The following is a 144,179-nucleotide window of genomic DNA, read 5'->3' on the forward strand; positions in this document are numbered from 1 at the left end:
TCCGAAAGTTCTACATATTCCCCGATTGTTGGTCTCCTACAGTGAAAACCTTTGATGTGTCTCATTCTGTATCTGTCTTCCTCCGTTCATTACGTACATGGATGGGGGAGGGCAAGTTCAAAAGCAGACAGTCCAACCCCCAGGCTCTGAATGTGATTGAGTTCTCCGTCACCCTGTGAATATGTGCAACAAAAACGGACAAAATGGAGGTGGAGTCCATGGTATTTCAATTCCATCCTTGCTTAGTTGACAGATTTATATTGAAAACTACCATAAATTGAAAAATGTTTTGAAATTCATGACAGAATGCATAAATAATCTTAAAAAGAGCATAACAGACAATGGTGATAAAAAAAAACAGCAACCATGTTTCTGCAGTCTGAAGCATTAGCCAAATATCAGTGTGCATATATGTGGTTATTAAGTGGTTATATTGCATTGAATAACTAATATCCTAACAACAAACTCAAAGTTTTTTTTTGACAACTTCTGCTCTAATGGATTTTTTAAGCAAACAATGTTTTTTGTGTGTGTGTTGTGCTGTTGTTTTGTGTTGTGTTGTTGCTTCGCTTTGTTTTCACTTTGCTTTTTTATTTATTAATTATTATTATTTATTTATTAAAATTTTTTGTGTGTTTTGTTTTGCTTTGCTTTTAGTATGGCTTTTGTTTTTTGTTCTTTTGGCTTTTTACTTCTGGATTTTTTTTTTTTCAAGCAAACAATCATTGTTTTTGCTTTGCTTTTTTATTCTATATTGTTTTGGTTTGATTTGTGTTTTTGCTTGGCTTTTTTATTCTATGTTGTTTTGGTTTGATTTTTTGTGTGTTTTCTTTTGCTCTGCTCTTCTTTTTATGTTCTGTTTTTTGTGTTGTTTTGGGCTTTCGAGGTTGGTTTGGCATTTTAATGTTGCTTATATTTCCTGCTCATGCCTGTTAATGAAAAGAGTACATGCATTTATTGTTGGTATGCAAGCATGCTTGTTCTCAACACATTGCCTTCTATGATGATTGAGGTTGCTGTGACACCTTGGTTGGGGAGCTGAAGCAGTGAACCAGGCAATGAGAAGTCATTTGCTATGAACAAGGCTTATTTCCTGCAGTGACAGGTCCAAACTGTGAGTATGCATTGGTGAATACAGTGTGATTGGCACATAGCAGTGACAGGGTGATGTATCTTTCTTTTACTGGCACATTGAAATGTATAAGGGTGAATAGTAGCAGGGTTAATTGCTCCTTGTTGTGAGGAGCCAATGTGCTGCCTGTCACGCCTATTGCATTAATCCCATAAGAAGCAGCATGTGTCCATCAAATACATGGCAATGGTAGCTGTGGCTCCCATTTGTGAATATAGCCTTGACTAGCCTGCGGTAATAGTTTTAAATTTCATTTTTAGTTGCTGTGTAGACTGGGCTAGGATATTTTCCTTCTTTGTACATGTATATCACTTTGTGAAAGAACAGACATTTTGCCAGCTATACTGAGAGAAATAGGTTACTTTAGGAGCATTTTGCAACAGACAATATTCCCACAGTCAGAAAGGTAGAGAACACACATTTAAATCACAGAAAGCTGTTTATGCCTTTACAGTTTGAAAGATATTTTCTCATCCATGGAGAGGAGACTATATATCATTTTTACTGTTTGTTGTGCGTTGCTAGCTCAGATGAAATGGGGTTTATAGACTCATTTCAGAGCAAATTAGCCTCTGATCTGAAGATAGCCTGGAGCAATCTATTTTGTTTTCCCATCCTTAAACTGCGTATTTGTGCAGATTCCCTCTATCTTAATTAAACTTTGTCATATGATCTCTGCCAAACAGTTTGTGTCAATTAGCTGTCAGCTGCTTTAATGGCACAGTTCATTCAGGTCAAGATCAGCATATTTTTATTGCAAATAGCAACAAGCTTGTGCTGCCTTAATGTGAAAACAAGCAACAGGCAAGTAAGTGGCAAGTGCCAGCAACGTTTTTAAGAAATTTTTCCTATTCTTTTTTTTTTATCTTGCATACTGCTGCAAACATGCCCCTGTGGGGCCCATGCTGGTTTTTTGCAGGCACAGTGGACCAAACCTAAACAGGCCCAGTGTGGGCTTGCCCAGGCGAGGCCCACAGCTTTGAGGTCACCGTGGGCTATCTGTGAGCAGCTAGCCCATATGGGACTGCCCCCATTAATCCAATGATGGCCCAGTGTGGCAGCCCTGTAATGCAACTAGGAGAATACAAACAACATTGACTGGCCATTCTTTAGACACTCAAATGAACTGGAATTTCTCAAACCAAAAGAGACCTTTACAGAACCTGTTGTTTCGTATTGGCCAGGGATCCTAAAATCTGGCTCATGAGCTCCACTTTCCTGCTTTAGTTTAGTTCTAACCTTAATCAAGCACACCTGAGTGTACTAATCAATATCTTCAGGATCGTTAGAAAAAAAACGCTGTTGGGTGTGTTTGATCAAATTATAGCTAAACGCTGCAGGAAAGTGGATCTCACAAGCTATATTTAAGGTGTAACAGACATGTTAATAAGAATTTTGTGGGCAGTTTTCTTCCTTACCACTAGGGGTGCTAGGTTTTTTTTAGGTTTCCTTAAGTAAAGCCATGTGGGTAGAGGGACTGAGCAATAAGGAGCAGCAGTAGCCAGCATGGCTCACGTGCTGAGCACATTGTGCTGTGTCATGGTGGCAAAATGTGTCATTTCAAGCCCAGTCTAAAGTAAGGAGTTGATGTTTTTTGCAGAGATGTTAAATGTATGTATGGCCTATGTTTGGATTGAGTTTAAGACAGTGTATTTGTATGCATTTTAGAAGGACTCTTTATTGGTGAGGTTACCACATCATAGTCCAGTTTAATAGGAATATGTTGAATATATTTAAATCTATGAATAAGGATTTAAAGTTCTTTTTTCAACGTTAGACCATAGTCTAGACTATTTTTGACTTTCTGGTTTGGAAGAGTCTGGTGTTTGAGAGCTGTGGCGTGTTTTCATTACAAGAGGTTGAATTATTCATGTGCTATCAGTCAACTTCAGCTACGGACAGTGTTTGGACATTGATGCACTACAGATAAGACTTTCGCACACATCAACTTTCACATGACGAAATCCTACAATCTTACATTGCCTTGTTTGCTTTCTTTTTTCTTTTTTTATTTGTTATTTTTTGTACTTGAGTATTTACATTTTTGGCTATATGTAGCTGTATTAACCTGAATTGAATGTTTTCTATTTTGTATTTAATAAATTGATTTGAAGTCCCTTTGACTTCTGTACATTTTTGACAATACAGACATTAGTTATGTGGTGACTGCATCCATTTCAGATGTATAATAACTGTTTTTCCCAAAGACTTATAGTAGCTGAAAAGCATTTAAAGTGAAACAGATGTATTGTTGTAGATCAGGGGTGCCCACCCTTGTTCCTGGAGGTCTACCTTCCTGCAGAGTTCAGTTCAAACCCTGATCAAACACAACTAAACCAACTAATTAGGATCTGAAGGAGCACTTTGATACTTACAGACAGGTGTGTTTGATCAGGGTTGGAACTGAACTCTGCAGGAAGGAAGATTAATAGTGTTGTAGATTAATAGTGAGGGTACTGTGTGGGCCTAGTGAGGGTTTCCTGGGGGCTAAGTGAGGGCTGCTCGTCCAGTGTTAAGGGGCCAATGTTTTGCCAATGAACAAATTCTCAGGGGCCCTGTGCTGGCAGCCCGCTGGGGGCCCTTAGGCTAGCCCTTCAGGGCCACCACAGGCTTGTTTGCAGGGACCCTTATATGCCCTTCAGTAGGCCTACTGGCTATCAGCTTTTTGGAGTGATGTTTATTAATGTTGTCAGTCCAATATACTGTATACGTTATCATTTAAACATGTTTTTGAGTCTCACACGCTCACAAAGACAGCATTTCTATGAAAAATACAGTAGAACAGTAATATTGAGAAATATTACTACGATTGTAAATAACTAAAGATGAAATAATAAATAACTGTTTACTGTTTTAATGTTTTAAAAAAGTAATTTATTACTCTGATGACAAGCTATTATTCCCATCTTCAGTGTTACATGATCCTTCAGAAATCATTCTAATATGCTGATTTACTGCTCAATAAACATTTCTTCTTACTGATGTTGAAAACGGTTCCACATACCAGTGGAAACTTTAATACAGTATTCTTTTTTGAATAGAAAGTTGACTGATAAAAACTGACTTATTTTAATCTTTTTTTTTTTTTTTCTCTGTTTAATAGGCTTAAGAAATCAAAATCTTTTTTCTACTCTCTGCTTCAATACCTCTGACGTATGCTTGGTAATAACTGCTTTAAGAATAAATTAACAGAATTTCTTCATTTAGTTTTCGTTTAGTAAATAAATCTAAATTGAACCACTCCTAATATTTCTTTGACTATTATTTGAGTAATTTAATGATATTAAAGTGAATAAGAAGCAGTGTTGGGTGTAATTAGTTACTGTAATTTAATTACTTTTCCCTTGAAAAAGTAAAGTAAGGGATTACTCTTATTTTGTCTGTAATTTAATTACAGTTACTTCGTATGTAATTGAACTTAATACTGTATAGACTGTAAAACATTTATATACAATACAATAGTGGATTTAACATAATTTAAGGTCTAACCTTAAAATGCATGCTTTTATGTACCTTTCTCACTTTAAATACTTTGGTAAGTTAATAAGAATATTGGGAACACTTTAGTGTCGAATTCTCACTTTTAACTAGTTGGTAATTAGCATGAATATTAGTGGGATATTGGCTGTTTATTATTACTTAAAAACAATACATATATTAATGTCTTATTCTGCAAGACCTTTTTCCAAAGCCTTAATCCTGCCCAATTCCTACCCAATACTTAAATTTAACAACTACTTTACTAAGAATTAATAAGCAGTAATTGGAGTGTATTTATGCAAAAGTTATAGTTAGTTAATAGTGAGAACTGTACTCTAATCTAAAGTGTGACCAGAAAAAAAATGTATGTAGTTATTTATTATTATTTCATGTCTATCCTTGTATCATTAACTTGTCGAGGTTGATATAAGACTTAGAAAGTAATTAGCAGTAAGTAATTAAATACTTTCTGGACAGTGTAATTTGTACAGTAATCTAATTACACTGTCAAAGATGTAATTAGTAACTAGTAATTCATTTTTTAGAGTAACTTTCCCAACGCCAAAAACAATAACAAAATATTTACAATCAAGACACAGGAGCTGCTTTTCAGCCTCACTAACATCTGTGTTGTAATCAAGAAACAATGTGAATGCTTTCATTTGCACGTGCACCAGCTTTGATGAGCGTACCTGTGCATAATGAACCACAGCAGACCACCGGCAGACCCAGACTGAGAGCACTTATTCTTATCTCCTGTCAGTTTTGTTAATCTACATCCAGTTCTCTTGCCAGTTGACCTCTGACCTTTGTGTGTACTTTGGGGGTCTGTCTTGTTGTATATTTGTGCCATTTCAGTGGCACATAGTGGAGCTTCTGTTTAATCTCTTCACCCTTTCCCTTCACAATGCTGTATTTCCATTAATATGGATGGTGTTTGAGTCTAGCTCATGTCATTAATGTGTCAGGAGTGTGTGTAAATCACGTAGTTATAAAACACAGTACTTTGATAAGCATTGTACATGGCACCAGTTTGATTAAAAAGCCTGGGTCATTAAAGAGCACATGAACATTTTTATTTTTTTTAACACAATAAGGCACATTGTTGTGGCTGTAAAGCTGTGAGCTATATTCATTGCTGTTTTTGTGTGATTGGTTGGGAATATTGCTTTAATTAAACTTGCCTGTAATTATAATTTGATTTGAGTTTGAATTAACTTGTGTCCAATCAAGTTTTTTACTTACATGGAGGTCCACTGATTGCCTTCATGATTTGGTCTTAATGTGTGGCATTAATTGAATTGTAACTGCATTTGTTGCTTATGCTGTTCAGCATTATCCTTACAGATTGTCCTTTTCTTAATACCAAGGTCTAGTGGTTACAGACTGACACATTTTAGCTCATTACTCATTAGATTTTTATTATTATTGAAAAATAACTGGTCTGTGGGGTTTGTTTTTGTATGAATTTAAAACTGGACCACCAGTAAATATAAAACCACCAGAACTGACATACTGAAATCTCCTCCTTCAGTGAAAGCTAAAAAGTATTAAATAATATATGTGTGCATGCATTGGTTTACTTCATCCTTGCTATAAAATGAGGATAGGCTTTTGAGTTTGTGGTTTTAAATCTGTGGATGATTCCCACATTGGAGCCATTTCATGTTCCAGCCCATTTACCATGATAATGTCTTTCGTATTGGAATGGAAAAGCTGCTCTCACATTAAAGCTCACTGGGGTCCTTGAGAAATAAACATGCTTGGACAGAAACAGAGGAAGAAAATCCCTGAAATGGCTCTCGGGATCCTCAAGGTGGAAAATGTGGCTCCATCTGAAAGAGAACAAGGTCAAATCTGAATGCTAAAATTCCTGCATTTTCTGCCCCAAGTTCATTTTGTTTGCTTTTTATCTTTCCTCTTTTATATTATATCCTCTTTAAATCAATTGTTCTTCCTTCTTTCCTGTCACAGATCTTTTGTTTATGTCTCACTGACTCATATGGACTGATTACTAAGATTTAAGACTTTTTCTGTTTTTATATAGTTAAGTTTGCTTATTTTGTTTAGATGTCATGTTTTTATTTTGTAAAGTATCTTGACCTGCTCTGTGTAGAATATAGATGGATTTTTTAAATGTTTTAATTAGGACACAACCCGAATGCATCTTTAAATAAAGAATTCTAGAAAATAAAACGTAAAAATGCATCAGCAGTAACAGCTTTGTAAAATCAAGGCGCAATTTCTGTGCCTGGGGTCAATTGTGTAGACAGACTTCTGCCTCAGATATCAAACAGAGCCATGGATCTAAGGAGTCTGCAGGGCCTGTCACCATCCAGGGGTCTTGAGTATCACAGCCTCCTAAACCCGGGCATGAGTACAAAAAAGATGGGTTTTACGGTTTTAAGAAGCCGTCCGATGTCTTTTCAATCCCAAAGTTCAAATGTACTTTCTCTGCAGGGGGTCTGTGGAGACGTTCATAAAGTGTTTCTGCTTCCAGAAAGGCGGCTTTGTTTCTGTTCAAAGACCTTGAAAGCATGTTATATTTAAAAGACATGGTGGATTGAAATGAAGGCTAAACTTTGACAGTGAAATGATTGAGGACAATGTGGGAAGTGGCATGTGCCTTTTCCTTCCTAAGTTTTTTTTTTTTTTCTTTCTGTTGCTGGCCTCCTTGGCAATGACATGACCTCTATTACTAATTGGAGTGCATTAATGGACCACTTTTCTTTACTATTCTGTCACCTCAAAGAATTGGCTGCCTATTTTCAAAACCTTTAGGACAGTATATAACAAAGTCTTTTCCCTGCAATTCATGTTGTGTTACTTGCATTCATTCTGACAATTTTCTAGCACACAAAGCTTATCATATATGGAGTCATCTGGTGCTACTCAGTAATTCATTAACAAATTCATAATGTGAAAACAAATGTTACAATATGCAATAACCAACAGGACATTTGTAGGCTGCTTGATTGTTTTTCCAATTACATTTATACAAATACACGAGACTGGAAACAAGCTCAAGCAAAAAAGTTTTGCTTTTGCTGCATTCCAACTCTGACTATGTGCTTTATGTAAATACCTGAGACCAGAAGAAAACTGATAAGTTGCAGCGTGCAGCTGTTTTTTTTTAAGCTCCACATAGTGTGACGTCGTGTTGTCTGCTTATTTTTCCTGTACGGCCATTTGTAAATTTATTGTGTCTGGCTTAAGTCTCATCCACTTCCATCTATTTTTAAAGCTGTACAAAACAGCTTGTTTTGCTGCTTGATATTGCAGACTGGCGTGTCTTAGCATATTATTTTAATGAATTAGGCCTATCTTAATTATGAACAAACTGTTTTATAGTGCAAACAGTTTTACCGTTTACCGCACTTTGTCATTCTTCTAGTTATTTCCTTACATTGGCTAATAAACCGGAAGTCTTGCACATTTACAGAAAACGGCTTACTTTTGCTTTGAGAAATAGGGTGGATAAGAAAAATTTTGCTTTATGGCGGATCGCAGACTTATAAGTTCATTACCGCCACCTATCTCTCAAATGGACCACTGACACTCCTAACTGAGATTGTAGATACAGTGTCAATGGTCCATTTGAGAGATAGGTGGTGGTAATGCACTTATATGTCTGCGATTTCGACATAAAGCAAGAAGAAGAAGATGCCTCAGGCGCCTGCTGCTGTGAATGTGCATTCACAAGATTTCTAACAGTTCGGACATTGTGTGAATCAGAGGGGAAAAAACGATATAAACACTGTTCAGTTTCTTGCACAGACCGATCGTTTTGTGTCTTTACATATCAATGTATTGTCACGAGCCGCAGGGTTTAATTTGGATTTTGTCTGTGCATGTTTTTTTTACTCTCATAGATTTTGTTACCATTGCCATGCATTATACGGCTGACAGACTGCAACGGCTGAAGTTAAAAATCATAATCTGTGTTCTACTGAAGAAACAAAGTCACCTACATCTTGGATGCCTTAGGGGTAAGCAGATAAACATAAAATTTTCATTTTTGGGTGAACTATCCCTTTAATTTCATATGTCTTAATTTGAGGGGTCTCACAGAACAGAAGATTTCTTTATCCATTTTTAATTCACATTCATGAATCAATATTAATTTTAATAATTTTAAGCCTGTATTCGGTATTATTTTAAGTCTGGGTTAATTCTGTAACCCTCTTTAAAGTTTATTGAGACCCCTGGTCAGCATCTACCCCCAGTTAAGAACGTCTGCTTTAAATAATTTCTTGCTATTGCAATAGTTAGTTAAGTTAAAATAAAAGACATTATACAAGTGAATTTCACTTGTCATTAAATTGCAATGTATGTGTGAGTTTATGTTACATCAAGCAGCTTTTAAAAAAACAAAATAACTGTTGAGGGAATTACTAGACTGACAGCAGTCTCGGTACTGCCTTCTGGTACAGCGGGAAAATCGATAAGGTTTTGCTGTTCTGAGTGCTGCTCTGAATTACAAGCTATTTTTGATTAGAACCTGTACACTGTTGCTGACTTTGAAGGAGCAGGGCCCAAAATGGCATGAGGGCGAGTAAATATATGATCAGAAATGACAGTTTTAAGAAGCAGCTGTGACTTCTGATAGGTGTAGTGTCACTCAGTCCCCTTCACGCTCGGGCTGTCTCGACACCGTATTGATTTGAGGACTCCTCTTAAGTCATCATTATCCACGGTAAATGGCTCGGTTGCTGGGTGTATCTTGCAATGAAGCTGTGAGTGATATGACCTTACTTTGCCAAATGGTTTTGTGCTAAGAAACTTTAGTCCAGTTCTATGTTACCAATCTTCTTGACATCCAGCCAGAGAAGCATTTATTCTAATCTTCACATTGTCAGACCTAGCAACTGGACCCTGAACAATGTGGAAATGCTGCTACACCTGCATTGATTCTGTCTTACTAGTCACCTACCCAAACAGCTCCAGTTCAGTTTGTTTTGAGTCTGTATTGCCTCAGAAGACACTCTAACAGGCACAAAGGAGCTGTGACTGAGAAGATAAGGCAACCATTACCCGCAACGTTCCACTGAGCCACAAGGTTTTTGCATTCAGGACACGGCTGGCCATCCATTCAAGCGTCCTTTTCGCCTGATGTTGTGCTGAAATAGATTCCCCTGTCTCCATCCCCCTGCACCTCAATTATCCACTGCGAGGAGGATGGTACCGATGAAAAGAGAGAAGAGAGAAAAGCAGAGAGTTTTCATACACACTGAAAGATTCAGCCCCCGCCTTGAGCTCCGATCAATCCTGGCTGCTCTCCACGTCTCCCAGACAGCGTGTTCTCACACAGGGCAGGCCTGTCAGTTGCCAAGACAGCTTTAGCGAAGCTTGCATGTGCTGCCCAACTGTAGCATGAGCAAACGGCTTGAAGAGCAAATTAGAAATAATTTATGAAACAGTGAAAGTCTCTCAGTATTAAAAGCAATGAGAGCCTGGGCCTTAACTTTATGAAATTAATAAGCTTCTGACATATAGTAGCCCCATAAAGTGCCTACCAAAAGTATTTGGACATTGAAACCAAAATGAAAAATGTAAGTAGTGAATTGCATTACATCTACGTTTCGTTTCCATAATGCTTTGTGCAGATTATGGGAATAATTTCCATTAAACTGTCAACAGTTAGCTATTCCTGCCAATGAAGGTTAAAAGTGTTGATTTATAAATGCAATAATAAGAAAAAAAGCAATTTGCAAAAATAAGTACAATGAAAAAAAGACAAAAGAACAAAGAAAAATTTACTAAGTTTGCAAGGTTTTAAATTAATATGTATTAATATAATAAAAATAATATGTATATATAATAACATAATCTTGAAAATTGACACCATGGAAAATTACACCTTTTTGTTGTCAAATGTTAGTGGAACATGTTCATAGTGAAAGTGATGAACTACTGTGCTTGGAGATGAACTTGAGGGCAACTGACTTCATAAAATTATTTTGGGACCATCTTGTCTAAAAGTAATTGTAGTAGTTTTAGGAAAGACTTCTAAGAAAAGCTATTTTGTTTCTTATGCAATGACATATTTCTGTGTCACTTAAGTGTGCAAATAGCCTACACTTTGAAGCCACTCTATTACATTTGTGGCATATATACTACAGGGCAGCCAGAGTCTGAATAAATTGATTTGCGGTGAAAAAAAAATTGTCTGATTTCATTTAGAAACTTGAGTTATGAGCATGCAAAGAAAATGCTTTGTTTCAAGATGATACATGACCGGTGATATGAAATATACATGCTAGCATAATGTAATAGACTGTATTTTAGCTCCTGGATTGGTGTGAGAGCATTTGCTTTTAGAGTGAGTCATGGCATCACATCAACTGCAGCAGTACTGGACCCCAATACTAGACTCTACAACACAGTGCGCAGTGATACAAGCTCACACAATCTCTGCTGTTTGTCTTCATGCACCGTCAGTTCATATAAAGCAGAGGCATTTTTGATGCACAGTAAGTTTAGGAGTGTGTGAATTATGAATGACATGTATATCTGGCCAAAGAGCTGATTTTTTTTCTTATTTATTTCTAAATATATATTTAAGAAAAGCATACAGTTTGCAGTGAATTTGCAGTTCTGGCCTGAATAGTGTACCATTCGGAATTGGATTGAGAATATACATTCTGGGATTTGAATTGAGGTACTGAACATGATGTACTTTTTTTTTTTTTTTTTTAAGTGTAGCCTAGTAATAGTAATAATGATGATAATAATAATTGAAACATACTAATAGTTGTGCAAAAACCAGACTTGTCATACTTGTTTTTTAATGTAAAAATATGCATTAGTTAATATTAATAACCAAAAGACCTTTATAGAAATGTTAATTTAATATGTATAAATTTCATTTTATTTAAATAACTTTGTTTCTTATTTTATAGATGGACATTTAATTTCTCAGAATGATCTGTTTTACTCCAAAAAGTAAATGGCTGCAAGCTATATATTCTGTGGCACTGTACATAGACACACCCAAAATAGAACCCCAAAAACAGCCTTAAAAAGCATATAATAGTATAGCTCAAGTATAGTCCATAACCCAGTTTAATTTACTGTCGGACAACTGCAAACTATAAACGAAGTCTAGAACACTGTTTGCCTCAATTTACTTGCTCTTCCGTAATTAAATTCTGTATAAAAATGTTATTGGCATATGCGTTTCCATTATATTCAGAGTTAAATGACTTTAATTCTATTAGTCTGTGACTTCACAGATTGATCACATTCAGGTTTCAGGGGGAGGCATGCATGTGTCGTGGTCAATATGACACTGGTCATTGAGCTCAAGAACGTGAGTTAAATAAAGGTGACACACTGACACTTTGTGGATAGGAAGAGGTTAATAGAATGTGATGGCTGGTGTAAGTTACCGCCACTTTCCATTGTCACTCTGGGGCATGTTTCATTATGCTGTTTAATTCCACATGATAAGACACTATTTATGATTACACTGAATATGAATGGTGATTGTGTTTTCACAGAGTTCTATAAAGCTTTTAGTCATTATAACCTTATAATATATATCTAAAACCTCCCATTATGTTCCACTGATCTGGACTAGTCTCATCTATGAAAAAACACAGAAAACTTATTCTTAAACCACTATAAAGTAAAGTTTTCATAGATGGACTCAATCCACTTTAACTAAACCACCATTAACTGAAGATAAGCTTTTTTTGTTCATATAAAACATGAAGGTAAGCTGCTTTATATTGTGCAGTGGACTTGAGTCCAGAGCAGGCTGATGTAATGATAATGACAAGAGGAGTAATTGGATAGCAGAATCTAATCAAGGCCTATTTCATATAAACTATTGCAGCGTGTGTATGTAAAAATCTGACCCCTGGGTTAAACATAAATGCCAATATCTATTCTCATACAAGTCTCTACAAAGCCAGTCATTGGAAATATGATTTACCACTGATTAATTCAGTATAATGGTGTTACGAGATAATCAGCATCTGTCCAGGAACCGGTATGTTTAATTATTTTGTTCACATGGTTTTCTCTTGACATTACACAGGACAGGTAAAATATTTCTCACTTACAGTTGTAGTATAATATGTCCAAAGGATCTCATTCATTTACACTGATATGAAATATTCCTTGTATTTTCATACATAACATGTATGTATACCCAGCAAGGTTAATTTGGTGTAATTAATTCACCTCTCAGTGAAACAGATCATGTAGTCCATAGACAGTAATGAGGTTAGGTTCTGCTGATTGCTGCTGGCTGGAGCTGTATGCTAATTGCATTGCACCATCCGGCTGTGTTTCCTCTGTCTCCGCTGACAGTAAACTGAATACATCACTATGAAGCCTAATAATAATTAGTGTTCATTAAATAAAGTAGGATATTTTCAGATTTTTAGTAGGATAATTTTATATTTTATATATGATAGTTTTTTTTTTTTCATCCAGTAAACATTCATTTAGGCTTTACTTTGTATGGCCTCATGATTTAATAAATCAACAAAGTTTCTAGTCTCTTACAGTTGTTCTCACAGTGTCTTTGTCTTAAAGATGAAGTATATTATTTCTGCACCACTAGTGGCACCAGACAGAATTGCAAAAATACTGACAATTTTATATAACAATAACCTGTGTTACAAACCAAACCAAATTTACACTGCACAAACAAACAGATCGCAATTTAACACTGTGACACACTTCACCTTTAACAGGACGAGCCCCAGTGTTGAATTACAATTGCAATAGTCTCACCTGATGTGAACTGGGTTAACTATTAAGTTGTATTAGTGTAATTCCTAAAAGACCTTATCATTTTCAGTACATTAATGTAAAATGATTATGCAATCAGGCTAAATATATTCTCCCTTGTGACAAACTGTATTGTAGTTTGACTATAATGTTTGACCTCAAAATCTATTTGAATATTTCTTTAAATAAGACTTTAAAGAAGCTTCAGACTTATTTCTCACAAACAACAGGGAGAATTACAAAAAGAAACGGATAAAAATAAAGTACAAACTGAATCCAGCTAATTCTCAAATGTAAAGAAATCAAGGCATTAGCATCAAACACAACTACAAAGCATCTCATATGTATGGATGTCAGAGAGGTCTGCCTCTAGGAACAATAACAAATCCTTTTTAAGAACCTGCATATGGACCAACAGGGGAACTCGGTCATTTATTGTTTTTCTTTTATATTAAAATGCCAGATTATTGTTTTGTCTCTGGTATTCAGCTGGCATTTATTTATGCCTTTGAAGGTCATTTATCTTTTTAGCACACAAAGGCAGTAAACAATCACACTAAAACAGAATAAATTATTAAGGATTTTGTTAGAAAGTCATAGCAAACGTTATTTGAAAAGTAAATGATTGCTGAACAATTATTTGAGAGGGATTATTATGTACATTCTGTTAACAGTCATAAAGTTAACTTTTAGATTTTAAAACCACACACATCTGTTACATAAAATTGAAATGCCATCCTGCTTTATTGCTTGATGTAATACAGTGTAATGCATCACGAAATAGTTTGTCTGCTCAATTTCAGAATCCAATTAACTGTTCTCGTTACAATAATTTATATGTAGAAAACATTACTGGCTTAATTAGTATCTGAAAGCTGTGAGACAGAGGAAAAGACATGATCTTCGTTTGCTAGGAGGCAGTAATTAGCAGTTGTACTCTATGGCCTATGTATGCAATTAGCTTTTGAATATTCATGAATCAGTCTAGGGCAATGACACAAGGACTGTAAACTCACAACTGAGAAATCTTTAAAGTCCTGGAGTAGAGAGCCGAAAGGTCTTTTTTTAACCACTTGCATTAGGCATTACAATCCACAGACTTTGCAATACCAGCAGTCACACTGTTTGATTAACAGCATCAGTAATCTGGATTGATTGTTGTAAACAGCTGGTACAGCACGATAGGGTGCATGTGCATGCTGTAAATTCACTTAAGGCTATACAATGTTGTGTTTAGCTTGTGGCATCAGTAGTTTTATGGCAACACTTCAAATGGCAGGCAATATCACTCTCAGGAGACATATTACATTGTGTTTATGATCGGGGTGTGTTTGGTGAAGTATTTTTAGGGCATATTGACATTCAGTTGCTGTATAAACCTGTCATGTGCAGCTGTGTTTGAGCTGAGGGGAATGCTCGATTTATTTGATAGGACTCCTGGAGTTTTCACAGAATTCATGAAGTGTGTAAAAAAAAAATGCTCTCAGAACACCTTCAGTAAGCACCTGATCCCGAAACAGTGCTAAATTATTTATATTTGTTTAACAGATACTTGTATTCTTAGAAATGAGGAAATGCTATAACATAAGAATGAGCGAATATGCTCTTGTACAGCACAAAAAGCCATGTGAAGTCATTTATGATACTTGGTGCTTTTATGTCTTTTTTTAAGCTTGAAAGAACTCCAGACTCAGTTATTGTAATTGAATGGAAACGAGCAACTAGTACATTCTTAAATGTATTACATTGCAAATTCATTGTCTTCAGGAGTTTCTTTCGAGATGGAAAGGGCTTCATCTATGCAGTTGAAGTTGGGAAGTTGAATATTGTACCTTGATGGTGGAGAGTTCAGGAAAGTGATTTTCTGTCTCTTTGTGTTAGTACTACCATGAGTACTGGTCCTGAGGACAGTTGAGATTGAAAGAAAAGTGAATAGAGAGAAAGTGAAATAGGATAAGGCAAGATATGAACATATAAGCATGTCTAATTAAATCTGAGAAAACTGCATGAGAAGAACGAATGTAAAATTGAAAATTTAGAAAATTCAATTTAGAAACAAGTAAGAAATTGTGAGAATATGAATCATATTCAGCCTCCAAACCAGAGCCCATGGCGGGACCTGCTACAAACGTCCAGAGGTGTTAGTAAGTGTCACGTCCCTGGTCTGAGTGATGTGAGCTGATGTCCCTGTCTTGTAGAAGTACTGCATGAGTAATGGGGTGTGTAGTTTCCCCCTTGCTGCAGTAAAAGGAAATGGCAGGCCAATCCCACTCTAAACACTTTGGTTTAGCTGCCTTCTGCAACTCTGCAATTACATTCATGTGAATTAGATATTAGCAAGGAAATAGACTGAGAAAATACACACATCACACTCGGCTATTTAAAGTCCAATTAGGCTGTTTGCAAGTAAGCTAGTTTAACAATCACCAGTGGCAACAAACACCTACTCTGAGCAGATAGATTAGTGTTTTAATATTGTTAGATGGAGAACAGAAAATAGAATATTGATGCTTACCTTATTTGCATTAGTTACACAAATGAATCAAATGGAATAGAATACAGCTGTAATTTCCTGTGTTAAATTAGTGACTGTTAACTGCAGGGATGAAATATACTTTGGCTTTTGTATATATGGGTTTTAATGATTGAATCCAGGACATTAGCAATAATTCATAATGATAGTAAATTGCAAAGTACTTGAATTAAAAAATGGAATGACATTGTCGCACATGATCTGGGCTTCCACAGTGGTCATTTCAAGGTACATTATAAAAATCTGGCTCTATCTGTGATTAATACGTAGAACTGCAAGACATCTGTTACTGTTTTTCAATGGAAATTTGTTTTGCAATAAAATATGTATATACTATTTTTTACTAGTATATATACTATTTTTATTATATACTAGTTTTTATCGTATATGGTATTGTAACAGTTAAGCTATTGACAGGTTTTTACTGTAGCACTGGTGTATACATAATTATGATGGTATTAATAGTACAGAGCAACTTATTTACAGTATTTATTGGAACTGTAGAGCCAGATCACAGTAATATATAATATAATATAATATAATATAATATAATATAATATAATATAATAATATAATATAATATAATATAATATAATACTGTGTTTTGGCTCCATAATTAAAAAATAAATAAAATAAATAATAATAATAATAATAAATTGCTCTGTACAAATAATACCATCATAATTAAGTAAATACATCAGCAAATAGCAAGATAAAATATGCATCTATTTTTCTTATTGATGTTAGATGAACATTTGTTAAATGACAGTAACAATATGATCAATAATAAATGATCAGAGACATTATGTATCATTTTCCCCCCTTTATTTGTCTCCAGGATTAGGACGTTCCTCTAAATGGCCACAGAAGTGAGTCCACATTAATTTCAGTCTGTCATAACACTCTGGGTTTGTTCAGCTCAACAGTCTCCTGCTGGGACTGCAGATTCCCCGCAGCTGCGGATTTTTGCCACAGAATGACACACTAGCAGACACACTGACAAAGTGAAGACACAGATACATACTCTTGCTTTTGAACGGCTTGCTTCTGAAGATTTTCATTTCAGTCCTGCTCCTCCTCAAGAGTGCTTTACTCCACAAGTTACACTGAGATCTTATTCCTGACTGGTTCTTGGAGAATGAGAGGGAGGAGATGCAGGCATTTCAGTTGCAATTTTCACACCCAATTATGATAATTTGTTGTGCCGGTGTCTCTGTGAGCAGGGCTGATGGAGCTGTGTCCTTGAAGTAGGGTCTGCCGGGACACACAGAGGGCTAGAACAGACGTGACACGTTGTGCATCCTTTACCCAAGGGAGTACAACCTCCGGCTCCAGACAATCTGTAAACATGAGGGTTATTCCATGCACAACCTAGAAGGGAGTCTGCTAAGACCTGGTCAAAAAGCCAAGGATATATGCTCTGAAATCTGCAAATAGTAGTATTTTATATAAGTATATATGAAATTATATTTTATATACGTTTTTTATATATTTAATATTTTATGTATTATTTTGTTTCTGCCATTTTTTTTTTTTGAAAATATACAGTCTGTGACCCAGTGATGTCTTGAGAGAAAGCTCCAATCAGCTTAGCTGCATCCTAATGTTCATAAAATCTGTTCCAACCAATTCAAACCCACACAACCTCTTTACTACATGTCAGAACTAAGGCTCTTGTTTTTCTTCCCACCTAAAAGATCCATTACCATATATACGTGGAGAAATAACTCATTCAGCATGAAAAATCACTGTCCCTCCTCCCTGAAAGGGATTGGCAGTGGCATTTATCATTTGAGCTCAGTGTATTTGTCTTTCAGCGGGCAATTAGAGAAATCTCTCATATAGACATGCAAGAACCACTGAAATGCTTATTACTTATTTTTCATTCTTTAATGGAGCTTCTCCTGAGTGAGATCATCTCCCTTAGTAATAGGTAATTAGAAAAACTGTTTTCACTAATTACCATGGATTATTCTTTTCAGTACCAAACTCACGCAAAGTTAAACTACTTTAGACATCCATTAATATGGCAAAGATATGAGAATATCACAAATATATGGAAAAAGATAATGTCAGCTTGTGACATCATATCTGTGACTGTCATATTTAAAATTCTCACAGTTACCTTTTTCATTTTTATTGTGAGATTTAAACTGACTTTTATACAAATTTGTTCTGTTAACCTCACGTCTTGTAGATTTTTTTATTTTTATTATTACATTGTATTAATCGAATAAATTTTTAGTTGTATTGCTATTATTAGGGTAATCACATTATGCTTTTCACCCCTTAAGTGAGTCCAACATGGATCGCCTCAGTCAAGAAAATCTGGACACATCTCTGATTGCCAGCCAGAAAGAGGCACTGAAATCACTTACTGGCACTGAAACCCAGCTGCTGACAGTTATAGCTAGTAAAATTTGAACAGTAAAAGCTATAACAGCGAGAATAAGCCTGAATTGTGACATATCTGAAAGGCTTTCAACATTTACAGATGCCGCAAAAGCCAAACCATAAATGGCTAAAATGCATCATAAATAATCTGAATGGGGAAAAGCACTGTTGAGAATTTGAAACAGAGGCAATACAAACTTAGACCAGTAATGTGCTACTTGATTCCAATAACATCATTCACGTTTGTTTATATGAGAGAGAAGCAGCTCACATGGAATCTGCACATGCAGTAAAGCCCGTCATTCACAAATTGCTGCGGGGCATATAGTAGATGCATTTTTAACTAGCATGTAGAATAAACAGGCTGGCAGGCTGTGAACAGTGTCTTAGCTCATACATTCACATGACACAAGTGAGTTAGAAATCAGCATGAAATGCCAAACCCAGGAGCTGAAAGGTCAAGGTCAAGGTCATGAGAGGACAACTCAAAACTATTGTACAGTACTATTGAAATACATTTTGCTGATAAGACTTTTTGCTCCATTTCAAACCACAATCAGCCAAAAACTGGATATTTGGATACTGGATAATTAATTATGCATGCTCATTTCCCCTCTTTAATATTTAAATTAATATTAAGTGAGTGTTAGATGACTGCAAAGTTCATTAGCACTTGTAAATATAATCTTAAATGAATATTCCTTAATCATACTGTAATGCATAAATTCACTTGTAGCAATAAAATCGATCGATTTCACTGTTTAGTGTTTTATTGTGCATTTATATAGTGTGGAATTTTACAGTTGCCCATTTATCGGTTATCAGTCATCATAACATGAAAATAATTGACATAAATTTAAATATTGGTACTTCACAATTATCGTCTTTTTCCCTTGGACATTTTTTTGTGATTTACCCAAGTAGGGCATGTCCCTGGATCAACATCGAGCATTTCTCTCAGCTAATCAGCAGGTACATCCAAAGCTGTTCATGTTAGAACATGTCCTGTAATAGTGTAAATCACATAATGCCTGTGGAGACTGTTGCATCCTGTATCCCTCAGCTAATGTTGATGTTCATAGGCCTCAGAATAGTTGCAGTCCTTTTTTAATTAAATTTCCATTTCAATTATTCATAATGAATAAATCAGATTAAATATGCATGGGGTTTTTGGGACTCAACTTTGTGACCTCCTAGAGGATGTGTTGAGCAAGGGCAGAATAGCAGGTAGTTAGGAAAGAGGAGCTACGGCCAAGTCTGCAGCGGAGATCGATGTTCCTGGTGTGGACGGTGCTTAGATCAGCAGGATGGACACCTCCCTGCTGCTCCAACCACTCCAATCATTCTCATTGATCGATGTGCAGGCTTGCTTTGCTTTCTCTCTGAAGATCTTTTTGAAGAGTTTTTGTTCTTTATTTAATGAGATGTATCTCTAAAAGATTTTCACATGCATGCTATGAAATAAATGATGACTTAGTCAATACACATAGAGAAAGACAATGTAACGTTGTTTTTGTTTGTTAAATTTAAGAATGATTGCTTGAGGTCCAGTTCTTCTTAAATCATTTCAAGACTGTAAATAGATGGATAGATGAGCTTTAACTCTAATTTTTCCATCTCTGTAACACTGTGTCAATCCCCATCCCGATTTCATAAAATCTTGTGATACAGTCAGAGATTTATTAATTTTTTTTTTTCAAAACACCCAGTCCATGACATTTTTGAGCAAGGTTGGAAAGCACAGACATATAATATTGATCATTCTTTCATTCAGTGCTTTTGGATAGAGTGTATTCTTTCTCATCACGCTTGGCTGTTGTATTTACGGATTTTATTTCAGCTTGAATCACAATGGCAAATATGCTCCATCTGCTTGTAAGCTTAATGGTTAATAACAACAGTTCAGATGCAACACAGACAGAGTCTTAGATGATAACTAACATTTACATTACCGGCTAAGGCTGAGCAAGATATATACAACTAATGCTTCACAGCTTCAGGTCTGGAACTGGACTTCAGACACCCACATGCATCAACCCAGCATTTTAATACATCCACTCCCAACCCAGCTTGTTTGTATACTGACAGTCCTAGGGGCTGTTAAAGGGCAGACACCTACAGAAAGATGTTGTAGACGTAGGATTCCTTTTTGAGAGCATTTTGCTGATGGGAGACCCTCATGTCATGCTGAGCGAAACAACAGGCCTTTGCTTTCTCTTTTAGGTTCTCATGTTCTTCTAAGAGATGTGGCAATACATGGATGTATTAAAATGCTGGGTATCAAGTTTCTAACTCTAGTATTCATACCTTGCATTTTCAGTACAAAAACATGTTTTTATGGTACTGCAAAGTTTTTTTGTTTTTCTTTTTGTGGCTATACATCAATAGTTTTATATTGTACCACCTTTTTTATCTGACTATGCCATCTGCAGTGCTCATGGCCTTTCAGATGCAATGTTTAGTGCATTCTAAAAGTCTTGAACAGTTATTGTTTTCCTTTTGCTTCAAATCAGAGTTTGTGATCTTGTGAGATCTTGTGAGTGATTTCAGAGCTGCTTGGTTTGATTCATGGCTTTGAATGCTTTAATTCGTTTTTTTTTTTTTAATCCCAGAGCAGAAAATTATATTTCTGTAAAAGTCATCGTTGCAGTCTATTGCATTGCATTAGTAAACAGACTTTAAAATATTTTTACAAAGTGATGCACATATCAAAATTGGAGCACCAACAGTTACTAATATACTTTGAGAATGACTCTATCTGCCAACATTTGAGTCTTGGTTGATTTAATTACTACTGTAGGCAAATGCAACACTTAAAGCATCTGCATTAGAATGCATCTCTATTTTGTGTTAAAGTAAAAGATTAAGTTACATCCTAAAAGATCATTGCAGTCCCTTTTCTTTTTAATTTCTCAAGTATTCATCAAGCAGTCAGATCTTGTGCCATGACTGCACATTCTCTCAGTACGTGAATCATCTGAAGTGCTCCCACACAACGTTTTACTAAAATGATAACCAGTTTGCATTATTCATGTTGCATGCTGTAAGTGCCCACAAATGCAAAGCACCTTACAACTGCAATAAAGTTGATTGGTCCGTTGCCGATGTTAAAACATTACTCACCTGCCTCAGTGGGAACCAGGGGGCCTATTTCCACATGTAACCATAGACATAGGGGAATAGTCCAGCAAAATTACACCATACGGTGTTCACGCTCATGCACAAACACGCATACAAACACATGCACATACTGATTTATATTATTTTTCATTTATTCAGAATCATTAATCCACACCCAAGATGAAGCATTCTGTATAACAATTAAGAATGAAAAGCACAGCATTTTGTTTTATAGAGTAGTTTTGGTTTTCCAGTCTCAGAACACTAAATATTTAATATCTTTTACCAGAACAGGCTTTTCATCCATAACCTTCTTAATATCTGTTTCCAGTGCAGATAATTTCTATCTGACCCTCACAGAAGAGGTTTCTCTTATCATATTCTCACTGAAAATTGCTCAGCACGTATATCTTTACAGGTTATATAAGCAATTTTGAGAGAACAGATATGGAGTTGACTTTTCATAAATCAAGTGCTCCTGGTGCTGTACTGTTAAATATTATTAACATATTTAGTTTATATTTAGTAAGTGAAGTCTATGCCCAGTGTTTAGAATTGTTACATTCATGACCCACCTTAAAATTTCCGTAACCCATTAGTTAAATCAACAGAGTGAGTGACACCCCGATCTACAGCTTATTAAGCAAGCATGTTATGGGAGACCAACTAACATCAATAATAGTAATGCATTAAAATGATGAAAAAGTATCAGCCTAATATTTCTGCTGGGGATCTGTCATTAGGGCAAAAATACATCCATCACAACTGTCCAAGCAGAACACACTCTGCCGCCCACTTGATTGTGTTTTTATCAAGCGCTTGCTAAATCAATATCTATCAGATTACTCTAGGATTATCTGCGGCATCAGCTTCATCATTACATCACATTATGGATGTCTGAACAAGTTGGTAATGGATTCATTTGGCATATGGCATGAATTGTTTTTTTTGCAACAATATAATTCTATACTGTCACTTTTGATCAATTTAAAGCAGCCTTGCTGAATAAAAATATAGATTTTTATTTAAAAAATCTTACTGACCCCTCACTTTTAAAAAGTAGTGAATATATATTATCCATGTGTTTAATTTTAAAAATAGACTATCAATTACAGAAACAAAAATACTGTTGTTTAATACACAGAAAATTGCATGAGCTTAAAAATATGACATTGTATAACAGACAGATTGCATAGAAGCATAAAAATCCAAGTTAAATCAAAACAAAGGATGTAAAACAAACACAGCACCATTGATCTGCACCACTGATAGCACAATGCAGACTTAAATGATCCAAAACAGGAGTCAGCATTGATCTTCAGAGCTTAACGAGTTGAAACATAGCAACTAATTAAAATGCTATCAGTAATACCAGAAGAGATTTAGGCTGTTAATGCAGCAAATATCCATTTCAAGAGTAAATTAGCACTAATGTCATCAACACTTTTTATTTTTTATATTATGTGAGGCCACAACAGATAGTTTCTGGTCAGAATAGCTCTTTTTTTTGTTTTTGGTTGTTTATTGTGTGTGTATGAAAGATACAGTGGTTTATAGAAGACTGAGCTTAGAGGAGATCAGTTAGAGCAAATCCTGTTATGCATGAAAGCAGCAATTGTGACAGAAATAGAGCACTGTGGGTAATAGGCTGAAGCCATGTCAGACACTATTAATACAGCACGACCACTGGTCACCACACAGAGAAAAGTAGAGAGAGAAGGTATCTGATAGACGATGTGCTCATTTGAACCAAGAGTGAAGGAAATGGAGGAGGTGAAACTATGAAGACAGAAAATTGCTGTATTGTACCATGTCTATGCATTCTTGCACCCTGGGTGACCTCATAAATGTATAGCCACCGCCTCGGAAAACCTTTCACACTTTAGCAATGTCATTGAGGACAAGAACACTTTGTGTACCCTTGATTTACATCCTTCTGCAGTTTATACACCAGAGAGTCATTGTGAGAATGTACAATGTACATGGTGTAATGATATGGATGCCTGATGCCCTTCTGGGATGAGACGCACACTAGGATGAGAAGAGCTGTCTCGCTCCTGCATACAATTTAAAACATGAGGGAGGCTTGAAAAGAGAAGCACTACAGGAAGGGGACATACATAGCTTCAGTTATTCAAAGAGGGGAAAAGTGCCAATAAAAGATTATGCACGAAGTCCATGAAAATCTGTGATTTTTATTCATGGAAGACTGTAGTGGAAGCAAACAGGGGCGTTATATTGGTACAGACCGTTTGCTAAGAGCCTCAAACACTAGGCTGGAGTCCCTGGAGTGGCTGTATCGCTTCAAAAGATAATTGAGTCTGGTAGTTTCTCCTTTTTCCCTGATATTTGTGTATGGTCACATTGGGTATTTCCTCAAAGCTGATATGACTGCTAAATTAGGCACTAGAGGTGCACTGTGAGTAAGAAGCATTCTTCATCTCTTCAGTTTTCAATCTCTTTCTGTTAATGATATATGTGTATTTCATGACTATAAGGATGGAGTATTTTGTATCATATCCTTCAAAGCTTCTAAATGCCTGAATATTCAAGTTTCTTTCTTTCTTTCTTTGCTTGGACATTTGTTGTGTACATTTTAATCAACTTCAAAATTTTTAGCGGAAGCTTTAATATAATATACAGGTAAGAATTATTTCACATACTTGTTTTTATTTATTTGGTCGGCTATTTATTATCATAAAATGGTGTACAATAAATATTGATATACTGTAATATTCATATAATATCGGACATGTCAGAGTATTGCAGAGAGCCCTACAGTATATTTCACACTGACTTACACAAATCACTCACATCACTCACTTACACTAATGATAGCCTCTGAAGTCATATAAACATCTATTCTGAGAACATTAATGGAAAATATTTTAAAATCTGCTCAAATTAAAAAAAAAAAAATATATATCAAGAAGAGGCTGTAACCAATAAATTAACCTCTAATAGGTTAAAACAAAGCATAAACATTGAAAGCCTGTGAGGGAGGAAATGTTAGTTCTTCACTCTGTGATTCAAGAGAGATGTTATGTGCTTGTGCCAGGTGCGTTAGAATAAAACGTTATTTCCGGCCTTCCAGAGTTGGCTTTAATCATTTTCAGATTGGGTCCAGGAGATCTAATTCAATTTTGTGTTGCTATGGAACAGGGCCATGTGTATAAGTGTGTGTGAGAGTGAGTGAGTGAGTGAGAGGCTATGAAGAGACAAAGAGGGATTTAATCACACATCATACAAAGCCAGAGAGACAGAACGCAAGGCTGTTTGCCACTATCTCAACAGTTCCTTTGCCAATTACTGCTTCCCCTTTGTTGTGTCCCGCAGCAACCGACGTGTGTCCAAAAATGGGAGATTAATGACAGCCCGTAATTATTTTTATGCAGTTATACCAATCAAGATTTTACAACATGTCTTGAACAAAGTATCATTAGAGTCAAATATAGTAAAACGACATGAAATCTCTGAAAATCTCATTTGAGAGCCAAATATATCAACTATTTTTTGTATTTTCTTAGTGATAAAATTCATTTTTTTTTACATTTTAGTATATGTATTTTTGTATTGGCATTTATTATGTATTGTTATTTTAGTGTAATTGTAATTTAATTGTAATTCACTGCAGTAACTTGTTGTACACTACAGTGTTAACCTGCTTTAAAACGATAATTTTGCTGTTCAATTTGATGACACTAGAAATTACACACTTCCACTTTAACTTTTTTGTAATTGTTAAAAACAATTAAATCTTTTGCTGAGGTGAAAACAGTATTTCTAACTTTTATATTTCACGATTTGGTTTTTCATGATCTAAATATTGTTGAAAGGCACTATTATTTCAATATTATTTATTTACTGTTATAGTTTCTATTAATATTTGGAATTAATTTTTTTTTAGCTTTTATTTAATTTTGCTTTTATTGCTTTTGCCACTTTTTTGTCACTGTTCTTTTTTTTTTGTTTGTTTGTTTTTATTTTAGGTGAAAATAATTGAGAGCAAACAGACTGTGAGCCATTTTTTTGTGTAAAGAACTTAACTTTCCATCTGCCCCTGAAAATCCTTTATAAGCCCCGATTTCTCATCTACTGTATGTGCTATTGGCTTTCTTTTCATGAACACACACTTGCAGGATGTCATAGGACTCGTGCTCTGCATTTCTAGAGCTGATCAATGGGGAACGGTAAACAGAATGTCGGCTCAACATAGTATGAAACACCATATGGTTGATTAATCTCACTAATCGCTTCCCTTCACCCAATCACTGACAAATAGCACCAGCAAATGTGAAGCGACTGGCCTTGGGTGATTTCAGTGAATCATTCGGAGTTATGTGAATAGAAATTAAGCGTTATGGAATTACAGAAACTAGACTTATTATTTGTTGATGTAGTTGTATATAACGCATAATGAATTGTGAACTTCAGTATTATTCTTGCAAAAATCAAACATAATGGATAACTGAATTCACTATTCATCATGTTTAAACAAGCTACAAGGCCTTGACTCCAGTCAACAAAGTTCATTCATTATTATTGTGAGTGTAAGCAGGAATCAAAGCATCTCATGCTTTTGTGAAGAAAGCCAATGCTTATGATCTGAGATTTCATTATAACAGATCTCTCCACAGAAGCCTGCTTTAAAACATTGTAATTGCTTATGGCTTCAGGATATCTAAAAGACCTTTGGCTATGTAGAATTCTTCTTCATTACTGTTCAGGTCACTTATGGGTAATTTTTCCTTTTTTACATTTCTAATTTCGTAAGACCAAAGTACAGCTGCATCAGCATTTAGGACCTCAGTTCAGCGAAATCAGGTCACACATCAATCCACACTATTACTTGAGCTCACTCTGTTAGATTTGAGACAGAGAGACTGAACATTTGCAGGCTGAATGGAGGAAAACACAGTCAGAGTGTGTCCTGAATCACCTTCAGTCTTGGGCTGGGGAATAAATCAAGACATTACAGCAGGTTTATTTATTTATTTTATTTTGTGGTATGTATGTATGTGTGTGGGTGTGTGTGTGTGTGTGTGTGTGTGTGTGTGTGTGTGTGTGTGTGTGTGTGTGTGTGTGTGTGTGTGTGTGTACATCAAAGTGTAAGTATATAATGTGTGTCCTTGCATCATCTTTCTTTTTTTTTTCTTTTTTCTTTTTTTGCTTATTCTATAAAATGATCCATATAAGTTTAGTAAAACTTTGTGGTAGCTTTAGTAAATATTCCTGAGTTATTATTATTATTATTATTATTATTATTATTATTATTATTATTATTATTATTATTATTATCACAATTACAAAAGTATAAATTATTTGTTTATTTTATAAAAGAATACATATAAGCCTACAACTTTTTGGTAATATACTTTAGCTTTAATAATTATACTTTTATTATTATTATTATTATTATTATTAATAATAATAATAACAAAAATAATAATAATAATAATTAGTATAGTAATTAATCATTAATAATAATTTATTATTTATTAATTTGATATATTATTTATATATTTAAAAGCTATTTTTTTATTGCAAAATAAATATGATACCTAACTGGTTCATTTTATTGTAGTATATTATTAATGTAAAAAGCTAAATAAATGGTAATGTATTGTTAAATCTAATAATTCATAATTGACAATTTATCATTCATTTAATAGTTTAATAGTTATTTTATTAAATAATAATTCAAATAATTTATTCATTCTTTTTTATCTGAAAATATTGCAGGTTTAGCATTTGATTAGTTTTTTTTTTTTTTTTTTTATCTTGCCATTTCTTTGTAATGTCTTTACTGTGGAGCTTTTCAGCCTTCATAAAATGAAACAGTTCTGATTCAAATCAAGTTACAGCAACCGTGGATTACAATCAGCCTTCAATTGTGTGACTACAATAGCCTTTCCCTCTCTGACCCGCTCTTCTCTGTACCCGTTAAAAATGAGTCCCAAACAAATATGACAAAGCCACAAAGATGAACCAGGATTGGGGATTGATAAAGTCACATCCCCCTGACGCTCAAAAGAGATACCAGTGATAGCTTTGCACGTTAGTAACATTGTCAGAACAAAGCCTCAGTAAATCTCAATAACCCCATCCCCTCACTAAATATTTCCACTGCTTTTAATTATGCTGTTCACCATTCTCAAACACGTGAATCAATGACAGAGATATTGATCTGTCGGCCTTGCCAGCGTATTGGCCTTTATCCATTGTTGACACTCTCCCAGTCCCAACCATTTGCAATTCTGATTGCCCAGGGGTATAATAACAAATCTTTGGCTTCAGTGCAACTGGGGAACCGGTCCTAGTTCTACCTATTCTACAGTTGTGCATGTATATATGCATGGGCAGCTGTTTATGGGCATCTTGATTGTCAGGATGGTGGTGTGGTCGCTTTAAGGGAATGAATAATGAGATTGGCCTGCAAAATTTTATTTTTTTTTTTTATTTTTTTTTTTTGGCTATACCAGCCTACAAGTAAACACATGATGAAAGCTGACATTGAATTGAATAGAAGGGAATAAGCAGCTCTCTTGGGGCTTCTTAGACTGAGCATGCAGACATTCATGAGCATCAGTGCTGTAAACACTTAAAAATATAATTGTTTTGTCACTGAAATGAGTTAACGTGATTATCTTTGTCAAATAAGAGCCATGTTATGAGAATCCGCTATGGAGAAAAGCTGTTGTTTTGGGCTTGGCCTCTTAAACTCTTTCTAAAGCCCATGTTAGCAAGCAGATGCATCATCATGCTAGTCAGGTAAACACCGCCGCAATCCAAATACCAAACGACAGCATGACATTAATCCCTGCAGCTCTGAGAAGAGAGCAGGAGTGATAAAAAGAGTGTGGGGGAATGCATATGTTTCGTCCTTTACTCTTCAAGGTGTAACGATAATAATAGCCCTATTTTCTCTAATTACCGAGCGCAACCACCCCATGGATAGAATTAAATGGTGATGAAGAAGAAGGTCAGAGAGGCAGAGAGGTTCATTACTTGTGATTGAAGTAAGTGATTTGTTTGTCAATCAGTGTTTCAGTGAAAATCAATCTTCTCTAGTTATAGGTCTTAAAAATTAAACAGTTTATTGCTACCTAGGATTTATCTTACTTGTAATTGGGAAAAAAGAGCAGGCGGTATTCGTTTAATTCATATCTTGAAATTAGGGGTCAACAGATATGTTTTTCTCAGGGCCGATACCAATTATTACAGATCAAGTAGACCGATAACAGATATTTTGAACTGATATACTGTATGTCTGGTGTAAAATTTTTAATTAATTTCAAAATTAAGAATAACAAGGGCTCTGACAAAAACTTTCTTTAAATGTTTTTAAATTAATTTATCAGCAAATCGGTTTTGAAAATAATGACCATATACCTATATACAGTATATGCGTAATATCAGTGCCGATAATTGGCCAGCGGTGTGTTTTGGGAAACGCATCCCAGACTGATAATTGGTCAGCCCCTACTTGAAACATAGAATTGTCCATCATCTTGAAAATTAAAATCCTGCTGGAAAAACTAGACAAAAAAGGTAATTGGTGACTCCTGTGTTTTGGAACAGCATTTGTAGCTGATCTTAAGTGGTCTTTAGATGATCTATGGTCAAGCTGATTATTAGCTGGTAGACCATCTTGGACTAGCAACAAACTAGCTCAGTACTAACTGCTCAGGCTTGTTTTTAGAAGATGGTGACTGGGTGATCAGCCAATGACTAGTTTAGACTGGTATAGGCACATGTTCTAAAAACAGCTTGACCACCTTAAATTGGTATTATTATCAGCTAGTAGTTGTTGTTTTTTTTTCTTGTCTAACATGTTATACCAAATAATAACCAGCTTGGACCAGCTAATAACCAGACCAGCTATTATGATGACCAGCTATCATGTTCTAAAACACAGCTACCAGCTTAAGTTTAAGTCTTCCAGCAGACATTGCAGGTTTTTGGGAGGAGATGCTACCTACTTGCTAATATCCTCATTAAAATTAATCATAGGCTCAGAGGTTCAGTTATTCCCTCAGCTGCCATATACAGGGGGACCGCTCCTCCACCTTACTTTTCATGTCCCGCCTGTATTATAATGACCCATCCCCAAGGGCAGGGCTCATCTCAGTATGGGCTTAAAGCCTGTTGTGTCAGTCAGTTCAGTGTGCTTTTGAGCTCTGACACTGGTAATTGTGCTCATCACATGAGCTCATTAGTCATGACTGGTTTAGGATATTCAGACATGTCAAACGGCTTTTCTAAATCACTGACAGAACACTCACTGAGAGACATTAGCATCATCTGATGGAGAAAATGTGCAGAGTGTGTGAGAGTATGCATGGATGAATAAAAGGTGTATTTAACACAAATTTGATGTCAGTGTATGAACAGGACACACACAGGCCAGGATGCAAACCTCTTACATCTCAAGTCTTCTACACTAAAAAAAAAAAAAAAAAAAAAAACATTAATAAAAATAAAATAAAAAATAAAAAAAGAAGAAGAAATTGTCAAAGTGTCCTGGCTGGGTAAACCCTTCCTAAGTCTACTTTATCTTTAATATATTTTAGTTTTAGGTTGGTAATTATTATTATAATCAATACAAATTAAATATATTTGGTTTATTATTCAGAATATTTTTTATTAATAATTGAAAATAGTATAAAAGAGTATTTTATTGTAAGTTTTGTTATTGGAAATTATTTAGTGTCATTTTAAAATTAACAGTATACATCAGCTGTAATTAAAGTAGCTTAGTCTTAGTTTTATTATTAATAATAATTATTAATACTTTTTTGTTTATTATTTATTTTACTAGGCCTATGTATTTTATCTAAAGTGTAATGCATAACGTAACTATTCCTATACCTTTTAAGTCCCTTAAACATTTAAGCATTTTTTTACTAAAAAATATTTTTTTAGAATTCTATAATGTTTTCATTTCACAATCGCATTGTTTGTATTTATTTATTTATTTATTTAAAAAACAAAACAAACAAGAATGATGTTTTATGAACCAAGTTGTCTGTATCCTAGATGCATGTTTTATTTTATTTTATTAAAAAGCACTCTATGTTTGCCTGTATAGACTCTGTTAGTGGTGGTTCTCAAAAGTTTTTGGTGCCGCCCCCCTTTAAGCATTTTTTTACTAAAAAATAAGGGGCAGCCGTGGCCTAATGGTTAGAGATTTGGACTTGTAACCAGAAGGTCGCAGGTTTGAGTCTCGGTGCTGACAGGAGTTGTATGTAGGTGGTGGGGAGTGAATGAACAGCGCTCTCTTTCACCCTCAATACCCATGGCTGAAGTGCCCTTGAGCAAGGCACTGAACCCAGTTGCTCCCCGGGCGCTGGATATAGCTGCACACTTCTCCGGGTGTGTGTTCACGGGTGTGTTCACTTCTCACTGCTGTGTGTGTGCACTTGGATGGGTTAAATGCAGAGCACCAATTTTGAGTATGGGTTACCATACTTGACAAATGTCATGACTTTCACTTTCACTTAAACCTATAAAAAATTCTGCCCCCACACTTTGAGAACCACTGTGTTAGTCCAAGTGTATTGTGACCAACTTGACTCTAAAGGCCAATAAGCCAAGCGAATGTCTGCACAGCACCACCACAACACAACAACAGTCAGCTCTCATCAAAACACACATGCTTGATGGTTTTTTTTTTCTCACATCTGTCTTTAGATCGACTCCTCTGGATGTCTGCGGTCTATATGCAGCTCTAAATATAGCTGACATAAGTACCTGCAGTTATCAGAGACCACACACACATGGGCATAAAAGTGCCAACCTTGCCTCATTTTTCAATGTTTATCAGCCTTGACAGAGTAACAGAGAGATAGAGGCTTAATAACTTATGTGCTATGCGAGCTGTGTGAAGCTGCTGGAGGCAGTGAGACTTTCACATTCAGGAGAGATTTTCTGCCTGTTAGTCAGACAACAATTAGACGAACACTGCGTTTTTTTTTTTTTTCCAGGCTGAAATGTAAAAAAGGACTAGAATTTGTGTAGTTTGCTTCATTTTCCAGAAAAAGGTTGAGGATTGTAAAATGCCTTGCTGGAACTGTCCATGCACAGAATTTTTTTTCTTACATCCATGTTGTTTTACTTAATCGAAGTGCAGTCCATTATTACATACAGTACAGCTATTGATGTGCACTATGCCATGTCCAACACATGATTTCATAGGAACATTGATTATGTGTCCTTTATGTTGCACATGCTTTGATATACCCAGTGAAATGAGCTGAATCCAAGAAAGATGGAAATAAATGAAAAAGGCAAGCTTTATGAACGTGATATGTCCATTGACCAGTGTGAATGAGCTTTTGAGTAATGACAATTGGATATTTGCTGAAAATACATATTACTGCATGAGTGTGAGGAGATAGATCATTCAAACAACCTGTGTCGACCTGATCATGTCTGGTTTATTCCTTTGTGCCTCGCACTCTGTCTCTCTTGCTATAATTTACAAGCCAATATTTGACAGCCAGTGGGTGTGCAGATGCATCTTCCATTGATTGTTTTGTCAGCGCTCTTTGTGACATGCAAATATTAATAGCTTTGTTATGAATGTACAGTAACCCACATATCGTCAATATCGTCTCACTAATTAAACAAGATGATTTTCGGAGTGTATAAACTTAATCACAGGCAAATGCTAGGGTCAGCATAGGGTTAATGTGGACACGAACCGCGTAACCCATTACAAGCAGCAGCGTCAGATCTCTAATCACTACTGAGTGGTTAAAATGGTTGAAGCAAGCAGTGTGTGTACATTTTATTACATTAAGTTCCCAAATATGTTCAGGAAGTATATGACATGACATTTTTTAGACTCAATCTATTAAAAATGCATACTGAAAATAAGTAAATACAATAAGTTGAATACATCTGTTCTTCTGTGAAATATATTGGAAGTAAGCTCAGGTTCTAAATGCCATGTGGTATACAGTATGTAATTTATAACGTTTATGAATAAGTAATTGTAGGATATTTGTAAACCATTTTCTATGTTAATATTTCAAAATATAATATTTCCCTGCGATGGCCAAACTGAATTTTTAGCAGCCATAACTCCAGTCTTCAGTGTCACATGATCCTTTAGAAGTCATTTGAATATTCTGATTTAGTGCTCAAGAAACATTTCAAAATATCATTATCAATGTTAAAATCAGTTACAGTATTTTTGTGGAAATCATGATATTTCAAAATTCTTTAATCGATATTTATATTTAATTTTTATTAACATTTTAGTTTTTTTTATGTAAAATAGTATCAAAGTCATATCAAATCCTTATGAAATCAGCCTGAAAACAAAGAATACATGAACATGTTTGTAAACTAGATTTTTAAAAAGGTTTTCCTTTTCTCCACCTTATAGACACTCTTATGTCACTAACATATTTTTTTTTTTTTTTTTCCTGTAGCCTAAATAGTTTAGATATAGAAAAAGTTAGTATAGATTAGCAGCATTTTTCTCAGCACTGAAATAATAACCAACATCAGACTCCATCAGACTTCCCAGGAGCTGTGAGAACTGAAAACGGTTATTTTAGTTGTGAACTTAACCTAAAATAACAGCAGAATATCAAGGTCTCGTATAGTCGGAGTATGGCAAGGTATTGATTTTGAAGACAGAGGGGTAAATGAACATGAAACTGTGAAAACCTTTGTGGATGTGTCTACATCATAGTGTGTGTGGCAGGGGCCATTACAGAATCCCAGTAAAATTGTGAGCTGCCTTCTGAGTACTGGCACCTTTAAAAGCAATTTTCTACCAAATAGCTGTAGTTCTCCCGCAAATGGAGGAATTATGGAGATGGTGTGAGAGTATTTCAGTCAATCTTTATCCAAGGGATAAAGTAAGAATGGGGGAGAGATCAAAAAGAGAACAGGGATATCACAAATACACATGAGCAAACAAACACCATTGGGTCTGAAGATGTTAAGATAATATAACAGTGTCTGGGTCAAAATATGTGTCCGCCTCTGCTTTATAACTAGAAGAACCACCTGCATTATTCAGTGGGGTCAAAGCCATAAGAGATAAGGAACTTGAGCTCGATAGAAAGTAGATCAGACCCCATGTGTGATAATAGACTGAGAATATTAAGTGCTCAGCCTCAGATGGCAGGAGTATTGTGTGTTCTTACACTTGACTTCTGTCTGTCTCCATTGGGTACATTCATGAATTCTTCATTAGGTGCAGAAATCTGAGGATCGAGGGTTTTCATAGGCTGCTCTTACCTGCAGTCTCAAGCACTGCTATTTGCTGCAACAGATCAGAACAGTTAATAATTCCCATCAAGGGACCCTTCACAAACAACCACTTTATCTTACTTAGTGAATTCATATAAAAATAATGATCATACCTCTCAGGTTGAAATTAATTAATTTTCCTGTTAAAACAGTTTTATTGTTAATTGTGAACAATGCCATTAAAAACCTGTGTGTGAAAGTCTGAAAATATATCTGAGTTCATTCATTCCTATAAAGAATATTTCAATGATTTAGTTGTAGCCAAAATAGCATTGATTCAAACATTACATGGAGGTTTATTCTGTGATAATTTTGCTGGATGCATTTTTTTTTTTTTTTTATAAAATGAATCCACAAATCTGATGTGAATGTGATCCAGTGAGGAATCAATATCATAATGTGTTTGCTCATTAGACCAGAGAACAAGCCTGGTTCCTCCCAAGATTTCTTTCTCCAGTTCTGTCACCTGATGGAGTTTAGCTTCCTTGCCATTGTTACCATTGGCTTGCTTATTTAGGATCTAAAAGACACTTAATATTCACTAATATTTATTTGACAGCGCTGACACTTACATGCCTACAGACAAGACAGAGCAGGTTATTTTTGCTATGAAACAACATCTCACCTTTAAAATTTTGTCATTTTGTAAGAAATTCAAACAATAAATGCCATTTTGTGGCTCTTTAATGTGTGGTGACAGATCACTGTAGTCGTGCCTCAGATCAAAAAATAAACATGAATGAAAGCTCAACAACTTTACAACCTATAAAACAAAACAAAAATCAAATAAAATCAGCCGTGGAAGGATGTCAATATACACCATTTTTCCAAGTTCATATCCACCGACTTTAATGTACTCTCCTGTCTGGTTTGTTTGTCGAACAAAATAGCAAATTCAGCATTACGATTAGTCAGGCTGCCTGTCAATCAAGTCCCTGCAAAGGGTCAATTGAGCTGATTAATGACACTACTGTGTTCTGTAGAGCTGATTTATAGCTGAATTTTGCAATATCAACATTATTATTGAACTGAATTGAATTAGCTGAATATTGACTATATTATATTATTTACTGTCTTCAGTTGAGCTTCTTAGAGCTGAAATGAACCTGTTTCATAATTGGCGAACCTTCAGTTATTAAACCTCACTGAATCAACACTAAACTGATTTGAGCAGAATATTGACAGCAGAATTTGAATTTGCCTCATTTGAAGAATTTTGCATCATTGATAATGTTTTTTTTTTTTTTTTTCTGATTATTACTGTGAAGCTGCTTTGAAAAACGCTGTAATTTTATACAGTGCTATAGAAATAGGTTACTTAACTTGATATGGACTGACTAACTGTACATTATCCAGCTTATTACACATTTACTTGTCAAATAAATAAATGCATGGACATGAAATGTTGATTTGAGTTAGAATTATTTTATAATTGAATGTGACTATTGTTTTACATCTAGTCGAAGTACAAAACAATCTGTGTAGCAGCAAGATGAACAATGCAAGAATATTACAGTAATATTAATACTGAAGTCGCCTGAGGTCATTTTCACTACAATCAGTAGCACCAAAGTGTATGTAAAGTGAGAGAGCGCTAGTCCGCAGATGAGCGATTGACCAATCAGAATGAAGTTGTCCAGTCATGTAAGACGCTGATAATTACATGCATAACTATGCTTTTTGCAACAGTCAAGATATTAAAATAAAGACTTTTGATCTAGTTTTGAATTATAGATGTTAAGGCGTTGTTGTCTTACTCCGTTATCATGAAGTAATTAATCTCAGTCATGTAAGCACTGTACTAATTAGTGGATTACATGCACTTTAACTCTGCCTAAAGCAAAACTCTTGTTTTATCATATTCACCTGTGGACTTATTATTTTAATAATGAGTATATCTAGTACATAACAGCTAGAAATATGCTTCATTGTGCCTTGTTCACACTTGTTTAATAGGAGCATTCAACAGTTAAAAAGTTGGATACATTTTTCTTTGTGTTGATTGATAAAAATATTGAGGCACAACCAGTGTATTGTCTTTCTGTATGTTCTGTGTCCTCCCTTTCATATAGAGGTTGTGAAGGGCTCCATCACTTGTTCCCCATTCACTGGTGTTTCTTTCCTTTCCTTTAACCTCTTGAGACCTGCCATGCAATATTGACGAAATCCTTTTACCATTTTGCTCCCAAGCTCACCTTCACCAAAATGATATTAACAATTCATATCCAATTAAATGAGAAAAGACTTGCCAGTGCTTCAGGATAGCCTACACTCATGTCACTATCTTTTTGTGCTCATGCTTATGAATAGACTTTATTTTAAATTTTCTCTGTTCCTGAATTTTGCCGTACAAAAGCTCAAAGGGAAAACCATTACTAGGGCAGGGAGCTCACATTGTCACTCTGCATCTCTAGGTTATAGATTAAATCTTTGAACTTAATGCTGCTTCTGTTGCAACTTGACACATTTCAAAGTTATCCAAGAATTCAGAAATACAGAGAGCTGCATGAGATGTTCATTATTTTTAGAGATAACCTTAAAATGAACCTGCTCCCAGAATAGAAACGGAATTGGAATAAGCTAGTGTAGAAAACATTCATTCGCTTTTTGTGTATGGATATATTCATAGAATTTAGGAGACCAAAATTGCTGTATTATTGACTGTTGATTCCTGCATAATGCATTGAGAACTTGGTGGAATTATTATGAGTTACATCCATTTTTAGTCAATCACCTTTGAAATCACTGCAGATGAGGATACCGTGGGGTACAGTAAAGTGCCTGTCCATTAGCAAGGGAATACTTAATAATCACATTGGAAAAGATGTGAAAACTTCATGCATGTGTTAGAAGATTCATCCATTTTAGTAGCTCAGTGTCTGTGGGAGGATATTTGGTTATATTATGTGTAATTTTGTCTTGGTTATGGGCAATAATATCTGTTTAGTAGTGGGGTAACTAAAAAATAGGCATTTCTTTCCCCCTCTGAGATAGATAAAGGTATTGCATCTAGACCTGCTATCATGCTTTTACTGAAATGGAAAGCTTCACTCAGACAGCCATATTATCTGATACAGACACCGCACTTCTAATTCAAGTAAAGGCTAATTTGATAATCTTGTGTATGAAAAAAAAAAACTATTTTTATATGAGCCAGTACCATCAGGTGTTTTGGAGAATAACTAAATGTTAGTCCTCTGAATGTCTTTTAAATAATCTTGAAGATTCACACAAGTATTATTGAAGAAGTTTCAGTCTGTCTATAATATTATCAGATTATGCTGAAAGTATAGTGAAATAGCCTGATAAGTAATGGGATTTTGCTCAGACACTAACACTATAATAGTGAGGGATATTATGTTTAGGTCTCTGTGGAGACTTTACAGTTTATACAAATTCTCTGTGCACAGTACATACATTACTTTATTTAAAGAAAAGCTACACACAGAAATGGCTTTTGTAGAGAACTGCAGTGATAGAAATTAGCATCATCTGGTTCCCTCAACAAAAATCCAATAGGATTTTATCCAGTGGCTTTTGGACTGCTGAAAATAAGCTCTGTGACCAACAAATGTTTATGATTCTTAAATGGTTTCTTGTCATACATTTTGTAACCTAAATACAATTGGTAGAACATTGTCCCTGAAGGTTTGAGGTTTGTTAGTTTGCAAAAGTGTGATTATAAAGACAACGTGGACTAGTAACCACAGTAGACCTCAGGCATTTTAGCAAAACCCATTCAAAAAATCCAATGACCAGACAGGTTAAAATGCTGACTGCTTTCTGGGTTTTTGCCTACAAATATACATCATCTCTGCACCACTCTGTTGGGTACCACATACCATCATTATATAACCCAATTATCATGAAATACACTATATTTTGTAACTACTTCTCTTACGAATCTTACTCTTTTTACCAAATTTGGTTCATATGAATGTCAGACCAAGTATCATAAAAGTTATTGCATGAATTTTTAATTTTTCAGAAACAAGTTACAACAAATATGAGAATTTTGCTTAGAACTGGTGGTCAGGTGGTCTCAAGAGTGCTTTTTGACCAGTTGAAATGCAGCTTGATAGGCATTATTACCACTATGTTCTAAAAATACCTGATAGTTTTGGAAGTTTATCTACTGTCCAAAAGCTTTCCAATAATTTTGTCTGGAGTCATAAGTCTGGTCTGGCTTTACTACAATGAAGGCCATGCATTGCCCTTTTTATTACCGCTTATGGCTACATGAATTCATTATAGCTTATTGGCTCTAAAATTAATATTCTGTGTCTTAATTTGTGAAAATTACAATACATTAATTGGTTTAAATAGTTTATTTGTATTGTCCCATCAGACATTAATTTTGTGTTTATTGTTGTCTCTTCTATTCTACTTCACTTTATTGCCCTCTGGATAGCCCTGACTTATATCTAACTTCCATATCTGATGCTCTTTTGCTTGACTAAACTGAGAAGATGCCTCAGATAGTGAGTGCTGTGTCTCTAACAAAAGAAAAAAAAGAAGAAGAAACTGAGCTGATGGAAATCAGGCCTCATCATATTCATCTCGCTTCACTCACTAAGATCTGAACAGCAAGCTGAATTCTATAAGAATAAACTTTCTTCATTTCTCATATTGTCAATTAATTAATTCTGTGCTAATGGTAAAGGACCACCCCATGACCCTCTTCTCCACTGGGCTTCAAAAGCTCCTCTGTATCAAGGGATTATCAAGTAAAAGATGTCATTAAAGAAGAAAGTAAAGAGCGCATTACCCCTTCCCCCACTAAAAATGATAGAAAAATGGACAGAGAGGTGCATAAGTGTCCTAAATGTATTCAGGGATTTCATCCCACTCCTCACAAGCTGAAGCTCTCATTAAAAACGGCAAGAGGACCTTTAAGGTTTTAAAGTGCAATGGCTTCAAACAGGCTTTGGGCAATTCTTTCAGGCTTTGTCCATCTCCCAGTGCCCACTGAGCCTCTACTTTTTATATTTTTAAAGAAAATGAAAAAATAACAAAGTTTAACTGGTTTAATAGAAGAATTGTGTCTGTATCTAATAAAGGTGATTCTATAATGTGATTCAGTAATGCGTTAACAATTCACAATTCCCTGCTGATTTCTCTCATAGCAGTCACTCTATAAGTGAAATAACATTAAGTATAGCTTTATATGGTCAGATTTTATTTTTGTCTTCATCTTATATTTAGTTTGTAGGTTACTTGACGTACTTTTGTAATGCAATTTAGCATTACTCCTTTTTCTTTTTAAAAGTGTATAAAAAGCTAAAATAGACCAAACATCAGTTTTTGTCAAGTAAGGGATCACGTGCAAAGATTACAAATAAATTGCTAATGAACCAAGGAAATTCTAACCATTCATTTACAGGTTAAACGGGTTTGTAGTTGAAATCTGAAACGCATACAGTATTGTCTGCTAAAATGAACATTCCCATGTTTTGCTGTTCTCAGTGGGTGATTATTCTCACACACAGTGTGAGTCAGGCCTCAAATATTTTTTTCAGCCCATTTACTGTCAGCCAATAGCTTGTTACACTCCAAAGTGTGTAGGCTAAGGTTAAGGCTAAGATTTTCAGTCTTGGGTGCATCTTTGATTATATGGTTTTATAAATTAGTGCAATATTTCAATTTGTACGGTGACATTAATGTCTGTTGATGGAAACCTGTGGTGCTTAACGTTTTCTTTTTTTATGACGCTTGCTGGACGTTGCACAGCACTCTAATGTAATTAACTTTAGCGCCATCTGCTGGACAAGGCAATCTATTTTCAAGGAAAATCACAATTGGAGTTTAATGGCTACCATGAAATCAAAATAGAATAATGCATAGTTTATATAAAGAACTTATCCATGCACATCATTATTTTGTTTTTATTTTTAATCAAAACTTTAACAACTAACTACTCCCCTTTGCAACAACATCTCTTTTTTGAAGATGTTCACCAGCCATATATATAGGCTACTTCACAAAAAAAGGAAGAAAAGACTATCACAGTTTACATTTCATGACGACTTTAATGTTTTTGATTGCTTCTATATGATAACATAGTTGACAAATTCCACTTTTTTTTTCTCCAGAAAAATAATTCTATACAATGAAGTCTCACCTTTACCTTAATGCAGCTAGCGCCAGCATTCGTCTGTTATCAGTTGTGAGAAAAATTATAGCTCACCCAAAAATTTTAATTCTGTCATTAATTACACACCCTCATATCGTTCCAAACCCGTAAAACCTCCATTTATCTTCACGCATGAGTTGTTTACATGCAGAGGTACTCTAGATAATGGCGGAAGGCATGATTTGGAGGAGAAGAATTGTTGAATAAAGTCATTATTATTATTGTTTATTTATTTATTTATTTATTTTGTGCACAAAAAAGTGTTCTGTGACTTTGTAAAATTGTGATTGAACCACTGACACATGGACTGTTTTACCGATGTCCTTACTACCTTTCTGGACCTGGGAACATTTCAGTTGCATTGCTGTCTATGCAGGGTCAGAAAACTCTTGGATTTCATCAAAAATATCATAATTTTTGTTCCGAAGATGAACGAAGGTCTTACGGGTTTTGGAATGACATGAGGGTGAGTAATTAATGACAGAATTTTTATTTTGGGGTGAACTATCCCTTTAAGGATTAATATTACTAAATTCTTTGCATTGTTAATTTTTTTCCTGATCACCCTCTTGCTGTTTATTCAGCAATAATCAGCACTGTTGCTGTACATTACCCCTTTCTTATGCTATTGCAATGACTGTGAACCTTGTTTACTGTGAAAGTTTGATGATTCATGCCATTTCTAGTGTACAATGGGATCAGCAATAAAAGCACAGCATTGATTTTGGCCCATAACAACCCAGTTTGCTCCCAAAACAATTAAAGCAATAGTTCTTCAGTAAAAGAAAATTTACTGAAAGCTTACTCACCCTCGGGTCATCCAAGTAAATGAGTTTCTCAGTTTCTTTCTTCATCGAAACAGATTTGGAGAAATTTAACATCACTTGCTCATTAGTGGATCTTCTGTAGTAAATGGGTGCCGTCAGAATGAGAGTTCAAACAGCTGATAAAAACATCACAGTAATAATTAATCAACATGACAGAAGTTAAGTGAAAATATTCATGTTTTTTTTTTTTTTTTTTAGAAACAAATCCATGGTTAAGACATTAACTTTAAATATTGCTTCTGGCTAAAATACAAGCCCATAATACATAATAACACTTCCTGGTTGGAGAAATGCATTTGTATTTTAGATTAAAGCAATGCTTTGAAGTTAAAAACATCTTAATGTTGGTTTTGTTTCGTACAAGCATTCAGCTTTTCAATTCACAAACTGTTAATTGAAGAACTGGAGTTATGATGTAAATCGTTTTGATGCTTTTATCAACTGTCTGGACTCTCATTCTGATGGCACCCACTCACTATAGAGTATTCATTGGTGAGCAATTGAATGCTAAACTTTCCGATAAAGAAACAAACTCATCTACATTTTGGATGGCCTGGGGCTTGCTATTTTCTGCTATTTTTTTAATTTTTGGGTGAACTATCTCTTTAAGTTTGCTCATAAGCATAAGGCTGACTTAAGTGAATCTGTATTTAGGTTGATCTCAAATGTCATTTTTTTTTTTTCACCCTGTAAATATTCCACACTGTCCCAGTTCAATGACCCATTTAGGGATGTGCCATCCTACCTTTCCATGCGTTTTGACACAAGTGTGTCCAGGCTGCCATCCAGGGAGAAAAAAATCATAGCGATGCCCCTAAATCACCATGTCTCATCTCTTCATTTCCGCCAGTGATCACCACAGCTGATTTATCGCACTATGTCTTGCTTACACTGTTTTATGAGGATTAAGGCTGCTGTGCGACATAAATGGGACAGAGGTGACCAACCGCACTTCAGGAATAAATGTGATTTTCACCTCCCCAGAAACAAGCACAAGGTAAACTTGCTTTCACACCCCTAGGTTCAGAAATTAGAGATCCGAGTCGCGAAGTGCTCTGTCCTTAGTGAATTAAAAAGTAAGAGCAGAGTGCAAATAAAGTGCTCTGTGATTTCCAGTCCATTACTTTAGATGGAGAAAAAAAAGAAAGAAAATGTTGCAGAAGGCCAAAAGAACTCAGATAATTGGACCATCTTTGCATATTGCAGCGAACATGTGCATGTCTGTGTGTCTCCAAGCACTGAAATCACTTTAACTACTGTGTATATGTAATACATGTACCAATCTCTTCAACTTTCCTTCTCTATCTGTGTTTTGGCTAGCTCATGTTTCTCTGGGGAATGCTTCCACCCTGATAAGGACATCATTTTCATACGGACCAATCTGCTCAACAAGCAAACTGCCCACACATACACCCACACAGTTCTTATACTATTAGAATCATGTCATATGCAAGTTTGAGCTTGTCAGCAAAGGTGTGTGTGAGAGGAAACGTTCAGGCTCTAGAGGAAGAGCTGGTGGAGGAGTGTCACAAAACTATGAGAATATCTGTCATCACATGGGTGGAGGATGTCCCTTTGTAAATCAAGATCACACGCCATGCCTTCAGAATGATTTCATATGATTGCATCAGGAATCAATCCTTTCTCAGCTAGCCACGTCATTTTAAACAACTGAAGATGTATAATTATATGTTGAGGAAAAATGCAATTTCAGCTGTTAATTGTAAGCGAAAGGTCAGGTGCAATACCTTTTTTTCTTCTAATTTGTTTTGCTTTTTTTGCCCTGGGAAAATTTATAAAACAAATTTTCTATATGATAAAAAGTGTTAAATAGTATTACATTCTTATTAATTATTTTATAAATAAAAAATAAAAGAATATAAATAATGTTTGTGCATAATAACTTATGAATCATGGGGTTTTTATGAAGAAGTGTTTTATGCTTGCTAAGGCTGCATGTATTTATTTACAAAATACAGTGAACAGTAATGTTGTGAAATAATATATTGCAATTTTAAGTGTTTTCTGTTTTAATGGATTTAAAATTTTAATTTATTCCCATGATGGGAATGAATTCAGCCGTTATTACTCCAGTCTTTAGTTTTACATTATCCTTCAGAAAGCATTCTAATATTCTGATTTGATGCTCAAGAATCATTTCTTTTTATTATCGATTGTTGTTGAAAAAGTTGTGCTGCTGAATATTTTTGTGGAGACTTTATGGGAGCTATATACTGTATGTAACTCGAAGCTGCAAAATTATTTTATTTTGTCCTGCTTTTATGAACTGATAACGTAGCACTGCCAGAGAACTTTTGTGGGTCTTGAGGGATCTGAGTAGCCTGTTCAGCAGGTTTTGAAGACAAATAAGAAGTAGAAAATCAATAAAAACATTTCATTGGGTTCGTAATGATTCTAACTAGTATGCAATGCAAAGGCATTCTGGATTATTCTACATCTCTGGCGATGGATCAACTCTGTATTTGTATTTAACACATGTGTATTGATGATATCTGTCACCAGTTTCCAGCCCTGGTTTGATCATCAGTCCAGGAGTTCCGGGTCAGTGGCGACTCAGTGACTCATGCTGCATGATGTAATGGACCTACTTCTAGCGATGTGTGTAAATGTAAAATCACTCTTCACATATTTGTCCACAGCACCAGGAGGAAGTCAGGCTTATATTATTTAGCTAACAAGATCAGTCAGACCAGAGCAATTATACTCTAATGTCCCTTGAGCAGGAAATAATCCTAATGATTTTAATGCTTATAGGACACTAATGGTGTTCTGGAGAGCCTGGTGGATCTGCATGGTGAATAGCCAGACAGACTGTTCATTTGTGAGGATTCACATGATGAGACATCGGGGATTGGGCTGTGTAGGAGAAAAGCACAGTTGTGGTTTTTTAAAAGATTAACATACAATGATGTGATTTTCTTTCTTTTTTTTTTTTTTTCATTGTTTTTCTATTAAATCTGTTTACTTTAAGTTTACATTCAATTAAATACATTTTATTTAAGAGGAAATGCATGTCAACCTTCTGTTAAGAAATAATAGCGTTTGTATAAAAAAAATAAGCTATATTTTTTAAATGTGTTCTTTACTAGGTTTATATTTGTCATTAAATGATCTGGAGCAGATAACCTGACACTTACATTAATACTTAACACGATATTGCCTCCTAGTGGTCGTAGAAATCTAAGCTTTTAGCTGCTGGGACTGTTAGACATTACATTTGTATTGTTATTACTTGGAAATACTTGCTCCTTGCAGCCGATTTTCAGGGGATTTTTATTTATTTATTTATTTTTATTAAGCACGGTTATGATGTTACAATGTAAAATAACTGTTTTATATTTTAGTATATATTTTTAAAATGTAATTTATCCCTGTGATGGCAAAGATGAATTTTCAGCATCATTACTCCAGTCTTCAGTGTCACATGATTCTTCAGAAATCATTTTAATATGCTGATTTGCTGCTCAAGAAACATTTATTAGTGGTATCATCAGTGATGAATAAAATTGTGAAACTGAAACTTTTTTTTTTTAAGGATTCTCTGATGAATATACAGTTTTAAAAAAAGAGCATTTATTTGATATAGAAATATACTTTCTAAATGTCTTTACTCAATTTATGGCACCCTTGCTGAATAAAATTGTTTGGCTTTTCTATTTATTTGTTTATTTATTTAGAACTGTATAAAAACACAGTAGATACACTTATGTAACATCTGAATGAATGTGTTTTCAAATAGAAAATTATGTAGATAACATAAGTTATCATAACAGATTTATTTTGGTTGGTTTGTTTTATATATTAAGATGAAATCGTTGTTTGTGTTAGAAATTACACCACATCTGAGCATTTGTCATAATTTCTGGGGAAAAGAATGAATAAATAAATAAAAATGTATTTGTTTAGTTTGATGTATTTTTTGTGACGGCATTGTGTAAAAGTGTGACAAAAAGAATCTGCCAAAAATAAAGTGAATAAACGCCCACATATTGAATACAGTATCATTAGATTAAATGAATGAGTATGCTACAGAGTGTACATTTCAAATTTGTTATCCAACAGTTTTTTCCGTAGAGGGCGCCAAAGTAACAACAACAAACCACTTCGTTTGTTTGTTTGTTTTTTTGTTTGTTTGTTTGTTTTTTACAGAAAACTGGTGGAGAAACGTGCCATGATGTTCCTGGAGTTTTATGTTGTCTACATTTTTTCCACTTGGACTGGATATTTCAGATATGTAATAGCATATGCATATGTTTTAATCATTTAGTTTTTCTATGGTTGTGCCAGAAATGCATTTTAAAGAGTGCCAATTAAATCTATAACACTGCAAATGTTTTAAGACATTGCCCCTATATTATTTTCAGCATCGTGGCAGAAATGTTTTAAAACAAATAAATGTTTTTATTTATGCACATGAACAAAAATCTAGTGTTTAGACTTCTTGCACTCGACTCCTCCCAGAGGTTGTTTGATTGACAGCCGTTTTGAAGGCTTTGGGCTGCTTACAGAGGCGTGAGAACGAGGTACTCTGTTTTGGAAATCACATGCTGGAGGAGGAGACAGAGCTCCGAGTCCCAAGACTGTTCCTGTCCCAGCTCAAAGCATCCCTGATTGGCTGCCTGGCTCTTCGCTATGGATCAGCCCACTTCCTCCACAGCCCAGCAGTTGTATTTTAACCTCTTTGGCCCTGTGCATGCTTTTTTCTGCAAACCATGTGATTGTTTGAGCTTGTCTAAGCTTTGCAGCATTGACAGGGCTCCTTTATCAGTTTGCTTGCCCACTCGTGTGGGAATAGTCTGGAATGCCGCAGCTGGATCCAGGGATAACACTCTGGTTTGGGAGCTGCACACTGCACAGTTTCCTGTGACAGCAGAGGAGACGCTTGCAGAAAGCAGAGAGGGAGGAGTGGCTGTGCAGGCTACGTTTTCCCCACAGGGCAGGTCTTGATATGTGTAGAATACCGAAGCAACTCTATTTTCAGGTGCTTTTTTCTCTCTATTATGTTTTCTTACTAACTTTGCCACTGTGTTGTGCTCAGTAGTAGGGGGAGATGTTTCCATTACTGCCTCTTTGCTCCGGCAGGGAGCTTTGAGATACCGGGACAGCTGACGCACCATGGCAACCACTGTATCTGGAAACAAGACCGCACAGTGAGTTCGAGGGCACCTGCAGATCAGGTGGATCGGGTGCCTTTTAAGGCCAAGGACCTCCTTTTTTTGGATACAGAGATGTTACAAATTGTATAAAATTGAGTGTTGCATTTTTATGCTCATTATATATTAATTTCAATTTTGAAATCTAAATATTAAATTACATAATAATTTATTATTAAGTCAATATATACACTACTACCATTGAAAAGTTTTGGGTCAGTAATTTTTTTTTTTAAGAAATAATTTCATTCAGCGAGGATGAGACTTTTACATTATTTTACAAAATTAAATGAAGGTAATAAAAGTTTTTATAGGACAACAAAATGTAAATGTCTAAAAGTATTAAACAAACAATATATAATTTATACACATTTTTTACTTTTTGTACTCTTTTCACACGCATATATCCTGTGTTTTGTTGTAGTTTGGGGACAGAGATGACTCAATCCTCTACATCAGCATGAAGCTCAAGGCAGCAGCTGAGGTTCAGTGAGCTGTTTTAATAAACAGAAATCATGTTTATTGTAAACCTCTTGCTGACACTGTTTTCCTCTCTTGCATAGATTGGGATCAATGCGAACCACATTAGGCTTCCCGAGACAGCCACAGAGGACAAAGTAAGAGAAACATGCCCCAAGCAATAACAACAATGTAATTCGCCTTGTCTTGTTTTACATCCTTTCTCTCTTTATATGTCCATGCGGCATTACTTACAATTCAGTATAATGAAAATTAGAGCCTTTGGACGTCTTTAGTTCATATCAACTTTGAACCATGCAGTTCATTCTGATCTAGTTTTGGTCAGTGTTTGGAAAAAAAATAAATGCATTCTGAGCTATTAAATAAATATGGCAAATAGCAAATGAAACAATTTTGTGACAAAAAGCATTTGATTCTGAAGGCTGATTTTCTTAAGGTCCTGTGAAATATAGTTGCGGTAAATGAGAATCCTGCGGTCCATGGCCTCATCGTACAACTAGCGCTTGACTCTATCAACCCATGCTGTGACCTCAGAGAAAGATGTGGATGGGTAGGTGTTATTTGCTTGAAATGTATGTTTGAGAAGCAAGACGGCGAAAATGGGCCTGATAGTGGATTTATTTAAACTAACTGGAATAGACAGGTAGTGCAGACTTTTTCCTTTACAAGGTCAAGTTGATGCATTTCACACACTTTTTTCCCATTGTTTGATCCATTGGGCCTCTGCTAGGTCTAGTTTCAAGGTGTAATCACTCTACTGTATTTGGCTTCCTTATCTGTTCTTTCCACTAAAAAGTCAGAAGGCCAAAGGCCTTTTTGTTGATGTGTGTGAATATTGGCCTTTTTACTGATTTTAGATGAGTTATCCATGTAAAATTAGTTTTGAGGGGCAACTGAGTCTAAAATCTGCCCAAATAAGCAATTTCCACCTGCAGGCTCTTATTTTAATGACCTGTCTATTCCAGTTAGTTTAAATAAATCCACTATCAGGCCCATTTTCGCCGTCTTGCTTCTCAAACATACATTTCAAGCAAATAACACCTACCCATCCACATCTTTCTCTGAGGTCACAGCATGGGTTGATAGAGTGTATATTTTAATGATGGTGCAAAAAAAATACTCATTCCTGCTCTAGATAAAAGAAAGAAACATGCCTTTTTCAAAAACATTACAGTTGCCATATTAGGTGTTGGAATTATTCTATAAATATGATATAGATCTGATAATATGCCAAAATGTAAAATATTATTTATTGTGTCTTCCTCTCAGGCTGACCAGTATAAATGCAGGGAAGACCTGGGCGACTGTTTCATCCCATGCACTCCTAATGGCTGTATGGAGCTCATCAGTCAGACCGGTGGGTAGAAATCTTGTGAAGCGCTACCCATGATCTCTAGCTCTCATCAGTCAGAATCATACTGTGATTGTCTAGGGGGCCTTCGTACTACAGCACAATGAGTGTGCAGTGTGATTGGATAGGTGTGAAATCTATATATACACACATACACAGACAGAGCGGTGCAGTCTGATGACTGGGTGGTGAAATGAGCCATCACCCTAAGGAAAGAAAAGAAGGATCCAGAACATTCTTTTTTTAGCAGCACATGTAGGTGCGTCAGAAAGGGCACGTCGCAGCTCTGACTTAAAACCCAGCAAGTTTCTTTGCCGTCTACTGCCTACATGGGCAGCATCTCTAATAAGCATAGAAATAAAAAAAAAATATTTGGTACAATACCTCATTTTAATTATAGAGAATGTTTTATTGGTTCTTTGCTTTTTAAGGTTAATTAGCTACTGTTTAAAATTTGGGGTGGTAAAATATTTTAATATTTTTGTAAATCCTTTTATGCTCACTAAGGCTGCATTTATTTGGTCAAAAATGACAGTAAAGCACAGTAATGTTGTGAAATATTATTACAATTTAAATTAACTGCTTTTCATTTAAAAATATATTATAATGTAATTCATTCCTTTGATGGCAAAGAATTTTGTAGCAGTCATTAATGTCACATGATCCTTCAGAAATGATTCTAAATTATATGTTAGTTTGGTGCTCAAGAAACCATTTGTATGATTATTAGTTTTCAAAACAGTTGTACTGCCTAAAAGTCTTGAAACCGTGATACTTTTTTAGGGATTCTTTGATGAAATAGAAAAACTTTGTAACATGATAAACATCTTTACTGTCACTCTTGCTCAATTTAATCCATCCTTGCTAAATAAAAGTATTATTGTCTAAATAAAATAAAATAATAATTAAATTAAAATGAATAAATGCATACATACATTTTGAACAGTAGTGTATAATGTAATGTACAACCAAAATTTCTATCACCAAGCTGACCATCTGGTATTTTATTTTATTTTTGTATGCTGAACATTCTGTCTTCTTCACAAAATATACATGTGATGCTGCTTCAACAATTTAGCTCCAGGCAGCACAATTAAAATCAGACCTTTAGAACCGGCTTTGTGTTGATAGTGCACATTAAAATGCTCACTGGGTTTTGGAACGGAGCAAGTGTGATTCATGTGTGCAGGTGTGAGTGTGATGGGGAAGAATGCTGTCGTGATCGGTCGCAGTAAGATCGTTGGAGCTCCAATGCACAATCTGCTCTTATGGAATCACGCCACAGTGACCACCTGTCACTCAAAGAACCTTGACCTTGCTGAGAATTTTGGTTTCATCTGTTTCTCTCACGCTCTATTTTAAATCCCTTTCCCCAGTTTTGAAGATGAGCATTTCCTCAGCTAGAATTTACAACAAAGAAGAGCTCATGATTCTGTTGATGAATTTGTTGATGTGTTTGCTTTATCGATATTGAGTAGAGACCTTGATCTGACATGCAGTCTGGTTTAACGAATGGAGTAGCTGAATGTTCGAGTAACTCTGAGCATCTTGTTTTCTTTAGGTGGGCAGAGCAGACATCTTGGTTGTGGGTGCTGGCAGAGCGGAGATGGTGAAAGGAGAGTGGGTGAAGGAGGGGGTGGTGGTCATAGACTGTGGTATTAATCATATACCAGGTCTCTCTGCTTGACTCTAACTTGTTTGAAACAGTAGGAATATCAAATAGCTGCTGGTTTTATCTCACATGTTTACCTTTGACTCTCACACAGACACGGGTGGTGGGGGATGTGCACTACCCCTCAGCTGAAGAGCGAGCTGATACATCACCCCTGTGCCTGGTGGGGTCGGACCCATGACGGTAGCCATGCTGATGAAGGTATCATATCAGGGAAAATATCAGGAGCAAATGAATTTGTATGCTTTGTTTGTGCACATAGATCCAATAAGGTAAAACAAGAATGGACAACAATTTTATTGGCAGCAAATCCTACTGACAAATGAATACTTTTGTATAAATAGGGGACAAAATAAAAGACTAAAATCATTTTAAATGCTAATTGATGATTTTAGGCATCACGACATCACAACAGTTCAAAGTTTTAGAGTCGGCACAGTATATTTTGAAAGAAATTAATACTTTTATTAAGTGAGGACACATTAAATTGATCAAAAGTAACATCAAAGACATTTATAATGTAAGAACATATTTCCATTTCAAATAAATGCTGTTCTTTTGAACTTCATGGTTATCACAAAATCATCATGGGAGTAAATTACATTTTAAAATATATTAAAAAAGTAAACAGTTCATTTAATTTGAAATAATATTTCACAGTATCACTGTTTTTACTGAATTTTGGCAGATAAATTAAGCCTTGGTGAGCATAAGAGACTTCTTTCAGACATTAAAAAAACATACTTATAATAATACTGTACAGTATGAAAGGGCCTTTTACAAATACTTATGATTTCTCAACAGTATGTATCTGTGTCATAATTTTACTTTGACCTAGTGCCTTTCTTGAAAATGTAATTAAGGGTAATTTGTTCTTTTTAATGGGTGTCTGTGCTGTTCAGGATCCTGGCTCTCTGTAAAATGAGATCATAGCTATACTGTCACTCAGCAGAAGTGTGGAGGAGATGCAGCAGAGGCTGGCCTACAGTAGTAGCAGTAGTAGCAACAAACAAATCTGGACATCCTGTCATCACAGAGGATTTAGTCAGTATGTGCGTTCACGTGGTTGTTTGTGTCTGTATATGTGTATGATTTAGGGCTGTCAGTCGATTTAAATATTTAATCCCCAAATACCCACAAAAACATTATTTAAACCTATTTTTGTGTTAAATGAGAAACTATTAAGTAGACATTACAAATAGTAGCTTTAGAAAGAAAGGTTTTATTTGATTTAACAGAAAATTTATTACACATAAATGTTTAGGCTACAATGGCCTAACATAGATGAAACATAAAAGAAGATAAGTGTTTTTTTTTTGTTTTTTTTTTTTTTCGTTCATGCAAGTCACTGATAACCAAAACAGCTTTGTTACCATCTTCAAAATACCTTCTTTTATGTTCCTCAAAAGAAAATAAGTCATTCAGGCTTGAGTAAATGACTTTATTTATTTATTTATTTATTTATTTATTTATTTATTAATTTATTTATTTATTTATTTATGAAATAATACAATGATACTTTAAATAAGAAATTAAAACTGCCAGCAGGTGGCGGTAAATGTCTTTATGAGTCATTTATTCATTCATGCAAATCATTCAAACGGCTGATTCATTCAGGAATTTAGTAAATGGCTCACTTTATGATGGGGCTTTCAAATCACGGATACATTCACCGCTGTGTTGCTCAGAGACACACAAAAATTCTGCTGTGGCTTTAATATTTTTGTTGGAAATACTGAGCAAAAACAGACAATATAGTGTTTAAAATATAAAATAATATTAACCTCTTATTTACTGAGCTGTTGTAGGCATGGCCGGACTTACCATTGGGCTTGAGTGGGCTGCAGCCCATGGGCCCCGCCTTGTAGGGGGCCCCGCCTTTGCCCGTTTATGTTTGTTTGATTGGTTCATTATATGCAAGTCAGAATCCAGAAATTATTAGCCGCATTTCCATGATAAATTCTCAAATGTTCACACCTCATTTCTGCACAGAGGATGATTCTATATTACTATAAATGTTCCACTAAATTATGCGATCATCTGATCAGTTTTGAGCACTCTCTCTCTCGTCTTACTGCCAGTACACACGTTTCTGTTTTTATACCATAGCTATGCCTATGATATAGGAATTAGCATATCACACAAGCAAGAGTCTCTCGAATACCTGCACAATCGCAAATGTACAATAAACAACAACTTACAGAGTAACTTTCAGACACAATTCCGTTTTGATCCGTCAGAAAGAAAATAGAATAAACAGCAGAACCGCTGCATCTCAGAACAACAGTGTTTTGTTCCTCAGCGTTACACGGACCAGCAAATGATTCAGTCAGGCTATATGTACAGTCGTTTGCAAAGTTAAACGAATCGGCTTTTTAAACTAATCAGTTGATTCAACTCACTCATTAAGACAGTCACTTGCTGCCACCTACTGGCGGTTTTAGTTTTATATTTAAAAAAGTAGCTTATTTCATTTTTCATTAAAACATTATATGAGAGAGAGAGAGAGAGAGAGAGATAGATATAGATATATATAGGCCTATATGTGTGTGTGTGTGTATATATATATATATATATATATATATATATATATATATATATATATATATATATATATATATATATATATATATATATATATTTAAAACATTTGCTTATAATTCTGTAATGCTGAACATTGTGCATAAATACACTACTGTTCAAAAGTTTCAAAAATTAATTATTTTATTCAGCAAGGACACATTAAATGACCAAAAGTGACAGTAAAGACAGGTTTTAACAGTGCAGTTGAATTTGCAACTTTGATAATAATAATTTAAAGAAAAAAATGTTTCCTGAACAACAAATCAGCATATTAGAAAGTTTTCTGGAGGATCATGTGACACTGAAGACTGGAGTAATGGCTGCTGAAAATTCAGATTTGCCATCACAGGAATATATTGCATTTTAAGATGTATTCAAATAGAAACTGGATTTTAAATGCAATTTTAAATTGTAATAATATTCCACAACATTGCTGGTTTTACTGTGTTTTTGGGCCTTGGTGCACAACCTTGTTGCATTTTGTTGATTTGGAACCGTAGTGTATTATCACATTTATGTTTAGGTTTGTGTAATAGAAACAACAAAAACGAATGCACAAACCATCACAATTCAAACTCTGTCTAATCTACTCTTTCCTGTCTTTGCAGTCACTGAGTCTGGTCACGGGGCGGACATTGGCTTGGAGAAATTTTTCAACATTAAATGTCACTACTCAGACATGCGGCCAGATGTGGTAGTGATGGTGGCCACTGTTCGTTCCCTGAAAATGCATGGTGGTGCATATAGTCACTTGAGCCTATAACACATAGGTTGTGCTTATTAAGCACTCTTGTGCTTGTTCTCACAGAGGCAATATCTCACATTGTCTTTACACTTGTTTTCTTTCTTGTTTATAGGTCCAAGCTGGTTTGCCCCTTCCAAAAGAGTATTCCCAGGAGGTAGTACACTCTTTCAAGTTGTGTAACGATTTTATGTACAATTCTGAATGTTCATATTTGTAAGGGTTACGCCATATTACTGCAAGAAAATTTGAATGACATTTCTGAAAGTGAGTGGATGAGTTTAGTATATTATACATGATATATTTTCTGCAAAGCAGAACCTAAAGCAGCTGGAGAGAGGCTGTTGTCATCTGAAGAGACAGGTGGAAAATGCGCAAGCATTTGGTTTGCCTGTGATCATAGCTGTCAACAAATTCTGGTACAATATCACAGAGCAAACCAAAAGTGCTGTCTGTGTGTATTTTGTCGAACTATTTGTAACTAGTCACACATTATTATCAATATCCATCCATCCATTTTCCATACTGCTTTATCTTCTGCAGGGTCACGTTGGGGATTATTACCAATATGTACTATTTTATGTGTTTTCACTCATATACAGAGCCGGCCAAGCCACTAAGCGACCTTTGCAATTGCAAAGGGCCCCGGGGCCAGCAGAGGGCCCCCTAGAGTCACTGCTAGCTAGTGGGTGAAAAAAATCATACATCAAAAGTAACATAAAATAAATAAATAAAAAGAAATGGGCCTACAGCGCTCTTTATCAGGCATCATGATAAGGACAGTTGTTATTTATTTAGTTCTTTATTATGGCGAGTTCCCCCCGAATCTTGACCCTGACTGACCCCTATGATGTCACTCGTCACCTGGTCAGTGTCTGTCAGTCAGTTACTCCGACGTCGACGATGTCTGACAAGAAACGAAAATATCTTTCTGGCCATGAAAAACGACAAGAGAAGTGGCTAGAAGAAGTGAAGAAGCAAGAAGATAAAGGCATGTAAACCTGTAGGCTTAATTTCCCGATACCTGTATGGAGAATCTGCAGTCTAAAAGTCTTATATTGGGATGCAAACACTTACAGGGGGAGGGTGTTGTGAGGTTTTGCGCTTGTGTTCTCCGACTTCGCGTGCAGCCGTGCACGAGCGCATAACCTCACAACACCCTCCCCTGTCGGTGGTTGGTTGGAACACTATTTGTTTTGGTTTTGTTTTAGATGTTATTGTTAATTTTGTTTATTTGAAAAATTCAAACATTTAAATGTTCTATTTATTATTTATTTTATATAATATTTTATTTAAATGTTATTCTATTTGCTCCATTTCATTTAAATTACATATAGGCTGTTGTTTGTGCCTCTTACACTCTGGTGTCAATTAAAAATGTTTCTTTGATTGTCAGTGAAAATCACTTTATCAGTCTTTTTATTTAGCAAGTTCATCAGTGTGTGTTCATTGCACTTCACTGCCATTCAGCTCAGTGGTGTCATAATTTTCCTGTTAGACATCAAACATGGAACTCAACTCAAGAACTCAAGGTCTTTTATTGTCATTCTGTACATGTTGCCACATAAGAACGAAATACTTACTCAGGACCAGCAGCGTAAAAAAGATAATTAACATACAGCATACATAGAATAATTAAAACATAATTTAATAGACTAAAAAATGTAAAAATAACAGTAGTAGATATAATATGTACAGTATAGTAATAAGGTAGTCATTGCTTTTCTTTAGGCCTTACTTAAAACGGTCAAAGGGGCCTCCAACCAAATTTCGCTTAGGGCCCCCAAAGGTCTAGGGCCGACTCTGCTCATATATCTCTAATTATAATCTAATACTTACATCTTATCCTTTGTATGCTCACAAGCCAAACTGAACCACACACAGTACTCCTACTCTGAGTGAATGTGCGTGAAAATGGGCTTTGATTGTATTTGGCTTAGCTCTGATACTTACGCTGAGCTGGAGCTGGTGTGTGGCCAGGCGAGGCAGGCTGGAGCCTTTGAAGCAGTGCAGTGCACTAACTGGTCTGATGGAGGCGCTGGAGCGCTGGCTCTGACAGAAGCTGTTCAAAGAGTAGCTAAACTACCTGGACAGTTCAGGTTCCTCTAAGTGGCATAGTGGGTAAGATTTGCACTGGCAGCTTAAAAAAAATTAGGTTTAAATCCCACTTTTACAACTGAAACTGATACTAAATATACTGTACTTTGCTTTGTGTAAAAGCATCAGCTGAATAACTAGGTGGTAGAGGAAGTGAAAGGACATTTGTTTGCGGCATCATTAAATTCCTTATGCAAGTATACAGAGTAGCAATTTTACTTTCACTCTGGATTTTTCATTACCAAGTGTCTTTTTGCTCTTCTTTCCCACACATATTCTGAGCTCAATTAACACTTTATATATAGAGTTGTTTCATTATCAGCCAATGACTTCATAATGCATGAAATCTTTTTAATTGACAAGGCCTAAATATAACCAGCATGAAAACTTTTCATAGTGAATTAAGGCTAGGAGGAAGTCTGTATGTATTAAGTACAGAAAGGTTGCAATGGTGGAATGAAGCCAAAATTCATTACTCATACTAATTAATTATTAAACACAGATAAATGGCTATTTTCAGATTCCAGCTGCCAATAAGTTAAGGACTGTGGCACAAAAGATGTATGGTGCAAAATATACCTCTCAGATATTTGTTTACTTATAAAACATACTTTATTAATGAGATGTTTGTCCTCAAATACAGTATATACTTTAACACTAATACTAATACTTTGTTAATTGATGTGGGTTGGACTAATTAATAGAAACAGCAAAAAAAAAAAAAAAAAAAAAAAAAGGAATGAGTTTGGCTGTTTAACATTATATGTATGCCTGTCTGCCTGAAGCAGAGTGTAACATTCTCTCTTATTCCACTTCTTTTTGTTTTTTGTTTTCATCATCTTTGCTTTTCGTCTTTTAAAAGACTTTGGAAATTTGCCGGTTTGCATAGCTAAGACACACCTGTCCTTGAGTAATGACCCCATGTCAAACTTCATGCTGCCCATAGCTGATATCAAGGCCAATGCTGGAGCAGGTTTTCTCTGCTGTCTGACTGAATCGGTGAGCTTTATACTCCATGTCAATAATATAAGAACTAGAAATATTAATACTCACTTCCTAAATTTGAGGTCAGCATGTTTTTTTATTATTATTATAACTATTATTTAACAAGGAATTTGTTAATTAAAGTGAAAAAGTGATGACAAAAGTGAAGACATTCTGTTACAAAAAATCTATTTTAAAAAATGCTGTTCTTTTGAACTTTAAACAGTTCTGAGAAAAAAATTATCCCAGCTTCCACAAAAATATTAAGCTGTGCAACTGTTTAGACACTGATAATAGTAAGAAGAACTGTTTCTTGAGCACCACATCAGCATATTAGAAGGATTGCTAAAGCATCATGTGACACTGAAGACTGGAGTAATAATGCTGAAAATTCAGCTTTACCATCACAGGAATATAATACATTCAAAAATTTTAATATAATAGCAAGTGACTGTTGTTGTCAATCGTTGTTAATGATTACTGGCTGAACACACTAATGGAAGATAAAATGATAAGATTACATAAACACTAAGGTGGTTGACCTCAAGTCAGATGATGTCATTGATTAATTTCTGTCCCCCTCAGTTAGTCACTCATCGGGTGCAGAAAAGAAAGAGAGAATATTTGGTCACACATGTTGTGGATATTTTTATCTAGACACGTTGCTAGGCTGCATGCCTGTGCTGAACATGAGCTGAACAAAATCCACTGGTGGTCCAAGTGACCTTATCCAACATTTTTGTTCATTACAGATTACAAATATAAGTCAATGTATTAAACCGCTCTTCAGGGTAGCAGTCATTTTCATATGCGGTTATAGTTAACTTGGCTCAGCATGATTTTGTTAAGCTCATTGGACTTTTTTTTTTTTTCTGTTCCATCTTAGGGAAAAAAAAACATAATTGGGTGTATTATTAAGACAGCAAAATAACTCCATGATAACACCAGATTTACTAATTTCTCCAAACTCTCCAACAGACAAATACAGAAATGGATGATCCCATGTGGCACTGTTTCCATGGCAACAACCTTTACAGTGACAGCAAGTAGCGCAACGGTGCTAAGATGGGCAAGCTGAAATTGGTTTAATTAATGGCCAATCAAACTTTTAGTAAGTGGAAAGAAACTGTTTTCTTTTTAACATGGCTAAATGATTTCTAAAACCTACAAATACTCTTAAGTCAAATAGAGGCATCAAATTCTAGCTCTGTATGATTAACATGTATAGTATTTTCAAGTTTCTTCATGCAACTGCTGTTTTTTATTTGCTATAAAACAACTAAATATTACTTTTTCAAAGTGTAAATTTGTAAAAGACAAATGATGTTGCTTTTTTGCATTTTAGAAATTCACTCCAGATCTCACAGTTATGATGCTGTGCTTCTTGATCCATATGATATTTTTAGCCATGACTGAGCTTTAGCAACACAGAACCAATTGTCTGTCAGTATTTTTCCTATTATGTTAATGTTTGCCAGTATTATTGAAAGCCACATTTGATTTTATAGATAATGTGTAAATATATGAGATAGCGTAATATATGTTTCCTTTATAAAGGAAAATCTTGCCTTAGCCTTTAATGAAGTTTCCAGTTGCTATAGATACTTAGCTGCCAACCAGATTGTAGACTATAATTAGATAATTGTATATTTGTCCAGCTTGTTAGTCCAGTTTATTTTTAGCCTTTTCTTCAATACATGTTACCCAGCAGCCATTGCTGCTGTCCAGTAGTCAATGATCACTGTCAATGTGTCCCTCACAGTTATCTGATGCTGAGTGACTCGAAAAGCATTCTGTTTCTATGGGGTAAAACCATGTGTTTACCATGCTGTGCTGATATTGAATTTGAGCTAATCAAAAATGAAACCCAACATTTTGGTGTCCTATTTTAACAAAATTTTTGGTTTGTTTTAATTTGGTTTAAAATGTTAATACATAGACATGTTAAACACCGTTGTATCCAGATACTTACAGAAACTCTAATATAAATGGCATTATCATATTTTAGCACATTGTGCTTTGTAAAATGAATGTTGAGTGGGTCTGTCACCATGAAAATAGAGCCGTATTTGCTAAGTGGGAGACGGCGTGTGCATCTGGCCTGTTTGATTCAGGGGTTAGTTCAGGACATTGCTACCAGGTTTATCAGTATGAGGCGGCCTGAGTAAACTCCACCAGACCTAAATACATTTGGTAGCTTTTTTGAGTACTTTGGAAGGTTTTTGGTTTTCTGGTGCAGCTTTCAAGGGCATATTTTCCTCAGACCTCTGGGACCTAACATCACTGAGCATTAGCATTGGTGGCTTTGAGCTTGAAATTACATTTCATGCATGAGATGTCAAGACTTCTGTCATATATATCCTGAGTGAAAGAAGCAGTCCCTCTTCTGAACAAAGTTTAAAACATGCTTGAATGATAAAAAAAGGCTACTGTCCAACTAAAAAGTCCATAAGGAAATGTCTGCTACTGACACTGACATAAATTAGACCCTGGAAAATTAAGATAACAGCTCATATTTGCACATATGTCTTTTGCAAACATCAAGCAAGCCTCCAAATGAGAATTAATTTCTGTGTGCCATCTGCTCATCATGGACATTTCATTTAATGCCAGATTAGATTTTCAGTCGTTATGTATCATAGAATAATATTTACACTCTTAAAAAAAAGAGTGAAAGTTTTAGCAGTGATGCAATAAAAAAAAAAGCATTGGTTCCACAAATAATTTTTCAGTGAACAGTTCTTAAAAGAACATTTTTTTTCTTAGTGTGAAGAAAATTTTAAAGGGATCATATGATGCGAATTCAAGGTATTCTTTATAGAAGTTAAGTCAACCCCCCCCCCCCCCCCCCAAATGGCTCGTTCTAACACGCCCCCACATGTCTACATCATGATGTGGGAAGATTGGCATAACGCCACCCAAATGTTCATGCAAACTTCGCTATTGCCACCGGTACCATGTTGTGGAGATGCTGTTTCGTTGTGAAAGCAAAAAAACAAGCTGATTATCTGAATCAGGTATGTTAACAAAGAGAGACGTGCAAAATATGCACAGGAGCGAGGACCGCTGGTGTAGAGTAGAGCTTGTTGTTTGTCATTTCTCCGATCACAAATGCAGACATGGTTTTGTTTACACGGCGCAATGCAACGCAACGCGTAAAAACACAGTTTAAGTCATTATAACCCGTAATTATGTCCCCAATGGATGCAACAAATGGCTCGTTTGTAATGGGTTTTATTGTTTTTGTCTTGTGACGCTGGTGTTCTGACCAGGACACGCATCACAGTATAGTAAGGGGCATAACATTTCTGTCACACGCTTGAGGTATTGAGCCAATCACAAAGCACTGGATAGCTGGCCAATCAGAGCACACCATGCTTTTCAGACCGATGAGCTTTGTAAAAAACGACGTGTTTCAGAAAGGCGGGGCATAGAGGAGAAACAATAATGTACCAGATGTGGAAAATAATGTGTTTTTTGAACCTTAAACCACATAACACATTTCATTAAACCAAATACACAAAATAATGTTCTTTTTAGCAACATCATATGACCCCTTTAATAATATAATATCTCGGTTTGGGACGGAACGGTTGTCATGTCGGTAATGACCAACAAATTGGGATCACACTTAGAGAGACCAATCCACTATGAGTGTAAACTAAACAATCAAATGCAAATTGGCATGCAGTGATTGCATCCATCTGCAGCTGATCGCAGCGCAAGTATAACTAGGCAGCAGGTGCAATGCATACTCAGGTTTTCACTGTGGAGCCGAGCTGGTGACCCGGCCGCTCAACAGTTGCACAGCAGCTGTGGAGACGAGGCATGACGTCTCTGTTACCTCAGAGATGTGAGCTAGTGAGCTCGCAACCTGAGCAGGCAGGGCACACCCTGCGCCTGATAAGCCAGGGTGATGGCATCCACTATCCAGTGGGCCATCCTCTGCTTAGAGATGGCATTCCCCTTCTGCCGGCCTCCGTAACAGACCAGGAGCTGATCTGAGGTCCTGAAGCTTCTTGTCCGGTCTACGTACCATCTTAAGGCTCAGACAGGACAAGCAAAGCTAGGGCTGGGTCTGCCTCCTCCGGGGGAGTGCTTGCAGGCTCACCACCTGATCCCTGAAGGAAGTAGTGGGAACCTTGGGCACTTAGCTGGGCCGGGGCCTCAGGATTACCTGGGAGTTAGCCGGCCCAAACTGTAAGCATGATTCATCGACAGAAAATGCATGCAGGTCCCTTACCCTCTTGATGGAAACCACTACAAGCAGGAGCAGAGTCTTCATTGATAGAAACTTCAGCTCAACTGACTGCAAAGGCTCAAATGGACCCTGCTGTAGTGCTTTGAGCACTAGAGACTAGAGACGTTATGAACAGAATTGTGATATTTCAAACAAACTGAAATACTTTAGACGCGAAGCGAAGGTGGAGCAAGTCTGTCACAGGCAATTGCGTTTTTCATCAGTTAATTTCTTAAATTTAACTTTGACTATGGTCTGACCCGCCATAGGGTAATGAACAGTGGCGCTAGGGTGGGGCTTTAGCCCCCCCCACCTCCTGTTTTTTGGTTTCACTTTCATTAACATAAAAAAAAAAACGTAAAAAGAAGAAGAGGTGCCTAATATGTGGCCTATAAACAGCTGATATTATGGGGAGGGGTCAAGCAACACTAGCAAGCAACGCGCAAAGTGTGCAAGAGTTATGAAAAAAAGTAAAAAGTTGTGACATTTCCCAAGTATGGTATAACCCATACTCGGAATTGGTGCTCTGCATTGAACCCATCCAAGTGCACACACACACGGCAGTGAATCGTGAACACGCACCTGGAGCAGTGGGCAGCTAGCGCCTGGGGAGCAACTGGGGGTTTAGTGCCTTGCTCAAGGGCACTTCAGCCATGGGTATTGAGGGTGGAATTTACACCCTCCCACCTACAACTCCTGCCAGCACCGAAACTCGAACCTGCGACCTTCGGGTTACAAGTCCAACTCTCTAACCATTAGGCCACAGCTTTCTAATGCTGCATTAATTGAGCATATTCTCTGAGACAACGAGAGCCGAAACTACTTCAACATATGCTGATAACATTATATAATTGTCTTAATTTTTTCCCTTAATATTTCTCTTGTGGTCGATATAGTGAAAAACATGAGAAGAAACGTATTTTGCGTTAAACAGGTTGTTCTTGAAAGTCGGTGCACGATTTTTCATGATGACTGCAGTGTTAATAATTTTAATTATAGGCCTGTAATTCATTGTATAAATTAATAGACCTGTTTAAAAAAAATAATAATAATAAAACCTTTTTAAAAACATTTTAAATGAGGAGTCAGCTAATGGCCTAAACTTTAATTATCCTCACAGTGCGTCATGCAGTGATGCGCTATATGGTAATTATTGCGGGACAATAATTTCATGTAATTTAATAATAAAAGTAACCTAATAATAATAATAATAGGCCTAATAATAAGAAGAATGTAACAGGCCTACAATAATTGGAAATGCTAAATAGTCTCAATAATATTGCCTATTTTTGATGTTTTTGACAATATCGTCGACACATGATACGATGCAACTTAGCACGGGGAGGTTATCGTGGGAGAACTGTTATGCCGTATGCTATGCCACTGTGTGGAAAAAGTTGTATGAATAGTCGGCACTTTATCTATTGTAAAAAAAAAAAATGGTTAGAATTTACACTGTTTTCCTGCCAGTTGGCATTGAGAATGACTGACACTTAATGGTCAGAAGAAAAAAAAATACTAAATAGTGTAAAAAAGAAAAACATAAAAAATAAAGAAAAACAATGAAAAAGGAAAAAAAATCCCTACTTTCTCTCTTTTCTATGTGCGTTCATAAATTGTATTAAATTTGTAAGTGTCATATTTGGCAGTTGGCATTAGAAGTTATATTACTAACACACAGAAAAAGCCTTTTTCGAAGCTGCTGTATATAAAAAACAGAAGGTGGCTGCATGAATGTGCATGCTATTTAGATCCAGCTGAAGCATAGGCATTCTTTACTTTCACTCAATTTCATTAGTTTTTAGCACCCCCTCTGAACTGTTAAGCCCCTCCTTAGCACCCCTAACAAAAAATAAATACATAAATAAATTAATAAAATCATGGAGCTGCCACTATGAAAATACTGTTTGTACAGTATAACAACAATTAGGCCATATGTAATGTCTCCATAAAACATGGAAACCCAACGTGTGTGTGTGTGTGCGTGTGTGTGTCACAATAATCAGTTTTTAAACACATTATAATTGTCCCTCGTTTTGGCATAATTTCCATCAGGACCAACAATCTCATTAGAAAATAAATGAACAAAAATTAGAGTGCTTGGTTACCAAGGAGACAAATTTGCCAGTAATGAGATGAAATGCAGGCATTTAATGTGTGAAGAAAAAACAAGGTAGCTTAATTATCACATAGGCCTAAACTAAATATATTATGCATAATTTCCAGTTAAGTTGTCATATTATCAAATATTCAAAATTATTTGAAAACGATGTACACTAACTATTAATTGAACATTTTTAACGTTGTAAGTAGATATCCTAAATTAAACTAATGGAAGTGTGAAATCCGTTTCATGGGCCAAAAGTACTCATAGTTGCCTTCTTTCTAGTGTGTTTCGACTTTTTTGTATGGATAAAGGTGGTGAAAATGTAACTGTCAGGAAATTGTGTATGGCCAGTGTGTATGGTCGCCATGATGGATATCAATAATATCTTCACATTAGCAGAGCCTCCTCCGTGTTGATTGGATGGGTGATCGGCACGCCCACATAAACCGTCAATCAGCTGGTCGTCATGGAAACAGGCGCGTAAAGTACTGTGAGTCGGCGCAAGTCTCTGAGCGCGGCAGATCTGTGAGGGGATTATAAACGCTCTTGGAATCTCATCGCCCCAGACAACCGTGAAAATAGTTTACGTCTTGCTCTGTGCTTTACAGGTAGGTGTGTTTTAACGTATTATTAATTAGTACATTGTTGTAGGACGTTTTAAATCTAAATTAACCTGCTGTTCTGAGTTATCTTTAATCACTAGATTAAGTCAGGACCGTTTGCATTCGTCTCAAATTTACAGACGTCACAAACAAAATAGGGTTTTCTCGGAATAGCCTTCAAGTTTTGTCATTTAAAGAAAGTGTTGGGAGATAAAGTTAAACTGTTAGCAAAACGCCTATTGAATTCGTTACATAAATGATGTTTTTAAAGAGACTTTTCACTGGTGTCACACCCAGTGGGAATTCATTTCGTTTGTGCTGTAAACATTGCACAGCCAGTGTGTCGTCTCTGAGATAAATATACTCAAAGATAAACATTTCAAATTAATAATCTATCAAAAAGCAAATCACTGAACACAAATCAGGCAATAAGTATATTTCTATCAACAAATGAAATACAGAAAACCTTTAACTTAACCAAGACAATGTTTTGTGTTGGTTTGCAGCATCTCCACATCTTTAAACTGACAGTATGTAAGCAGAGAAAACACCCGCTTGTATAATTGATCCAGTATTGCCAGTGTGGACTGTTATTGACTTTGGTACTGTTTGATTAACCATGTCCACACAAGAGACAGAATTACCCGACAGTCAGGAGAGGGTGGGTTTGAAGAGAAAACTGACGGGTCCACCGAGACTTTTGCTGGGGAAGTCAAAATCAAGGGAGAAACTGGAAGGTAAATCTCTGAGAAGGCAAAGACAAGCTAAAAGTTGTGATAGCACAGCGGAGAATAATGATCAAGAAAAAAATGGAAATGAATCCTTACTTATTACCCACCCCAGCCCAGAAAAACCCTTAGAGGATAAGGAATCCCAGCCAGATGCTCCAGGAGATACCTCAGGAATTCTTGTAACATTGGAGCATAGTGAAAGCAAAGATGAAAATAAAGAAAGTAAAACAAAAATGACCAGAAGCACTTCAAAAACATCCATTAAAAGGACATTCTCCTCACTCCTCAGGTGTGGAAAGAGGGAGGAATCAGAGAAAACAGAAAACAAGATTTTGAATCCTCAAAAAACAAAGAAAAACAGAAACAAAGCTCAGCACAGTACGTTTAACTCCATGGATGAGAATAAACTGAGTGATGTAAACAAGGACGTTCCTAATGGTAAAAGTAAAACTAGGGCTTTCTTTACAGTGTGGCCCCTTTCTAAGAGATCCACTACATCCAATGTCAGTCTAGGAAGTGGCTGTAGAGAGCAAGACAATTGCATGGTTTTTCAGGAGATAATGGCACCAAAAGGTTTGACATTTAAAAAGATCCCCCACATCTTTCCAAGAAAGAAGAAAGCATCTGAAATTGATCAGTTTGAGTATAATGCTCCTAAGGAATCACAAAAAGAAGAAGCTGATCAACTGAATCAATCACCTGAGGCTGCTTTGGACATTTCCTGTAAAGAAAAAGAAGAGAACCAAAAGGAAGAACAAGACATAATAGCGGAAAGCCTTCCAGAGACATTTACATTCAGTGCAGAGGTGAGCATTAACTCACATACTGAGTCTGACCACATAGATGAGAAGATATGTCCTGACAAAGATGTTAATTTAAATAAAGAGGTAAACCAGGTATTAAAAACTAATGGTGTTTTGGATTCTGAGGTTCCTCCATCATGTTGCAGTGAGTTTCCAGGCACATCATCAGGTGGTGATCTGCTAGTCTTAATTGAGAAGCCTATTAAAAATAATGTCAAATGCAAGCCAGTGATTACTATAGAGCAAGCATATTCATCAGAGGAAGAGAACATGAATGAGACACCTCAGTTTGATGGTCTCACAGTGAACGGATCCTGGCAACATTTAAGAATAAACAGCCTAACAATCAACACACTGCATCCTTCTGACCTAAATGTGTCTCCTGAACTGGACCACAGCCATTGTAATGAGACCTTACTGATTCAGACGGCAATTTCAATGGTGCAAGCAGCCATTCATGGCGCTGTGGAGCAACTCACAATCGAGCAGCAGCACAATCAGATAAGTTTGGATCATGCATAACCACACATATCTATATACTTTATTCAGCAAATGGTTTCATATTTCATATGATGGTATAAATAAAACTGTGTGTAACAGATGGAAAAAAGAGAAGAGGAATTGGTGTGTATAAACAAACAATGGTAATGTTTATTATTGATGTCGGATTGTGGAAAAGTTTGTAATTTTATGTCATTTTAATGATGTAAGGTTGTACTTGCATGATTAACTTTTGTCATATATTCATTAATGTTACCTTCTATTGTTCCTGTTTTTTATATGGCAATGTCACTGCAGTCTAGTTTCTATAGCATTGAATATCCCACACATGACTCTGAGAAGGCAACAATTCACATGCTTATGATATGTTGTGTGAAACTGCCTTCCATAAACATTTAAGGCAACGTTTTTAATGAAAATATGTGGTCTGAGAACCCAGGTGTGCATATAGAATGTTTTTTTCAGATTTAAATGAAGCTCTGACTGAAGCATTCAGTGAAATTGTTAGATATTTAGTCACTGTATACTGTACATCTCAAGCTTGGGAGTTATGCTTAAAGATAATGATTACACAGAGTTGGCAGCAGAGATTATGTTTGCTTTTTTGACTACATGCTACTCTCTTGTGGCACTGAAATGTTACTACAAGACGGTCAATTATGGGATAGTTCAGCAAAAATGAAAATTGTCATGATTAACTTGCCTTCATGTTGTTACAAACCTGTATAATTTTCTTTCCTCTGGGAAAAACAAAAGCGAATATACTGAATGATGTTTTATCCACTTTTTGTCCATACAGTGAAAGTCAATGGGGACCAAAACTACACTGTACTCCATTGACTTTCATTGTAAAGACCAAAAAAAAAAAAAAAATTATATGCAGGTTTGGATTGACATGAGGGTGAGTAAATAATAACAGATTTTAATTTGGGGTGAACAATCCCCAGTCAGTGCCAAGGAAACCAATGACAAGTATATAACCAAAGCAGATGCATTATAAAACACAGTTTATTCAATGTGCCATTTATTAAAAAAACAAAAAAAAAAAAAAAAACAACACATTATCACACAATGGCACTGAGTGCTGATGATATATAATGAATTTGAAAGGGACTGTTTAAATGCACTACACAAGTCACACAAATAACACAAATGCAAGTTTTGCTGTTTTAAAATACTCATCACAGTACACCAGCCTCGATTTTGAGTATTCAGTGAATATAACTGCAAAAAGTGGTGCTTTGACAGTTCAAATACAGTACAAAGAAACCATGTCTACCATCAGTGATGTCTTGAAATTGATTAATCATTCTAAATAAAACATTTTGTCATGTCTCAGCTTTTGAAAATGACCTGTCTGCTTTTAAAACATGACTGAATGTGTCATTGCTGTTTTTGTCAAGAAGTGTTTACAGTGGCATTGTCCCATCTTTATAATTATGTCTCTGTTTATGTAATAAGATTGTTAGCAAACTTGGATTATACTCTTGTGTTACATACACAATATAATCGTGAAGGTCTTATAAAATATCAAAAAGCACCAGTTGCACACATTCATTTGATAGAATATTCTGATTGTGTAGATGTCTTGGACAACTTTGCACAAATAGGCACTGTTCACTGTTAACTTGAAAAATGAAAAACAGCTGGATTTGTTTCAACTGGCTGAGCAATAGTTTAAGTGCTTTTCTTTACAGAGATGTTTGGCAAAATGTTCTAAGGCACTGAACCAGTTTCTTATAGGAAATTCGATTTAGGGAAGAAATCATTTAGACTCTAAGCTCAGTCAGTTTCACTCGATAGGCCACAACCCCAAAATAAACAAGAAATAATGTTATTAGCTTAAGCTGGCCTCTATAAAAAAAAAAAAAATTATTATTATTTTTATTTTATTTTTTTGATTGGGGTCAAATGTGTCACTTCATAGTGCTATTTGAGTTTCATGTGCATGTGCTTGTCAATCTAATACTTCCTTTAAATATATAATTGATCCAACAGTGTTCAGTCATCCAAGAGTCAGCAAAATCATTATACAATAACACTACAATCAACACTTAAGTTTTAAACATAATTCTTGTGTTTTAACACTGATAAAGACTTTTGTGATATGACAGAAGGCAGAAAACAAAATCAGTAAAGGAAAAGTATGCGTTTAATAAAAGTTAAGCTCAATCGACAGTATTTGAAGAATAATGTTGATTAACACAAAAGAAATTTGACTAACCCCCTGTTTTCTTAAAAAAGCAAAAATTGAAGTTATGGTAAGGCACACTGGAATTTAAGTGAATGGGGACCAATTTTGGAGGAATTAAAAGCAGAAACATATATTAGTATTAAGTTACAAGCACTTTACGCATGCTCAAGTATACTTTGGCCTTTATGTTGTCATGGAGGTTGTAAAATTGGATAAATCTTTACACAAAAAAGTGAAGAGATTTTTTTTTTTTATTTAACAAACTAAAATAATGTTTGCTTATGTCTTGCTGAAACAGTGAGTATTTAAATTTTCACAGATTGGCCCTATTCTACTGTAAATGCCTCACTGTAACCAAGATTTTTGCTCCTTTAATTTTTAAGAAAATGAGGGACAGGTGGAACTTAATTTTTGTCAATCTTAATTTTTGTCAATCTACCACAAATGCTGTCAACAGAGCTTAACTTGTACTAAATCCAGAATATTCCATTAACAGACATTGTGTGTTCGCATGAATATATGCCATGTTGTTAATATGTCAAACACTACATCATTCCACAGTCACTGCGTCCACGCTCTCCTGAGAGACCTCAGAGTCCAGTGAGTAGCAGGAGCTGCCATTATCCTGAGTGTCTTTGGCTGTCTCCTCTCTGGTGGCTGTGGTAATATCTGGCTGGCCCTCGCAGCCATGGAGCAGCTGCCCGCAGAAGCGGCTGTAGCGATGGTATCGCAGTGGCTTGCCCACATGTGCGAACATGTGCTCCTGCAGCTGGCTCTTCTGTGAGAAGCGAAGGTTGCAGACGGCACAGGCCATCTTTCGTTTTCGTGTGAAGGCTGCCAATGGGCTGCCGCTCCGTCCGGTCCCACCACCTCGCCTGAGTTCCACGCCCAGCTCATCTGCTAGGGCCTGACTCTGCCGTAAGGCCTCTTCCAGACTACCAGAATCTATGCGCTCCTTATGAGGCCGCCTCTCCTCTAGGGACTTGTGCTCCCCAGTTTTGTCCTCTGAAGGGCCTTCCATCAGACCGCTAGGCTCAAGGGCACAGGCTGCATGGGTAAAAAGGTGCTCTTGCAGGCCTTCAGGTGACAGACAGCGTTCACCGCACCGGGGGCATAAAAGCGCTAGAGGGCCATCTTTGAACAGACCCGCCTGACAGGGGCTCACCTGGGCTGGGGAGAGAGAGCAAGGCTCTTTTTCACCTTCCTGTTTTTCTTCCTCCTCTACCCTTTCCTGTTTGATCCGTGCTGAAATGTCAGAGTCGTCCCCCGAGGCCACAGAGGACACGGCGCGGAAGCTTTGAGGCTGCAGCTCAGATGTAATGCCCTCCAGCCCAACAGCAAGAGCTAAACGGCCATGTGTGCGATCGGCCCTAGAGCTGGAGCGGCTGTCCTCAGGGTCCTGTGAACCGCCAGCCTTCAGGCCAGAGTTCTCTTTACTGGCCAACTGTGAAGAGATCTGGATGCCATACAGGTTGGACATACGGATGGGCTCAGAAGATGCATCAGGGCCACCTTCGCCTGTTTTGCGGTAGAGCTGGTATGCGTGGAGGAACTTGATGCCTTCTTGAAGTCTGCCCTGGTCTACGGGTTGTTTGGGACCCATGCCTGTGTACATGATGTGTAACAGGTAGCTGAAGACATCTGGTTGAATATCTGTGGGCTGGATCTTGATGCACTCACTGAAAAAGCAGTAAAGTCATTAAAAATACAACCAGCAATTTATTATTTCTTTTAAAGTATGGTTATTAAGCATTTGGACTATGAATTAATATGCTACAACTTTTAATGTTTATCAATCAAGCTATCTTGGTTTTTTGATTAGCAGAGTAAGCATTATGGGTGACCCGTACACTTCAAGATACATTTCAAAATTGAGTTTTTGCTAACCTGGACTGGTGGATGAAGATCATTTTGAAGTAGTTTGAGAAGGCAGCAAGGACTGCACGGTGAGCCTTGAAGTATACGTTGCCAATGGCAACAGTGCAGTCACACAGAAAGCCAAACTCCCTTTGGACGTTCAGCTGCTGCAGGAGGAACAAACTATGCCCAGACACGTCCATCTCAACCTGTTACACAGAACATACATGCGTGCATAGAAAACAAATGTCAACCAAATAAATTCTTATGCATAATTTGAAAAGCCTACTTTCCTATATGGTACACTGGGATTAATAATACTAGCATTTACCTATATTTTTCAGTTTATTCAGTCAACATTTCTAGCAACAATTTTTTCTATCTACTGTATTATTCAAAAACAAATAAAAAATGCAATTAAAAAAACTTTGATCTATGATGTACTAGATTGATCATTTTTGGCTGCTCAGACATTCTTATTTTTTTCTTGTCCCAAATGTCTCTCAACATGATGGACCAGCAAGTGGCAGAACCAACCAATGAAGTGATTCTCTGAAGAGCCTTAGTTGACTAAGTAACTGGCGACCTCTATCGATCAAAATAGCCACAAAATTCTAACATTTTTTGAGACAAACCAGCTGTTTACATCTGGATAGGATAGCCTTTTTTTCTGTGTCTTTTTTTTTTTTTACAGAGAAACCTACTATGACAATGCTTTGATAAATGACATTCTTACAGTCCTCATAAAAACTAATTACTCAGAAATTCCGTTAGAACTACGTTGTACGTTTTTCTTAATATAGAAATTAAATCTACAACAGAATTTCACATTGTACCATTGTATGTAATTTGACTTTTCTTAATATAAACGGAGAAACAGCAACGGCTGACTTGTATTCAATGTTTACACCGCAACATTTTAAAATATTTGCATGCCGACCTAACCAGACAATACCTGACAGCGATTTCTTAAAATCATTACACAAAAGGACATTTACAAACAGCAATGTTCGTCGCATAAGAAAATTCCACGAATGAATGGAATTTTCAACATAGCGTGTAGGAGCTGTTTAGTTCGTGCTTCTGTTATATACATGTTCTGACTCTCAGCAGATTTTACCGCGACAGAATCATAATTTTCACACGTCTGGTCTACACCGATCAAGTGTTGTCGAAGAAACGGTGTAGCCAACGTTTTCATGCACCTTGGCCAACAAAACATGCATGTACCAAAGCACAGACATAATGCATTCAAACGGTCCCCAAAAATGCGTTCTTACCAACTATAAGAGAGAAACGGATAATAATTTCGTGTTTGTTGCAGCAGGAAATTTCTCTTATGGTCTCGCGGTTCTTCGTAAGCGATTGACGGCTTAGCTTGTTATCCGTCACGTGACCATACTGTACATTAGCTGATCCAGACCTACACTTAGTGTAAACATACAAAGCCAAAGCTTTGCTTGTATTTACATGCTCGTTCGATATGTTTCTGTTCTTTTGTGTCGAATGATGACTTAGGAGCATATATATATATATATATATATATATATATATATATATATATATATATATATATATATATATATATATATATAGACAAAGTATAGCAGTTAGCCTATATCTAGTGAGGACAAGTCCTAAACGATACGTGAATTTTGACAGCTTGTATAGACGAAAGCGTAAAGCCAGTTTTGCATCTTTACATTTTAAACATGTTTGTTAATGGCCTATAAAAGCTAGCCTATGTGATAATGTAATAAAATATTGTATAAAAATACCGATAGGTCAAGCCTATTTCTGACGTTTACATTAGAAATTAAACTTCCCATTCCATAAAAACAAACTTTTTTGCAGAAATTCAGTTCTCTAAAATGCTTGGTGTGATGGTAATGACAGCAATACGTTTAGAGGAAAGCGAGGAAATAATGTAAACACATTTTTTAAAAATCATTTGAAAGTAGTTCTTCTGGAAGAGGTGAGAAATGTAAGCTATATAACACCATTCTATTTCGTTTTCAGCACGAATGTCACCGCGAGGGTTCGTCCTGAAGAGCATATTTTCATACATGGTTTGGTTGCATTTTCACTGTGCTGCGCGTGCTGGGGCGGGCTGGATTTGCGTGAGCGGGGCCGGATCTCAGTGCGGTGATAGAGCTCGCAGAGCGGCTGTGCGGAAGTTCTTTCATCCGCGCTGCACAGAAGGGGCTTCGCCCTCGAGATTAGCTATTCTCGTCCCAAGTTTTCGCTTGGACGAAGGCAAAAGAGGTGGAACTTCTTCGCTCTGTGTTTTAAATTTAATTCTGTCGTTCGCTACAAGTTAGCGCCCATTACCGTCGGTGAGTATTTTCAGTGTGTTTTGCGTGTAAACACGAGCTGCAGTAATGTGAAGCTCATAGCGTATGTGCGGGAAGCTGCGCGGGGGTGGCACTGCATGCTTGCGTGAGAGAGCTCCCTACGACAATGGTCAGATATATTTGGTTATGCCGTCTCTTAAGTAACAGAGCCTTTAAAAACTTTATGTTGTCACAAAGAATAGTTATATGGCCAGATCTGTAGCGTGTTGTCAAAGTAGTTTGATTTTACTTTTAAGTGCGAAATGATTGACAGCCACAACGCCCGCATGATTCTGTCTCCAAAATAGGCCAATGAGAACGCGGGGGCGGGATGTAAACCTCTCTGTTTGGCTTGTGATGGAACTGAACGACGGAAACAAGTGCTATTTAAACCAGTTCTTACTAAGCTTATTAAGCATATGAACACAATTTTTCTCTTCTGCTGTCATTTGCTTTTTATGATTTTATTCTGAATAGTAAAACCGTATTCTACAAGTTTGCAAAGAATCTGAAGATTCCACTAGACTCCATTAATTATTATAGCCTGATCAATTGAATTTATTGACTAAGTTTGTCCTTATAAGGAACTTTACCTGGTGGGTTGCTCAGATGTTTATAGATCTGTGCAACATACATAATGTTTTATTTATTTTAATATTATTACATTTCTGAAACGAAGCAATAAGATATAATCACACCTAAAATATTTAAACCTCTCATTTTTTTATTATCTTCCCCTTTATATTTTAGTTGTTTCATATTGGCAGATACCTATTACTTGGTCTTTAGTGTGATCAAGGTAAGTGTCCAGTACAGACTAGGGATGTGAGTTTGGCTATTTTATTAAGATTTTTCTTATATACTCTTGAATTTTTTAAAAAGAAATGTACTTTATTCAGCAAGGATGCGAATTTGATCAAAAGTAACATTATGTAACATAATGTAAAAAATTATAATGTTACAATAGAGTTCAAATAAATTATTTTCTTTTAACTTTCTATTCATCAAAGTGCCATGGCTTCCACAAAAATTATTAAGCAGCACAACTGTATTCATCATGAATAATAATAAGAAACGTTTCTTGAACACCAAATCAGCACTGAAAACTGGAATAATTTAGCTTTGCCATCACAGGAATAACTTATTATTAATTAATATATTAAAATAGAAAACAGTTATTTTAAATTGCAATAATATTTCACAATACTACATTATTATTTTTTTTTTTATTGAGCTTTAATTAAATAAATGCAGCTATGGTGCGCATAAGAGACTTCTTTCAAAATTGTAAAAAGTTTAGTGGCCCCAAATTTTTGACCAGCAGTCTTATTTCATTTAGATATATTTACTTGAATTAGCCTGCCGTAGTTCTTAGAAAGTTGCTATGATAAACCCTCTCATAGAAGTGGGAAAAAAATCCCCTTTTTAAGCTCCAGCTATAAGCGTTCACACATCTTTGGCTGTTTTTGAATGTCCTGTCATTAGTGTTATGTTTTTAAGGCAGCATGTCAAGATAAAAATAGTCCAACTTTTAAAAGTGTATCTTGAGATCTGTGCACTCACGTTTGCATTCCACAGTTAGATCAACTCTTTATTTCGTAAATCAATACATGAGTCATGATATTATCATGATAGGGCGCCTGTGAGAAGGAAAAAGATTCCTTAAATCTGGGTCATGCTGATGTATCTTGTTTCTTTATGATTCTTCACAGGGTAATGGCAAGGCCAAGCCACAGTGAGCATGTCCTGCAGCAGCTCAACAACCAAAGGGAGTGGGGCTTCCTCTGTGACTGCTGCATTGCCATAGGGGACATTTATTTCAGGGCCCATAAGGCCGTGTTGGCGGCCTGCAGCTCTTACTTCAGAATGATGTTTATCCGGGATCAGCAGGGATCCGCACGGTTTGATCTCAGCAACATGCAGATCAGCGCCGAGTGCTTTGATCTCATTCTGCAGCTCATGTACCTTGGCCGAATTGTTGTAGATCACTATGAATTTGAAGAGCTGAAATCATCTATGGCCTACCTACAAATGTACTACATCCCTGACTCACTGGAGGACCTCCGAGACATCCGAACATCCAATCTGACACCCTCGTCCTCTGCATCGTCCTCTTCATCATCCAGCTCCTCGTCCTCATCCAGCGTGGTGGGAAGCAAGATGATGTTCGGCGTTCGAATGTTTGAGCAGCAGCGACCAAGCCCTTCTGAGAATGAATGCGCACCAAAAGCCTTAACCACAACTGCTCGTCAGACCATTAACATCTCAACTGTCAGGCCTGCTGAAGATGTGGTCATACCACACCCTCCGCCACACTCAGAGGCCGTTGTAGACCAGCCATGTGACTTGAGGAAGAGAACTTTAGGCCGAAGCTCTGGCATGAAAGAACGTCCTCGATTTGGCCGTACATACACTTGCGACGATTGCGGTTTTGTGTTCAGCTGTGAAAAGCTGCTTATCGAACACATCCTCACATGCACCAATCGCAAAGCTTTCCAGACTCCCAAAGTCAGCAAGGAGGTTTACGGCGATGCCGGAAAAGCTGAGAGTTTGACCTCAGAGGGTACAGATGAGCCCAGAACGGTTTGTAAGGGTGAAGAGGACTGGCCTGACCACAAGCCGGACACAGAGACCGTGATCAGGTCCGTCGCCACTGGCATGGACGGCGAAGCTGCCTTCTCCAGGAATATTACCATTAAAGTGGAGCGAGATGATGATTCAGAGACCGATTTGGAAACTATAAAAGTCGTAAAGGTAGGGAACCATAATGTAGGGAGCTGCAAAGTTCGTACTAGAGTGTACAAAGACAATCTTGCAGACCAAATGAAGTTTGACAGTGAGGAAGAGGCTGGAGTATCAGCCATGGATGCTTTGGAGGGCCAAAGCACAGGGTTAGACACGGATCCAAAGGTTCACCGGATCAAAGAGGAAAAGCAAGATGGCGCGTGCATTCCATGTGAGTTGTGCGGAGCCCTGTTGACGGAGGAGGATCAGTCCGCTCATTACATCTCCAGCCACATGGGACATATCTGCGCCTGTGGAAGGTGCGGCCAAGTGCTCATTAAAGGCAGGCAGCTGCAGGAGCATGCCGAGCGTTGTGGTGAACCCCAAGGGGCCGAGACAGACTCCCCAGGTGAGGATTCGCTTCTACTTGAAGATGCCGAGGCTATGGAAGAAAGCTTGCTGGAAGGAGCCGACCTGGGATTTCGCTGTCCACTCTGTGGAATGATATTTGAAAGTGAAAGTCTTGCAGTGGAGCACACGTTGGCTTGTCCGGAGCAGGAATCATTCCGGCCCGTTCTCTTGGAAGAAGGCGGTGAGCCAGACCATCGGCGCAAGCATTTTTGCGCAATTTGTGGCAAAGGCTTTTACCAAAGGTGTCATCTACGGGAGCACTACACTGTGCATACCAAGGAAAAGCAGTTCACCTGTCAGACCTGCGGGAAACAGTTTCTGCGTGAGCGTCAGCTACGGTTGCACACTGACATGCACAAGGGAATGGCGCGGTACATCTGCCCCGTGTGTGATCAAGGTACATTCCTTAAACACGATCACGTGCGACACATGATCTCTCACCTGTCTGCCGGAGAGACTATCTGCCAGGTGTGTTTCCAGATTTTCCCCAGCGGTGAACATCTTGAGAAACACATGGATGTGCATCTGTACATCTGTGGCGTTTGCGGAGAGAAGTTCCGTCTCCGCAAAGACATGCGGAGCCACTACAACTCCAAGCACACCAAGAGACAATGAGAGGCCTCTCTCTGAAACCCTTGAATCTTTGAAATAAGCCATACTGTAAATGTGAGAACCAATCTATGCACTTAGACACCAATTGTAACCTTTACAACTGCACTTTCTATGTGTATGCAAATTCTGGATGTGTTGCTCAATGTTTTTGGTGGGACGTAGTGCCTCAAGCTTTTGTCTTCATTTTCTTATACTTCAAGATGGATATCCAGACACTGGTTAAGTCTAGATATTGACTAAATCACACTATCAGTGGTGTTTCAGTTGAAAATGCTAAATAGATCTGTAGTTATGAAACTGGCCCATAGCTAATAGTTTTACATTCAATAAATAATATCTGTTCATGAAGCTTTAATGGTGATACACATCAACATTTTAAATTTCCTATTTAAGAGGACTTTTCTCAAAAGGGTCATTTGTTTTTATAGGTGGTGCTGTTTTAGTGAACATAAGCATATACTGCTTTCATTTTGTCATTATTTCAAGTAGCTCTGGTGTTGTTACATGTCATAATATTCCATGTTCAATTGCCTTTAAAGGGATAGTTCACCAAGACGAATTCTTTCATCATTTACTCACCCTTACTGTATGTTATTCTGAACCTTTTTGACTGACTCTCTTCTGTTGAGATTTTGAAAAATGTCTGCTTTTTATGTACTGTTTTTGTCCATAAAATGAAGGTTAGTGGGTTCCAATGTTGTTTTGGATTAAAACTGTTCAAACATTGTTCAAAATATTTTTCTTCTGTGCCGCAGAAGAAAAAAAAGCAAGTTTGAAATGACTTGAGGGTGAGAAAATGATGTTAATTTTTTGGCTAACTGTCCCTTTTAAAGCACGGAGATAATAAAGGAGAATAGATTGCTAATAGTATGCGGGCACTTTTCCCTCCTTGCACCAGAACACTAAAAAATACTCTGTTTTATAAAAAGTAGAGAAAAACACTCTTGTGGATGCCTTTCAGCTAGCTGTACTTGCTAAACCGTCACTCATACAAAACCCAGGAATCTATGCAAACTATTGTAAATTCATCCCTAATTAAGTGTGCGTGCACAAAGTTGATGTGAACAGAGTTTCATGGAGTAAAAACATTTATTGTGTAGTTATTTCAATATCCCAAAGATATTCATGTCATATAAACAGAATTATAAAATCTTTCGGTTTGTACACAAGCTATCTGTTTCTAATAAGGATTACGTGATATACAATACTTATCAGCCTACGCTGTTTTTGTTCAGAGCAATCAAACTATATGCTTTTGTTAGGGTCCATCTAAAGCTTAAATGGGCTTATAAGAGGTCTTAACATTTCAAATATTTCACACCTTGTAAAATTATTGTGGCTTGATGTGAAGTATGCCATATTATGCTTGCACAAGGGTGTAGGGTAAATCATTACATGTTTGTATTAATAAAGAAGTAATTCAGCAATCGCTATCTTATCCCGTGAAATAGCCAGGTTGGTTTGTTTTTGGTTTTGTGTTTTTCAAGTTTAATCTGGTTTTGTGTTTTTCAAGTTTAATCACGTGATGTTCATACAGGCTAGAGAGCAGATTTTTGGAGTTGTGATCCAACAATGGGGTCATGAAATCATACAGATTAATCTAGACGCAGTTAATGATTGGATTAAGAGCAGGCAGTCTGGCTAAACTTGTTGCAGTTGGTGCTCTTTGCTTCTGTTTAAAATACATTGTCACATTCAAGTAAACTGACCTATTCAGGCATACATAGCTTAATGACTTAATCTATGGATTGTATAATAAGTATATCAGAACTGTGTTACAGTGAGGTTTGTGCAGCTCACTTGTATATTTCATCAGAAGTTACATTTGTGATGGGTTTTTAAACAAAATGGACCAAAGCAAGCAAGTAATTTTAATTTACAGACAAACAGCTTAGACATTTGCACTGGCTGTTCAGCAGTGTATTTGGGTGGTGTTGTGATCTAAACGTAGTGAATTTATTTTTTACGTGGTAGAAATATTGCAAGGAATATATGCAAATATTGTTTTTTGATCACATTTTAAAATTTTCCTTCAGTGTTTCATACGTTCTTGGATTTAAGAAAGAAAATAAAAGTTTAAAAATTGATGATTTGTGTGATGTATTTGATATAAAAGTCATGAAAATTCACAAACATGAATGCAAATAATATCTTTTAAGGTGTGTTTACTGTTTTATCTGACAATGATTCATTTATCATATAAAGTATTTACTCTAGACAGACTACAGGCTGCCAGTTGAATTATTACAACCTTTTGGTTGTCGGATAAGGGCAGTGTAATATTTGCCATGCAAATGATCATTCCAAACCTATCTGGGATATTTTATCCCTATATTTAACAGACCATATCAAACACAATAGCTTGAATCCCCTGCAGATTAGTAACAATAATACTACTAAAAATGATACTACTGCTTTCTTTTAAATGATCATTTGGTGCATTATTTTCTGAAGTTTTATTTAACTGGTCTACAAATAAACAGTGGCTTGTCAAAATATAGCAGAGAACATTAATTTGTCAAACTGAACATCATGCTTTTGTATTGTGTGTGACAATGCATTGCTTTACTGATTTCTTTCGCCTGCGTTACCATGTGAAATGCTGTGGCTTTTAGATGTATTATTGCTGATGTTCAGTAGCTGCACAGATCATAATCATCATACCTGTGCCCTCGTGCAGTATTTTGAAATTGAGCTGCAACGTCGGAACAGGGAGCTATCTGTGTAGGTCTGTAGGAAAGCAGAAACATAATGAACTAATCAAACACATGGGCCAAACTGAACTTGAACAGTGTTTGTTTGTTTGCAGGATAGTTCCATCACTAACCTCTAGATGGTGATATTTTTCATTATTTGACCCAAAGTTCTAGAAGGGCTTTTTAAGTAGTATCACTCTCTGAGATACAGGTTAGGTGTAGGGGAGATGGTCTTAGGGATTTATACAAAAGACAAATGTTATACAAATGTTGTTAGGCCACCTCAGTGCTGAGCTCTAAATATCAGCACACAAACATCCCTCCCGTAGGCTACACATAGCCTGTATTTTGCTATAATTACACTTAAAATGTCTATCTCAGGCTCTCAGATGAGTATATGTCTGGTTAAAAGCCTTTCAATGCCTACATGTTCCCCTAACAGCTCGACTGCCTTTGCAGCCAGTGAGCTTGTGGTTTTGGAAACCATCTCTAGATGCCTGGAAACCTCTGGTGCTCACTGTGACGCATACAAACTCTGTTTTTGTCCAACCAAATTAGTTTAGCATGGAAGGAACTTTTCCTTCTCAATGGGTAAATACCTGACTAAGACGTCTTAAGCTGTTTAATAAAAACATCCTTAATCAGAACCAAAGAATTCTTCTCATGAAACAAAAAGTAGGGCTTATACTTTAAATAGTACCTACACCTATACTGCTTTGTTCGTTTATTGTAAAATGTGCTAAAAAAAATTGTCTTTCTAGATTTTTTTTACGCTTGTTTACTAGAAGCGCAAAACACAACTGCCCGCTGTTGTGTTTTCATTCTTTGATTATCCACGTGGTGGCGCTGTTTTATGCTTATCCATAGTCCACATTATGAGAAGGTCTCCTGAGTGCATTTGAGCTTTAAAGTTGCTGTATGTAGGATTGACACCGAGTGGTTGAAATAGGTATTGCAGTCCAAATTAAAAATATTAGGGTTTTTTTCACCCGGCCCATCCTCCTCAGACTCGCACACGCAGGTTGTCAGGCTCTAGGGGGTGAATAAAGGCCTTCTGTAGTGAATCCATGCGTTTTTGTAAGAAAAATATCCATATTTTAAAGTAATATGACGTAAGACGTCAGCCTTGCGTGATTTGTGATGAACGCGGAGAGAGAACAAAACAAAACATCATGAATTAGAAGTACAAACTGAGAATTTGTGAAGAAAAATGTCAGAGGATTTCGATATAAACCAAGAGGAGCCTGGTTTTCCTTTGCTAAAGTAAGGAAACTTTGCTTCCTTTGCTTCTATAAACAAACTCGCGAGACTAGCATATCTCAGATTTGCGTGTGCTGCACATACATGACAGATAACGTAAGTGAGAGAAAAGTGTTTATTACGTTTGAAATATGGATATATAAATATTGGATACCATTATTTATGTAGTGCTTTTTCCAATGCAGGTTGTGTCATCTGGTCTGTATACAGTCTGGATCTTGGTGGCTATGATGACCTCGAAGTGACCTTTAGAAAACTTTCTTTAGAATTTCTTTCTTAGGTGTTAACATTAATGGTTTGTTAACAGAACCAACAATTACTTAAGCTAAATAGTAATTAAAAAAAAAAGGCCTTATCTGTGACATCTATGCTACAGTCTGTTTCCGTTACACCTTGCTAAATGAATTTCTTCTCCATTATCCTTAATTATATGTTCCAAATTAACAGAGTTCTGCATTGGATTAAAGACCCACATTGCCCGTTTCTCATGCCCCTCTGATTTAGTCTGGTTTACATAATGTCCTTTTAAGGCAGGTCTGTTTGTCATGACTGTGGGTGTCTGGTCCTCATGGGAGCTGGTCATGCCGACTGCAGTAATGGAGAGTTTTTCCATAACACATCATCCACCCACTCCAGTCATATGTTTACAGGCACGGTCCTCTTAAAGGTCCACTTTACAGCACTTCCCAGACACCTGGTCCTTTTGTAGTTGCTTCATTACATGTCATTTAGCACAGGCTTTGGCTCTTAGCCTTCTTGAAAAAGTACTGTATCCTGTAAGCTCAGATAAACCTAAGGACAATTCTAGCATTTTGTCAGTTTTTATCAGACATGTAACAGATGCCTTTGTCCAGAGCAATTTAAGATTGAACTCTGATAAGTTCACCTGCTGTCTGTTCAAAAGTAATTTGATCTGGACTGACCTTATGTAATCTTAAATTTCCTTCTGATTCATTATTCCAATCCACCCACACTCTAATATATCATGTGAAGCTACACACTCAGGCCATGTCTAATGCATGAGGAAATACATAATATATTATTATTATTATTATTATTATTTTGAAATTTGAATTTGATTTTAGAAAACGCCAGAATAAGTTCACGTTTGATTTGGCTTTTCCCACTTACTCCTTATTTGTTACTCCCACCATCTGTCCTCTCACACCAGAGGCAATTCATAATGTGTAAAGAATCTTAGAATGAAGAGCTGTGACTTGACTCATGTAGCTAAATTCATGGACTCAACAGACTTCAGCTAAAATAAAAATATTTTATAGAAAAGAATATAACCTAACATAAGCATCATTCCTTACATGAACATAAACATGCTTGAATGGTCCTTTTTGACCCACTTTGTGGGTGTGAATGTTCACAGATAGCCTAGTGCTATATGTGAGATAACAGCTTTTAGAGCCTTTTGCCTTATAAGGACATAAACCATTCTCAAAATGGTAACTGACCCATGCCATCTGTTTATGACATAATGCAAAGTCACTTTCATATGCATGCTGGCTAAAAATGTTACTGACATTATAAGCCAAGAACCTCAGATGCTGGAGAAAAAATATGATGAAAGTAGTTATTCTGTAATGATGGGTGTGTGTGTGGGGGGTGGGGGCATGTTGATTGTTTGCAGTGTATTTAATGACATCTTCACGATGATTCTGACATCAGAGGAGTGCATTAAAGTCATCCACTGCAACAGAAGAAAAAATATCAAATAGGTAATCTATTTTGGCCTGCATGATGAGTGTAGAAATTAATTAAGGCTGGCTCTTAAAGGTATTTGATAAGATTAAACATTTGCGTCACCAAGTCCTATTTCCTCCACTTTGTGAATAACCTGGACGAAAATTGTTAACACAATTACTTTTGGTCACCAAATTCAGGATGAACAATTCTGTTTACATAATTCTCGATCACTGTATGATTTAAGGTCAGATTAGGACACTGGTTCCAAAATGTTTAAAACCCTTTTAATGTTAAGGTGGATGCATTTTGTTTCTGTAAACAAATTTTAAAAGATGTATGTACAGAAGAGTCCTTTGAGGTGAAATATGTCAGTCATTCTAGTCCTGTGGGTGATATGCAGATACTTTCTTCTGAGGGCATCTGCTCCCCCATTGTTTCTATATCCCATATGTGTGTGGTTTGTCCTGTGAGGACCCCCTGCGAAATGTCAGGCAGTAGAAACCACAAATATTAGCAGACAGAATCTCCTCAGGAACTTCAGTCTACAAAGGCAACAAGAGGCCATTCGAGGTGAACTAGGGTACATACTAATGAAACATGCCACATAAGATTTTTAAAAAGTGATTCAAAAGAAAAAACATTGCATAAGATTTTAATCTTTGAATAGAATGGACAGAATGATGCTGCAGGTGTAATCACTCTGCCATTCACAGTGACGTTGATTGACAAGACGCACAGGAGCCACAGATGCCACAGGAGATTTCATAAGCATTGTCATGCCATCCAAAGGTTTACAGGCCTTACACGAGTATGTAAATTAAAATGGAAACTCTCTCAGAAGAATTACACTTCCATTTAAAGGTTTGAGTTTAGCAATATATTTTAAAATCTATTATATTTCAGCGATAGCAAAGCTGAATTGGAGCCAATACTCCACTCTTTAGTGTCACATTATTCTTCAGAAAGAGCATTTATTTGAAATAGAAATCTTCAGGAACATTATAAATGTCATCTTTGATCAATCAGTTTCCTTGCTGAATAAAAGTAATAATTAATAATTTTTTTTTTACTGATTTTTGAATGGTGGTGCATGTCAACTTTGTCAGATCTGTACATTATATCTGAATGGCTTGTATGTGTACTTGAAAAAACTATCTGACAACCTATTCTTAAAAGGGATGGTCCACCAAAAAATGAAAATTCTCTCCTCATTTACTCACTAACATGTCCTTCCAAACCCATCTGACTTACTTTTATCTGTGTAGCACAAAATAAGACATTTTAAAGAATGTTGTTATCCAAAAAAATTGTGTTCCTATTGACTTCATGGGAACCATTTGTTGACCGAAAATATCCTCCAATTCATGTTTTCTCCACTTTTCCATTCCACATTTCCTTTACTACAACCACCAGAAAGCATTTTCTTGTAACTTAAGTGTTCCATTAATGGGTTCAGTCTAAATAGCATTATGTTTCCATAAATTAAGAGTGTCACCCACAGCACCATGTTTAAATATGCAGGGAATGTCCAGTTCCTTACATTTTAAATTGGGCTAAGAGGTAAAAAAAAAATAAAGTAGCATTTTATGTTGCTATTGCTATGGCGTAAACAGTCTTTGCTCATCTGAAGCTAATGGGAATCTGCTGAGGGACAGTGCTATTTTTTTGGTTGAATGGAATGCTGAGGCTTAATGTGATGAAGAAGTCCCCATGGACAACTGATGGCTGGAGCATACACAGTGAGAGAGACAAACTTACGCTGAGGGATACTTCAGGTCACTTTAAAACCATAGAGTCATACAATTTCCAGTATCACTAGTAAAGATTGTCCAGCAGGAATTCAACTATTTTTATTGTTGTTAGATGGACAAGTTTTATCTTGTTCTACTGGAAAGTTTGGTTTATGAGGCCAATATAGTTGAAAGGGATGTAAAAGTCTGTGTTAATTAAGCAAATGATTCCCTTTAGACAGCACTCTGATTACATGTGTCATCTCCCTAATGCTGTGTCCCATAAAACATGAATCTGCCATTTACAGTGTGACATATTGCTATACAAACTATATATAATTTGTATGGTTTGACGTGTATAAGCATATAAAATGAACTGAGATTCATCTGTAGAGTTTGGCTTACATTTTATGTATTCTAACAGAGACTGATGATTCCGAGATGGGAATAAGTGTCTAGCCTACATGTGCAGACATCTGGTTACTGTCACAGGCCTACTGCTATCTTGAAGTGCTTAGAAAAATATGGTTCAAAATGTAATTTACGTCTTACATTTCTCAGAGAATCTGGCCACCATTACATATGATATAATTAGAAGCTAATAATTTAATTAAGCAAGAATAAAATGGCTAGAAACTGCTTTTGCAAGACATTGTTCATAAACAAATTACTTTGCGGCACAAAAGAATGATAATGCTTGTTGTCCATATAAAATATAAATATAGAAATATGGATATAAAAATGAACCAAAAATCTGTATAATACTAATGCATTATTTAATTCTTCAAACTTTTATTCATTTGATGCCTCTTTTATTCAGAATCATTAAAAATCCATATTCATGGAATTTTCAAAGTGAAAGGATGGCTTTGTATAATAATAATAATAATAATAATAATAATAATAATACAGGACGAGTTTGATTCCCAAATATGTGCCCATTTTAAACAGTCATAACCACTCCATTTCTTTCAAGCAATCACTTTAAAGGTGGACACATTTCTGGTTTAATAATCATTGCACTGAATGAAAAATATTTGTTTATTCATACATCATATTTCAGTTATTATATATCTTGCTCAACCCACGCTGATTTATAAAAGACAGTTAAAATGTTAACATGGGTGAGTTTGCACAGTGAATTTTTCCTACTTGCCAGGTATTCTGCATTCAGACAGATATTCCATTCCTGAGCATTCCTGAACTCTATAAGCAAAGTGTTTTAAGTTGCTTTAAACAGTGTTTAACTTGCTCACAATTACTATACAATGAAATAAACGCTACTGAAGGATGTCTGTCCATCGTTGGCGACGTGAATGGCTCATTTTCCTGTTGTTCAAAAAGACATCTCAAGAACCATGATCCTATCGTTTAACCACAATCTTTATCAATCCATTATACAACAGTTCGTTTTTGTCCTTGAGTTGAAGAAGTGTTCCAGGACTTTATATTTAGTATAACGGCACTGTGTTTTAATTTTTTGTAACTTTTTGTATCACCCCACTTGTCTATGTTTAGAAAAGAAGGAGTGAATGTGGAGTTGTGTCCGTGTACTACTTCATTAAATTTTACTTATTTTGGATACTGTCATTGGAAAGAGATATACACACTAACTGGCCAATTTTTGTCTAAATTGTAAGTTGTTGTATATTAATTAAAGGTTTATAGAACTGTTGTATAAAAGCTATATCACATATTTGTTCTGTTATTCTAAATACTAGCATGGCTGTGATTAGCTGCAAATGAATTATGCCACAGTGCCTGGCCATTTTTTCAGCAGCGTTGGTTCTGAAAGTATTTTTCCCATTCATTTTTCACATAGAATTTTTTTAAAAGTCTTCATCGAAGAGCCATGAACCAAATCAACCAGCTACAAGGTGAATAACATCATTACAAACTTGATTTGAAGCAAAAAAAAAATTGAAAATCTGTCAAAATGGTACAAGACTGTATATTTAACAGGGTTAATATGGGAATGAAGCATCGTACATGACATCATTTAAAAATGATTGGAAATAATTTGGCAATGATTGGATGCTAAACAGCTTTTTTGGGGGCAATTTGCTTGATGCCATTCTCTGATTTGTGAAGTTTTCTTTTCAGAATTGTGGGTAATGTAGTTTTAAACCAAGAATTTTGCTGATAAACAATTATTTATTTAAAAAATAAGTTAAAATAGTACAGTCTGATGGTTTATAAAAAAGCTTGTAACATCAATTAACAACCTTGTAGCTCACAGTAGGTCTGTCTTAAAAGGCATGAAAGTTATCGTTCAAATTAAATTCCTCAATCCAGAAAATGAATGGGATTTTTACTTCCGGAACCCATCTATTGCACTCTTATATGTAACAACTTTTAAATAAGCTTTTTTAAAGCAGGTAGGTCAACACAGTTTCCGTCCTTTAAATAGAAACAAAGTCAGTATAAACTGTACGACTTCTTCTCTCACGTTGGCAGTTGTTATTTCTCTCGCTGCACAGTCATCACAGTTAATGTCATATAATTATGTGCCACACAAATAATCTGGTGTCACACTCCACTTGCTGCATCCTCGGTGTCCTTGGTAACCAACTCCTCTTGCAATGGAGATGAGCCCTCCATTAATTCCAGACCACGTTCTGTCAAAGAGGAGACGGCAGGTCTCGCACTGTAGCTTGTCCAAGATTCTTGGTTAGTTGTGGGAGAGGCTGAATCCCACATGTTTGGCTGTTCCTCAGTGGCACCGACCCCAGAACCGCCGTTTTGTTTAGTAAAAGATGTGGCTCCATGGGCGAAAGGAGGTTCACTTGACGCACCTGCTACAAGAACACTAGTTTTCGACACATGGCTAACTTCTACTGTACTAAAACGTCCTGGTTTTTCATGAATGTGCGCTGAGTCAAATGTTCCTGTTGGGTCAGTAATCTTTGTTTTTGTTGTGGGGATATTGAGAAGGCCTTCATGATCTTTATTATCACCCCAGTGTTGTTGTCTATGTGAAGAAGTGGAGTGGGCATACGTGGGGGTCTCTGTCGATTTCAGGCTGACCAGTGGTGTATTATTCATCTTGTTCGTGGTTGGTACATCACTTGCTGTGATGTTATTTGTGTTTATGGGCATAACTGCAGCCGTCACCAAAACATCTGACCGTCCAGACACAGATGCAGACGTCGGTTTCCATATCAAACTGTAATAAATTGCCAGTATTATAGCAGCCAAAGACACCGACAAGACATATGCGAATACAGTAGCCAGTCTCACCCACTTTTTATTGGTTTTAGCAGCCATTTTAGCTTTTTTGTCTCCCGTGTATGTGGCCGGTTTGCCCCGTTCCATGTTTGGCATAAAGTCCCGTTCCTTCATGTTCGCGCGGATTCTCGCTCTGTGCTCCTGCACGCCGTCCGTCTTGAACGCTTGTTACTGACGGATTATTCAAGAGAACTGCTCTCGGTTTGATACACAGCGTTTGTCGATTATCCACGTCGCTGTGTTTTTATTCATTCATCATTGCTCCAATCTTGCAAATCCACGATAGCGGTCTGTTTCCAGCATGACAGTAGCGTGTGGACGTTATTCCACGCAGAGACGTTTCCAGAGCTCTGTTAGAGGACCGGTGACGTTATACAGGCTACAGCGGTCTCACACCGTCTGAAACAGAACCAGTGCTAAAATGTGATTCATCTGCTGAATGACATGAGAACGGACATACAGACAGCCTCAGTGTTATGCAGTGAGGGAACCGTGTGTTATAGAGCGAGGATGAAGGGAGGCGGGTCTCACTAGTGCGCACTAACTAGTCGCTGCCCACAGCTAAACGTCAAGCTGTCAGAATCCCCCTGACTGTGTTTGGGTAGTGGACAAATAACATGGACATGAACATGCTTCAATGTAAAGGGAACCTGTATCACATTCTGTTCTAATTCTGTTTTAACGTTTTAGATGCACCGCACTATTGTCACAAATATCAACCACCCTTGTTATTTCACTAACTTTATAAATCATTAGACAACTATAGACAGGCATTTTGACAAATTTCAGTAGCCTTTTTTGCAGTTTATTTTTGTAAAGTTGTTTTCATATATTATAGTCTAAACTAGTGGGTTTTTTTCGTCAGTTTAAGTGTGATTTGTCGAAATCTCAGACAATGTTTTCATCTTTATTTCATAGGACTATCAACCTAAACAATGACAGATATAATAACAAAATGTTATATGCCTGTTGATAGTATCATATGTTTGGCATAGTATTAATCATGGGGGAAAATCAGCCAAATATTTACCGCATGCACAATTTTTTTTTATTTTTATTTGTATTTATTTTTTTATTTTTTTTATTTTTGGCCTGGTTTAATAATAATGCTTTTGCTCATTTGTGCTTTTCTTTTGACACATTAGTCACCAAATGCATGGATGCCACCGGCTGGACAAACAGATGCACTGCACTATGACTGAAATAATAACAAACCTCAGATTTTAGTGCATTCACCTAAAGAATAGTTAAATTAATATCAGTATGTTTATAATTAATTACCATACTATTTTACAACTGTAACAATTTGTCATATTAAAAGTCATTCGATGGTTAAGTGATTTGTCAAACTAGGTACTATTGCCATTGGTTATTGTGATAAAAGCTGCTGAAGATCTGAATGGTTAAATTTGAAGATTTTTGAAGATGAGAGAGTTGATGTATCTTATTGTGTTTACTTCTCATTTTTACTCACTGTCTGTTTAACACCTCTCAACATGTTTTTCCACACAGATTATTTTTTTAGTAACCAGAGACAACTCTGAGGAAGACAACTCTGGGGAAGTGTTGACACTAGATTGCCTGACTTCTGGCAATGCAAATGTTTTTGTTTAGTAGTGTAAGTATTCAGGACTTCAACCTCTGAAACATAGACTTGGTTGAGGGTGCGGAACATGTAACCTAATGGGGTATAAAAATGAATTTGGGTTTTCATGTAAGCAAATGGCACACACGATCAATGATCAAATGAAAGCTTCTTGCATAGTATTGAGTATTGAGTTTTCATGTAAGTGTGGTTCTCTGTTCCTTTACATTTTATACATCAGTTAGTTGTGTCAAAATGAAAATGCTAGGAGTATTAAATTTATACAAACATATATTTGTGTATATGACAATTATACAGAAAGTGAATATCAGTAAATAAAAAAATAAATAATAGACCTACAGAAAACAGAAATCAACTATGATCATGTGAATCATTATTTTAAACAATATTTTGGTAATTATTTAGGCTATAAATAAATAAATCAATTTGCTATTGAACATCAGTGTTCAAAATAAATGAATCTGACCTAAAGGTTCAGTCTTATTTTTGATCTGTGGCAAACAGATTGCACAGTATGTGTATATATAAGACTGTGGGAACTGAGAGCAAAACAAGTTACTGAAAGAGAAAAAGAATGTCTTGGCTCTTGTGCACGTGTCTTGGATTGCTGTTCAACTTTGATTTTAATGCAGGTAATACAGAAAAATAGCGGTCAGGACTGAATAGTTTTCAAAACTAATATAATATACTGTAAAAGCTATACTGTAAGCACAACCATAAAACTTTACACATAAGCAGTTTGTCATACAGTACTTCCCAATAGAGCCATTCAATCACAATGTCAAAAAGTTTGGCTTCCTTGTGAATTTTTAGGTTTTTGACACACACACACACACACACACACACACACACACACACACACACACACACACACACACACACACACACACACACACACACACACACACTAAAAATAAGGTCTATGGTTTAAAGGATCTTTCACATTCATTCTATAATCTGTTCATACCTTAAATGTGAATTTTGACTTTTTTCATGTAAGTTGCTAGCAAGTTGCTATATAAGGTCTACGCTGGTTATCCAATTCCTCAAGTATAAATTCACATCCTTGAGCTAGTTGTAGTCCATATTTGGCAAGTATGCTTTACTGTCATAATCAGGGTTAAGTTGAAGTTAAACCACAATTCTGAGAAATCATGAGAAATGAAACCACACATAAAACCTTTCTAAGTGATATGAAAATATTCACAAACTGTTAATTCTATACACAATAAAGATGTACTTCAGTTTCATGGATTTAAACCATTTTCATTTTATCTGTAATTTATAAGTGTGATAACAAACCCCCATTACAGGAAATAATGATCTCAATGAAGACTATGTGTGTGTAACATATATAAATATCCATGTAAAAACAGTAAAACTGATGTGATGTCAACAATAATAAAAAAAAATAATAATAATAAAAAAAAAATAAAAAAAAAGGATTTTAAAAAATTAGTGCAGGGCAACGATTAATCATGGTTAATCACATCCAAAAAAATACACACACATACATGTATATATTTAAGAAAAATGTTATGTTTATATGTTAAACAAATATTATTGTACAAAAAAATCTTAGCCTATTGTTCCCTCCAAAAAAATATAAATAAATAACTATAAACAAACAAACAAACAAATAAATATATGGAAATAAAATTTAATGAATGAATGTTAGTTTGTATTTGGTGTTTAATGAGGTGAAGTGCCGTTTAAAGGCAAGCTCTGGCTAGCAGAACCCATGTTGAGATTACTCAATAGGTGTCAAGGGCTTGCTCTTGACAGTGCCTGAGCCCACACTGCCAAGATCAAGAACAAAAGGTTACAAGACTCTCCTTGTCTCTGTCCCACAGATCTTTGACGACCCCCCTCGAACCCCCAACATACACAAGCACGGCCCATACCCCAGCACATACATACAACCTCAGCATGTGGCAGACTACCGGAGCCGACGCAATGTTGTTCCATTTGCATTTTAAGCACAGGATGGAAAGAGAGCACTTGAGGTGTTTTAGCCCACAATGGCTCATCAACATTTCAGCTCCACATTTTAGCAAGAACGTCTGTTATCAAACTTATTTAGTGTATTTTTACAATACACTCCAGAAATAAAGGCATTTTTTTATTGATATTGATGATTCCACAAAGAACTTTTAACATTCATGGAAAATTTTCATTGCACAAAGGTTCTTTATAATAAAGGAAGCTTCTTTAGATTAATACAATATACTTCACACACCAAAAAATAAAAAAAGAGAGAGAAAAAAGTTATTAAAAAAAAAAAAACTTTTTTGGAACCTTTATTTTTAAGATGCGCCTCACAGGCCGGATTATGAACATGTTGGTTGACTTAGAGTTCAAGTTTATTTTAGTTGCAACCTTTGGACTGGCCATTTAAGACAGTTTATAAATGATAATGTATTTGGACATAATGGACATAAACATTAATAAAAACAAGCTGTAGTAACATTTCAGCATTTGTTTAAGCCTGGCACCAGGCTGTCTCCATTCAAAAAACTGGACTGCAGATTCAGGAGGGGGTGTGTGGCTGAAACAGTAGAAACAAAAGGTTCTGTGAAAAGCCTGCAAAAGGTGGGCAGGCAGAGGTGTTAAAAGTGATACGTTGAAGAAACAAGAGGCAGATATGCACCTTCCCAGATCACTTTCTCTCTCTTTCTGCCATTTGCACACACTGTCTGCTCTAGCACAACTCCAATAAACAAAAGAGTGAGCTTGACCTTGTGTGGCCTGCTGGTCTGACTTCTTTTTTAGTGAAATGAACACACATACAGCGCTATGAATAAATAGGTAAAGGTTTGAGTAAATAGCATACCTACTGGATTTACTGAACCTTGAGAATGATAAATGTTGTGTTCGGGGGCGCGGGGGGTTTGGTTAAAATGGAAAAAAGGCACTGCTAATCCATTAAAAGAGAGAACTACACTAAACATCCCCAGGTATACAGAAAAAAAAAATCCATCTACATCTGATTGAAACTGGACCCCAGGCTTTGGCATGGAAAGAGAACACTTCAAAGCCATTGTCTGATGGAGTTCACTTTGAGCCATGGAAATGGAAATTTCCAGCATTCCTCAATGATAATTGGCCAACTCCAAAAGTACAGTGAAGCTTAACTTTAATTACCAAGGAAGCTATAGACTGTATTCAAACTTTGTTGTATATTTAAGATCTTTTAATTTTTGTAAAGTAATTGCCAACATTTCAGGCCAAACTATGCAACAAACTTACAATTCAAACTTCTGTCTAGAGAGACTGTTCATTTCCAGTATTGTCCTATTCTAAGTGTACATAGAATAAAGTAATACACTTAAATAGTTAACACTGCAATTGCAAGCTATGCCTTTAATATTATACATTTCCCAATAAATTAACTCATATAAAATGCTTTCACATCGTTCGCTGTCTTCTGTGATAATTGAAAAAATTGGCCTTTGTTTATACTTCTCACTGAAAATGACATGAGGCCTCTATACAGGTTTCTTCATATTAGTGATGGACAAATTATTTGGAAAATACCTGAACAGTTTTCATGTCAAAATGTGTTTTGTGAGGTGGTCCCCACTATTTAAAAGGCTCATAAATTAGTCAAATTGTGTGTTTTTTTGCTACTATTAACTTTTTGTGATGCTTAGTATAAGCATTATTATCTTATTAGTATCTTATTATTAGTATAAAACCATTGTGTTTCCACTGATAGCCTATAGGTGTGTGAGTGTGTGTGTAGGGGTTCAACACAACTCAGTGATTGACAATTTCCTGGAGGGAGGTTCCTCCCTTATCATGTGAAATTTCCACTGCTTGGATTCAGATTGCGCTCGTTGTGTCACCTATGATGAGCACGCTGTCCACCTCACACAATGGATTAAACCTGGAGTTGAGAGTAGGTCACAGTTTGCCACACCTGACTACTTTACAAAGTTGATTTAAATCTCAAGGGGGAGAAACGCAAAAAACAAGGTGAGGTATTTAGGCTATATATAATTTTGTTCGATTGAATATAGTTCACTCTGTACGGTACTGTTTATATTTATTCGGAATAATTCCGTGTTGATATGAGAACAGTTTTGTGTTCTTAGTCGTATTTTCCTAGGTGTATTTTCCTGTTATTTAGATTTGATAAATCCACTAAATTGGCGTTTTCAAAGACAATTAACAAAAATGTTAATTCATCGTATTCGATAAAAAGTAACGAAAGTGCTGAAAAGGTATCGTATGACTGAATGTTTTTTTTTTCTTTCTCGCGTGCGCAACGGAGACTGTGTCATGGCGTGTTTGGACTTTATTGTCAGCCTCATTAATGGAAAAGTACCTGTAACTGACCTCTCTGTGTAATGCTGTACATTTTAATTGTTTCCGTTTAACGCTATTTCTAAAAAGCTTTCATAAAAGTCAGTGGAAGTATGCGTGCGAATCTACAAAAAATAATCGGCAAAATGCGCAGTTAGATCTAATGGAGGTTTGCAAATATTGTATAAGAATAAATGCTTATTTCCTTTTTAATATATTTTTTCCTGCAATTTTATCATGTGAATCCATCAGGTTTTTTATTCAAAATAGTGGGTTTTGCCTGTATGCTGCTGACCATGCTCTCTATGATACAGAGCAAGACCCTATAAATATATTTAATGCTGCTTTTTTTTTCTTTTTCTTTTTTTGCTGCTTCAGCAACTTTCAGAGGAGCAAACAGGAAATAAATGACTGTAAAATATGAACATGAAATCAAGACTTGCTTGTGTGTATATATAGTTGTATATTTATTGTATATAGTTGTTAACTCTAGTTGTTCTTTAAGACTCTCTTTTGGTCACAAAAAAGGGTTAATGGTCACATTTTTTGTATGGATTTGCAGCAGAAACAACCACTTTTTACAAAGGAGCATTGTTATTTAACATTAATCAGCATTATTCTTATTATCATCATCATCACTCTTTGTAGTGGACAAAAATGTTTTAAATTAATTAATTTCATAAGTTTTTTCTTTCATCACTTCTGCTGAAGTAGCGATATCTTAAAATATATTTTACATCTGTCAGTAAAACAAAATAAATGCATTTTGGCAGTTGCTCTATATATCAGTGTATTAATGCTAATCTTCTTGTTTCTTGCTGTGTTTTTTTATTTTGTGTAGGCATGATTCAGAGGACAGAGGTGGTGCTCTCAGTCTTGGGGGAGCTGCAGGAGGCCACAGAGTGTGTGGGTCTTGATGCCCTCACTAAAGTTGCTGTGGAGGTGGAACAGGTCCTGGCCCCTTTCCATCTTCCTACAGCACTCTGCTCTGAGATCTCTTCATGGCTGGGCATTGATGCAGTAGCTCACAGACTGTACCCAGGAGACGCACCAACGGGTTTGCTTCCTCTGTTCTGCAAAGGAGAAGGAAACCTGCTGTTTGATGCAGCTAGCATGCTCCTGGTGGGCTCTACGAGCCTGAGTCTAGAGCTGAAGGTCAGAACTGTGGTGGAGATGCTACTTTGGAAGCGATATTACCTGTGTGGTATGATTGACTCGAAGGTCATGCTGCAGGCAGTTAGGTTTTCCCTCTGCACCGAGGAGTCTCAGGACATGCTCAATCTCCCGATTCAAGTATTGGAAGCCATCTTCGATGCTGATGTCAAGGCCTCCTGCTTCCCCGGCTCGTTTGCAAACATGTGGCACGTGTATGCGCTGGCATCTGTCCTGCAGTGCAACATCTATTCGGTTTATCCCATGTACAATTTAAAGATTCGGCCCTACTTCAGTCGAGTCATTCGCCCAAGGACATGGCCAAAAGACTTTGAGCCCTTTACCCTTCACATCATGTGGTCGGGTGACTTGGAGGCAGGCTCTGTTTTCAAACCCCACAACTTTGTGGCCTTGATTCATGCGAGTGACCTAAAAATCGGAAGTCCCAACAGCGAGCAGCGAATGCCCTCGGTGAAGTCCCTGGATCTTCTGAATCAGGACTCCCAGCTGTCTTACTCCAACCTCAAAGACAAGTTCAACATCACAAAGAGCACCTTTTACCGCTGGAAGAGGCAAAGCCTCGAGTATCACAAGAAATCGGTGGCCAGGTATGAGGCCAAAAACTTCTTCCTGACATCCTACAAGCAAGGGAAGCTTATTCCCCTCAACCAGTTCAAACAGCTTTTCCCAGAAATTCCAAGATCCACTTACTATGCATGGAAGCAAGAGCTTGTGTCCACTTGCAGTGTCTCGGGCGGCTCCACGGGGGAGCTGAGTCCCGCAGATAGCACTGAACAGGACTACTGGTCCTCACCAGAAGTCAAGAACAAGCCCAGCCAAGGGAGCTTTGCCAGCATGTTGGCCTTCAAATGTGAGAAACTGGAAGGGGAACGTGTCCAAAACGTGGCTTTGATGCAAGAGGCGAAGAAGAGCTTGCAGAACTGTATTGTTGCAAACACGTCGTTCCCCTACAGAATTTTCAAAAGAAAGTTTCCTGGCATCTCCAGATCCACATACTACAATTGGAGGAGGGAAGCCATGTTGTTTACGCCTTTCAAAGAGCTCTCAGGTAGCAGCGAGGAAAGCTCAGATGCTGATAAAACCCAGAGTCCCAGAAGTCAAGTGTCCCCTGCTAATTTTGACAGACAAAAGCTGTCACCAAGAGTGAAGATCTCCAGACGCAAACAAAGAAGCCTGAGGCTGGTGTACCACCAGAGGAAAACGTTAAGGGAAGAAGCCAAAATGCATGTCCTGAGGTCAAAGATGTCCTTCATCAAATTCAAGCTCAAGTTCCCTTCGGTTTCCTCTTCTTTCTACTGGCTCTGGAGAGATTCTTTGAACAGGAAAGCCAAGAAGCCTGAAGCCATGAAGAAATCCCAGAGCTTGGTTGTCTCGCCAAACGTCTTTGAAAAGATAAAAACTCAAAGAATGTTTTCTTTTGATGGGACCATCGATTGCCTGAATGGACAGACAGTTAGTCCCTCTGAATTCACACTGCCTGAATACTCTATGCCTGACCGGTCCAGTAATGAACAGATGTTTGTGATGGATGTCGTGGCACTGGCCAATTTCAAGGCCAAAGCAAAGCTGTTCTTGCAACAACGTTTTGAAGAGAAGTCCTTTCCCACATTCAAAGAATTCCGGTCTTACTTTCCTCTTACTCCTCGTTCCACCTACTACATGTGGAAAAGGGCTCTGCATCACGGGGTGCCATTAATTCATGGCTGAATGCTCTGTTATAGCATTATATATACACACCTCTGTAAAGTCCTCTAATTAAGTCCAGATCTGACACTACTGATTTTTATAGTTCAATGCAATGTTCCTTTGAGTCTGACTGTTTGTTTTTTGAGTCACCCACATAATTGTAGTTCATGCATCTTAATTATTTGTCCCTTTCCTTTTATTTGACCACTTGGTTCTAGCTCAAGGACATTTGCGTGTGTGTGGAATCAGACAGTCTTTGTGTCCACCTACAGTAAGTGCTGATGGCCCCTAGGCAAAAGGCAGTTCAAAGACATTATCAGGGTTTCAAATGGCTCTATTTTGACCCCCCCCCCCCAAATATTTACAATTTAAATGAATTCTAACTTCTGATTAGGTTAATTTTATTTCTTGTTTATTTCATTTTAATTGTTTTTGACTTATTTTTTGATTTGTTATTTTGTTTTATTTAGTTTAAACTATGAAATCACAGCTTAGGATTTTTCTTGAACAAAAAAAATTTAGAGTATTTTAATTCGTACCCTGGAGTGTTCATTTCTTTTCTTTTTTTTTACATATATATTTTTATACTGACAATTGAATGTTATCTCTGCTTGGGAAATGTGGCCAATTTAAAATGGATTCCTCATACTTGTATGTTACAGAATTGTTGCCGTTTTGCACATTGGTTTTGATCATGTTTCAGTTCACGTTTACTTTTCTTTTTTTTTTGCTGCTAAAGGTGTAAATATTTGATTTGATACCGTTTAAATGTTTTCTAAAGTTATTGTGTTTAACTACCTGACTGACTTTTTCAGCTTCACCGTTATAGTGTTCTGTAACTCTCGGTTAAACTTGTCTAAAAAATGACAGTTCACAATGTGCACCTTGGATGAATTTGATAAGCACAAAGCTAATTTTGTTAATTTTATCATGTATGAGGCCAGCTGCTCGGTGCAATAAAACCTGGTTTATACCCTCTGCTCACTCTTTGTTTATGCAATATCAGACTTTAAATACACAGTCTTAAGTTGATTTCTCAATAAAGATGCTCTGGGGTAAATGCCTGAGAATAAATGTTGAATGTTTTAATTAATAAAGATCATTTAGTCCAGCAGCATTTGGGAGAAAACTATTGTTGTTGTTTAAATTAGCCCAATATTTGCCTAACAGTATTAATTTTTTCTCAAGGTTGTTCTAAATATGGCAAATAAGGTATTCTGAAACATGCTGGTGTACTTCATCAACACTGTGATGTCTGTCTTGTATTTTTGGAACACTTCTCCGACAGATTTTTGCAGCGCTTCAGTAAGTGTTTACCTCACAAAAGCATGAAAATAACTGACAGGAGGGTCAAGCCTTCAAAGATGAGCACCATGATAAAGGAGCTTTTATGGGTGCCAGAAAGCCACAGAAATATGTCTCTTTGTGTCAGTTTTTTAATTGCACCTTTTTAATGGACAGATGAAAGGAACAATAGATACTCGCAAGAATCCTCAGTGAGGACAGAATCTAGACATTCCATAAGAGACAGAGCAAAAGCTTTTTTTTTCCCATCATGGATTCTCCCTCTTCTGGTTTCTTTTGATGGTCTAAAAAGTATAAATACATGAAAACATAAATTACCCATCTGTGAACCTTTTTAGATGTTGCACGTCATGAAAAAATCCAAAAGAAGAGTATTTAGATATAAATGCACTAGATGGCAGTGGAGGGCTTTCTTTATGAGCATCTTCTGCAATGGCTTGCTAAGATTCCCCATATAGCCAGTATTTTACAAATTAATATTATTAATCAAAAAATAACTACCAAAATACATATATTGTTTTCAGAAAATCAAAAAGCGAAACCAAAAATGGTTATAACTTAATTGATTAAATTCTTAAATGTAGTCATTAATTACGACCAGTTGCTTAATTTTATCTTTGTTGAATTTAGAAAAGGTGAACTAAAGCTTATAATAGCATTTGCTTCAACTAGGCCTAAACATTTGTGGTTATGTTCAAAGCCTTTCCTCCACCTTATGGCCGTTTATTACATCACAGGTTTGAGAAAACTATACCATAGAGATAAATAATCATTTAATAGTATAAATATTTCGCTTGCATTTCTTTTCGTTTTAATGTATTATTTATTTATTTTTAAATTGATGTTAGTGGTACCTTTACTCTGACATCACCTGTACTGTTACCTGGTTACGTTAGCGCGCGTACAGAGTGCAAAAATGAGCGCGAATCGGATGATGATGATGATGATGCTGAAGTTCAGGAGACTTTCGGTCCGTTCCAAACGGAAAATATCGCCCTCCGAAGGGCACTTCTGAGTGAAAACAATCATGGCCGCCATATTGAAGGGTCGTTCCAAACCGAAGTGCTCAAAACTGGCCACTTCAAAGGGCCCTTCGGAATGAAGGATTTCGAAGGGTACAACTGATGGACACTTCGGGCTCCCATGATCCCTTGCGCAGATTCTTTGTATGATGACCGGCGCCTCTGTTTGGGCACGTGATGATGACGCAGAAGGGCACTTCAAGAAACAGTTGTTTGGTCCCCTACACCCTTCAACCCTTCGAAGCTCTCACTCCAGATGGTAAACCCTTTTAAGGGGTTAGGGCATATGAGCCCTTCCGAATGGAACGCAGGGGCTTTCCTCAGGAAGTAAGGTAATGAAGTTCTTTTAATTTCCGGGGAAATTGTTTGCAAAGTTTGATACTTAAATTGACCAAAATGCTAATACTTTAATGTAATTTTATTTTTTTATTTTTTATTTTTTTTATAAATGTGTGTGACCTGAACATCCAAGAAACAGTAAGTTTATAAGGGTGTGTTATAACACTAAACACTTGCCATTTATTGTAAGCATAATTATTCTATTTTTGTGTTATTTTGGTACAAGGTTTATTTGAATTCTAATTAGCATTCTTAACTTTATACCTGTTGTTTTCATATTGTTAGCAATAAGTGCTTTCATTTATGGTTGTGAAGTAGTTGAGTGCTTTCAGAAGAGGCATGTCTTTGGCTCTTTTTTATTAAACCAGTAAAGGTGCACTCATTCATATGACAGTTTTCTTTATACTGTCAAGTTACTGATGTTACAGTATGAATGTATGAGGTGCTGTACAAAGCGTAAATATAAAAGAACAAAAATAGACCATAACCAACTAATCATCAACCAAAACATACTGAATGCACCTTTAAAAAATTAGTTTTTGGCTTAAAGCAGATTCCAAACTACACTAAAAAAATTGAGAAGGGGAATGGACAGATCATGAACTGCTGATAAATCTTAAATGGTCATAGGTTCATATAGCAGATAAACTTGAATAATATTGTCAGCTGGACATATTTTGTCACTGCTTTCAAACAGAAGCACTGGAGATTGTGTTAACTGTGTGTTATACAATTGTTTAATTTGTCTGAGGTGATCAGTCAGCTCTGACTAATTGTACACTCTTTTGCTAGATTAGACATGGCGCTTTGCTCCTGCTCATTTTTAGTAATTTGTTGTACTGCTCACAATGCGTGACATGCATATATGTGAGAAAATCCCAAAAGATGCCCTGAAATATTTCCAGAAGCATTGACAAACTTTTTGCATAATTTTTCTCTTTTCTGCACTTGTTATTTTTCATCACTAAGGTGTCTAATTAACTCATTTGATCGTCAGTTTGGTCTCAACTTTCATTTATGCCATTCAGAGACACTTATGGTGAAATCTATACAGACAGCAGCTGAATTTACCATTCATTTACCATTGCAATAATTATTTGTCCTCTGTGCAGAGTTGTAAATATCACATATGTGATGTTTTATGCATTAAAAGGATTTTTCTGTCAGAGAAATGTGATGGCACCCCTCTGAGATTGCTTTGGGGCTACATGGTTTGCCTTAGCGGGATAAACCTGAGATAGAAAGAAAGAAAGAGATTGGCAAACATCAGTACCATCCATTGCATGCTAATAATGCCTTGTGTCTCTTCTATAATAAAACCACCTCATTAGTAAACCCAACTCTCTCATTTAACTTCATCCCTGATAATGACCAAATGACTTCCATTGTGAAATCCTGCTCACCGCTGCACCTCCCTAATGGCCTTCCTCTCCTCTGTGATTAAGAAGCAAACCGCCTCAGACACAAGCCATGTCGACTTTTGTCTGCTGTAGAGGAGGTGAACAAGAGGGACAAAAGATAATTGTGGTTTTGTTTAAGCAATAGCAAGAGAACCTTAACAGGGTATAAAGAAAACTTGCAATGCAAATGCATAGTTATTATAAATGCATTTCAGGACTCAAGAATAAAGATAGTGTGGAGGCCATTAATGAGAGAGTTTTGGGCCAAAACTCTCAGTTGATGAAGCTGTCACTTGCTGTATTAGGCATTTTTTAGACCTACATGCATTTATGTCTTGCAAACTCTTTATTTATTTATTTAGTTCTATTTAGTTTTTGTTTTGGTGATATTATTTAGTTGCATACCAATAACTTATATTTAGCATACATGACATGCATGCATGGTAAAATATAATTTTCTGTATAATTATATTAACAGTGTATTGCTTTTCTTTCATTATTGGTCTTAAATGTGAAGGTCGCCCTTTCTAGTGGTGGTAATTTGAGTTTTGAGTCATCGTCTTTCTGCTTTTTAATGTGACCTTGTTGTCTACCTAAGGTAGTTTTTAGCCCTTTAATTCAGTTTTGAATAGGTAATTCTTTTTCAATTTTATTTCAAAGATATGTGTAGTCCACTTTTAACCAACCACTTAATTTGGGATCCTTTATTTTTACATGTTTCCTTTCTGCTCATTTTCTTGGGTCTATACAGGGTACATTTCGAAAGAGTTGTTGTATGTTTTTGAGCAACATTTCTGACTGAAAGTATCTGAGGCAGACTTGCACTGTACTGTGGGGGCTTTTCGTTAGTATCCCTGTCAGTGTCTGCTGGTTTTGATTTATAATTAACTTTGACTGTTTTTGGATCGATTTATTCCTCTAAGGAGAGCCAAGCACTCGCTAAGAAAGGGGTCAGTGTATCGCTGGCAGGTATTTCACACAACACTGGCATTTATGAGCAATTTATGGAGCAGAAATTCATTAAATTGGATAAATTCTCAATGCTGGCACATCTTCAATGGCCCCAGAGCCAAAAGTTACATAAACGGGGACAATCCCAGTTTAAATAAATGATGTATTAGCATCATTTTTGGCCATTGAAACAGATGGATAGCCTGTTCTTCAATGCTGAATGTCTATCTTTCATATGCTCCCATTTAAAGAGAGTGGCTGGAGGGAGGGACTGAATTAAATAAAAACAAAAAGGTGTTCAAATGCCATACTCCCTTAAGAACACCTTACAGTGGATAAATTCAATATAGCACATTCTCTTGTTTAATATCTATTTTTAAACTATTGGTCTGTAACACTTTACTGACTGCTTTAATAAAACATATTAGGTCTTTATTACATGACACAGTTGTTAAAGTGCCTTTTGGTTATTCTTGAAGCTATAAATACTTGATGATAGGCCTATAACATATGTTGTGTGGGCTTAGGTGTGACATACTACATTTCTGCTGCAGACATGACTGGGAATCACCAGTGGTGATATGAAATGACTATTAAATTAGGCTTTTTAGCTGGTAGCTATGGTAATGATTAAGGCCACAGTCACTAAATTGTCCATGACTGACGTACATCAACTTTCACCTCTATTATTCACTCACATTAGCTGACTTGTTTCGCAAGCCGTTCGAATGCTAATAATCTCAAAGTAGCTTTAATGACATTGTGACCCAGCAAACGTGAAAGTCTTTTATAGATGCATCAGTTATAAAAGTAGTAAATTAAGTCTCAGTTGTTCGTTAGCCTTACATTATGCATTTGGCACTCTCATATTGTGCCTTTAGCATGCAATGTAGTGGACTAGAATTTAGATTTGTTTCTGCATTGAGCATAAGGTAAATACAGGATTGCCCCATGTCCTTGGTGAATTATTACCTTGTCACTTCCCTTTCCACCTGTCATCTTTCATAGTGTACAGCCGCATGTTAAATCTGTTTGTTGCCAAACTAGTTGGCACTCTGTGTGCTTGTACTTTCTGTCAAGGGAATTAAACAGCCTTCTTGAAGTCTTGTAACTTTTGATTTGAACTTTCACTTTGTTTTTCAGTTGAAGGGTAACTTAAGAGACCAAAGCAATGCCATGTTATGTTCACAACGTTACCATCAGATATTCTCTGATGCATTTCATTCCATGGCTTTATTTATACTGAACGATTTCACTGAGGCTGTTTAATTTGAATTTACATGAATTATCACCCATTATTTCAGCAAGTCATTTCAGGAAATAGTATTTTAGCATTTTTACCCCCAGAGTTTCTTATTTCAGTTGTCATTCTGCTGATTGTAAAACTTGCAGTCAATGGGTCTTACAGAATCAATTTTCATTGGCAGAAGTAAGGTGAACTGTTGCATCTTATGCATATGCCTCACTGCATGAAAAGGGTCAAATCTAGTCATATCTGGCCATGGTAAACTGCTGTGTAATTTCAGCTTTGATGGATTTATGTGGAAATTACCTGAGCCAAGTTACACAGAACAGTAAATTTCCAGAAATACTCACATACTCCGGTGTTCACAGACATATACAGGAATTATAAACTTTAGTGACGATATAACACTGCCTCGATTGTGCAAGTGACAATTTCTTTGTCAACTGTGCAGCTCGCTTATAGACAGACGCGATGTGTGGTGATTTGAAGCCATTTGTTAAAGAGAGAGAGCCCGCGCGTGCGGTGATTCATTCACACTGTTTGTGAAGTTACATCTCACACAAGCATTTCAAATTACTTTAAATAAATTACAAGTTATTTAATGTAGGAATATAGCATTATAATTATTTCACCCGTGCCGGACAGAGACTGAAGGCAGATTTATACTCCTGCGTTGGACATACGCCGTAGGCTGAATGCCGGTTTTCATTCATACTTCTGCGTATTGTCCACGTCGAGGTACAGTACACATGCAAACCACATCCAAGGGCATGTTGCTTGTGTTACCCGCAGTACCACGACAAAAGCCGAAGACGAAGCAGCTTGTCGGTGAAGCATCAGCAGTGACTGCGGCAAATAAGTATCAAAGAACAGATAGTTTATTTAAAACTACATTAAAAAAAGAGATGACAATGGAACTGCAGAAGATGGCATTATTTCAATCTCCACAAGGACTTGTAACGTACCATGACCAAAGTGATGTAATGCTACATTTTATAATAAATAAGACACTTGTTCTTTGCTTTGTTTTATTTTAAATAAGAAGGTGTAACATTTAAATATATTAAAGTGCAAAAAAACACACACAAAACTCAAATACATACGGAGGGAGGGGTACTAGCAGACCAGTCACAGCCCTTGCAGTCCACATAGATTTGACGCGTTGTGACATTTTTGGAGAGGTGCACGTCAGGCTACGCCGTAGCCTGCACATGCTACACACAAACTACGGCATAGTTTCGACGCAGAAGTATAAATCAGCCTTGAGATGGCGCGGCTGCATGTCGAGCCAAACCTCTCACAGCAGATGCATCATCGGCTTGAGATCGTTTTTTTGAGATAGCCGATCAATTGGAGCACCCCTACTTTCTACAGAGACAAACACAGAAAGAGCATTGTGGAAGACAGAAATGGTGGAGTGTGCGGTCTTATGCCTCTTCATGCTACTTTGATGTCTTCTGACCGGCACCTCGGATGGTGTGCACATGCATGCTTGTTTTACTAATAAATCACAAGTTTACCAATGAAATGACTTGACTTGAGTGGCCCAATAGCTGTCTGGTTTAGGGGTGGGTTTAGTTTCAAATCAGCCAATCCAGTTTAACGTGAATGACCAAAAGGGGAGGGCACAGTGCCACAAAGGTGTGAATGTCCCCCTGAAAAAAATGTTTTGAGGGGATTACTTGCCATGGCAACAAATGGATGTTGCACAGAAGAATACCTCAGTAACATACATCCAAATTGGTACATATTTTGAGGTGGTACTCAAAAAAGTACAAGGTACCAGGTAGTGTACCAATGGAACCCCCCCCCAAAAAGTGAACCGTATCGAGACGTACCATGTCGTACCATGCAGTGGAAAAGCGCCATATATATACTGTACCCACCCAGACTTTGAGTTAATTCCTCTTCAGGCACCATCATAACCGCTGACCCGCTTTTTCCATTGCTGGTTATTGTGGAGGGGCTGTGCTGGAGTTTATCAGCTTTCAATTTGCCATGTTTGAGCTCTAGGGGTCACAGTGCAGTCACACTACTCTCCCTGGGTTTACGGCTTTTTAATCAACTTCTACAACCTTTCCTATCTATGTGCTGCTAGCCTGAGGGAGCAGGGGATGTGGGAGGTATAGAACTGTATCTTAAAAAATACTGAGTGCAGAAAAACGGTCACGGTGGTATCTGAATGAGCCTTTAGCATCTTAAAGCATCAAAGCCCTATATATATACTTTATATATATATATTAACTATAAAAAATTGTTAATATATATATATATATTATTTATCTGATTAAGATTTAGTTAAGATTAGTTTTGAGGTCAATCAGATAAAAAATATAAATGTAATATTACAACATTTAAACAGACTAAAAAAATGTTTGTGCATTCCTGTTTTTTTTGCCTGTCAAACATTTAGTTCATTTTGGTTTTAATTAAATTTTCATAATGATGCATTTCATAATGATTGTATCATTTCAAAAAGTTTTCTTTTTCATCAGTAGTAACAGAGATGCATTTTTTGTCGGTAGAACTCCTTAAGCTCTAACAGTGAGATGGTTACACTTTGGGAAAAGTCAAGTTTAAATATCGACAAGCACAGTACAGGTGTATTTGTTAGCACTGAACATTTTAACTTTAAAGTGCAGGTTCAACAAGAAACCCAAAGGCACCATTAAAGCAGAATGAAAGACTAAGTGTCAGCACTGTGCCTTGCACAACTTTGGGTCACTCTCAACTCTCAGATCAATATGAGCTGTTACAATTTCACAGTTGGTCATGCTTCACTGTTTGACACTTGCTCCTTTAGTGCAGGTTGGGAGAGTTTCTGAATGTGTGAGGCACGACTGAGAGAAAGGAGTAGAGAGAGACCTGTCGTCATATGGGAGCTCACATTGACACCTCCAGTGCACAGCTCCACTTGCCATGCAGTTGACAGTGTCCACTGAAGAGTAGCTGCAAATGAGTCCAGTCTATCTCGCAGTTCCCCAGGCGGCAAAACAACCCCCTTCCTCACCTCCATCAGAGCATTATAGAGACCATTAGGTGGTGATATACAAACCTTAACCTGGCTTGATGGGGGGCATCATGTATAATTTAATGGATCATATATACAAATGCCTTCTTCCACAATTTTATTTTTACAGAGAATGAGTGGGATGGCAGAGAACTATAGAGTCAAATGTATGTGTACTTCAGTACAGTACTTGATTGAAACTGTTTTTTTTTTGCTAAGAATATGTTTTTCAGAATAGGTCCTCATGCTATTCCAAGCTAAAAAAAAAAAAAAAAAAAAAAAAAAGGGATGCCCAATATCAGTGGTTTTTAATCAGCGTGCCTGAGCAAAAGTTCAATGATGACTTAAGACAAAACAAGCTTTAAAATAAGCCTAAACAATTAAAAATCAGGATGGTTTTCAGTTTAATATAGGCCTAACTCATTCAACAACTGTCTTTTCTTTAAAGAATCTTGGTTCCAACTCTCTCTCAAAAAAAAAAATAGATGTCACCTAACTTTGTGATATTCTGATAACAATTCTGTGATAAGTCTAAAAGAGTGATTTATAGACCTAAATTAAACAATGTAAATTAATATAATCATATAATGTTAATCTCTCATATAATGTTCAACTCTAAAATATCTTTTATTTGATCTGTTTTACATTTTATTTTTATTGGGTAGAAATTGTGAGAAAAAAATAGATACAATTCCTATTTGTTTTTAGACAACCTGTTTGCAATTCCGTTTGAACTTAAAAAAAGGATGTTGTCCCCTCTAAAAATATGATTAAAAACCATGTTGTGTATTGTTAATAACAATGTTTTATACTGTAAATAATTTTAAAGTAGTAAAACACAAACGGAGCAAAAATGCGTTTTAAGTTTAGAAACATTTTGAGTCTCTCCCTCCCTTGCCTCACAGTGCTTTGGTCCAAATGCCTGCTTTCCTCTTTTACATATCAGTGTTGCCAAGTCTGCAGTTTTCCCACGTAATTGGGCTACTTTAACACTGTTACCGCAGTTTGTTCTTCATGTCCGCAGGTTGAAGCACCCCCAATAACGTTAGCGACCATAACAGCTTGAAGTTGTCTAATGTAGCACGGTTCCCTGCTACACTAATAGCAGTAAGGCGTTCCTCTGTGTATACTTATCCTTACAAGTACACACTTCCAGGCTCTGTCTCACGCTCTGCTATGTAAATCTCACGCCAAATTGGTATTTAGTTTTCATACTAAATACAAACAAATAATACAGTTTTGGCGCACTTAATGTGACGTAAAATGGTGAGCTTTGTCGCGCGGTCACGTGGTTCATGAAGCTCTCCAAACAAACCAGCGCACAATACAGTTAAATGTGTTTGAGTAGGATAGACGACAGCTTTATTATACAGGTATTTGCAACAGTTTTTTTTCTAAACATTGCAGCATATTATGCATTGATAATTATGTCGATGACATTATCAGTCTGTATTCTGGTTTTCTTAACCCTCAGGTAGGCCTATTGCTTACTTATAATGTGACCATACAGCTTAGCTATTTTTCAGTTAAATAAGTGTTATATATTTTAGTTCAATAATATTTATTTAATATTTTGATGAGATCTTTTGGTACTAAATACTATTTGTGAAATAATTATGGTCCATTAATGACTTAAAATATATTTTTTCCTAATATTTCTACTACCTGTATTACAATTAGTCAGTGGCGGAGCCAGGATGTTTTCATATGGCCAGGGAGGGGCCAGCAACCAGTCTGGGGTGGCACAGAAATCTTCATTATTTCAATATAAAAATGTGTTTGACTATAATGTACTGGGCTGTTCTAGTGCCTAAAACACAACTGAGTACAATTAATTTCTACTTAACTGCAATTGAGATATTTGTGCATTAGATCAAGTAATACTGAGTGAATATGACAATTTTTGTATTATTCCTTACCTTCAGGTATTTTAATACTATAGCTCATATGGATTTATTGCTCAGTCAGCTTCTTAACTCCCAAATGCTTGTTCTCCAACACTGCATACTCATGAGACATGCAGATAGTGATAAAGATGTGAAAAATGCTGAAAGTTGACAGTAGACATAAATGCCAGAATATAAAATATTTTATGCATTTAAATTGTTTCATTTTCACATATTTTCTAGTAAGTGCACTGTGCACACATTTATTTGTGCATTAAATTACAAATAAAAAATACATATAAGCTTGTGCCTTATATTGTGATCTCTAATTGCAGAATATATTTTAGTACATGCATTTGAGAGACATTCTTGTGTGCTGCGTATACTTCAGGAGCGGCGTTTCCATATGGCAGTTGCCATACCCTAGCCCAGTCAGGTGTGCCATAAAAAATTATCCAAACTTCATATCTCTATTATAATTCGTTATTTTCGCGTTACCCCGCAATACCCTATGGTATTGTGAAACGCCGCCACTGGTATACATGCACGGTTTGCAGCTTTTATCTTCCTTTTTAGTAAATTCATGACTTAGCTGATGACAGAACTAGGTATGTATGCTCTTATTTTCTTGTGCGGGTTATTTATGATAAAGTGATATACAGCGTGCACCACATATTTGCATACTGTTGAAGAGTGTGCGCCGTAAGCACAGTAAAACGGCTGATGGTTCAAGAAAAAAAGGTACAAAAACTACAGTTTTAAGTGGGGTGGCTAAAGTTTTTGTTCCTTTTTGTCCCACCCCCTGGCTACGCCCCTGCAATTAGTGTAGTATTTAAGGTTAAAATAGAGAAAAGGGTTTTACATTTCTAAGCAAAGAGGCAAATAAGAGTCATTTTGTGGTCAAAAAAAAAAAAAAATGTTCATTTGTAATGCCATGGTTTACCCACTAGGTACTTGTCTCATGGCTCTTTACTAAATATATCTAGAATATTGCAGATCACACCCACTTACTTATTTTTAAGTTCTTCATTTAAATAAATATTAAGACATGATTTAACACTAGATTTTTAAATGAGAAATTTAAAAAGCTAATAACTTACATCATTTTATGATGATACTTGCATAATTACATACAATGAAAGCAAGCAAATACTTAGTTTAAAATGGTGCTAAAAAGGCATTCAACTGCATTCCCTGCAATCTTTCGTCTGGGCAGCCAGAAATCGTGTAGTGTGTTAAGGGATTAAGGCTCAAGGCTGTTAACTGGAAGATTGCTGGCTCAATTAACACCAGAATCACGCCATGAGCGATCAACCTTATGTCTTTGAGCAAAGCTCTTCACCTGCGTTGTTGCAGGGTGGCTGTCTCTGTAAAAAAAAAAAAAATTGCCAATTCGCCTAGCCCTGGTTATGTGGCAGTAACTAAAGATTCTACATTTTATTCTCAAGCATGTAGACTGACCCCTCATGGCTGGACCAACAGGTTCTCTTGAAGGACTAACTTCCCTGCAGCATGGCACCTTGATAATCTGTCTCTAATGTGGCACAAGCCCATTGGCTGTTTACTCCTCATTTTACCAAAGTTATTCAGCAGCACATCTGTCACCAAGGTAAGGTGCTGTTTCCCCCGGGCAGTGAGCTGAAGATTTACTGCTATACACTGATGACTGTTGGTGTGCTTCCAGTCATCTCTGGGAAGAAAGTTGGTAGTTATTTTTGAAACTTGAAAAATGGATACTTTAATTTGTATACTTCGCCGGCCTTGTGCTTTTTTCCTGCATAGTGTTTGAAAGTTTAGCACAAAATAAGGTCAGAAACTACTGTACAGTGAAATGACTTCCCATAAGGATGTGTAAACTCATGCATTATGCTTCATGGAACCAGCTTTTGTACATGCCTGAGAAAGAGCAACCAAGGATATTCTCTGAAAAAATAAGTCATTTATCTTGTAGCATGATGCCCACCGAGGTGGTGTCTCAGTGAGAGGAAGCACAAAAATACAGCAGATTCTTCACAATCTGGTGTCTATCATGGCTTGTTTGTCCTCTATGGGATTTTAAATGTGCAATGAAGGTAAGACAAAAAAATGTCTCTCTTCAATTGTTTGCCTCCTCCTCACAGCAAGGCCATTTCTCTCTACTTCCTGTGCCCAGAAAGCAGCAGGGCTCTGAATCAGCCATGCTGAGATCAATAGAGAGGCGGGAAGAGAAAATTACTTCCCTCTCCTGCTGGAACGTAGATTGGCTTTTCACATCTTCATTTGGAGCTTTGCAATTGGGTTTCAATGGTTGGCAGCACTGGCAGGCGACACAGCATCTGATTCGTGGGGATGAATGGCACATTTCAGCGGGAGTAATTTCTGTTGGGAGGAAGGCAGGGTGCACTACACATCTGAGGAAAGGCCATTGTGGACGTGGGTAGCTATCAGGCGGAACTGCTAGTCTGGGAGAGTGTCAATACACCTTGGAATAAAGGGGTAGTTTGTTGCTGGATACTTTGTTCCTAATGAGTAGAAAAACAGACCAGAAGATAGGTGCTGTTAGTTGTGACAAGTCTGAAACCAAACATCCTACTATTGAAACCATTTCCTGGATGGTACTAGAGGTGTATATGTTTGGCTGGCTCATTTTTGAGGAGTCAGGCTACATTGGTGGCACTTTATGTTGTTGATTTATGTTATGTTATGTTGTTTTTGTAAGATTTCTTTTTGTTATTTTGTGGACAAAGCCATATCAAATTATTCAGCAGATACACTGATATAGGGAACTTTTTGATTTGGTACATTATGATAATATTAATTAAAAAAAAATTAACAATAGGGTCTAACCTATTTGGTTGAGCAAGTTAGTTTAGCAGAACGCTATAAAAAAGAAGCACAAAAATCAGCATGCTACTGGTGCTCTTTTTCCAGGGGAGGAATTTACAGTCCTTTTCTCAAACCATAAACTTACATCATTTGGTGTAGGACGCAGGAAGTGGTTGGCTGATGTTGGATGAATGCTGTTCAAAGCTTTTGTGCCCTCTGCACTGCTGACTGAAGCCCCTGAGGGACGAGTGTGTACCTCCAGCACCACTCTGAGATGGCAGCGGGTCCATTGAGACTATGACAGCCCTGCAGTTAATCATAATTTATTGCCGTGATAATTACATTTTAATGTTAGCCTAGGACTAATTGTCCCCTGAGGTATGGCCACAGGAATCACTGATGAACAAAAGGGCCTAAATTGAGAGGGAAATGTTTTATAGAAAGCATCTAAATGCACACATGCTAAGACATATTTCTGGATTTGCCATTGTAAACGGTTACGACTTTTTGCATTGGCAAGCATTCATAAGCACTCTAATGAAAAGCATTTCCTTGCATCTCACAGGCTCCGACCTCAATTTCCGTAAGACTCAGTGATAAGTGGGCTAAAGCACAGACCTTCCCAGATATATTCAGCTCTTGATAAACCCAAACTAATGAGACCCAAGGGATGATTTCCCTGTAGATTTTATATTGGAAGCATGTTCTCTAAATGCATGTTTGTTATATGTTTCTGGTTGAACAGCAGATGTTGTATCCTGTAGACAGAAGGTTAAATTGAGGATACATTGCCAATTTTGGGCCTATGTGGATAAGGAGTTTGAAATCGCTTTTGCTGACAGATGTTTGTTGGCTTTTCCTATTCCACTTTCCTTTATTATTTGGGGAAATAGATGCTTCTTAGATCACTGAACCAGAACCAGTTGAGAGGCAGTTCAAAGATTAAACAAGACAGGCCTTCCTGATTAGTTCTCCTGTCTGATCAAACAGAGAATAATTGTAATGCTTATCACAGATTTTACTAAGAGCAAGCCCTTCTTGTATACGAGGCATCCTTTGATTAACTTTATAATGTTTGTTTTGTGGTGACTCAGTGTGTGGACTAGAGATATTAGAGATATATATTTATGATTAATAAATTATTTATTCAAGGTATGCATCATATCGGCATGTCATTTTTGTCAGGTTTTGTCTATATTATACATTTAATTCTGCATTCTCATTTGCCATATTTTTACATTTAGATGAGCTTTCAGCCATCTACGCTCACTTAATGTTAATTTTTAACATTTAATAACTTTCATTTAATAATAATTAAAATGACATAATGCCAAAAGTAAATTGCAGCATTATTTGTTAAATTTATCATCCATATCTATAATCAGGTATCAACCAGAATGTTAATCTTAAAATAGATTACATTTTGAAGTCTGTTAATTGTCAAGTAATCAACTTCAGAACAAATGCATTCAGTACATGCAGTTGGTGAAAACTACACACTCATATAAAGCTAGATGGCATGTCTAATTACAAATGTGCACACCTGGCTTGCTTTTGAAAAATGAAACAGACTTAACATAATCAATGTTGAAACATTTCTCTAAGAATTATGTTCAATGTGCTAGTGTGTTAAAGTAGGCTACAACATGACAACAAGCAGTGTTCATCCGTCAGTCTTGCTGCATCATGCCACATTCATATTCCTGTGTTTTAGCCATTTGTCAGTTGTCAGCTGGCACATGAGCTGCACTATACCCTCTGGAATCAAATACTGCTATTACTAGCAAGAAATCCAGACATTTGCTGAGGTGAAAGCATTGCTACTCTTAGCCCTTTGAGAAAGCAAAGCTCTGTAAAAAAAAAAAAAAAAAAAATACAAGAAAAAGAAATAAAAAAGCTGCACGTTTAGTCACTCTCTGGTGCTGTTCACTAAATTTAAGCTCAGGGGAAATGAGAGAAAGCTGCTATGCAGTCTGTTACAGGTTAGCACTTACCTTCTGGTTATTTCAGACAACATAACAAATAGCTTTGTTCTCACCAAAGCTCTCTCAAAGGATTAATAGAGATTGATTTGCAGATGAACATCTTATATTTCCTAGTCTGTGAATGTTACATCCATCCTCATGATTTTCTCCTTCATTTCCTGAAGTATCATTTTATATAATCGTTTTCTATTCTGTTTTATTCAGTACCCCTGCTTTGTAAAATGAATAGGAGAATTCAATAACATACTGTAGAGGACACAATGAAAGAGTCTTTTCTTTCCTCGGTGGATTTGTGGAAGACCTTACCCAGCTTTTGGTGGGTTATGTGGTCATGGTCCACTGCTATAAACTTGGAGTTATTGCTTTAGACCTGTGTGCCTTCCTTGCTACCTTAACATCCTGCTAAAATAAACCACTGGGGCTATAAAAGCAGCCAGCAGTTAAGCCACTTTACAGTGGCAGCATGCAGTGCCTGTAAATCTAGCAGCAGTCATTATGTCTCAAAACCTGCTGCGACTGCATCAAATGAGAGATTTATGCTGTGATAATGACAACTTTTGTCTGGGATTTTTAAATCGTTATTGTTAGCCCACGTAGATCCACTTAAGAGTTTGACAGCAAGCAGGAGGCCTCATTTAAGAGACCACCATACATTTAGATCAGATAATTAAAAATGTCTTCTGCAGTACTTGAGGGCTAAATGCTATCAGGTTTCTAGCAGTTTTAAATTGAGGTGACATTTAAAATCTTATTTTATGAAGATTTCTCTGTGATTTATTTGTTTGTGTGTGTGTGTGTGATTGTTTATGACAAAAGTTTATGTTATGTTGGTTATAGCTCAAGCCATTACTGAGATATTTTTCATACAAAATAAAATGTAAAATAATTGGTAAATTTGTCATGTTAGTTGTGTAATGAACTAGACATGCACCACTTTATGGATTCTGGTTGGGTAACAATACAGATTTGCTGAATTGACTCTGATTCCTAAGCTTTTGATTTGATTTGATTCTAATGTATAATTCTATTATAATAGGCTATATTCAACATCTAAAGTAAATTCTCTTTCTGTTAATGCTGTAAATTGCACAGGGCAGTAATTCAGACCGATTCAAACCTGTAACTCATATTTTTTGAACTGTTCAGTAATTGAACCAGCTCCTCAGGCATCGAGCTACATTGTTCTTGTTGTATGTTTTTTTTATTCCCTAAAAAGGGAAATTTTATTTATTCATTTATTTAACATTTTTGATAAGAAATTCAAACCCTTTGAAAATGTGCTTGAATATGACACAGCTTGGGGCCTGGATGAGATAATATAAAAAAAATCATTGCAAGACAGAATTAATGTAATTGAGGTTGTGGAAAATGAATACTTTACTAAAGATATATTTACTGAATATTCACATTTTCTCCCCTCAAATTTATCTGCTCATAACAGAGTGTTTTTCAAAAGGCCTTTGTCAGCACTGCAAGGGAAGTTCAGAGAAAAAGACAAGGGAGGGAGGGTACAATGACTGTTTCCATCATTCCATTCTCATGGCCTGATTAATTAGTTTAAAGTTATCCATGAAAGCAAGACAATGATAAGAGAAGGAACAAATAAAAGCCAATTACAACTCTCTCCCTCATAGCACAAAGAATCAAAGTTGAGGAGGGCTTGCTGCATTGTGCTGCCTAAGTGAGAAGGTTGATTTAGTTACAGTTTAAAGTTGTTTTACATCATACCCTAGTCATACAGCAGTGGTCAAAAACAAAACCAGTATGAGAATTACTCATACAGTATTACTATTCTTCACTGGCTTTCTTCCTCTTCAAAGTGCCAAAGTATAGTTGCTAGTACAGCATTTGGGACTGTTCTGTATGTGTTCCATCAGTCAACTTTGCCTGTAGCAACTCATAATGTAACAACTACACATAATGTAATAAGTATTACATTATTATTGTATTAAAATGCTCATAATGTAATAATTTTCTCAAAACGTAATAAAATCTTGAGCTTATAATGTAATAACAATTATTACAATTATTACATTATGAGAAATGTATTACAATTTTGTCAAAATAATTTGGGTTTCAGAATTCTGATGTTGTTAGAACAAAACACCTAAAAATATAAATCATAAATGTGTAATATCAGTGTAGGTATAATAAGACGTTAAATATAATTATAATTAACAGCTACAGTAACAGTATTATAATGAAGAATAAGTCAAAGACAGGTTTCTTTTTGTGTTATGTGAAGCAAGGGTGTATGTATGATTTTGACATTGGTGGGGACATAAATTATGAGCAGCCCAGTATAAGGGACTGTCAAAATATTTGTGCTGTTATGTAGCCCACAGTATGTGTATTATATATACATATATATAGAGAGAGAGAGAGAGAGAAAGGCCAAAAGGAATCTTAGAGACATATTTGCTTTGCTTAATCCATTCATATACAAATTAATTCTAAAAAGAAATGTATATTTCCTTTTAGAATTAATTAATTTGTTTGTTTGTTTGTCTCTAAGATTCCTTTTGGCATTTCTCTCTCTCTCTCTCTCTATATATATGTATATATAATACACATACTGTGGGCTAAATAACAGCACAAATATTTTGACAGTCCCTTATACTGGGCTGCTCATAATTTATGTCCCCACCAATGTCAAAATCATACATACACCCTTGCTTCACATAAAACAAAAAGAAACTTGTCTTTGACTTATTCTTCATTATAATACTGTTAATTTGAATTGAATAAATTTGTATATGAATGGATTAAGCAAAGCAAATATTTTCACGTCTGTGATTCATTTTAGCATTTATATAGAATGACTAAACTATAGCTGAACTTTAGCGAGGGGACATTGAACCTTTTATTAAAATTCTGAATGCATTAAAGACTGGAATGCATGCAAAGAGTGCATCCTTTATAATTTCAAATGCAATGAGCATGTCACTTATCTCAGTTCAGTTCAATGGATGTGTCTGTGATTGGCTACACTGCTCAGCACTGCAAACATTGTAAATAGAAACATCTAATGCTCTCCAGAACGCAAATGCAAATATGCACAGAAGATTTTGCCAAATGACTTATTATTACAGTTTCAACTAAAGGTGCTCTTGTTTTTTTTGGTGACCCATACTCAGAATTTGTGCTCTGCATTTAACCCATCCAGGTGCACAGACACACAGTAGTGAACACACACACCGTGAACACACACCCGGAGCAGTGGGCAGCCATATTGCTGTGGCGCTGGGGAGCAGTGACTTGCTCAAGGGTCTCACCTCAGTCGTGGTAAGCGAGGGTGGAAGAGAGATTTGCTTATTCAATTCCCGCAATTTTATATATATATATATATATATATATATATATATATATATATATATATATATATATATATATATATATATATATATATATATATATATATATACTGTATTATTATTAGAGAAACTTTAAATGTGTTTAAAATTAAAAATGTGATTCTGGGTCAAAGCGACTAAAAATTATGAAGCACGTCATAATCACAAAATTAGTAAGCTTTTTATAAAAAATAAAAGTTCACAATGTAGCCTAATAAGACTAGTTTAAAGGCATCTTTAGCTTTGCAGGTTTACCTGCCAAAAAATTCTCCTTGCAACCAAACTTCAGAGGAATAACAGTGCTATGTAGCTAATGCTAGTATTTTTTTTAGTAGACCTCCTTGACATGCAAACGCAAGAAACCTCTATGAAAATTATTTCACTGTCAATCTTGCAGATGACTAAGTCTTGCTTCTGCTGCAACTCTTGTTGCCACACAATCACCTTCTGACCTCATGAAAAGTGTTTTTCTAGAAATACCCTGACAGCTGGCTGGTGCCGACTAATTAAGAATTGATCAGGCTGTGAATACCTCACAGGACCTCTTTGGATCCCCACCTGAGTCATTTAGTCTTTCCATAACTACATTCAGAGATTAAAAAACAGTGACAAATACAGAGGTGAGACCTCAGTGGTCATTCATGACAACAAAAACAGCCTCCATTTTTTAGATCGTCCTCAGTCTTTTAGTAGAATCAATACAGTGCAATCATAAGCCTGTCCTCCTGTTGTCACTAAATTGTCTGCCTTTGATTCCAGTCTGATTTCTTTCATCATTTTAAACCAGTTTCCTATGTTGGGCTTTTTGAAAGAGAAGTTACAGGTCAGATTGTTTTATTGCTAGTGGACATGCCACATGCCATAAACCTGGCTTCTCTGCACAGGTGTCAAGAAAGCTTTCAGAAAGCTTGCCACGCCATTGGACTTTGCTGTCATGGTGGTAATTGACTGTCAATTGTAAACTCAAATACTCCACAAAAGTCGGTGAGGTGGACGACAAATCAGGATCTGTCCCTCTCAGACCCTGTTATTCCAGTCAGTTTTGGTGGCAAAATGTCACAGCTCACCTGCTCTATCTCTTTCTCTGAGCTGGAATTAATACCATTCGTTTGGTTCAGACACTCCTCGAAGGTTAATTACTTTGCTGGATTATGGAGAGTTGCTCTCACCACCTGCGTTTAATCAAAAAATGTGCCAGATTTAATGGCTAATCCTGTTAGCACATATTACTTCTTACATGTGCCAGTCATCCCCGACATTCATGCTCTGATTCACATTTATATTGATTTTCAGAATATAAACATAGACCCAATCTGTAAAAGCACAACAAAGTAGAAATACCAATAAAAAAAGTTTATACTTCCCAAAAATTAGAATCTGTCATCATTTACACACCCTTGTGTTGTGGAACGCAAAAGAAGACATGAAGAATGTGTCAATGGGGTCTAAAAACAACATTTGCCTCCATTTGCTCATTTTATGGACAAAAACATACTTTTCTGAAGTCATACAGGTTTGGAAAGACATGAGAGTCAGTAAATTATGACAGAGCTATCCCTGTGGACTATCTCTTTAAAGGTAAAAAAAAAAAATGGTCCTTGCAGTTGGGGTTGGAGGGAACATTGATGTTGTTACAACAGAAATAGGGATATGCTGGTATCAAATTTTCCTGTTGCGATTAATTGCTAATGCTTTTATCACAGTATACGGTATTATCACAGTATTGAAATTTAGTTGCATAAAAAAGTAGTCATAATACAGTGTAATAGGTTTAATAACTTTTTTTTTCCTATAACAGAAATAACTGAACATTTAAATGCAATAAAGCAATACAGAAAAATATATAAAGTTAAACGTTTTACACAGTTAAAGTGCAAAAGAACTATAAAAACCCATAAGTATCACTTTACAATAAGACCTCATTAGTTAACCTTAGTTAATGCATTTACATTCACAATGAGCAATATCTACATTTACTACAGAAGTTATTAATCTTGTTAAAAAAATCTAACACTTAGTTCATGTTAGCTCATTAAATAACACAGTTGCAACTTTCGATTTTAACGTGTTATTAAATATTGGAATACCTAAGATGAATGTTCAGAAGAATTTTTCATTGGCAGTTTATTTTAACTAATGAAGCTCTAATGTAAAGTGTGAATGAACAAAAAAGAATCAAAACACTTTCAAACAATATCTAGAGCTTGTTGTAGTCCATATTAAAATGAAAAAAAAAAAAGTTTGAATATAAATAGCCTATTAAGTATTTGGCGCTGTAATGAACACCATAGTGATTACACAAATCTGAATGGCTATTTAAATCTATTTAAATATGCTTTAGAAAGTAGTGCAGCTGCTTTATTTGTGGAGTTTCCAGGGTAACGGCTGCATTTTCTGCAGTTTAGCCCCATCTGCTGTCAGAGAGTGAAGTGTTTCACTTTTTTCATTCAGCGCGTCTCTCACGTGTTCCCCCATGTGCTTCTCATGCGTGCTTGTTTACATTAGAGGCTTTCAAGCAGCATACAGCAGTGTTGTGCATTTTGACCAGTTGATGGGAATAGTATTCTTAAAATGCATTCCAAATGCTGAATAATTTGTAATATGTAGTGAATGTGACAGACATAATTCACCATTGTTAAGTGTAGTTCTGTACACTGTGTTCTGCATAACTGTTCAGGGATCGTGGTCCCTTTAAATGTTCGGAATGCGTGATGACGTAAAACACCGGTCAGCGCCATGGTTGGAGTTTTCTTGTTTGGTCTTTTGGAAAAATAAACGAGACACGCATTTGTGTGCTCAAAGTGAGAAGTTGTCCCTTGCAAATTACTGCAATTTCCACACTGGTGACCCCGACATTAGTCTGCTAGACGTATCCAGAGACACGACGCGATCATGACCGCGAACGCTCTCACCCTCAAACTCCCCGAATTCTGGGAATCGTCAGCATCGGCATGGTTCGCCCAGACTGAAGCGCAGTTCGCATTGCGTGAGATCACCGCGGATACAACAAAATATTACTACGTTGTGTCTGCTCTCGGAAATTCAACAGCATCCAGAGTGGTGAGCCTTCTTACGAATCCTCCCGAAAATGAGAAGTATACGGCACTTAAAGCCCACCTGTTGAAAACGTTTGAACTGTCAGACGCTGAGAGAGCCAGCAGGCTTTTCTCACTTCAAGGACTGGGTGACAGCAAACCGTCCAAGCTCATGGACCGTATGCTGGATCTTTTGGGCGATAACAGACCTGATTTTCTTTTCATCCAGCTTTTCCTGAGTCAGCTGCCTTCCCAAGTGAGACCTGCATTCGCCAACACCACAATCACTAACTGTCATAGACTAGGTGAAGAGGCTGATAAATTTTTCCTGGCAAGTCAGGCACATTGTGCGGCCGCGCTTTTTCCCCGCGCACATCTCTTCGGTGATGCAGAACGACACCACACTCATTGCTGCGACCACTTCTCGTCGGCAGCAGTCTGCTGGCACCCAACAGCCTTCAGGATTGTGTTTCTATCATGCAAAGTTTGGAACCAAGGCTAACAAATGCCGTCCACCATGCAGTTTCAGTGTTTCGGGAAATGCCAGGGCCGGCGCTCAGTAGTAGCCATGAGTGTCGGCCGCGTAGGCAGGCTGCTTTTCATCCGCGATAGCATCTCCGGACGCCGTTTTCTGTGCGACACGGTGGCACAAAGGAGCGTCCTGCCTGCATCCCGTTTGGACATGGTAACCGACAGCCACGGCCCCCCTATGGAAGCTGCCAACGGTAGCCGCATCCGCACATATGGCACAAGGTATGTTGAATTGTGTTTCGGAGGACAGCATTTCGGTTGGGACTTTTTTACTGCAAAGGTTTCCGTTCCCCTCCTTGGCGCTGATTTTTTGTGTGCACATGGACTGTTGGTGGATGTAAAGAACCGCCGTCTGATTGATGCTGTCACGTTTTGTTCTTATACATGCACGCTCAGCGAAGCGGACTCCATACGACTGTCTAGCATGCTCTCAGCTTCCGATGATTTCCAACGTCTATTGGCCAGTTTCCCAGCCCTCACTCAGCCCACTTTCTCTTCATCTACTGTGAAGCACGGTGTGGAGCACCATCTCGCCACTACTGGTCCACCCGTCTACGCCCGCGCTCGGCGCCTCGACCCGACCAAGCTTGCCGTTGCAAAGGCTGAGTTTGCAAACATGGAACGCCTGGGCATAGTACGCCGATCCGACAGCCCGTGGGCATCACCCCTCCACATTGTACCCAAACCTGGCGGCGGCTGGCGCCCGTGTGGCGACTACCGGCGGCTTAATGAGGCAACGGCACCTGACCGATACCCAGTCCCGAACATACAGGATTTTTCAGCACACCTGGCTGGCAAGGTGATTTTTTCCAAGGTGGACCTCGTCCGGGGATATCATCAGGTGCCGGTACACCCACTGGACATTCCCAAAACAGCAGTGATCACGCCGTTTGGTCTGTTTGAGTTCCTGCGCATGCCGTTCGGCCTTAAAAACGCCGCCCAATCTTTCCAGCGCCTCATGGACTCTGTTTTGCGGGACCTGCCTTTCCTTTTTGTGTACTTGGATGACATCCTGGTAGCGAGCACGTCCAAGTCTCAGCACCTGGCGCACCTCCGAACCCTTTTTGAGCGGCTTAGCCACCATGGACTAATTGTCAACCCTGCCAAGTGCCAGTTCGGTCTCTCCACCATCGACTTCCTAGGACACAGAGTCACTAAGGACGGGGCAGTTCCTCTCCCATCAAAGGTGGAGGCAGTCATACAGTTCCCACGCCCACTCACTGTCAAATCCCTGCAGGAGTTCCTCGGCATGGTGAATTTTTATCACCGCTTCATCCCTCGAGCCGCTCAGCTCATGGGGCCCTTGCACGAGGCCTTAAAAGGTAAACCCAAACACGCTGTGGACTGGACTGAGAGCAGAGTCAAGGCTTTTAATGCCACTAAAGCAGCATTAGCGAACGCCACCATGCTGGCGCATCCTTCTCCTACAGCCCCCATTGCCATCACCTCGGACGCCTCTGATTATGCTGTCGGTGCGGTTTACGAGCAGTGGGTAGGTGGGGCCTGGCAGCCGCTGGCTTTCTTTAGCCGTCAGCTGCGCCTTTGTGAGCGGAAGTACAGCACTTTCGACCGGGAGCTGCTGGGTATCTACCTCGCCATTAGACACTTTCGTTCCCTGCTGGAAGGCCGACACTTCACTGCTTTTGTGGATCACAAGCCGCTGACTTTTGCCATGGCCAAGGTGGCTGAGCCGTGGTCCGCCCGCCAGCAACGGCATCTGTCTTACATTTCAGAGTTCACCACGGACTTGCAGCACATTGCCGGTAAGAGCAACCACGTGGCGGATTGTGGGTCACGGGCTTTGGCAGGGGCAGTCCATCTTGGTTTGGATTACAACCGCATGGCCGCAATTCAGACCACAGACCCAGACGTGCAACATCTGAAAACCTCGACTACAGGGCTGCAGATCAAGGACGTGGTTTTTGGCAATGCCGGCACAACGCTCCTTTGTGACATCTCCACAGGTAGTCCTCAGCCTATCGTTCCCTCGGGGTGGAGGCGGCAGGTTTTTGATGCCATCCATGGTCTCTCCCACCCAGGTGCGAAAGCTTCACAGAGGCTTGTTTCAGCAAAGTTTGTATGGCATGGCCTCAAGAAGGACGTTAGGGACTGGGCTAACACCTGTGTTGAGTATCAACGGGCCAAAGTACACCGCCACACTAAAGCCCCGTTAGAAACATTCCCGGTTCCTGAGAGGCGTTTTGACCACGTAAACGTGGACCTGGTTGGTCCTCTGCCCTCCTCTCAAGGTTTCACATATTTGTTAACCATGGTTGACAGGACCACCCGCTGGCCTGAGGCTGTGCCACTGACATCGGTGGCGTCTGCCGAGATGACACGGGCATTTCTTGGCACCTGGATTGCCCGTTTCGGCACCCCTTCGGACATTTCCTCTGACCGAGGTGCACAGTTCACGTCTGAGCTTTGGAACGCTGTCGCACAGAGCCTCGGAGTGAGACTCCACCGCACGACTGCATATCACCCGCAGGCTAACGGACTCTGTGAGCGTTTTCATAGATCGATGAAGGCTCCCCTGCGTGCCAGCCTCAAAGACAGCAACTGGGTCGACAAGCTCCCGTGGGTGATGCTGGGTATCAGGACTGCACCAAAGGAAGACCTTCAGTCCTCATCCGCGGAGCTTGTTTACGGACAGCCGCTGCGAGTACCAGGGGATTTTGTCCCTAGCACCACGGTTCCCTGGTCTGCCACTCTCCAGCGGTCTACTCTACTGGATAATGCGAGGTTTTTTGCACCTGTCCCTACTTCCTGTCACGGCCTCCCTCAGTCGCACATCCCTGCTGGACTTCAAACAGCCGACTATGTTTTCATTCGCCACGATGCTCACAGAGGACCGCTACACCCGCCCTACGAGGGCCCGTTCCGGGTTCTGGAGACAGGGGACAAACACTTTGTGGTGGACAGGGGTGGCAAACCGGAGCGACTCTCCATTGACCGCCTTAAACCGGCTCATTTGGACGTGGCCAGGCCCGTTGACTTGGCCCAGCCCCCACGACGCGGACGGCCTACTGCTCTGCCCCCACCCAGTGCTCCTACCCCACCCAAGCCTCCCACACCCCATGCCCCTCACCCGGGTAATGACGGTACACCAGCTGCAGTGGGGTCTCCTCGACCTCCGGTACAGCGCAGTCGCTGTGGCCGGTTGATACGCCCACCCCCCCGTTGACAGTTGGGCATTTCTGATATGGTGAATTCTGGGGGGACGTGTGTAGTGAATGTGACAGACATAATTCACCATTGTTAAGTGTAGTTCTGTACACTGTGTTCTGCATAACTGTTCAGGGATCGTGGTCCCTTTAAATGTTCGGAATGCGTGATGACGTAAAACACCGGTCAGCGCCATGGTTGGAGTTTTCTGTTTTGTTTTTTGGAAAAATAAACGAGACACGCATTTGTGTGCTCAAAGTGAGAAGTTGTCCCTTGCAAATTACTGCAATTTCCACAAATATATAATTATTCACTGTATTTAGAAGTGCCCACGATAACAATATCGTGCATGTTCATTACCGTGATATATCGCATTACCAAATACTGGCACATGTCTAAACAGAAATAATGAAATGGAGGGATTGAAAGGGCCAAAGATAGAAATATCATTACATGGGAAAGAAGAAGAGAGACACAGCCTCATTAGAGTGTCTAGGAAGCTGCCTCACAATTGTGACACTGGAAAGGACACAGGTGAGAGTGCTGGTTTTAATGACCAGAGTCTGTGATGTTACCTGTCAACAAGATTTTGGGGCTGGAGAAAGCTATTAGGTTGAGGACAGAGAACTCTGTGAGCTACTAGTGTTTATACTAGTGTGTATTTGTTCATGTTCATCAGAACAGAAAGAATTTGTGTGCAAGGATCATTTTAATCCTATTTTCTATCTATCTGTCTGTCTGTCTATCTATCTATCTAATAATAATAATAATTCCTTCCATTTATATAGCGCTTTTCTGTGCACTCAAAGTGCTTTACATAGAAGGGGGGAATCTCCTCAACCACCACCAGTGAGCAGAATCCAACTGGATGATGCGACAGCAGCCATATTGCGCCAGAACGCCCACTACACACCAGCTTATTGGTGGAGAGGAGACAGAGTGATGAAGCCAATCAGCAGATATTGGGATGGTTAGGAGGCCATGATGGTCAAAGGCCAATGGGTGAATTTGGCCAGGATGCCGGGGTTACACCCCCACACTTTTTCAAAGGATTTTTAATGACCACAATACGTAAGGACCTTGGTTTAACGTCTCATCCTAAAGACGGTTCTTTTTGTATGTATAGTGTCCCTGTCACTACACTGGGACATTAGGATCCACTCAGACCACAGGGTGAGCACCCCTGCTGGCCTCACTAACACCTCTTTCAGCAGCAACGCCCAGGAGGTCTCCCATCCAGGTACTGACCAGGCTCAGTGGGCAACCAGTCTTGGGCTGCAGGGTGATCCGTCCGTCCATCCATCCATCCATCGCAAACAAAGTAATTAATTTTGCACCCTGTCAACAGCAATAGTACACTGAACAAAATTATAAACGCAACACTTTTGTTTTTGCCCCCATTTTTCATGAGGTAAACTCAAAGATCTAAGACTTTTTCTATGTACACAAAATGCCTATTTATCTCAAATATTGTTCTCAAATCTATCTAAATCTGTGTTAGTGAGCACTTCTTTCCTGAGATAATACATCCACCTCACAGCTGTGGCATATCAAGATGCTGATTAGACAGCATGATTATTGCACACGTGTTCCTTAGGCTGGCCACAATAAAAGGCCACTCTAAAATGTGCAGTTTTATCACACAGCACAATGCCACAGAAATTTTGAGGGAGCGTGCAGTTGGCATGCTGACTGCAGGAATATCCACCAGAGCTGTTGCCCATGAATTGAAAGTTCATTTCTCTACAGTAAGCCGTCTCCAAAGGCGTTTCAGAGAATTTGGCAGTACATCCAACCGGCCTCACAACCGCAGACCACGTGTAACCACACCAGCCCAGGACCTCCACATCTAGCATCTTCACCTCCAAGATCATCTGAGACCAGCCACCTGGACAGCTGCTGCAACAATTGGTTTGCATAACCAAAGAATTTCTGCACAAACTGTCAGAAACCATCTCAGGGAGCTCATCTGCATGCTCATCGTCCTCATCGGGGTCTCGAGCTGACTGCAGTTCGTCGTCGTAACTGACTTGAGTGGGCAAATGCTCACATTTGATGGCATCTGCCACTTTGGAGAGATGTTCTCTTCACGGATGAATCCCGGTTTTCACTGTACAGGGCAGATGGCAGACAGCGTGTATGGCATCGTGTGGGTGAGCGGTTTGCTAATGTCAACCTTGTGGATCAAGTGGCCCATATTGGTGGTGGGGTTATGGTATGGGCAAGCGTAAGTTATGGACAATGAACACAGGTGCATTTTATTGATGGCATTTTGAATGCACAGAGATACCGTGACGAGATCCTGAGGCCCATTGTTGTGCCATTCATCCACCACCATCACCTCATTTTGCAGCATGATAATGCATGGCTGCAAGGATATGTACACAATTCCTGGAAGCTGAAAACATCCCAGTTCTTGCATGGCCAGCATACTCACCGGACATGTCACCCATTGAGCATGTTTGGGATGCCCTGGATCAGCGTATATGACAAGTTGTTCCAGTTCCTTCCGATATCCAGCAACTTCGCACAACCATTGAAGAGGAGTGGACCAACATTCCACAGGCCACACTCAACAACCTGATCAACTCTATGCGAAGGAGATGTATTGCACTGTGTGAGGTAAATGGTGGTCACACCAGATACTGACTGGTTTTCGGACCCCCTCTGGACCCCCAAATACAGTAAAAAGGCACACCTGTGTAATAATCATGCTGTCTAATCAGCATCTTGAAATGCCACACCTGTGAGGTGGATGGATTATCTCGGCAAAGGAGAAGTGCTCACTAACACAGATTTAGACAGATTTGTGAACAATATTTGAGAGAAATAAGTCTTTTGTGTACATAGAAAAAATTCAGCTCATGAAAAATGGGGGCAAAAACAAAAGTGTTGCGTTTATAATTTTGTTCAGTGTAATTTCCAGAAACAACATTTTGAAGAAATAACTACATACTAGCTTTGTTTTAGGGACTTACCCAAGAATCAGCATTCAAAGTATGCTCTTATGAATGAGAAATCTTGTTTGTCTTTGGTGCTTACACTGTGCCGAAGCTTGTGGAAACACTCAAACATTTGCTTTGACTTCTGTTGGTAGACAGATATTGCCAGAGTGTGGCAGATGCTTCATCAATGCAAAGTTTTTATACTGTTGTAAGTAAGGCCTGACATTTCTTGGGTGCGATATTGTCTGTGCTTTTTAGATTTCATCTTGCTCATATTTGATATAATCAACATATTTCATGAGTCAATTTGACAGATTATTCATTTGCACAAGTGTTATTCACATTTGAAAGGCAAATCCAACTATAAAAACAGGAAAGATTGTGTTATTGAGATTGAGCTCTGATCCGAGCAGCTTTGTGTGTAACGCAGTTAAATATTTGCTGGTCTATATGAGCCAGATGACTCATTGTTTAGGGTTTGAGTCATGAGATTGCTCACTCTGGGTATAAATTAAGAAGGTTGTGAGCTAGGCTGATTCCTGCCTAGCTGACAAGCAAAGATTGTCCCTAGGTCAACTGAATGCACTAAAAAAAGCCATTGTATAATTTTCCAGAAGGTGCCATTTTGCATTCCAGTCAGCTTGTAAGTGTTCTTGTGTACCAAGATGTGTGGTGTAAATTTCTCTTTCTTCCAGTTTTGCTCTTCCCTTTTCATATGATTTAAAGTCAATACAAAATCCTTATAGATATAGCAGGGTCACATTTGAGGATTTAGGAGATATAAATCTGGCTCTTTCACTGCTGTCTCTCTCAGGAAATGTGCATACCAGAGTGAAGAATAAGGCGGAAAGAAAAAAGGTGTGAGAACAAAAGCTTCTGGTGCCTCTACGTTATTATTATTCTTTTTTCTGTATTTCAGAGTAAACAATGAGACAAGAACAGTTTTTCAGAGCCACTCACCCCAGGAAGAGATGAAAATATGCTGCTTTTCCACATCATCCTTATGTGTTATTTGTCTGCCATACTCATTCTTATTTGGCTGTTTAAAAAAACATTCCTTTTTAATGAAATGCAACAGTGTAGGAGGTTTAATTTACTACATTGAAGGTTGTTGTTTTTTTAAACAATGCAACCAAGATGAAGTTATAAATCATCTTCAAAATAACTGTTTCAGTACATTACAAACATTTTTGAAGAGGTTACGATGTTTTTAAATAAAGATATTTTCACTTCTACCAATAAATGAAGCTACTGAGTTTTTTTTTTTTTTTTTCAGCTTTTCATGATACAATTCACTCTGAAATTTTGGAAACGATGTTGGCAATTGTACCATTCAGTCATATCTGAAAGTTATTTTAATGCAGTTATGTCTAGAAATAAGTTTTATGCTGATATTGTCTAAAACTTAGGGGTGTTTCCAAACTTTTGAAGAGCAGTGCATGTTAGCTGACTGGTTCTGTCGCCTGAAGGGGGTTAACGCCGCTCGAGTGCCTGTGGGACCACTCTCATCACTAGAGCACTATGGGAACTCTAATGGGTTAGGGTTACAGGGGCAGTCTATGGAAGTACAGACACCTAGAACAGCTATCCAGGCAGAGCTGTCAGCGGCAGACATCTCACTCCCAGAGGATTCACTCACTTATGTGACTCTGGGTCTCGCATTCCCAAAGGATTGGCGTTGTTTTACCTGACCGGTTAATGTTTCATCCATGAAAATGGCACTCACTGATTTTCATACTCTATCTCTGATTATAATTTCATATGGACTTGCAATTCACAAAGTCAGGCTGAATAGCACTTCCACTTCCCGCTTTAAGCGCAAAACCAAACTTGCAGTTATTATTCCACAATAGAAGTAGAAAAACAAATGTTGGTGCAAAGAAATGAAACAATCCCAATATATGCACATAATCAGAAGAGATATTCCACTGAAACCAGTGCTTTAGGGAAATATGCACAGCGATTTGCATAGTTTTATATTGAGCAGATATGAACTACTGCGCAACAGATTGACCTGAGTAGGAGTGGAAGAGACGTTCTCCTGCACCCACACTCCTCATGTTTCAGATTTTCTCATCAACTTCAGCCGCTCTGTGAGATTGCTGGGAGGAGCCCTGAAGGTGTCTCTGAAAATGCCGTTTGAGAGGCGGATCTGCTTTGAAACCCATCTGCCTTTTACCTCTGCCCAATATTCTCTTGGCACAATTAGCTATTCCTGTCATGCAGCCTCCTGTTGTAGCGAGCTCGAATTGGCAAAATGGGAAAAGGCAAATTGATACTTAGATATGAACATAATTAGACAGATGTTAGACGGCATGCTAATCGCTGCAGAAAAGTAACAGTCTGGCTGTACAAAGGCAGAAAACTAAATTGTTTCCTGAAGTCTTCCTGAGGCTTTATAACAATGAAAAAACAGAGACGCATACATAATCCACAATGTAAAAAGTGTAAATAATGTTTGGACCTGGACTATCTGTTTGTCTGACCTTTGACTGATGGAGAATTGTTCAGGAAACCTGAAAAAAATGGTTGTTTTTGCAATTCTGTTTGGTAATGTTAAAAATGACACACTTGAGCTTTAACATGCCCATTTCAGAAATGTATTGTTTTGTTGAATCAAGTGTTAGGCCTCATTTACACCTAGTGTTTAGTTCTTTTACCACTCCTTAATGAATTTCATTGAAGGTCTCTGGTTTTGTGGCTGCATACTTTATTTTCACCACAAACAAGATTTTTTCCTTCTTAAGCTCCTTTAATACCAGAACTTAAGGTGTGTGTGCTTTTACATGATCTATGTCACTGCATGTGATGTCAGATGGTTGTTATCCTTGTAAGGATCATCTGATAGAAAACATATCAACCTCTGCAGAGAAATCTGAAATAACTGAAAAGCACTGGACAAAAAAGTGCAGTTTATTTCTTGAATGTGAAAGTAATATGTCAGTTTTACATTCTTGTTTGCATATAGAAAAATGTTGAAATTTTTGCAAAAAAGTGTCTGCCGAGTCAGACAACCTCTGCAGGTGCTGATGCTTTCCACACGGCATCTATGGAAAAAAGGAGCTGCATTTTATAACTGCTGTGGTTTTCACCTCAGGCAATGAAAGCACACCTACCACCTACAAAACAATATACATCATAAAATAAAAAAGTGTATTTCCACATATTGCCTCAACATTTACACATGCCCATACTTAGCCTAACATACACAAACATTTTTATTACACATGCTGAAGCAATATGTGGCAAACCTCTTCTACAAGAAGAATAATGCAATTCATTTCCGGTTCGTCTTCAGAAGATGCATGTGACGTCACAAATAGCGGAGAGTGCATGTGAGTTGTGAATTGTGCCATGTTCTATAGCAGATAGATGTTAATACCTGGTGTGAATGGGATAAAAAAGAAATCCATTGTAGTTTTGTTTGGGCTGTAGAACCAGATTTGAGAATTAATGATGTAGATCAATGACACTGATTTGGTGAACCATCACTTTCACTTCCCAACGCATTAAATGTAATGTATGAGATTGAAGAAATTCTTCAAAACATGTTTTGCTCCCCCAGCAACATTTTATTATGAATGCTTTGAAGAAATCCCATTTGTCATAACACTTCCTGTTTGGCTGGTTGCATTTGTAATCAAACACTTAAATGCATCCCTGTGTGTGGTCTGATATGATTCAACCCTTGAGGCCAGTGATTTATTTAATAATCAATTCATTCAGCTCTGTAAATGAATGTTGTTTTATTGCCTACAAAACCACAAGCTATTCAAAAAACAAACCTTTTGCATTTGTGTCAGACTGGCTTTACAATCGCTGAATTTAGATAAGTAATACATATTGAACTAATCAAATTGCAAATATATAACATTCCTCAATGATTTCCACTGAAGGATTTTGAAGATGTTGATATATGGAAAATAAGGAGGGGGGGGAGCATGAAGCTTCATCCTCACACCTCCATACACACCTCTGCTATGCTCGAATATGACTCATCCGTCTGTTTAGTCTAACTAGCATTTTGTTCCTGACAAGAGAGTTTCACACAAGGACCACACTGTATCATATTTTCCCAAGAGGCAAAAACACATCCAGCCTTTGCATTAATAGATACAAGGAGATTTTTTTGTCTCAAATGATTTATTTTATACCACTGCATCTCGTCTTTAGTTTGCAGTATTTACATTGTCACTGTCTCACAAGCACATTCTGATCATGAATGAGAAAACTCAAAGTATTACAATACCAAGAAAACACTGACATTCTTTATAAACACTTTACTCTTTCTCTCTCTCATTTTGTTTTAACTGAAGCAGACATTCCTCAGTTTGTTGATGAGGGATACCAATATAACCTTACAGCCTTAAAACACCATTTGAATGACAATGACAAAACACAAAGCAGATAGAAATGATTGCAATTAAATTTTTCAAAGGTAAAATGCACATTTAATCTCACTATTCTTACAGTGTAGGTCATTGCATGTGGCATAAAATGAACATCTGAAAATGACTAGTCACTATGGAAACGTAAAACGGGGGAAAAAGGACCAGGCTGATACACAATCAAGGGAGGGCAGCCAGACACTGATACTGTTCATTTAGAAATGAAGGACGCAAACACATGAGAAAAAAAAAAAAAAAAACGTACACGGCTTGATAGCATGTTAGTATCACTTAAGACCTTGACGGAAAGTGAAACCCATTTTCATTACAGCCAATTTGAGTTTCTGCAAGTGTGATACCCTAATTTGTAGTTTGTAACCCACGTGTTAATTTTATTTTATTTTATTTTTTTGCCGCGTTTAAAATAGCAAAGATTTGCTTGGTCAAGCTTCAGTGGCTGCAAAGTAGCGTAGAGTGTTATTTGTAAAAACCGATTCTATTTTGCTATTTCCAGCTATGCTCTGGAGACCAGACACTTCCTCGGAAAAAGCCATTATGGGAAGCTAATTGTGAACCGTAAATGTCAGGTATGACTAATGCATGACCTGCGCTGAGAGACTGCAAGTGTCCCACATTGGCTTTCAATGCTCCAGTGGTTGCGGTGGAAATGCATTTGCTAAAGACTGCAACAAAACCAGCAGGTCTTAAGTGTGTGCTATGCATCACAGGCTCAGAGGAAGCAGCAGAGGTTTGCGTTTGGCCATCCAGGCATTATTCTTTTCTGTTGTGCTTTCTGCTACATACTATTTCAAGTATGTGAAGGGTGGTGTGTTTGGATAAAAATCTACAAAAGTTCTGATACGACTGGTATGAGAGTTTATTTTTATTCTCAGGTGCTTCATTTTGGTGCCATATATTAAGCATTAAGGGTAGTTAGTTCTTACGGCACAGATATGAACAGTGAATTAGCTGTAAAATCCTCAACCGTAGCTTCGTTTTTAATTTCTGCTCGTCGTTTAATAAAAGCTTGGTAATTCAGTGAATTCATTCTCACCATCAGATTACAGCACTGGCAATGAGTAAATCTGTTAACCTTGACAAAAGCACCACTCCAATATAAACCTGTCCTCCTGTAGACATTTTTCCCTGATCTGTTGATTCTTATTTGAGATAATGTATTTTTATCAGTTGTATCTGTTTACAATTTTTATTACAGCGTCCAGGTTACGCTTTTTACACATTGATATAATTCAGCAGTATAATAATAGCAATAACGATACTTAACTCCAGGCAGAAGTTACTTACTGTAACTCTCACAACAGAAGTCCAAGTACAGCTTGTTCCTTACAGTTGCTCAATTGTACTTACAATTTTACATGAAGACTGTAAAGCATGATCTTTACCAGTTTGCTTTTTTCACAATGAATGGTTCTCCACACATATTTAAGTCCTTGTGAATTAGTTTCTCCAGAATTCAAAAAGCATCTGCAACCTGATGTCAGCTATTATGTTTTTGTGCCTACTCATGGGGCAAGAAAATGTACTTAAGAAAAAAGTCAAGAAGATTCTAGGAAGTTTGTTAAAATGCTCTTTAAGAATTTCTCTTGCTCTTTAAAGAGTATCTTAGTTTTTTTTTTTTTTTTTTTTTTAGAATAAAATGAAAGTCTTTGAGGTTAGAGTTTAGCCTTACTTTTAAGAGGTTACTTACAATAAAATTTAAAAAAATAAAGAATTTTATACTATGTTTTGTGAATCCAACCTCTTAAAGGCCTTACACTGTAAATATGCAAACTTGTGTAGAATCAGGGTATTTCAAATCACCATGGGAAGCAAAATGTGGCCATTTTCATTTCTACCAGCTTCCAACTGAGGTCTGTACCATAGGAATTCAAGTCAAGCCCCAAATCACTATTTAGCCACCGGAGAACCCATAGTTTTCATGTTTTGAAGTTCTTATGCGGATGACTACACCAGATTCAGTCTCCATTGTTGCTGAAATAGACTAGTCGACCTTTAACTCAACATCCCCTGTGTGTTCGTTCTCATGCCTGCGAGCTTTGAGACATCCAATACATTATTAATCGATTCAATCTGAGTCCCTTTCACCTGAAAACAAAACCTGCCTTTTTGTTCAAACATCCATTTTAGGATTTGAGGAAAGTATATAGTACATTTTTTAATCATCTGTCTTGAGTTTTGTCAACTCTCTAGATTTCTTTTTTAAATCATAAGAGACATTAAGTGATGCATTTGGGGAGTGAAAGGACACATTGCCATACCATCCACGTGTACAGTCATTTCATTTATATTCAGTTCAGACATCTGGGAGTAAAAGAGAATCGGTTAAAGTCAAGCAAATCCTTACAGATACAAATAAACAATTGTTTTCTTTGTTATCTTTTTCTTCTACCATCACATAACACTTGCAGCCAAGGCCTTGGGTCAAAAAAAAAAAAAAAGATTTGGACTTTGGACAAAACAAAATACAACACAAAGCATAGAGCCCTAAACAAGTTGGGATGACATACATGTTGTGTATAAGTGGTGCTGAATTTCACAGATGAATTTTAGTTCATAGATGTGGACTGCATTGTCTTTAATAGTTATTTCTTGTCTTGTAGTTCTGTGTCATGATCGTAAGCATTTAAGTTTGTGTATGACCTCCACATTCGCTTATTATTTGGATAACATTCTGTCCGTTTTAATGGCGCTCACAGACTGCAGTTGGTATATTCAGCAGTGCTGGTTTAATTGGGCCACACGCATATACAGGGTTTAACGGAGTAAGTAATAATGAGAGAGAGAAATGGTGAATGGCTTGAACTCTCTTTAAGGTTCGGAACGAAGCACAGTTGGAAAGGGAAAAACAAATCCACGGGCACTTAGTCCCTTTTGATCCTTACATGTGTCCTTTGGAATAGCTTCCCTTTGGGTTTGGTTAATTGGATTGCTTATCTGTCAGTAGTTTATATTCTTCACCTGAACTGCTCTCAGACTTAGTTAAGTTTTATCCAGTGTGGTGTGACACAAGGTGAAGCTTACATTATATATTATGACTGAGGTGATAAAGTCCCCAGTTCTTCTGGTTCATCCTCTTCTGGTTTATACTCCTTCTGATTTGGGCGGACAGGCAGTCCACGGGGAGGGATGAGAATGAGACATTTAGAAAAGATGTTCAGAGGAGGTTGTGTAGTATCGTGGAGTTCTGTAGTCCTCCTCTGGCTGTGCTAAATGTGGCCTGGTTTGGACAGATACGCAATGAGGGCCACCACTACTCCCACGTAGACCCCCGTCCCAATGGTAATGGAGAGAGCGGCTAGGAACAAGGCTCGTCTAGATGCGATGCTAGCCAATGGGAAGTCTCCCTTGGTCACGGCTTTGCTGGTCTGGAACAAAGAAAGGGAGTGGTGAAAAAGAAGCAGGATCAAAGGATACATTGACCTGTTTTCCATTCAAGGGTAAATTGCATTAAACCATATAGTGCTTCCTTGATGATGCTATGGGCTGGATGGAATATCGGAAATGTTCTTACGCACAGCACAGAGACAAACATCATACGCTTTTATGACATTTTAAAATTCCATTCGACCCACTTTGAAGGGCAGTGTCACAAAGAAAAGTACCTTTTTGAATGTATAAAAAATTAAAGCAGCCTTTTAGGAAGCAATGTGAATGGCCACATTTCTGATGGGCTAAACACATCTAGAACAGAAAATAAAGCAAAATTCTGGACACATTCAGTAAGCCAGTTGTCCTTGGACCCTTAAAAAGCATTCAAATGTATTCAGTTCACTTTTCAAAAATGCAAGGCCATAAAAATCATGCTTATATGACATGGAATTATTTTTTTAAATGTTTAAATTTTGTTGTCTTCACTTGCACTTTTGTAGATGAAACAAAGAACTGATACAGATTTGCCTTTTTAGGAATTATAATACATTTATTTAGAATATCACCTCAGAATATAAATGAAGAATAAAAAAGACCTTTATATACCTTCAATCATGTAATACATTTTTATTAATATCACTTTAGCTATTTTTAGCATTAGAAAATGTTTAAAATTTAAAGATTTAAATTTTTAAATGGTCCACTAAAATGTAGAAAACAACCATCCTAGCAACAAGACAAACACTGAAATTATATTATGTTGTTATAATTATTATTATTGTTTCCAAATTTGGGTGAAAAAAAAAAAAACAACAACTCTGACCCAGATGAGTGAGCATTGTTCAGAAATATTTGACTTATGATGGCCAACTTGCAAATTGAACAAATATCCTTTAAAAAGTGCAGCTTCATTAAATATACTCAATTCACACAGCAGTTGTACTGTTTATGTACTTATTTCTTTAAAGATCTTTGAACACTTAATATTTGTGTTTTTGTTATAATTGTCATTTGCTTTGTCCCTGCTGCTTTCACCTTGTAAAATTTCCTAAAAAGCACCTTTGAGGTTTCTGTCATGATCAGTGATGCAGCGGAGATGCGAGGGAAAGCTGTAGCCAGCATTGTGCAGACGTGTTTGTCAGCAACTAACTTCTCGCATTGTTTCTTTCTTGTTATAAACATTGGTGTCAGGAGGGATGAGCCAAATGTGATACAGAGATCAGAAGAAAATAAAATTTTGCTCATGATACAACCATTGCAATTCTCTTGGTAAATAGCAACACAGTTGTTTTGTAGAGTGAAACACTCAGTCTTGTACTATTATCCCCTGTGCGTTTTAAAGAAATGACATGTTACTTGAAACAGCCAATGAATGGCCTTATATATATTTGCTGTTTCCATTTAACCCCATGCTGGAAGTACGCTGTGCTGAGAGCTATTAGGCTTAAAAAGAGAACATCACACTGCCTTAATTTCTTTGACAGCAAGGCCTATGCAGCCCCATGTAATAGTTTAATCAATCCATTTCCCCGTTCAAATTAATAATTAAGTTCTACTATGATGCTCATTTACCAAGAACATGGCTCAAGGGCTGCATGAATTTAATGGGGTGAATTTTTGTAGAACGTGCAGATAACTAAACCAACTCTATTATGCACAACGTTGTATTATTTCCTCACAGCATGGTGTCAGCTACTTGTAAGCAAGCAAACATGCTTTAAACAGTCGCTTTGTGTGATTGTGTCACGACTCTTTGGAATCTGCTGTCTATTTTAGTATCCTCATGAGAAAAGTGGAAAGAGTTGCCAGTCACATATGTCTGCCGCTGTGGGAGGCGTCTTGCTCTCTTTGTCACTGCATCTGACCCTGTAGTCCAGGGAAAACATTATTGATTTTCACTCCTACGCTTTGTGACGGTCAATAATGGGTTGTTTGGACACGCCAGTGCCAGTACACCAGCTGAGTTGCCATGTTAACATCTTTCTGCACATTTGTTTTTATCTTTAAATTTGAAGACACCTTCCATAAACTTTACCAGTAAGGTTGGAACATTTATTAGATATTTTCAATGTATTTGCAGGTGTTTGTCATTAGATTAGTTTCATGATCAATTTTTATATTATTTATATATTTTTTTATATTTTAAGTTACATTATATACTTTCAGTTTTTCAATATCAGTCGATATAGGATATACTGCTCCTTAATTTTTATAATTAGATTACCTTTAATGTTGAATAATGCTTACTTAACCTAATAACAGTAATTGAATAACACAAATAAATATGCATTTTTCGTACTGTACAATATTCAATACTTAAACTGTCAATTTCAATTTATTATCTATCTATCTATCTATCTATCTATCTATCTATCTATCTATCTATCTATCTATCTATCTATCTATCTATCACTATAATTTCTATGCAGTTGTTATATTGGTGCTTCAAAATTTAATTTAAATTTGGACAAAGTTCTAACAGAATGATGGCTCATTTTACCTTTTAAAATCACCACTTTCAGCCATTTAAGATGAAATAAATAAAGTTTGTGATCGAATATAACCAGAACACTGAAAACTATCCAGATAAATTCTACATTGCCCTACATTCTACAGCTCTGTATTTGTAATGGCCTTTTGTAGAACTAATACTGATATTTAAACCAACATCCTCAAATTCCTATACAATATCAAGTGCTTAATTAGTTAGAAAATGAAGACAAAGTCACTTTCTCATTCTGTAGGAGTGAGACAGAGGTGGATGCTGAGAGGAAGGAGGAGTTGGAGGCAAATGGTTGGCGACATTCCTCATGAACATTCAACCCTGTGCCGCGGGGAAAGTGAGAAAATCCATTCAGGATGTTCTCGGAGGAATATTCCCAGCCAGGAGACAGGACAAAAACATTCACATTTTCAGCAGATCTCATTTCTATCCTCCTCACACTCACACACACTGAGGTTGCATTCTGGAGAACCTTCACTGAACAACACCACAATCATTATAATTACTCTGGGAGAATTCACTTAGCTCCTGACAAAATAATTCACTCTGGCTGTGTCTGCCACAGACTAAACTATAGATAAGAATAAAAAGGCTCATTCCATAGTAGAAAAATAGATATCTATTGCTTTGAATGTGAAAATGGAGCTGAAAACATGGCCCATGCTCGTCACACCAATCTGATCTGTGGATTCATGTTTACACTATTTATATTAGAGAAGTGCATGATAATTTTACAGTCACACAAAGGAGAGCTGTTTGTTCGTATGATGGGTATTATAATGAGGCACCTGTTCTGTATTATTAGAGGGAGCTGAAAGAGATCACAAACTCTTTCTCTCATGAGATTACAGGCTTGTTTGAAGGGCACAGATGAAAAAGTGTTGAAGAATTCATCTTGTCTGTCTCTTGTGCTACAGCAGATTCTCAGCAGGCTTAATGGTTAGGCTGTGGATTTGGTTGGTGGGCTCTGCACTTACCCCCTGAGAAAAGTAGAAAGCAGCAATGCCCAGAGGCCAAAAGCAACAGAGCATGGAGAAGATAGCGAGGCCCAGGTGATCACGAGGAGGGATGACGATGAAGTTGTCCTCGCTCTCACTGTCACTGGAGCAATCTGTCTATAATGAGAGAAAAGTGTCAGTCAAATTATTTCAATTTGCTCACTTTTTTTTCAAGTGATGTATTTATAGTTTGGATTACAGGGTTGTTGGAAATGTGGAGTAAGGTCTTTTAATGTTTTTGAACAAAAATGATCTCCAAGAAATCAAAAATACACTAAAAACAGTAATACTGTGAAATATTATTACAATTTTAAATAGCTGTTTTCTTTTTAATATATTTATTCCTGTGATGGCAAAGCTGATTGTCAGCAGCCATTACTCCAGTCTTCAGTGTCAAATGATCCTTCTGAAATCATTCTTATATGCTGATTTGCTACTCAGGAAATGTATTATTAATATAAATGATAAAAAACAGTTGTGTGATTAAATTACTTTTTTCTGGAAACAATGTTTTTTTCTTTGAATACAAAGTTGAAATGAAACAGCATTTATTTGAAATATAATTTTTAGTAAAAATGTAAAAACATTTATATTTCTTAAAAAAAAAAAACATACTGACCCTAAACCTTTGAGGCCTAGTGTACAAAAAAAAATATGAAAATTAAAATGTATAATAAAGAAAAGTATTTAAAATTGGCTTTTGAACACATCTGAAACCCCCTAGTACTTTGCTGGCCCAGATTTTTTCTTTCCATTTTTCTTTCCCTTTCTTTTTATTTAATTATCACAAATTATTTTCTGTGATAATCAGCATTAACCTACACATTGTTCACAAAGCTTGCATTGAATCTGTGCAGCATTTCCACAGCATTTTGTGATGTTTGTCAGTTCTCTCCTTTGATTCTAGTGATTCACTTGAGTAACTAAAAATACCGCACCTCGTGAAGAGTGTGCCAAGAGGAAAGCTGTTAGAAAAATATTTCTGTACTGATTCACAGCAATAAGCTGCAATCATCAGTGGTGAAGGATAGCTCTGTCACTGGGGCTTTATCTGTGAAAATAATAGGCCTACCTCTCTATAAAATAACGTGAGATGTAAGATTGGATTTCTCCATAAGGAGGGGATGAAGTGGCTTGTTCACATGGATATTGTCATGTTTTCTGCTATATAGTCTGGTACATCTCTTGGCAAAAGCCAAAATACTGTTTTGTGTTTTGGTTTCGGAAACTGACATTTCCTTATCATTCATACTAAAGATATCTGACAAATATCAGTCCATATAACGAATCGTCACACCTACACATTTTTCCATTGCTTATAACCAAACCTTGACGTTACATAAGAGGATATAAATATTTAATTGGGCATTTGTTAGTCAGTCTGCTGTGTTCTGTGGACGAGCAGTTTAGTTCTTTAAAGAGAAACAATGCAGGGGACTTGCGAATAAACTGCGCCAGTTGAAAGCATTGTTTATATGCATAGTTTTAGCACTTGATTCACTTTGCAAAATAGTGGCATTATCATGTAACTCTGCAAACGCACCCACAAAATCAGTGCTGAAAGCAATTTGCACAGTGCAACTCCTTTTGTTGTGGGTTGGTTTTTAGTGCTAGGTTTTGGAGGATGTGACATACTTTTCTGAAACTGCAGATCATCTCTGCAGCAATAAATAAATGATAGTGACGCAGAGTACATTGGTACCATAACTACTGATAGTCAGGGAATATATTTGGTGTTGTTTTTTTATTAGTATTAATTGATATTGTGTATATATTGGTTTATGTATTGATGTGACGTGACATACAGCCAATGATGGCCCATACTTAGAATTCATGCTCTGCATTTAATCCATCCAAAGTGCACACACACAGCAGTGAACACACACACACCATGAACACACACCTGGAGCAGTGGGCAACCATTTATGCTGCGTTGCCCGGGGAGCAGTTGGGGGTTCGGGCACCTCAGTCGTGGTATTGCCGGGCCGAGACTCAAACCCACAACCTTAGGGTTAGGAGTCAAACTCTCTAACCATTAGGCCACAACTTCCACGACTTATATTGGTGTTTATGGTAGGTAAGATTTTCAAAAAAATTATAAAACCTGTTATGCTCACCAATGCTGCATTTATTTGATTAATAATATAGTAAAATAGTTTAGAATAACTATTTTAATATATTTTGAAATTAATTTTATTTCCTGTTATGTCAAAGCTGAATTTTAAGCAGCCAGTCTTCTGTCACGAGATCCTTCAGAAATGATTCTAAAATGCTGTTTTGTTCTTAAGAAACATTTAGTTTTCTTACCAATATTATCGAAGTTGAAAACGCTTGTGTTGCTTAATTTTGCAGAAACTGTGAAACACTTTTTTTTCAGGATTCTTTGATGAATCGAAAGTTCAGAATTTGAAACAGAAGTAATTAGGTGTGGTTTAAGTGTGTTTGAATTGAGGTATTTAGTTTTAACTATGCTGTCTTACTATTGGGGACATATTATAGAAATGTATTGCAAGGCAAACATGGTGTGAGTTCTGATAACCCATGTACTAATTGGAAGTCTATACACTTGATAACCGTACAGAAGTGTGTATGACCAGATGAATCAAATGACATTGCACTTTTTTTTAGCTTGTTTATCTGTATATGCTTAAACAATTCAAACTGAGTATTTTTTTTTTCAGTATCCTGCATGGATTCAAATGCTTAATGCATTGAACTATCCAAAAAATTGAATAAAAACAGATAAGCCAAAAACAATCTCATCATCTCTGCTTTCAGCTGAAAAGCATGAAACTTGTGCATTGTGTTATTAGTGATCTAACCTAAATGTGAGTAATCTGGCAGCAGTGTCAAATAGTTAAGCCCCAGAGCCAGAGTCCCACAGCTTGGCCCCCGATAAGCCCACCTTTTACTTCTCAGGTGCCTCTATTGAAAGAGGGTGGGCGGGGTTGACGCCAGATGCTGTCACTGCCTGCCAGTTTCCTGACAGGTAATGACAGATTAATGGATGGTTTTATCCTTTTAGTGTGGCAGGCGGCACAGGAAGGAAAGCGTGTAATTTATGTTACCAAAATGCCGCCCCCAGCATGAGCACGATGAGCCCTGTCCTTCTCCCCGTTTCTGTCTTTTCTGTTCTTTCGTGATCCAGTGCTCAGCTAATAGAACTTCATCTCGTTTTCAAGGTGATCGATGTCAGCGCTTTCAAACTTATTATGTAAGTGTCATGTGTGATGGCTCTGGATGAGTGCCCTCCTTTGGCGCTGAGAAAATTGAATCCATACATATTTGTAATTAGCTGCTTAATCAAATCTATCCAAATTCCAGTTACTCCGTCCGACACGTTTTCATCACAATGTAATAGGAGTAATATTGTTTCATGTCAAACTACAATTATCCTCAGATGGCATGCCCACAGACCTCCCATAGCCTAATCACTGACCATCTGATGCATATTGCACACAAAAATGGCAAGCTCTGACTGAAATCCACACTTTTGATCTGATTTGCTGGGTGTGTGTTGAGGTCTATACGCTAAAGGTGCAGAAAACCTGTTGTTTTTGTAAGGGTTATTCTTTATACTGTTCAGAAGTTTGGGCTTTGACAAAAACAAAAACAAACACAAGAACAAACAAACAAAATAAACAGTAAAACTGTAATATTTTGAAATATTATAACATTTTAAAGTAACTGTTTCTATTTTAATTTATTAAAAATGGCAAAGTTAAATTTTCCAACAGCCATTACTTCAGTTTTCAGTTCAACAGAAAAGCATTTATTTGAAATAAAACTCTTTTATAATGAATAAATAAATGAATTTAATTTAATTTAATACTTGATGAAAAGTATTAATTTCTTTCAGAATACAATCTTTCTGCCCCCAAATATTTGAATGGTAGTGTGTTTATTTAATTTCCATAGACATATAATGTTTTTTAATTTGATTCATATCATGTAAAAACCCTCATGATAATTATGTAAATCATTTTAAAGATATAAACTGGTTATTTTCCAATGCAAGGGGGCACTATAACTAAAGAAAACCTCTACATTTGCGATACCATTTAGCATTACTTTTACTGTCATAGCATCAGCAACATCTGTATCCATTCTTATTCCAAAGCGATTGGACATAGATAATTGTAGTTTGTGGCTATTATGTCAGAGTGCTGCCCAATTATTTTTTTTAATAAGTCCGCTGAAGTTGTGTTCAGAAGCTTGCGGGTTTATATAACGAGCACTTTTGATAAAGAACTCTTGCATTTGCCAAAGTTTGCAAGGCTAATGGCATCAGATTTTTGTTTGAGATTTCAAATTAACTCGATGTCCATGAACAAAACTGAACATTCTGTTTTGTTTTCAGAATTCAGGCAGAATCCTGTCCAAATAGATAGTTCTTGGCCATAATAAGGTGCAATGAGGACCAGACTTTTCGCTGTGAGACTAAACTGAAATTAGTTCAGGCTTGGTCTTTGCCCTTTCATAAAGCAAAACGCAACTCATACAGTTTTATTCCGAACTGCACAAACATAGAATTTATGAATTCTTCCTTTGCCGCAGTCTCCTTTCACATCTGTCTGACTTCGAGCAGTCTGTAGGGAGAGCCGAACAAATGGAAATTGATGTTGAGGATGGAAAGTGAATGAGGCGATCTAAACAGCAACCAGTAAACTGATGGAAAGGTGTTGGGGTAGGGAGCGGCAAGAGGTTGGCCATGGAATAAAAGAGCTGTCAGGTGAAAAGCTCTCCGAGGCAATTATATCCCAACAAAGGGGCAAGTAACTGCATCAGCGATGTCGTCGGGAGGTCATTGTCCTGGCAGGTGTTATAGCGTCGCTGAAAACAGCCGCATACATTTTTAATGGGACTGTTCAGAGATTATAAGCAGTTGGCTCGTGGTAGAGAGTAGTTAAGTCGTGTCATCCCAGGTGCTGGCAGCATTTCAGCAGCAGGTCATGAGGATATAATTCATCAGGGGGTTTGATTAACGTCTTGTGCACGCCAGACAAATAAAAAATACTGACTTAGTGAGCTGTTAATAAGCCTGGCTGATTTATAGACCCCACCACACTTACATATGGCATGACCTGTGTTCAAGGACCACAGTGGGATTCTCAATCTCTAAGCAAATAATCAGGCTGACATGTGGAGAAAAGAATAATAATTATGTGCCATATATTTTGCAAACCATATTTCCGAATGCATTACCTTTCTCTTCCAGGATCCACTGATTTACCTGATGTTCGATGGCAAATGCTTGTTGATAGAGGCTTAAAGAAAATTATTTTAAATAGCTCAAGGCTGTAGTAGTAATTTATGGTACTTGGGCTCAATACAGAAGCCTGGGATAAACTCTTGTAATTGATATTTGCAACTTCACAACTGAGATACATTAGTACAGTAATATGTTTTGCGATGTTTACTCTTGCCAACCTATCCATCAACAGTTATGATAAATTAATTTTCTGTGGAATACACAGCAAGCTCATTTATCTTCAGTATGTGTAAATAGCCTCTGATCACCTGGGAACTCAGCGTACCCTCTCGCCCACAATGTAGCAGTAATGATATTAAGAATGGGTTAGTGTTGACAGAGTTCTGTGGGTCTTAATAATTTAAAGACTAATTAATTGCCTGGTGCCAGAGCTTTTAATTTAGACTACAGAGGAGTGTAAGAGAAACACCATTAGTCGTTCAATTGCTGTATTTCCATCCACCAATTTTCATGCGCAATTTGGGATATCGCATAAAAAACGGTAGATAGAAACGCCAAAATGCGCATAAATTCTAAAAATACACAATGAAAACTTATGCGCTCAACTAAGAAGGATAAATGTATTATCCGGTAAGAAAACTACACGCATTAACTACGATGGAAACACTTTTACCGAATAAATTCCTTAATGCGCATCAAAAAGACATGTGACTTTGTGATGGAACAGCAAAAAAAAGGGACCAACCAACAGACCAATCTCATTTCACAGCATCTGAAAAGCTAGTTTTGTCATTCTAAAATGCTTAAGCAAAGTCTCGTAAAAATGCTTCATTATAATTAACTCCCAGAACTGTGTTCCTAAACAGCAGGATCCAAAAATAAGATAACATTCGTCTACGCGCTCTGAAGCTTGTAATTTATTGTCCAATGTTGTGCTTAAGTTTAATTCATAACTTTGGATGGAAACATAGCTAATGTAACGGTTGCACTTGGTTCTGATACTTTGAAAACCTGATTTTAATGATGATTAATGATGCTTTTCAATTTTTTTTTAAACTGATACCCAGCTAAATCTGAAAATCTCAAACTTATATTTACATGATGTTTTCAAAATCATATTTGCAAAGAAATTTTAGCCTTTTGATTTTAGCTTGCTCCCTGAAGGCTGCTTTATCGCATGTCTTTTAGGAGCTTTATATAAAACGACATAAGCAGCTGATGTTTTGACATGACCCTGAAATTCATCTCGAGACTGGCATACGGCACGCTGGAAAGTGCAGGTGCTTCAAAGCTTCAGCGGAATATGAGTAGAGGTTAAAGAACTTATTTGTCTTTCTTTCTGTCAGAAAGGACATAATTGTAAGGCCACATTTCAACTGTGAGAGTTTGTTTGCCAGGCGAAAGAGAGAAATTAAGACAGTTTTGCAGTTTACAACTGTACACAGAAAACCCAATGTAGCCTTTTCTGCTTTTTCACAGTAAGTCATCAGAGCAAAAGTTTTCTGTGCCTAATAAATGAAATTCCACAACTGTGACAGAAACGTGTCTCTATGGCTCTTGGGGGTAAACAGCCCTCAGAAGAGAAAAGTTTAAGTTCTGTTTTCTACAAGGAATAAAATTTAATAAAGAAATTGTTTTTTGGATGTTTTATCAGCAGTTTCCTCTCATTTAAACAAAGTTTAACCAATTGGACACATGCACATACTCTGAAAACTTTGCCCAAATATAATGACTGCACTAACAACTGAATGCTTCCACATAGACCGCGAACATGCCTATTATAATCAAAAGCAACTATAGATCACAATCAGAAGTTATTACAAGCACTCGATGATAGTTTAAAGTGACTTTTAAACAAATACATTAATAATCACATAAATTTTCATGTGTAGCTTGATGCTAATTGTAGCTTTAATGATATTATGGGATATTCTTTTTAAACATTAAATATATTTGTGTTTCTGGTGTAGAACCAAACTTTATTTATCATAATTTAATACTGTATATTGAGCAGTGGACCATAAACGAGATACATATCTGAGGAAAAATATATTGTTGGTCGGCACCACCTAGTGTGCAGGCGTGAATTAGTAGAAGGTGATCAAGTTTCGCTCTTTTTCACATCGCACTCAGTGTGGAAAGGCCTTTATGTAAACAAGCATGGATGAGAAGTGCGTGAGAGATGCTCTGAATGAAAACATATCAACTCTCTGACAGCAGATGGCGCTGAACTGCAGAAATGCAGCCGTTACCCCGGAAACCCAGTAAACAAATCTGCTGCTCTGATGATTTACATAAATTGCCAATAAAAAAATTATTCTAAACATTCATTAATCTTAGGTAATTTCAATATTTAATAACACATTGTTAAAATCGAAAGTTGCAACTGTGATTTTTAATGAGCTAACATAAACTAAGAGTTGAATTTTTTTTTAACAAAGAGTAATAACTTCTGTAACAAATGTAGCTATTGCTCATTATTAATGTTAATGCATTAACTAAGGTTAATGAGACCTTATTGCAAAGTGATACGTATTGGTCTTTATTCTTTTGCACCTTTTTGCACTTAAATTTAATCGGTGTAAAATTTTTAACTTTGAACATTTAAATACTATAAAGCAATACACACAGACAAAAAAATTATAGTTATTTTTGTTATGAGAAAAACGTTATTAAACCTGTTATACTGTATTATGACAACACTTTTCTGCAACCAAATTTCAATATTGTGATAATACCGTGATTAAAAGCATTAGCAATTAATCACGGCATGAAAATTTGATACCGGCATACCCCTAATCCAACACAATCTCAATGTTAAAAGCACTGTTAAAAGGAATCTTTACCAGATCTTAAATCAAATACCAATTATTATTTTGTGATGCCTAAATTCACTTGTGGAAATTTAAACTCTACAATTTTAGTTAAGTTTTCTTAATTTTAGTTTTTAGTGTAATTTATCAGTCATCGTTAATAAAATTAAGTGAAAAAAAGTGAGTGAAAGTGACGTGACATTCAGCCAAGTATGGTGACCCATACTCAGAATGCGTGCTCTGCATTTAACCCATCCGAAGTGCACACACACAGAGCAGTGAACACACACACACACTGTGAACACACACCCGGAACAGTGGGCAGCCATTTATGCTGCGGCGCCCAGGGAGCAGTTGGGGGTTCGGTGCCTTGCTCAAGGGCACCTAAGTCATGGTATTGAAGGTGGAGAGAGAACTGTACATGCACCCCCCCCACCCACAATTCCTGCCGGCCCGAGACTCGAACTCACAACCCTTCGATTGGGAGTCCGACTCTCTAACCATTAGGCCACGACTTCCCCCAATCATTGCCTAGTATCAGACAGAATTTTAATACCTGTTTATCTGTATTTCTATTATATGTTGAATGACATTTCTCATCACAGCTTTCTGTTGGTCACAGCATGTGGCTCAGTAGTTTATGCAATTAATATAACTATGGATACAGCAATATTTAAATTTTGCCTGGCACTGATAAACTGATAATTATTTTCATGTTAAGGCCAATAATCTGTAAATGGTGGATATTAAAATTCTATATTGTTTTTTCTAAGTAAAAATAAAACTACTGTAACAGTCTGTAGTGGTGAAACACCTTTTGTTTAAAACCACAGACAGTACAGATTATACATGGCTCTTACATTTACATATAAAAAGTGAATTTTGGTATCCTAACATTATAATGCACAGTATGAAAAATGGATATTAATTTTGAGATTTGCAAAAGATTGCATATAGCCTAGAAAAAGATTCCTACACCATTTAAGTTCAGCTTATCAGAAACAACAGGGATAATTAGCATGAACCATCCATCAACGTAATCATCATCATCTTTTCATTTAAAGGAGGCTCATTCAGGATTCTTAAGTTAATATGCACTGATGAGAATCTTTAAAAAAATGCAATTTAGCCATTTTGACACTTCCCTATTCAAGGCAATGTGACAATTTCTTATTTAATACTTACTGGATAATTTGTCCTCAATCATTCTTTCTAAGGGATGATTAAATCTGAGGAGAAGGAACTAAATTGGCTTTAGAGGCATCAAATTGGGGTTTAAGAAGATAAAATACTGATTTCGTAACATCCTGTTACTTCTAAACAAAACCACTAGGACCATTAGCGGCTCTTTTTCACTAGAGGAAATCGTCTAAATCAGATCTGCTGTCAATCCCTCCTCAAACAAGAAGCTCTGACAGATGTGTGTGTGTACTTTCCAAGAGTGAGGACAACTATGGCACAGTTCACACTTTTCTGTTACACACAAGATATATTTCACAACTCTCAGAATAAAGAACAAGAATGGGAACAACAGAGGTGTCTCTAGAGGCAAACTCCCGAGTTCACTTTATCATTGCCACAGAGGAAGAACAGAGGGATCTTAAAGCCATAGAATACAAATGAAGAAAAACAAGCCTCAATGTCACAGGGATATTACTAATGCACTGTAGAATTATCTCT

At 37.0% G+C, this 144,179-nt stretch overlaps 6 protein-coding genes and 1 pseudogene across 9 annotated transcripts in view; 4 read left to right on the forward strand and 3 right to left on the reverse strand.

The window, feature by feature from the left end:
* The first annotated feature begins 45,682 nt into the window (after positions 1–45,682).
* LOC109059549 lies at positions 45,683–54,054 on the forward strand (annotated as a pseudogene).
* A 6,587-nt stretch (positions 54,055–60,641) lies between these two features.
* Positions 60,642–65,776, forward strand: LOC109113473. 2 transcript variants are annotated; one of them, XM_042746845.1, is made up of 3 exons: positions 60,642–62,675; positions 63,176–64,206; positions 64,330–65,776. In XM_042746845.1, the coding sequence occupies exons 2-3, from the start codon at positions 63,289–63,291 to the stop codon at positions 64,723–64,725; spliced, it is 1,314 nt and encodes a 437-aa protein (XP_042602779.1). In that variant the 5' UTR covers positions 60,642–62,675; positions 63,176–63,288; the 3' UTR covers positions 64,726–65,776. The 2 variants fall into 2 exon arrangements, with proteins under 2 accessions (XP_042602779.1, XP_018981814.2); XM_019126269.2 differs by having other exon boundaries at positions 60,649–62,675; positions 63,176–65,776.
* Positions 65,777–66,050: 274 nt separating this feature from the next.
* On the reverse strand, positions 66,051–70,165 carry LOC109074816 (zinc finger and BTB domain-containing protein 25-like). The gene is made up of 3 exons (XM_019090835.2): positions 70,036–70,165; positions 68,786–68,964; positions 66,051–68,577 (listed from the first exon to the last, which is right to left on the reverse strand). Exons 2-3 carry the CDS (start codon positions 68,956–68,958, stop codon positions 67,449–67,451), a joined length of 1,302 nt encoding a protein of 433 aa, XP_018946380.2. The 5' UTR covers positions 68,959–68,964; positions 70,036–70,165; the 3' UTR covers positions 66,051–67,448.
* Positions 70,166–70,838: 673 nt separating this feature from the next.
* LOC109074817 (zinc finger and BTB domain-containing protein 1-like) lies at positions 70,839–76,920 on the forward strand. The gene is made up of 2 exons (XM_042746609.1): positions 70,839–71,091; positions 72,801–76,920. The coding sequence occupies exon 2, from the start codon at positions 72,805–72,807 to the stop codon at positions 74,836–74,838; it is 2,034 nt and encodes a 677-aa protein (XP_042602543.1). The 5' UTR covers positions 70,839–71,091; positions 72,801–72,804; the 3' UTR covers positions 74,839–76,920.
* A 6,323-nt stretch (positions 76,921–83,243) lies between these two features.
* LOC109074820 lies at positions 83,244–86,026 on the reverse strand. The gene has a single exon (XM_042747001.1). It carries the CDS (start codon positions 85,556–85,558, stop codon positions 84,746–84,748), a length of 813 nt encoding a protein of 270 aa, XP_042602935.1. The 5' UTR covers positions 85,559–86,026; the 3' UTR covers positions 83,244–84,745.
* Positions 86,027–90,816: 4,790 nt separating this feature from the next.
* LOC109074818 (vertnin-like) lies at positions 90,817–95,197 on the forward strand. The gene is made up of 2 exons (XM_042746999.1): positions 90,817–91,028; positions 92,200–95,197. Exon 2 carries the CDS (start codon positions 92,202–92,204, stop codon positions 94,236–94,238), a length of 2,037 nt encoding a protein of 678 aa, XP_042602933.1. The 5' UTR covers positions 90,817–91,028; positions 92,200–92,201; the 3' UTR covers positions 94,239–95,197.
* A 31,207-nt stretch (positions 95,198–126,404) lies between these two features.
* LOC109104244 (synapse differentiation-inducing gene protein 1-like) overlaps positions 126,405–144,179 on the reverse strand; it is a 26,463-nt gene continuing 8,688 nt past the window's right edge. For all 3 annotated transcript variants that reach the window (XM_042746560.1, XM_042746559.1, XM_042746561.1), the window contains exons 3-4: positions 134,454–134,591; positions 126,405–130,969 (exon numbers count right to left, since the gene is read on the reverse strand). In XM_042746560.1, the coding sequence (XP_042602494.1) occupies positions 130,811–130,969; positions 134,454–134,591 (297 nt within the window). In that variant the 3' untranslated portion in view covers positions 126,405–130,810. The remainder of the gene's footprint in view (positions 130,970–134,453; positions 134,592–144,179) is intronic.

The sequence above is a fragment of the Cyprinus carpio genome, chromosome B20, assembly GCF_018340385.1.
Source record: "Cyprinus carpio isolate SPL01 chromosome B20, ASM1834038v1, whole genome shotgun sequence".
Taxonomy (NCBI): domain Eukaryota; kingdom Metazoa; phylum Chordata; class Actinopteri; order Cypriniformes; family Cyprinidae; genus Cyprinus; species Cyprinus carpio.

Bases quoted from the DNA above. Each gene is read 5' to 3' on its own strand.
- LOC109113473 (XM_019126269.2), top strand. From the start codon at position 63,289: ATGTCCACACAAGAGACAGAATTACCCGACAGTCAGGAGAGGGTGGGT.
- LOC109074816 (XM_019090835.2), bottom strand. From the start codon at position 68,958: ATGGACGTGTCTGGGCATAGTTTGTTCCTCCTGCAGCAGCTGAACGTC. The intron at 68,578-68,785 runs GTTAGCAAAAAC...CTGCTTTTTCAG, and splicing joins ATCTTCATCCACCAGTCCAG to TGAGTGCATCAAGATCCAGC.
- LOC109074817 (XM_042746609.1), top strand. From the start codon at position 72,805: ATGGCAAGGCCAAGCCACAGTGAGCATGTCCTGCAGCAGCTCAACAAC.
- LOC109074820 (XM_042747001.1), bottom strand. From the start codon at position 85,558: ATGAAGGAACGGGACTTTATGCCAAACATGGAACGGGGCAAACCGGCC.
- LOC109074818 (XM_042746999.1), top strand. From the start codon at position 92,202: ATGATTCAGAGGACAGAGGTGGTGCTCTCAGTCTTGGGGGAGCTGCAG.